The 101,627-nt window shown below is 40.0% G+C and overlaps 2 protein-coding genes across 6 annotated transcripts; one reads left to right on the top strand and one right to left on the bottom strand.

Annotated features, from left to right (window-relative positions):
• The first annotated feature begins 1,824 nt into the window (after positions 1–1,824).
• On the top strand, positions 1,825–71,887 carry PLXNC1 (plexin C1). Its single transcript, XM_079303873.1, has 31 exons — positions 1,825–2,901; positions 12,509–12,631; positions 13,972–14,106; positions 16,130–16,230; positions 21,411–21,525; positions 22,509–22,653; positions 26,027–26,096; positions 27,471–27,546; positions 27,667–27,720; positions 32,056–32,195; positions 33,243–33,422; positions 34,662–34,749; positions 35,643–35,849; positions 35,958–36,149; positions 39,553–39,652; positions 40,718–40,819; positions 41,170–41,273; positions 44,981–45,022; positions 45,506–45,630; positions 46,179–46,377; positions 47,773–47,919; positions 55,277–55,454; positions 56,675–56,778; positions 60,912–60,966; positions 61,960–61,991; positions 62,080–62,187; positions 64,140–64,303; positions 64,730–64,877; positions 66,711–66,851; positions 66,946–67,020; positions 68,654–71,887. Exons 1-31 carry the CDS (start codon positions 1,954–1,956, stop codon positions 68,756–68,758), a joined length of 4,503 nt encoding a protein of 1,500 aa, XP_079159999.1. The 5' UTR covers positions 1,825–1,953; the 3' UTR covers positions 68,759–71,887.
• A 3,715-nt stretch (positions 71,888–75,602) lies between these two features.
• CEP83 (centrosomal protein 83) lies at positions 75,603–98,564 on the bottom strand. Of its 5 annotated transcripts, XM_079305160.1 has the most exons (17): positions 98,430–98,539; positions 94,965–95,152; positions 92,685–92,938; positions 92,161–92,311; positions 90,860–90,952; positions 90,443–90,574; positions 87,690–87,941; positions 86,317–86,448; positions 84,535–84,649; positions 82,968–83,112; positions 82,687–82,836; positions 81,958–82,033; positions 80,717–80,874; positions 77,880–78,009; positions 77,111–77,214; positions 76,579–76,759; positions 75,603–75,906 (listed from the first exon to the last, which is right to left on the bottom strand). In XM_079305160.1, the coding sequence occupies exons 3-17, from the start codon at positions 92,831–92,833 to the stop codon at positions 75,724–75,726; spliced, it is 2,151 nt and encodes a 716-aa protein (XP_079161286.1). In that variant the 5' UTR covers positions 92,834–92,938; positions 94,965–95,152; positions 98,430–98,539; the 3' UTR covers positions 75,603–75,723. The 5 variants fall into 5 exon arrangements, with proteins under 5 accessions (XP_079161286.1, XP_079161290.1, XP_079161287.1 ...); XM_079305164.1 differs by lacking the exons at positions 94,965–95,152; positions 98,430–98,539 and adding an exon at positions 98,542–98,564; XM_079305161.1 differs by lacking the exon at positions 94,965–95,152.
• Between the last annotated feature and the right edge of the window lie 3,063 nt (positions 98,565–101,627).

Genomic DNA, 101,627 nt, shown 5'->3' on the forward strand with positions numbered 1-101,627 from the left:
GCCTGAGAAACAGGTGTCTGCAATACATGCAGACAGGTGATTTTGCAAAAGGAGGGATGTTTGCAGAAGATGACCTGTTGCTGTATATACTCTGTGGCCAGAATAAGAGATGTCTTGCAGTTAAGGATGCTGATATGCTTTGCTATTTAGCTTAATCAGTTTAGAGCAAGATTGCTATCAGTTTTATATTTGAACTGAAAATGAACTAGAAGGCAAGGTAGTGTACAATGCACTCCAGTATGACATGTTCAGCCTCCTTTGCAAAGATGTATGTATAAATGACATTTCCATACACAACCTATATGGGAGATATGGGCATGAGGATTTACTTCGCCTACATGTTGACTAGAAGTTCAGTCCTCCACGGGTAGTTGCAGGCAGTGCTACCACATGGAGCATCTCTGCATCTGGCAAGAAGAAAAATTGTGCAATGATGCTCTTCCACATCCTCTGCTAGGGAGGATCCAAAATTTTTGCAGATTTTGGAAGCATGTTGGAGTCACTATACAGGAGATAAGCAGATGGGCTGTGGAGAGCTCTGGATTTTATGGGAATATTTGTCCTGGACCCTTTTTACTGCAAAATTATTGAATATTTTTGCTGACCAGAGCAACATCAATTCTTGCACAATAACTGCTGCTGGGTACTGTAATGGAAAAAGACCATAAAAATTTGTTAACTTTGTTGCACTTCCTACTTGAAAATGTTGCACTTGACTGATTCATACAGAGGCTACTTTTGTTCTAATTTTTACAGTCCTACTTTTTTCCTGCTATCAAGCTACTTCAAGACAAAAGCAGTGTCAAATGAGGGTCAGATGATTTCTCGGTTTTGAACATTGCATCCTTTTCTCAGTAAGGCAATGGCCCCTACACCCATCCTCACCCAGAGTTTCCAGAAGCACCCAAAAGACACCACTGAAAGGCATTTTTGCTGCTTTCCATTTTTTATTTGAAATTCAGCAAAACGATAATTTACCATAAGCTCAGCATGAAGCCTATACTTCACATTGTGTTGAACCTCAGCCAGCGGTGACAGAGTGGGAAATGAAGTAAATCATTTGTGCCATTCAACATGTCCCCATGCGCGTCGGGTGCGCGTCCATCTCTCAGCAACACAGCTGGAAAGGGAGAGGTTTTTTGTGCGCCCTGCAGGACTCGGCAGAATGCCGAGAGCCTTTGTTCTACCTCAGGCAAGACCGAGATCTAACCAGGGATCTCTGACCCCTCAACGTTCCCGTTCAAGGCGGCATCGTCCGGCTGGTTGACGGGGGTGCCGTTTAGCAGGGCGGTTCTGCGCTGCATTTGAACGGGGACCAGGCGCGTTTCCAGGTTCGCAGCGGGCGCTGCCGGTGCCCGGCACAGCGGGACCTACGCCTACACCCGGCACCGCCAGCGGACCCCGGCACCGGCTGTCCCCGCTGAGCACCCTCAGCCGTGCTCGGCACTGCCCGGGGGGCCGGCAGCGAGGCAGAGCGGGTGAGGGGGCCGCCCTGCCCCGGAGGGGCTCCCCTGCTCCGGTGCCCCGGAGGGTTCCCGTGCGGGTCGGGTGCTGAGCGCGGCTGGGCGCGGTGGGTGTCGCTCCCGCCGCGAGGCGGCCGCCCCCGGCTCCGCAGCCCGGCGGCCGAGGTGGGCTCCCGCAGCGCCGCCGCCGCCGCCCACCGTCCGCGGCGAGGCGGGCCGGCGGGGCCGGGGGGCGGAGGGGGAGCGGCGGCGCACGGCGGCGAGGTGGCTCGGCAGCCCTCCCGGAGGAGCCCGGCCCACCTCTCCCGTGCAGGCACCCCCTCCTCCCCGCCCCGAAAGAGGAACTCCCCGCCCGCGCAGCCCGGCTCGGCGCACGGAAAGCGGCGGCAGCGGCGGCAGCGCGCCCGGCCCCTCCGCGCACCATGGCGCAGCAGCGCCCGCCGCCCGCCGCCGCCTGAGGCGCCCCGCGCGCCGCGCCGAGCCCGCGCCCATGGCGGCGCCGCCGCCCGCCCTCAGATGGGCGCTGCCCCTGCTGGCGGCGCTGGCGGGCGCCGCCGGACCCCAGAGCTTCGAGCTGCCGGGGGCCCCCATCGACAACATCGAGGTGAGCGGCGGCGCCGTGCTGGTGGCGGGCGGCAGCTGCCTCTACGAGCTGCGGCCCGAGCTGCGGCCCCGGCTCCGCGTGGTGCCGGCGGCGGGGCAGGGCTGCGGGGAGCCCCCCGGCACGCGCAGCAATCTGCTGCTGCACTACGAGGAGGCCGGCGGGGTGGGCGTCCTGCTGACCGGCTGGACACAGGATGGCGGCGCCTGCCAGGTGTGGGAGCAGCCGTCCTACCGGCAGCGCCTGAACCAAAGCGAGGTGGTCAGCTGCCTGCCCGACGGCTCCACCGCCGGCGTCGTCTTCCAGCAGGCCGGCGCCTGGTACCTGGCCGTGGCGGCCACCTACTCAACCAGCGCTGACACCAGCCACCTGCACTGCGAGCCCTCGAAGTCGGACAAGGAGACCGTCATCACGGTGCGCCCCATGGTCAACCTCAAGTCCCAGGAGGAGCTGGGCATCATCAAGCGCAGGGAAGAACCTTTGCACTTTGTTGACGCGCTCCAGTGGGGAGACCACCTTTTCTTTCCCTACTACACGTTGAAGGCCAGGTTGGGCAATAACACGGAGCCACCCAGCATGGCTGTCCTGAGCCTGATGCCCCCTGCAAAGGGTGGCCCCACTTTGAAAGGGCACGTCTATTTGGACTGCGGGTGCAGGAGCCTCATTATTTCCTCCAGCCTTGTCCGCCAGGGTGAGCGGGGCTGGTGGGTGGGTGTGTTCCGCCACAGCCACAACTCCAAGGCGTGGAACAGCACTGCCGTCTGCATCTTTGGGATGGAGGAGATGAAGGAGCAAGCCTGTGCATCCCCACACTTCAATATGAACGGGAATAGCTGTGTAAGTCTGGGCATCGTTTGCTAAGCTTTCGTCCTGCACGCCCTTGTTGACACTGTTATTGTTGTGGCTGGTGTCTCTGTGCATGACTCATGGGGTGTCCCTGACCTGGAGGCGCATGAAGTTAGCGAGAAACTAGAGAGCCACACCGGGCTTTGCACATCAGCCCTGGCTCTGTCAGCTCTAGTGGTTTCTCCAGCTTGTTCTGTTACTAAGAAGCTGATCCTTTACCAGATTTTGGTGTACTTCCCACCTACCTGTTGAGAAAGATGATCTGAGGGAGCTCCACCTGAGGGCTTCCTGGGTCAGACCCGAGGCTTAGGATTCTTCCTCAATGTGTCCTTTCCAGCCTAGGATTAGTCGTATTTAATTTTATTTTCCATACAGACTAGATAAAGCATCTCCTATCTTATTCTGTGCATTCACATCTCATGTCATTGCAGCTACATCAGAAATGGAAAAAAAGCCCGTCAGATTGGCTCTGTGCACTGGGCTGTGTGCACTGTTATCCCTATCACAAGTTATCTGTGGTTGCTTGTTCAGTGGTAGGTATTTCCCAGGCCTCTCGCAATCAGCCTTGCATGGGAGGGCTCTCACAGCCACCTCCCCAAATCCTTGTGTGTAGCAGGCAACAATAGGTGATATCTCTTTGTTGTTGCAGTAGTTACATTTTCACAGACAGTGGGATCCCTTGGAGTTCCCCATGTTACCTACTTCAGTAACACTCTTCAGCTCCTTCCTCCTTTTCAGTGTGAGCTGGGCACACGAAGGATGGGATGGGCCAGGGTGCTGGCTTTGAGGTGGCCTCAGTAGTACATAAATTACCTAAAAATTACATCTAGGAAGATAAAAATGTCATTCAAATGAAGAAACTGCTTTTGAAAGGCCTGTCCATGCTTTTAAGTTAGAGTCAAAAGACTTTCCAGAGCTGTGGCAAAAGGACCACTGAGAAATATAAAGGAGAAACATAGGGGATCAAGCAAGGCATCATATAGCAAGCCCTATGCCTTTTGCAGTTCTCACACCATCCGGGGTCTTTGCATCTAAACTTCTGAATCCTTGATGTGTTCCGATAGGAGTTTCTGTGAAATTCCTTGAAAGAAGTGCAGTAGATGTACTGTCACTTTTTGGCTTTCCAAATCTAACTCATAGTGAAGTGTGATGCTGAGATTTTTTCCAAACAGACTACCAGAGGGCACGTGTGATTCAGTCTGCTCATCTCCCTATGAGCTGTGAGACTATTGCCAGTGTTAGAGGACGTGGTTGTGAATGAGAACCCCTTATGTGGGTGAGACAACTGTGCTGAAGTAAATAGTGAAACTTACTACGGAGCCAGAGCCAATCCTTTGATTTCCAGTTAGCTTACTGCTTACTGTGTGATTTCTGCACTCCCACCAGGCAAACTTCCTGAATGATTTTGAAGTCTCACTCTGATCCCAAAGTACCTATTTGCTTGTTGGAATTTTAGTTTGTATTGTTTGTTTCTAATTACTCGTGAAGCTTTTTAGTGAAATGCTTTCTGAACCTGCTAATAAAAACAGAAAAAGAAAGCTCCCTGGGCAGTAGATCCTTTCTAAACACTTGACAAAACCTCATGCAAGAAATTTCAGAAGAGCCTCATAGATCTCATAGAGTAACATAATGCAGGTAAAGTGAGGCACATATTTCTGTGGGCAAGGCAATTCCCTGTCCCCATTTCCTTTCCTTTGGGGCCTGAATATGAAAAATCAATGATTCACTTGTTTCAGGATTGGTCTGATTCAGATCAGACTCCTGTGACTCCAGAGTTACTTTCATGTCCCGAAAGGCTCATCCCTCCTGCAAATTTAGATTATATTTGGGTACAATGTTGAAGAATCTCGACTGTAACAAACTTTAAAAGGATTGCTTACTTAACCTTATGTCCCAAACGATGATGATGTTATTGATTGTAATATTTTGGCACAATAAATGCAGTTTACCACAGAGAGAAAAGTGGTATTTTAATATTTTGTGAGATAGCATGTGGATCCTCTGAAGTAATATGACCTATAACATTACATGGCTAATTAACTCTCTTTTTTAAACCTAATTATATGTGCTTATGGTGTATAAACATAGAAATAAATGCATATAGTTCAGCTTTAATATTTTTTATACTACAGAAGGTTAGGCTAGGCTATTGCAGAGTAAATTTGGAGATGACAGGCCCATATGTTGCTGCTTCTGAGGTTTTTTTAGACCAGATCCTTCTACTGTCTCTCACCAAAGTATGGGAGTCCCTGCAAATCACGGAATATGCTGCTCTCGGACTCAGAAACACATGGGCTTCAGAGCTGGCAGGAAGATGGAGTGTGGTAGGTCCATCAGTGCAGGTTGCAGCAGTGTGTGCAGTCCTAGCAGGGGCTCAGGCCCTCCAGAAGGGAGTGCCTCACAGCACAGAGCTGTCAGGAGTACATGGTAGAGGCTGTGTGGGAATGGCAGCAAGCAAAACTGCTTAGGACATGCTTTAAAATCCAGTCTTTTAAAGACAGTGTTGTTCTTGAGCAAAGGAATGTGTTGCAGCACTAGGAGTGGTTTAAGTGCAAGACCTCTCTGGTGCTTGTGGTGAATGCACCGTGCTGAGTGTCAGTCTGGCTTTTGCACTGCAGGTACTGTGTGTTGTAGGGTGCTGTGGGTCTCAGTCTTCTCTGCTGGGTACCTTGAATGATGTGATGAGGGATGTGGATCCCAGACATGGACTCTCAGTAACTAGACTATGGGCTATGTAGGAATTGAAAATACAGGGATTTTTTTCACTGCAGGAATACAATTTATAGTAAGCATATTCATTAGTGAGTAATGTCAGTTTGTTTTCCTTCTGATCTTGACATCCTTCAGATTTCTGTTATTACTCTGATTACCTTTAGGCAAGACATCCTCTTACCCCTCTCCACTCACATTGCATTTCTCAATAAGACAGCAAGAGGGGCTTAGCTCAGATTATTTATGGTCCTGAGTTCCCTGTTATGCCAGTGCTGCATGGTGTACTCCAAACTCATTCCTGTAAGATATTAAGCTTTCTGGCCCTAACCCAGTAAAGCACTTAATGACATGTTTAACATTAGGCATATATAAGTATTTCCATCATCTTCATGCCCATGCATTTAAAGCAAAGCATGTACTTGAGTACTTCACTGGATTTGAACCAAATTGCTCTGCATCCTGTTGGAACTCACTGTAGGTGTGTAATCTCTTTAGCTTCGCTTTCCTCTTAGGCCAAAGTTCTTATTTGCCTTAAGTTTTAAAGCTGGATTAGAGTCTGTCATTGAAAACTAGTAATTTTTAAGATGCTTGCTTAGCAACTTTGTCAAAAAGTATGTGACTGCTACAAATTCTGTTGAATTTCTCCATATGAGAAGTAGGTATTTTTGTTTTGTGCACTAATATGCACAAAGAAGTTTGTCCTACTTGGATGTGTTTATTCAGGACATTGGCAGTACTTGATTCCCAGAGATGAGATCCCTATGTAGCAAGAGGTAAGTGGTGTTTTAGATTAAACTACTCTGAAAACATTTTTGTATCTTCGGTTTTTTTTTCTTTGATCCTTATGCCTCTTAGTTTTGAATATATCTACTTACATGCACTACCAGGTGCATGTGTTACTAGACTCTGTCATATCCTACATATACATAAGTGCATCTTCTTCACAATTTCCTTAGTTAATAAGTGTGAATTTGCCAAATCTCATTCTCAATTTCTTTTCAGAAACCTGACTGAGTGCTTAAAAACACAGGAGGAATGCTGGAATTTGTCACAAACTCGCTGCAGGAGCTAGTGAACTTTAAGAAAGGCTTTTCTTCTATTGTTCTGTGACAGAACAGGACCTACAGGGATCTCAGGTCTCTCACAGACAAGCCAGGATGTTTTGAGTCACAGCCAAGTAGATGAGTAGGAAAAGTGTTACAATTGGAGAACATCAACAGGAGAGAGATGTAGAGTGTTACCACAGTAATGACAAATCTGGAAACTGGTTTTGCCATTAAAAAAAATGCATGAGAAGAAAAGGATTCAGAGAGATTCAAGGATTCACAAATTTTCAGATAGAAAATTCCCCCCAAATTGTAAGGCATATACTGGTAAGAAAGAGAATTGCAGTAGTTTATATTAAGTTGTCTATTCTATTATGTGAAAAGGCTAAGTAGTTGTGATAGTTACTAAAAGATAAGCTATCTTGGTTGAATTTTCACCTATTATTTAATGCAAGTAAAGACTTGTAGTAGTCTGTTCTTTGAAGTTTTTCATTTTTCAGTGGGTGATACATGTGGGGGCTAGTGTGTGTCCTTCAATTTATCATACATAGTTTAGAACTCTTGGACAAATGCTAGCTGGTGTAAGCTCTACCAAAATGAGATTTTGAAGTCAAGTTTAATTACGGCCTTTAATTTGCAGGAACAACATTTAAATTTGTGTGGTAGCTCATTCCAGAGTGATTAATGATCTTTTATTTAAGGAAAGAATTACAGACTTCTAAATATAGTTTTATATCAAAATTGATCCTGTAATTAATTTTACAGTAGTAAAGTCAGTCTCCTGAGTATTGCAGACTGCTATGCATCTGAATGCTTGATGGGTTTCTAGAGCTAAGATTTTTGAAGTGAATATTTCTGTCTCGTTACAATGAGTTTTCAGTTCACCCCAGTTTAGTGTGCAAAGTAAGCCACCAAAGACTTGTCAACTCTCACACTGCACGGATGGGAACTGCACAACCTCTCTGGACAACCTGTTCTGCTTGATTGCCCTCAGAGTGGTGCCTTTTCATCTCCTGTTCACTAGAAACCTTCAGTGTTTCACTTTGTGTCATTATCTTGTTACCTTAGGTACACTTCTTTCAAGAGCCTGGCTTTGTTTCTTTGGTCCCTCTAAATTGTCTCCTCTGTAGGCTGAACCAGCCCAGTTTTGGAAGAGACCTGTAAGTTCATCACAAAACCATGTCCCTAAGCACCACATCTACAAGTTTTATAAATTCTTCAGATGGGTCAAGCATGATTTATCCTTGGTAAATTTATGCTGACTTTCTTCAGTCATTTTGTTTGTCTTCTTGTGTCCGGGAATGGTTTCAATGAGGATTTTCTTCATGATTCTCCCAGGAAAAGAGTGAGATCAACTAATATGTAGCTCCCTGAAAAAAATATCATGTTTTTTTTTGAATGTGCGGTATATGTCTTTATTCAATTGGTGACTTTACCTGATCTCCACACCTTTTGAAATAGGCAAGAATAACTTTTCAGCTTCATCAGACAGTCTCTCAGCATCTTCCTACAGATCCCATCTGTCTTCTCTAAAACTTGTAAAAACTGAGATTTCTGAAGAGATCTCTGGCTTAATCCTTTCCTGGTACTTGCAGTTTATCTCCTCCTTGAACTCTGTGTGTACAAAGGACCAAAAGATGTTGCTGGTGAAGTCCAGAGCCAAGTCTGCATCCACTGTCAGTAAATCTCCTGAGCTATCCAGCAGCTGGTGTGCATTTTCATTGTTTATTCTTTTACTGCTTGTGTGGTAGTGGAAGCACTTCTTGTCCATACCATACCTTGCCAGTTCCAAAACCAGGTGAGCTTGAGTTTTCCTAAAAGCATTCCTGCATGTCCAGAGACTTCCTCCTTAGTCTTGCTTCCTCCTCCTTTATGCTGTTTTTCTGCAGTGTAGTTCAATCATGACTTCCCTGTTTAGCTAGAGGCCATCTCGTGACATGTCTGCTTGTTTTCCTCAGTTTTGTGCTTGACAGAGATTGTCCTGAAAGACCTGCTAGTTTACTTGAGCTTTGTTTCCCTGCAAAGCTGACTCTTAGGGGATCCCACTGGCCATTTTCCTGAACACTCTGAAGCCTGGTCTCCAGCTGTCTGCTCAGATTATCACATCTTCAGTCAGTTCTTCTTTGGTTTTGAGTAGCAGATGCAGAAGAGCATCACTCTTGTCTGACCTCACAGGTTAACATAGCCTGGGATCCCTTCTTATTCTCTTTACCCCCAGAGCTTTGTAGTCCTGTTCTGCACTAGGCCATATCTGTGCCCACGTGGATGTGCAACAATGAGTAGTTTCCAGGGAATGGAAAGTTACCACAGTCTTTCTGTAATGGGTAGGGTCCCCTAAAAGAAGCCCCAAGCTGTTGTAACAGCATGACTATTTAGCAAGTGTCACGGTCACCCACCACTTCCTTTTGCTCTCTACTAACACACTGTTCAAGCTCAGTTGGTTTCAAAGCCTTCCTTAAGAGAGTTTGTTTTCCCTCACTGGTTATTGGGACACTTTACCACTTTTGTGAACTTAGATCTCAGGGCAGAGAAGGACTATTTCTGCTGCTGCAAGAAGTCACAAGTTTCTAGCTTCCCCATCTCAGGAGTCTCCATCAGCATCTCACTCAACCATAGCCTCTGACTGTTCTTCCTGCCTTGCATCATGAGCCTCAGGATTTGCCTCTGCAAGGTCTCACTGAAGACTCTGATTTTCTGGTCATCCTTGATTTTTTGCAGGCTGCTCACTTGGACAGGCTTGTCCACCTAACACTGCTGGGCAATGCACAAATCAGAAACTTCCTGGAAATAAAATTTTGGAGCAGTTTGTCTACTCATTCCTTAGCCCTAATAAAGGCTCACTGCATGCCCCAATATTTGTTACCCTCTGGTATAGTAAAAATTGATGGAGGTGGTTAAAGAATGATGAAGTTAAGAAAGAAGAATGAGGTTACAAAAGTTCTTTCCCCCAGGAAAAGCATCTATTGTTTCAGTGTTGACTATTGCTGTACGCTACTTACAAATCTTGTGTCCTTTTGTATAGCTGCATCTGTTCTTTCACTCAGATGCTCAAACCCTTTATTTTTACTTTTTGGACAGCTGCATATGATGAGTGCTGTGTGAGCTAAAAATGCTGCCCTTTCCTCTGAGGCACGCAATGTAAAATAATCAGGAGGAAATCAAGACAGAAAGTAGAAGTGTGAATATGGTTGCTGCAGCTGGAGTCATACAGAGATACATCTGAAAATGAAATGCCAAATAGAAAATGAGTATTAATACCTTCCATGCCAATAAGCAAGCAACTATAGACTGTAGAGGGACTACAGAATAGAACAGAGGACGGAAGAATTTTTTCTAAAAAAGGAGGTCTTACAGAGTGATATTGTCATTTCTTTTGCTTTTCTTGCTTTTTTATGCACCTGAAAATGTTACAGGATAGACAAACAGATGACCATGGAGATGAATGACTCTTCAAGTATAAAGGAAATTTAGACTGCAAATGCATTTTTAAGAATGGATTTAGCTGTGAAAGAAGCAGCTTGGAAAGGCCCTACAGTGCTGTAACCCCATTAGTCACAGTGGAAGAGGTAAAAGGGCTTGTTAAAACAATAAATGGATGTGGAAAAGGGGTGACAGAAGGATGAAAGCAGCAGCTGCACCCTGAAGGAAACGGGCAAACTGGAGAAATAGGTTGCAAGAGAGAGAAGGCGATTTTTTTTGTGACTGTCCACCGTCTGAATTCCCCCTGTTCTTATCCATATTAGCTCAATGTCACGTTGACCCTCCCTCTAGCAAGCAGAGGGAGGGGAGGAGACTTCCACCCTTGTCAGTGTTGGTTCTTCAGTCAGATGAGGAGGATGCACTGATATGACACTGGTTATTTTATTAGTATGTGGGTCAAAATAAAATCTGGCAGCAAAGCTTTTCAGAAACTGGATGAGTACTCCTCTTTTCTGTGATCTTGTTGTACAGTCTGTGAGGAACCTAGGGTAGTTTCTCTCTCTTACACTGCTATGTGGTGCACTGCAGAAAAACTATTCCTAATTTTGGTGGAAATGAAAGTGTGGAAGTTCCGTTTCCTCACTCCCTAACCTGAGTGAAGACTCATTGAGTGCACTAGGTCTGGAGCTTTGTTACCTTCTGATCTATTAATAAAGTGAGTTAACTTTTTCCACCTTAAAATGCTTGTAATCACACCCTGCCCCACTTCCCTATCTAACACAGACTTCCAGGGTACTGGATTCTCACGGCCAAGTGAGTTTTACTGAAGTTCTGTGCCAATGCATGACAGTTCCCTGTGGCTTCTTCCTGCTGCATGAAAAAAAAAATACTTTAAATATGAAAGTTAATGAAGTCTTTTTTTTTTTCAAAGTGGCTGTTCTTTCAAGCTAATTAAAATAATTCAGATGACTGAAGAACATTTTAATTGACTTAGGATTGCAGTTCAGAAAAAAATATTGCTAGTGGAAAGACTTTTTAGGGTTAAGCCAGCATCATAGCATGCAAGAGAGTTGAATTCAGCTGTTACCATATATGGGTTTGTTTCATAACTTTCAGAAGTGCCTTCACATTTCTTCTAAACATCAGGTTTGATTGTCCTTTCCACACTTTGTTTTGTGCATTAAAGTGAAATAGGCTCTTGCCTATTCAGAGGGTACTTGTAGGTTTAGGAATCCATCCTTGAGGCTGAAATTCTGGATTTTGTAAGCTAACCTACAGGGCTTGTTCCCAAGGACGTGGTGTTACCTAAGCTCTTGTCTTCTGCCTCTCCATGCCTGCCACTCCTTTGTGCCAGCACTGGTGTGTGTGCAGCACAAGTTCATGTGATGAGGAGCATGACTCAAGTGAAGATGTAGGTAGCTAGATTTACAGAGTGTTTTCTAGGCACATTATACAGGGAAGGGGAAGTAAAGCTTGGCTGGGGTTGGACCCATTTGGAGAGCAGTTGGGATGATACCTTTAGCAATGTCTACCACAGAGATAGACTTAGAGCAATTAGAGGACTTTAAAAAATGAGTTACTGCTTACTAAGGAGACACATGGGCTTTTAGGGATTTTCTCTGGTACATGGTCCTATTCTCACAGGTAGATTCCCTTTCAACCCTCAATCATCTGCAATCAGAGTTGTTTGGTTTGGTTTTTGTTCCACAAGATACAGAGATTTCCTGCATGATGTTTTTTTCATGAGCTGTTTACATGTGTTTGCCACTTAATTTTCTCCAGGTGAGATGGAGAACTGGGGGCAGGTGTTGATTTTAAAGCTCACACAGCTACATTTATGTTCTCCATGGCATGAACTTTATATTGTTTTATCTCATTTTTATGTTTATGTAATACACAAGTCTCTCCTTCCTCTAGTGTCAAGGAAGATGAAGGTTTACATTTTTATACCTACTGACACAGTTTGTTTGAAGTGTCTTCTTTCTCCAGAATATTAGCATGGCTTTGAAAGTGGGTGCTGTGTGTATCTAGCCTTCAGGAGATAGCAAAGCATGGCTTCATTGAGAAGAACTGGAAATTCAGAATAATTTCAGGACTTATGTCCCAAAAAAGAGAAATCCTATTGCAAAGTAGTTTACTGCTGCTATGCCAAGTCTGTATCCCACTGAAGTCAGTGATTTAACTGCAGCAGATATCATATTTATTACAGATATGGCCAGTTGTCATATATGAAAAACTATTTTCATGTGTTATTTCCAATAATGTGTTGCTCTAAAACTGTGTCAGAATTGGAATGTTACTCAAAATATTGTCTAAAATTGGGTTCTCTGAGAATCTTTCCAAGGATTCTTCTTTTCCTCAAAGTTTTGGAGTATAGGTGAATGATTTTTTAATATGTTTTTCTTATGTCTGATTCTCAGGAGGCACAATCAATCAAGAAATTACCTACCTTGATTCACTCTGGATTAGTGGCTGTTTATGGCACAGTTGTTTTGAATCGTATAGTTCTCTTTTTGGGAACAGATGATGGACAGTTACTGAAGGTAAGCTGAGTGTGGCAGTTCTTCCCTTCTCCACCAGCTGCTGCTGTGTTCAAGTGGGTAAATATTTCCTGTTTTGTTCAGTGTATTAAAAACAAATGTGATCCCCTGAATCTCTGGTTTTTGTTTGTGAAATAACTGCTGTATGGTCATTTGGAGAGCAAGATAACTTTCAAAAGCAATAAAGTACTCTGCTAAAATTCAAGTAAACGTTTCATTAAAATGCTCATGCCCACAGTATTAATTTACAGACTGTGGAGTTCTCAGTTATTGTGCTTTGTTTCCCTCCTTGCTTTGATTTTTCAGTAGAAATATTAAATATTGTTAGATTTTTGGAAGCATGTTTGTTTGTTTGCCTGTGTGATCTGAAAAGCTGTCCATTAGAGGGAAAAGTAAAGATTCATTTTGCCTTAGCTTCTGACCAGTTGGCCTATGCTAACTTAAATCCATGTCTTGAAAGTGAAATTCATCTTATCTCATTTTCAAACATTTCAGCCATCCAATCAAATGTCTTTTATGCTTTTAATTTTTTCTGGATTTTGCGAGAATGTGCATTTCCTGTCTACGCTGCAAAGGATGACTCTCATTCTTTGTCTTTATTAGCAGACATATGGAGAGGAATATAGTAGAGACCTTGAAAAGCCTTGTCCATTTCATTTCATTTTGCTTTTGAGAATGAAAAATGAAATTGAAGTCTTCCATGTCTCCTTAACACAGTGGAGACAGTGAACACATCTCCCTTGTTTAGTCATGAAAAGCCAATATTGATGTGCTTGTTGACTTGCAAAATGAAGTTTCTGTGGTCTCTGCTTCCCTTGAATTCTGTGCAAAGGGTGGAGGAAAACAGTAGAGTTGGGCAAGGTAAGAAAAAGAAATATCATCACAGGTGTATACATAGAGGAGCCACAAAGAAATTTGTGTAAGTTCCTTTTTACTTTATGTGTGTCTGAATGTTATTTTGTTTTCTGAAAGCTAATGCTTTCTTCTCCACTGATAGGAGTAAAAGGCTGTGATTTTGGGATAGAGGCGTTTCTTCCACATTCATTTTCCAAATCAATCAGTAACAGGCTTGGTAGAAGGCATGTTTCATATGCTAAACCAGTGCCAAATTCAGTGCTAAATGTGTCTGACAGGGATTTTGTTGAAATTCTGTTCTTATGGTCTTTTCCTTCATCGTTCTCCAGTATGAGAACCAGTGCAGTAGGTGAATTGAATCATGGCACAGTAATTAATCTCAGAGGCTTTGAAATATAATTATTTCAGTAACTGAAATTAGGCTTTTGTTTAAGATGTTGACTGATCAATAAAGGAACATGGGAATAATTTAATTACACATGTTTTAGGCTATTCTTAATGAAGATATGAAATCTAATTGCCCAGAGGTTTTATATGAAATTGAGGAAGAAACTTCCATTTTCCCTAAACTACGACTAGATCCAGTGAATAATAACTACATCTATCTGCCCTCTGCCAATAAGGTAAGTACAATATTTAATAAAATAATAAAGTCATATTAACTGCTGCTTTAAGAATTTCTGCCACTTTATAAGTGAAGCATCTGTTTGTGCCAGAGTTAGACTTTTGATATGCAAACTGCAGTTACCAACTTTTCATCTAATATCTGGTTATGTTGTCTAAGTTTGGGCTGCACTCCTACAGAGCTTGGAAAGCTTCTGCTGTCATGGTGCTGCCCAGTGTTGCTATGATCCAGCAATACCCTTAATTCCATGCTTATTTTATGCCATTCTGCCAAGGCAGTGTTTGTTTCTATTTTTCCTGGAGGCAGAAAATGCAGCTCATTCAGAGTCAAGCTTTGAGATAGTAAAGAGCTTGTATACTGTTTGGAGACAAAGCAATCCAGATGTTGGTAGATCAGGGTTTGCCAGTCAACTAAGCAGTTTCTAAAGTGAAGAAATCTCTTAATTTGAGAGATGGCTTTGAAGTCTTAGTTCTGATGAAATCAGTGATAAAGCTGTAATCAGTGATAAAATTCTCGTTGTCGTCAGTTAGGCATAGACTTCAAAAGAACAAAAGGACAATGAGAAGTGAGCAGTGTGTGTGCAGAGTGAGGCCAATGAGTTCAGCATGGCTGAGAGCTGCTGCCCATGAGCAAATGTGCTGGAGCTGCACATCAGGCAGTGAGCAGCTCCCAGGAGCCGGTGCAGTTGTTGCAGCACATCCTGCAGCAGGGCTACTGAGCAGCAATCAGAAAATCCCTTTGTCTCGCCAGCAGTGGGAGTGATGGCATTGAAAGCTTAAGGGCTTGCTGTCCATCTTAACTGAACAGGATTTCACCCAGCACTTAATTACCATCACTTACAATAAAATCACAGTGAACAGTGTTTTAGCCTGCTGTTACAGAGTGGGGGTAAGTTGGTAGGAGAAACCCTGACTGATATAAAACATTTATCACAAATATAGAAGGAAACAAAATCTCCGTCAAAAGTATACATAGATATTCAAAGCAAGACTTGAATTTTCTTTAGTTTTGGTAAAAGACCACATTTTTATAGAGGAACAACCGATTTTAGGAACAAATGCACTTCTCTGACCATCTCTTGCAGCTGGTATAAGACTACATTGTCTTCTTTAACTTGGTAGTAATCTAGGATTATGACTGGTTTCTGAATTAGTTGTCACATGCACTTTCAGATATATTGAATTTTACAATATATGGATGGATAAAATAGTAAATATAATTTTGCAGGAAGCAGTGTAACCTTGTTTCTGTTGACAAAATATAGGAACTTCTAATTCTTGCAAATTTGTAAAATACGGTTCAAATTAGTTTTTCTTATTAAGATCATTAATTCACATTGTTATAAATCACATTATTTGTATCTGTATTCAGTATTTGTAATCAGCTTTCTCTTTTTCTTTTTCCTTCCCTTTTCTGAAAATGGCTGGCTAGGATATTCAAGCTGAATGTACAAGTATAGATACATACAATATAGCCACAATTATCTACATTTACTTACTGAAATGGCATTTTCATGCATGCTAAGCAGTTGCATGCGTTTGTTCTAGTGTGCACATGCAGTAACCTGACATGGTGATGCAAACACAGATGCATTTTGTTATGCGCATGCATTTTTGGATGCACCTTCATCAATCATTTGAATATCTCCATTCTGAGGAGAGGAAAATGGTGTTCTGCTAAGCAGAGCATTATTTGTAATATAGATCTCCTTTTTATTATTATCTATAATTCACTATGCTGATCAGTCTTTCTTGCATTAATCTGCCCATGCTGGCCTTTGAGTAGTAGAACCAAAATTGTTATTGTCACAGGTGTTTCATTATCTGATGGCAAAATACAGTGTGTGCAAAATAGGCTGCATATTTCTATCCAAAGGTCTTCTGGCAGAGGGGAATCCATAAGGAGACTTCCCCAGAGGGATTGTGCTTGGTTGCTGTCAGATTTTTAATGGTAACCTTCAAGTTCCCTGTTTATGGAGGCTGTAGTAATTCAATGTGTTATTGCATTTTTTTTGGTTTCAGGTGAGAAGAATACCAGTTGCAAATTGCGGTAGATTTGCTTCTGAGCAAGAATGCTTATCTGCAAAGGACCCCTACTGTGGGTGGTGTTCTTTCAATCAAAGGTATCTTTTAGTATTTTAGACTGTCATATAAAAGCAGAGCATTATTAGTCACTGTACATTTTGACTGGCTTGGGGCTATTCAGCATCAAGATTGTATCTACTGATTTTTTGTGCAATCAGTCATAGCCATAAATGTGAGACATTTTCTTATCATGTGAAAGGGAACTCAGCACTTTTGAAAGACTATGTAACCCCCTGAGATTTTTGATATCTACCCAGAAAATATATGTTGGGCTAAAAATAATAAGTAATTTTGCTTTTAGAAGCAATATTTTTGTTTTTCAGATTGAGAGATAAAATTGTATACTTGTGCTTGAAACATCTTAATAGCTGGGAGTATCTAGTATGTGAGAATAAGAGAAGAGGGCTTAGTTGTCTTCAGTATTGACAGCTCCTTTTTTTGGAGCCACTGACTTTGGTTTGGACAAAGGAGAATTTCCCTCTAAATACTTCATTCCTGGATTTGGATCATTAATTTTGACACTTACTTTAAAGCAGGTTTGAAATCTGTTTTACATCTGGGGCCTGGACTGGAGAGATTCCTGGGTCGTCAGGCCTAGTCTTAGCAATTGCAGGCATCCACATCATGTAAAACTAAAAACTTGCAAAGGATCATCCTAAATGTAGATAGGCTTTTTGTCCTTCCTGCTCTGGTTATGTGGCTTCCTGGCAGTCTTGTTTTTTGCTGGTAAAAATATGTCTGCTCATTTTCATCATGTGTATATATATGGACAGGTTATAGTTGTTTGTTGTGGTGTTAATATCACCTTTGCCTAAATAAGTTCCTGCCTTCCAAGTCCCTCACACATACCTCTTCAGTGTTTTTGTGAAAGCAGTCTCCCCCCCCCTCCTCTCTCTCTCTTTCCTTTCATTTTGGTGTGCTTAAACAGTGAACTTCACTAAGGTCCTCTCACGAGACACTCCTTTCTTACCTCCACTCCAGTAATCCTTCTGTAAAATTTATGTGTTCTTTTAAGATAAGGAGGGCCAGGACTCTCAAAGTGTTACAGAAGAGATTTCAGCTGTGTCTTGCTTGTTTAATCAGCCTGTCCAGGAAGCACCTTAGTGTGTTCTGGGATCACAAATGTCTTTTTCATGACAGCATCACATTGATGGGCCACAATCATTCATGATCAAATAATGCCCCCAGGTCCTTCTCTTTCTTTGTTGTCTTTCCAACTGATGAGTTTCCAGTCTATAACACATATAGGCTGTGAGATTTTTATTGCTGTAAGTACATGTTCTTGTATTTTATACTTTGAAATGCCTTTCCAATTCAAGATTATCCAAGTTTTCTGTGTGATATTCTTATCTTCCTTTGCATGTTAATCTTCCCAACTCTATATCATCAGCAGATATCTACAGTGTAAATCTGGTGTAAACCACTTTGCCCATGATTAAAATCTTAGACTGAAGTGCCTGTAAGATTGATTTTTGAGGAATTCCACTAGTAGCCTCTTTTAGAAGGTTAATACTACTCATTTTGGTTTCTTACCCATTTGGTGCTAGAGTAATTTTGCTGAAGATCTGCTACTTTGTGTGTTTGCAAAGGTAGTTATTGGAAGAGAGTAAGTATTTATTCTGTAAGGTGTTTTCTTCAAACTCTCTTTTGCTCCCTTGTTAGTAGCTGTGTATGTTACAGTGCTAAGCTTTTCAGGCTTCTAATTACCTTATAAAGAGATGATGAATAACTCTTATTATTCTGTAAATCCCCTGCTTATGAGGGGAATCACCAAAAGTTTCCATTTGATTGAAACAGAAATAATTTGCTCTTTTGGAAAAAAAAAATGAATTGCTATAATATGAGTCCTGTTCAACACCCACATAATTTTTCACTGTTAAATACTTAATGTCTTAATGTTAAATACTTCATACAAATTAAATATTTGGCTTTGTGAAGAGACTCCTCTGAGTGAAACTTTAGGAAAAGAGGAAGATATTTTTAGGCAGCATTTGCATCAAAGGCTGTATGAGTCCACTAAAGCAATATATTCCATAATAATTTTGAGATCAATGATGCTTTCTACTTTTGTAGGTAAATAAGTTTTCTGTAAAATAAAATACACACTCCAGTTTTATGTAAAATTTAATAGCGAAGCTAGTGCTTTACTTTAAGGGCAGTGTGAATTAAAATCCAGTTCTTTAATAAAAAATGTGTGCATCTCATTGCAAGTGAGAACAAAATGAAACAAAATGTTTCTACTGTTCGTATTTTTGATCTTTCTTCCATGGGGACAAATATATTAATTCTCTTTTTCACTTGAAATCATTCAAACCAGTTAGTCACAGCATTGTGTAATTTCTCCTAATGTATATAGATTTTCTGTAGATCAATTTGATTTATGGTGAAATGCAATTCCAAAACAAGGTGTTGTTTTATGTGCATTTTCCATGTGGAAACAACACAACACATCATCTAACATCACCAGAGTTACTTTTGAACGTAGCCAATATGTGGGACGTCTGTGGACTTCATTCAGAGGTTGCTATGTTGGAAAAAGAAGGAAGCAACAACTTTCTCTGACAGCATGTCCTCATTCCATGAGGAAATCAGTATGTTTTAGCACGACAGAGAAGGCAATGTTGGAATCTGTTGTTAACAAAGATTAGTGAAGCAGAGACATAAGTAAATACAAATGAACCAGTATGCATAAGTATTGTGTTATCATAGTGAAATAAGAGAAACTCAGTTCCAATTGTGTAGAGAAATCTTTAGTAGTATAAAAAACTAGTTTGCTGTGGAATTAAAAAAAACAACTTGTCTCTGCTTTTCTCTGTTCATATATCTATGCATGTCTGAAATCTGATCCAAGGGTTTTATACCTTATATGTTCATACTTTTATAAGGTCTAGTTCACCTTTCCAAAAAACCCAGACATAATTGTCTGAGTCTATATGCAAATTTGCAGATTCATGTGGTTCACAAATAATATTTATCTGTTATATTCATTCAAAGTACTTGAAGTCAATGTAAATTTTCCAAAAATAGAGTTATTACAGAATAATTTCATCTGTAGGTGAGTGGAATTATTTTGCTCTTGGCCTTTGCAGGGCAATTTTGAGAATTTATGCTGAGGGACATCAATATGACTGCTTCCTGTGAAAATGACCATTCTCCACAGCACACTGTTAGAGTGTTAAAGGTCAGCTTTTAGAGCAACAGAAGATGCATTTTTACCTCACATAAAGACAGGCATGACCCTGGGTGGCATTACTGGTTTTGCTATTAAACTCTCAGATTCTTCATTGCAAATGAGGGAAACAGGTTCACTGGTTTTGTTCCTTAGGCAGTCTAGAAAAGCAAATAGCTTCTTTCTGGGACAGTTGTAAATATTCAGCTTGATAAACAGTTTTTCTTTTTAGTATTTCGATATTGGCGTCACTGAAATGCATACATTTACTTAGTGCCAAGTACTGCAAGTGTGTTGCCTTGCATCTTTACTATTTTAATCCTTACCCTGTCAGAAACTGTGGAATGTCTTTCTTTTGTCTTTCCTCATTGCCAGTGCGAATTCCCTGCCTGTATGTATCTGAGAATGTGGTTTATGCACATCTGTTGATGATGGATCCCATCTTCTGTGGCTCTAAAACTGTGATGCTAATGGACCTTTGTGATCTCAGTAGGGTGAAGAGAGATGTAAATGAGTCTGAAATTTGCCCTAGCTCTGGCAGTTTGAAATACATAAGGCATATTTTTTACAGTATCATTATGATCTAAATGTATTCAGATGCAAAGCCCCAGCAGGTTCTTGTGCAGCAGGAACTCAGTTTCCTGAGTTAGTCCACAAAGGAAGTGACCTTGTGCTTAACTGCATTCCAACTGCCAACATCTTGATCTGCAGGGAGCATGACTTTATGGTTCCTAAGATTTGTGGGGTTATTTTGGGCATTTTGGAATGTGGTGAACATTTTTGTTGAATATGTTTTCATTGTTTGTGAAATATGTTTTTACAGTGAGCTCTTCATGAAAAAGGCCCATACTTTGCCACTGTGAACTCATTTACAGTTTTTAGTGAGGGCATGGTTCATTAAGGCAGATATCACTGTTCATAGGAGTGAAGCTATACATATTTCTACATTTGATAGAAAAGTAGAATTAAAGCTACTGAATGTTGCATTTATTTATAAATATTCAATCTTAGTATTAAAATATTAAGATACATTCAGTTAGCAGTTACTTGTCGTTAATTGCTAACTGTATGAAATTACTTGGAGTTAATCTATGAATTGTTCATTAACTGTTGATAGCAGACAGTATTTCAAGGATTCACCTTTCAAACTCATTGATTGTCCATCTAATTTGTATGCTTGGGTTGTCTTTTTCTTGCAACATATTTTTAATATATGTAATCTTTGTAGTACTTATGTATCCCAGTGTCTCCTCATTCTTCCTGAATTTTTTGTTGCAGAGTTAGTTTCCTACGATTTGGCATCTCTAACATTTGTATTTACTTTGAGCTATTCTAATTCTGAAATGAATTCTGTGCTTGAAGACAGAGAAGTCTATTTTGAACCTTTTCAAATCTGTCGTTTTTAACCAAGTGCACTGACAAAAAAGAAAGGATTACCATTCATATCAGTGGGTGACAAAGGAGATTAGGGAAGAGGATGCATCTCATCAACTGTGCACATTTGTAGTGTAGCTTTACATTTGAGCTTCACTCCCATCCCTTCTTATACCCTCTGGAGAGAACAGCCGTTTCTGTAGTGTGGTTCATTTCATTTTTGTATCAATGTCTAAAACAGGGCAGGTGAATTGTACCCTAAAGAACATATTTCTCCCAAAGAGTGTAGAGGGGGGCTGGGGGGTGGGGGGGTGGAGGTGGGGGACAGCAGAGGGATCAGATCCAGAGCTGTACAATGAACAGTCAAGTTGGGGATGATGAATTCCATCCCAGGCTACCAATTCCACTGTTACTGGCCAAGCATCTCATATTTGCTTGAGTCCCATTGATTTAATCACAACCCTCGAGCATATATCAATGCATTGTAATTAATTTTGATAAGCGAAAGATTTTACTGGTTGTTTTCCTAAAGCTTTTTGCAGTTATAACCATATTCCTGTTAAAAAAACCAATAGTGTTCCTGTAAAAAATCAATAACTTTAAATAAGTTGACATACAGTGTCTGAAGTCAAAGGCACAATAAGGAGGCTAGTATAATTTTATGTATACTTTTAGGTGCACATTTAAAGAAAATTGTACACATTCAAACAGCATAAATGGTTGGTATAACATTTCACATGCACCTGATAAAGATCTGAAAATCCTGCTAAGTTTCCCTGCCAAATATCAGGTATGTACACCCAGTTTTATGTGTGTTTGTTTATTGTGACTTAAAATATGTAATTTTGTTGCTTATCGCGGCTTGTCTTGTCACCATGTTCCGTATATTAGTTCCTCTTACCCCAACAATTGGCAGTCTTGGAAATCTCAGTAAGCTGGATGTGTGAATTAGATAGATGTTCTCCTCCTCTCCTGTGAAATGTATCCTGAAGCTATGCTTCATAATGTTAAGTCAAAAATTCAAATATTCACTACGCTAACTCAGGCGATGTTTCCATTGAATCACTGTATCAGTTATTTTAATATTTCCAGTAACTGTATATCAAGTGCAGTGTGGAAGTTCTGAGCTTTGTAACAAGTTAGAAAACATTCACTGGGACACATATGCTAACACAAATTCTTAAGTGTTAGATACTAGTCTTTACTCTGTATCTGTTCACAGCACACGCAGCCTTGAATATTTGATTATCAACTATTGTGACTGGCCACTTAATCTGCATGCTATTGTTTCTGATTTCCTGATTGAATACACTAATGTAATCATATTTGTAAAGCACTCTCAGCCAGAAACAAAGGATAATTCATTACAATATAAGTTCTGTTTCATAATTAAGTGCTCTTTGGTTATGGGTGTAAACACTTTCTCTATGTGAAGATTCTTACTTAAATATTTTTAAAGGAATATAACAGCATATAACACAGCAAATTCTGGTTTTAAAAATCCAAAATTATTTAAGATTGCTTGCTAACATACCATACAGATCCATTTAATTTCTGGAAGTAAGCAATACTATTACATTCAGAACTGTTTTTGTATTGCTTCTTCAGTTGGGAGAGTCACTCTCCTTTGTGAGTTTACCTACTGAATTGTCTGCTTTCACCACAAAAGTTTTCATTTTGTGCATTTCATAGTTTGTTATTTTCTGTAAAGACAAGGTGATGACTTAGCAAGTATAACAAAATACCCTCTGTGTTATTCTTATTGTTTTATAGGTTGTTGTGACTGCAAATGTAGGCAAAGTCCTTACTTTCTGTATGATAAAAATTGTAACAGCTGTTGAAATATTTTATGAAAATGTAGTCCTGAAAAATTCATCCTGTTTCTGCAATCTAACCACTCTGATGATAACTGATAATGGTATGTTTTTACTATTACATATATATAATGCTTACTCACTGTCCTTTAATACTGGGGAGTACTGCATAAATACAGGCCTGATGAGTGTGAAAGTACGTGATGCTTTTTATTAAATGTCATTGAAGGAAAAGAATTCATATTTTGTCAAATGATTTGAGTATACTCACAGTTTTCTTGGTGATTAAAGTTTTGTTAATATGGAATCCTTTGTAGAAGTAATAACACACATTACCCTGTGGCTGGAAGCAGCTTCTTCAGTTGACCCTGTGGCAGTCCAGTGCTTTAGCATTAGAATAGTTATTTACATGGTGCCATTAATAACTGTCTAAGGAAATGCAAGATAAATGCAATGACATTCAATTGCAATGACAATCATTGCTGGAGCAATGGAAGTAGTGTTGGTCTAGAGCTTTGCCTTGACAAATTAACCCATCATAACTCTTCTCTAGTCTGCAAGCAGAATTTGTTTTTGCAAGAAACTGTACTAGCATAAATGAGAATATAATTATGAATGTCTGTACAATAAATAATCTTTACATTTAATTAACTGTTTCAACCTGACTTAGATGCTGTGAGAAAGTGATCATGCAATGTAGAGGATTAGCAGAAAAATAGATGGCTCAGGGGCAGTTTGGTGGGTACATTCTTTTGACTTGATTTCATTCATCCTTCTGAATTACTGGTTGAATCCTTTTGCAATAATTCTTACACTACTTAGTTCACCAGTGATTCTCAGAGTTAGATACCTGAGCAGTTTGTGTTGGATGCACAATGCTTGTGATCTGGTTTGTGTATCTAATGGGCAGCTACAAGTTTTAGAATGAGGTGGTGAATTACTGAATATCTAGACTTTTGAGCTGTCCTTTAGGCTTTGGTCTCAAGGATCAGATCATAATCCTTCATAGTGGAGTCTTATTTGACTAATAGTAGGACAATGTCCCCCCTGCATTTCTTCGAGTCTGTGTAGAAGCACAAAGCTTTTTTAACAGAGATTGCCCTTATAACTTCTTTAAGTTGCTTATGTCAGAATGTGAAAGAGTTTTAGTCTAAACTAAGGAACAGATAGCAAACACAAGGATCCCCACATGCTCTTAAGTAACTTGAAGAGGAAACAGAAAATTGAGACAAATGCCTTGTCTCTATCTCTTCCTCAGTGATATAGCCCAGAGGACATGGAATATTGTGCATGAATTTGATTATCTTATAAAACCTTGGTGTAGGAAGAGGAATGAAATGTTACCAAGTATTTACAAGGACCTGTTGTTCTGAAGAGCTCAGTACTACAAAGAGCTCTCTCTCAGGAAGCCTTACCCCTGAATAAGGTTCTTTGGAATATTTGGGTCTCAGGAGCTGTATGGGAAAAACTCCTCCAGCATCACAGAAATGTTGTGTCAAGTTCCTGTCCAGCATTGGGAGTTGAGAAGAAAAGTCTGTCACTAGAAGGTGACAGCTGGAGTGATATCCATGAGCATTTTTATCTATTAAGCTGTCTTTAGTCAACACCATTAGTGGATTTTTAAGAGGGAAATGTCCCTTATTGATCCAGACCCAAAAGCCATGTTTTCTTGTAATTACAGACTCCTATGTAGTTTGGTTTTCTGTTTTCACAGACTAAAGTTTTCTCTTAATTCCATTAGCAGGTTTTCAGAGAACAGTTGTTATGGAAGCCAGCTGACCTTGCCTGTGCTTTATGCCAAAAATGAGCCTTTCGGCAGTGTTAATAAGAAGCCTGTGAGGTGCCTGCCAGTATTATTGCCACTCACATGCTCCTATGAGCTGAGATTGTTAGTGGATATTTCAAATGTGAAGTAACATAGACTATTTGTGGCATCTCCTGTAAAGTGACCTCAGTTTCACAAGAGGATGCACTTGCAAAACTCCTTTAGGTATCGTTTACTGGAAAAAGCATTTTGAAAATACCTGTTACTCAATGCACTCTAATGCATTTTAGAAGGTCAGGCCAGACCATACAGAAAATAATAGGTTCCATTAATTTCAACACAGACAGGATCAGGAAAGCATATTTGACAGTGTTGTTTTTAAAGTATTTATACAAGCTTAAAAGACAAGTTCTTCCAGAAGAATATAAAATCCTTAATTTTACTTACTTTTACTACTCCTAGTAAAATGCTGGGAGTATTTTACTTTTTCTGTATCCCACAGCTTGAGGCCTTTCTCACATATTTATTTAGGCAAGCAATTTAGGCAATTGTGTGTTAATTTTGTCAGATTTCTGCTGATAACTAGATTACTGGAGATGCAAATAGGGGTTTGATGAAGGATTTTGGAATGCCTGTCTGTACTCATCCACATCTTTAAGCGCAAAAATTCTGTTAAAGTCAGACACTGCAATCCATTTGGTAAGGTTTTTGAACATATGAGTGCTCCCAAGGGTTGTTTCTAACAAGCAGTTCAGACCTTTGCAGTGAGCACCCAAGTGCCATGATGCCATGTGGGGCTAGGAGATGCCTACAATAACAATGTAGATGTAGCCAAAGCTGGCTTTCATCTGAACAAGCCAGACTGTGATAAAGACAAAGGTTTCTCTACCTTTGCAGGATAGATACACTTAAAATCTGTGTAACTTTTCTGGATTAAAAAGCTAGCTACTTTCTAGCATAGAGAAATCAGAAAAGTCTGCAGACATGGGTTTCATTTGATCTCAGGCAGCCATTCATTTCACAGACTACCCATCTGCAGGCACACAGATGAAAGAGACCATGGCTTAAGTGGTATATATCTAATTCTACTGTTCGATGTGGTATTCTGCTCATAAGAGAAGATACTCTTTCATACCACAGCTGCCAGTGAATTGTTGGTATAGTAATTGCTAGCTGAAATAATGGCAAATTGACTCATGCAATCATAAAAGATTTAAATAGGATGAAAATTGCTACTGCATAGATTACAAAAGGAGACTCTGAAACCAAGTCTGAGAGACAGAAAGAGAGAAGTATGGTGTGGTGAGGTCTCTTGCACTAGAACAGTCTGTTGTGTTAGAAGACTTGAATTCAGGGTCTGGCTATACCAGAGTATGTATCAGTGTGTGCTTTTTGAGAGATGATTTTATATCTCAGCTTCACAGTAACATTTCCTTATCTATAGCTTGACAATAACATTACTTTTATTTGTCATGTGGTGAGGGCATCAAACTTAATTAATATGTGTGTATAAAGTGTTGGCATAGCTCAGCTGAAGAGTGCTGTGGAAGGACAGAATCTGGTTATTTTTATCAGTCAAACGTGTAAGTGAATGTATGAGAGAAGGTGCACACCAAGTACAGAAAAGCTACTTTGAGTTTTCAACTCAAATTATTTTTAAACAGTTATTTCTTGTAATATCCAGCATGTACCTAACATGTGCATTTTTCCAGATTGTCTAGTTCTTGAAGCATCATTGTCCTCAAGCTTTTGGAATATCACACAAACATTTCAGTTGAAAAAGTAAGAGCCTGATTCCTGTTAAAGTTCATTGTGGGGTTGATGTGTGTGTGGAGGGGGAAAGTGACTAAAGTAATTTTTTTTTTTTTTTTTTTTTTTTTGTGTGTGTGTGTGTGTTCATCAAGGAACTGCATATCACTAAAGATAGTCAGATCTGTTTTCTTGGCCCACTTCCTCCTCCTTCTGTTTTTTCTTTTTTCCTTAAAAAGCTACTTCTTCTGATGACTCTTATTTAATGGGACCATGGAAACTAACTGTAGGAGAGTCATTACAATGACTGAATTTATGACAAGTGCCTGAAGAGATAATAAAGGATGTCACAATGACATCAAAATTCTTTTTGTCCTTGGATAAAAGGTGGGCTCCTGGTACTCACTATAAGGCCTAGATTAGAGGAGTCAAGATAGTCTTTTAAATCACTTTGTGAAGCTATTTTAGATTAGACCCAGAAGTAATTTAAATATGGTCCATAGGTAACATGAATATAATTAAACCAGAAAGTAACATCTAATCTGCTAATAGGAAAAATGAATGCCTATTCTTCTTTACACATTATTTTTCAGACTCTTTGTTGAGAGCTGGCAGAGGAAGCATTCATGCCCAGTATGTGGCCTAACATTTTATGATAGGTGGTTGTTAATATTTAGAAAGATCTGGCAAATATATACAGTGTTCCCATTCAGGATGTTCCTCCCCCATGCAGAAAGGCTAATTCATAAGCACCTGGGGTGAAATAAAACTTTGGCTTTTTGGGAAGTGGCACATCACTTCCTTGTCCCTGGAGGAACATGGGGAAGGAGTTGTTTTACTCTAAATCAGAGCATTTCTCAGCATGTTTGGAGAGGGACTGTGCTGCTCTTCAGTATTGATAGAAGCATTGCAGAGCAAGATAGGGACAAACTAGTCTCCCAGCAGGCATATTTTTTGGTAGATGAAGGCAATAGCAAACTGGCAATACTTTCTAGCACAACATGCATAGAACAGAGGTTCAGACAAGCTGGAAAAAAATCAGTGATGGTTTTCTCCCCTTTTGTGGTTAAAAAGTACTACCAGGCCACTTGTACTGAAGTGAATCAGTAAAATGTAATCCAAAGTGTTTCCTCTGATTCCTGGTTGGTTTTTTTTTGGGTTTTTTTTTTTAATTAATGACTTCTAGGATCTTAATATAGATTGTATTTCATACTAAATTTCTTCTCAGATTAAGTACAGCAGAACAATAGGCTTGGAGGGTAAATGGACTTTTATCCATTTCATTATATGTTTGCTTGGTTGTTCCTTTGGGTTTATGCTTTTTTATGTCAGTTGAAATGTGACATTCATGACTGAATCTAGATTGAGTTTCTGTGTCTTACAAAAACTCTGTTTCTGTGTTGCCAGCTGCTCACGGTGTATACACAAGGGTGAGTGTGCCAGCTGTGAATGGATACGTGTCTCTCCTGTCACCACCTGCCAGGTAAAGTTTGTTGGGGAGAGCTGAAATCCCCTGTGATGCCTTTTCCTTGTATTTTTTACATCTGAGCAGCAATCTGTCTCTTTTTTATCCTGACATGGTGAAATGCTTATTTTTTTTCAGGATGATTGCAGTGCGACTGCTTCCAAGGGGATCACCACTGTGCAGAAAACAGAGGTTAGTTAGCATTTTAAGATTCTTAAGGCTCTCTGGTTTGGGGGAGAAATTTATTTAAAATGAAAGGACTTTGCAGAAAAAATTGAGATATGGATGATGAGGCAGTCATTTACAAAGGAAGATATTGCAGAATTTGGATTGATACTATTTTTTCATTGTGCTCTGGTGGTGTTAAAAGGTACCAGCAAAAACCTCATGTTTCAGATGCAGGCATTGAGACAGTGAACACTGCTATTGTCATGTGCTACCTCTAGATGCAGTGTTTACAGCACTGTTTTAAATGCCAAAGTCCCTGTATGCTGTATTTAGTCAATCCACAGGACCCTGCATGCTGAGTGCTGGAACATGTGAGCTGACCAACAACAACAAAAAAAGGAGAGCATTTCAAGCTTAATATCTTACCTAGACTTAAGAGCATGTTTTCTGCTGTCACAGACAACTCTGGGAAACTAAGCTTGAGAGTCTCAAACCTCTTCCTCATTTTATGCAGCCAGATCACAGCTTCTCCTGAAACATAGCTGCCAGGGGAGCAGAAGGAAGGGGAGGATGTGCCACCCAGTTTTTGTGTAACAGAGAAATGGCTAGAGGATGAGTCCAGGAACTGAAATCCATGGGTGTTAGTAAATCTCTAGTTCACACTTTCAGAAAAATTTTCCTTGTTTCCAGGCTGTAGACAAAACTGGAGATGGATCCACACAAGCTGGATCACTGGGAAGGAAGAAGTGTCTCTAGTGCTGCCAAAGTACCTGCTGAATTTGGTTACTGAATTCTCTACAGAATTCATATAGACTGTATGTGTGCATACAATCTAAATGATTTGTCTCACAGGCCAGCCCTTTAACTTTCTGATTGTAGGTCAGCCCTTTGACCATGAGGTTATCCCTTCATTCTTTATGGAACCAAAATGTTTTTATTTTCTCGTGAAACTGAGTGATCTTTTTATCAGTGGTTGCTTATGACATGCAGGTGTTAGGAAAGGAATGAATAGTGGAGAGAAAATTGACTGATGAGTAAGTACATAGAGATTTGCTGCCCACACTTTTTGGTTTCTGCTTTTCTGTGAGTGATGCATGGTTGTTATAAATAGTGACTGTGTTCTTATCTCTGAGTGTTTCATTAGAACTACCCAAACTTTTACCTCTAAGACAGGGATTGCCTCTTTAATTCAGCTCCTCAGCTGATGTTTCTTAAACAAAATCACAAAATACATCTTGTTTTTCACAGAGACGCGTGGGATTGTAATACTTGTGCTTCTGAGCATTAATATTCTGAATTTGATCTGCATTTAAAGCATTATGTCTGGTGAAACAGGAAATTCTTCTTTGCTCTGCTTCCAAGTGCATTAATTTGACATTGGTAAATAGTTGGAATTGCCTGGGAGATGGCTTTCTTCCACATGCCTTATCTTGGAAAGACAGTGATGGACAAGGCAGTGAAAGCACCAGAGGCAGTGCAAAGGCAGATGTTTATTTAGAAGTGATTGATCCATTCAGAGAGCTTGAAATTGCATTTGAAATCCTGCTCTCCTTTGACTGCTTGTGCTTTAAGGAGAACATACTGGGGAGTGGAGAAAGAGGATTTGTGTTTTCTCACAACCCCAGCTGAGCATTTAGATTAATATACTTTTTTTCAGTGCCAGCCCCAGCCCTCCTCCTGACTCCAGCTGCTGGTTTCTATGCATGCACCTTCCCCCTCCCCTGCTAGAAAGCAATTGGAGTGGTTGGGTTGAGTATGCTTGGCTGGGGAACTGATTTGGCTGGAAATAACCATTATCTTTCTGCAGGTGATTTTTCATCTGGGCTGGTTCCCTGCTCCAGTTCTTTGGGGCCCTGTGTTGGCAATGCAGGAGGGGCTGTGCTGGAGAGGGACTCCCCAGAGTGGCAGACACTGCTTAACCTGGGCTGCTGCCAGATACCTCTGTGAGACCTGCAGCCATGCTAAGCACACATCTGAGGATGTGGCTGCCAGAATCAAACAGCCCAGGGAAGCGTTAGGCTGTCCAGGGGAGGGGGGAGGAGGCTGCAGCTCAGAAATATGGAACTCTATTGAAGCTGACAGGGCTATGCTGATTTACATTACCTGAGGACCTGGTGCATGCTTTCTGAATGTCTCTTTGCATGTTTACACTTTCTTCACATGCCTCACAACTAGTGATTTTTATAAATATCCTTCTGCCTCTCTGCTGTGGCCACTTTGCCACTGGGCATTGCTCCCCCTGCCATGTAGCAACTGGATGGTCAGTGGCTGTCTGGCCTGGGGAAATGAGCACTACACACCCCAGTGAGGGCATTAGGGCCTTTCTGCTTTCCATGACGAAATTATTGGTTTCTTTGACTGCTGAGGCAAGTATTGCAGATTATGGCAGCCAAGCTGGGCGGGAATCAGACTCCTGAGTAGCTGAGGTCATCTTACCAGTGCTGGGATGCCCTGTGAGGCAGACTGCACTGGGTAGCCTCAGTGAAAGTGTGATTTCAGAGGGGACTGAGACTTTCTGTGTAAATAGTTCTTGAACAATTTCTTCGTGGTGTAAGAAAGGAAGCAAGACATGTAATCTGAAGCACTCTGTAGTGTGTGGTGCCCAGCAAAGAGACCAGTGGGAGCCCTGAAGCAGCACAGCATCTCACTGCACCCTGAGCAATGGGTGCCTGGCATTTCCCTCACTGGGGCTCACAGCCCTGATGCAGCCTGGGGGACCCCCATGTGTTTGTGTGGTACTGTGCTATTCTCGTGCTCACTGGTGCTTACCGGTGAGAACCCAATGCAGTGTTTTCCTCCTTTCTGTGGTATTTGCCTTCTGGATTTGTGTGAGCATATTGGCTGTCCCTGGTGCTCTGGAGGTTGGACACAAGCAGAAGGACAGGATGCAGATAAAAGCAGTAGTGGTTTGCTGGCTTTAATCTCTTAGATTTCTGCTTCAGTTGTCCTGTCCCAAGGATTAAAATGATCTCCAGATTATCGTGGGAGTGAATTTTCCCCCTCAGACTCTTTGTGAGGGATTTCCTTTGCCTTCCTCTATTATCCATACAAGAGGTCATCTTGGAGGCCCTTTTGCAGGCCCTCTGGCCTCAGCCTTTGCACTCTCTGACCTTTTCCTAAGGCACAAGTTGCAGCTTTCAGTCAGTAGTGACAGATCCCTCATTTGCTCTGGTGCTCAGTGAGCCGTGATAGCATGTGGGGACAATGTGCCAGGACATTTTTGATATGGTCTAAGTGTTGTGACCCTGATGGTCCCCTCAGGCTACCAGCCCAAAGTCTTAGTGCTGTTTTGGGTACATGAAATGATTAATGTGAGAAAAACCTGTGGGATGGACTTTTCTAGAGGCTTTGTACCAGCACCCTTAACAGGATCAGGAAGAGTGAACTGCCCAGTGAAATGTGTCCACAGGTGCACAGCAAAAATCAGGATAATCACAATGTTCTAAAAACTCAATTTAAACTAGTATTACAGGCAGTTAAAGTTAATCTAAAAATAGTGAGAAGGTTCCAAACAGTTTGTGGTTTCACATGCGTATTTTCCTGTTTTTTTTTGAATGTTTCAGTTTGTTTTCTGAAAGATAGAGAGGAAACTGTCTGTGTGATTGTAAAACTGGGGAAGCAGCAAAACTGATTAAACATGAGATGCTGTCAAAAGTATCAAATGGATACAGCAGGGAAAAAATATCTCTTCTTGCTCAGTAGTGTTAGTAAGTTGTTAGAGTAAGTAAATATAGACAAAGAAAAGCACAGTTTTTCTGCAAGACTGTGACAACATCAGAGCAAACTAGGGTTATTTTTAAATGCTAGAGAATTTCTTAGCGTAAAAATGAGATGCCAAAGGACTCCCCTGCAGTTTTTTTGTACCTTTAGGTCTATGTATGACTTTGAAAAGACTTTCTAGTAAAGCTAATTCTGGGGCGCTTTCTCAGATTTTTATTTAAGGATTTGACCCTGCTTCCCCTTTTCAGGTCAGAGAAGATGCCTTCATTTGTTCATCTGATCTCTCTTAGTGACAGCACCATGGGTTTTGGCTTGCTTTGTTTTTTAGTTCTTCAAGGCTCCTATGAAATGTATCATTTCAAGCTGGGTTTTTATGCTACCAACCTTCCAGCATGTCAGACTGTGATTCCTTTGGGCAACTTTGTTATGGGATAAATTGAAATATAAAATACATAGGTAAAAATAGTTGGCTTGTAATGAAGTTGTGATTGACCGTGCTTCCCAGGATTAGAAATTACTAATAAAAATGTATCCCAGTGCCATAAAATCCACATTCCTGAGTGATGGTTATTTTTGCAGCTGTTCTTATCTGCCCAGCCTTTTCATAACCAGATCTTGTTTTGCTTTCTTTCCTAATAGCATATCAGCATTCAATCCATTGAACCTTTGTGGATTTCTACGTTAGGCAAAAGTGAAATAACAGTCAAAGGAGAAAACTTTACACGTGCATCAGGCATAAAACTAATACTGACTGGAATCACTGGCTGTAAACCAGACGTGTGAGTTAAACCAAAAAATAACACTATTTACTTTGCATGGTGAAAATGACATCCATTTTGCTCTAGCAATGTAGTTGTGTGTGAGCAGTTGTCATGTACCTCTCCTCAGCGGAGCAGGGGAGGCTCTGGCCCTCCTTTAGTTATACTTACACTTTAAATTACCAAAGGATGGAAATTAATTTGGTGCTTGGGTACAACACAAGGGACACATGTGTTGTCAGTTCTCTCTCTAGCAGTAGGACAGTTTTGTATCTGTGGCTCTCTGTGCCTTCTAGCAGCACCAAGAAGTTAGGTCACAGGAAAACCTCAGCTTTTGTTTTAATCCCCTTGCTTCAAAATATTCCTCATATATTCTAGGATTCTGCTTGAATCCTAGCACAGACACCATGCCAGGGAAGGAAATCTCTCATACAACAGCTCCTATTTTTCTCTGTTGATGATCACACAGTGTAATTAGATAATTAGGCAGTCTTATTCTGAATCAGTTATTTTCAGGTGCAGCTGCAATAGCTGTCTGTGATTAGGAAGCCCATTTTACATAGCTAGCACTTGAAAAGGTAGTGTTCAATTTTTGTATCAACCATGAATTTTCAGGGGACCACAGGAAAAAAAAAAGGAGAAAAGGAGGGTAAGACAGGAAGTAGAGAGAAAGAAGAAGGAGTGAAAAAACAGGAGAAAAGACAGAAAGCAAAAGAAGAAAGAAAAGGAAAATTAAGATCCTCATTCTTGACTAGCTCCTGGACTATGCTGATAGCACAGAGAACTACACAGTAAACAGCAAAATCACACATTGCATTTCATAGCCTCATCCCAGGGCTGATTATCTATACTGTTTTCTGTGATTATTGTGTCACATAGCAACTTCATTCAAAAGATGCCCTGTTTTGTCTCTTCAACTCTCTGCTCTCTCTTTCCACCTCCATCTGACAGCTCAGACAGAGATTCAGTTCTCTTTTCTCCTTATCACTTGCTCTAGGGTATAGGCTTTAAGTAGTAACACCAATGAGTGGCATCTGTGTTTCAGTGTTTGTTTTCTTTCTTCTCCAGCATTAAAGTCAGAAATGTGCTAAATGATACACAAATGACATTTGCTCTCCCACCAACACGTAAAGAGGCCAAAAGTATATGTATCCAGGCTAATGGGAAAAAATGTTCTCCGCCAATGACCCTGCATTATGTTTCTCTGCCATCATGTTCTAGAATTACACCAAATACCTCCTGGATCAGGTAAGTTTGTCTTTCTGTACTTTCTGTATTTATTCAAATGTAGTTGCATTGAGCCAATATGAGCCTTCTTCCTTGGCTAGACTGCAACTGAAGGAAGCCTGGAAGTCTGCTGTAACCTGTTGTGTTGGATGAATTTAAACCTGCAAAATTATTTAATGATTTAACAGATACGGTTATAGTAACTGCGAGTTGGATTCTATAGACTTCTTCTGCCCACCTCAGGTCTCCTTTATAGAAGTCAAAAGTAGTCTATTCCTAGTAAATCTAAACCCAAAATATGGATAGCATGCATAAATTCTAACTCCAATTAACTTTGATTTCTTGATGCTAATATAGCCTTCATCTGTGAAACAGTACAAAGTGTCAGTGGATTGGAAGTGAAGTGAGAATCGTCATTGCACTGATGTATACAGACTTGCTATAAAATATGACTCCCTAAAGCCTTTTTCAAGCCTTTACTATGTTCTGTGGGAGACTCACAGATCTGCTGAAAGACTTACAGGGTGGTTCTAAAGATATTCTCTGGCACTGTTTTCACGGTTCTGACCTGTTCTCACGTTCTGAATCTGCTATCTTGTCAAGTGAGGATTTGAGGCAATGGGTTGGGCTGGCAGCTGCAGCAGCTGAGCAGCCAGGATGCATGCTCTCATCTCCAGGTGAGAGGCAGCTCAGGCAGCTGGAAATTAATAATACCTTAAGCCACTCCAACTCTGTACAGCAGAGATTGTGAGCCCTCAGACACAAGCACCATTGTGTGCTGAGACAGATGGTCTGAACACTGCTGAGAATGTTTCCTGTGAGGTGCCTGGCACCATGGGTTTGTCTTGAAAAAGGCAAGAATTAAGCACAGCCAGGGCTGCGCTGGGGCAGTGAAACACTATGATGCTCTTTCTTCAAGACAGAATATTAAATCATGGTCTAGTTCTTTGGCTGCATAAATAGAAAAAAAAGGGGAAGAGTCCTATATGTGAGTATGTGATTAAGTAATGTGGTTTTGGGGTAGCAAAAGTATTTGCCATTACATTATGAGGAAAGACTGGAAGTACACTGTATAGCTCAAATTATCTTGTTCTGCAGTTTGACTTTATTATGTTTTCTGTTACCAAAGCAAAATGCACCTGAATAGTTTATTCACAACTGAAACTTTAATGCAAGACATGTCTGTGGGAAAACAGATAATATTAACCTCCCTTTTTCCCCACTTGTTTTTTTTGTTTTGTTTTTCTTTTGTTTTTGCAGTGGTGGTCGCAAAATTACTACAACTGGTAGAAATTTTAATGTGGTGGACAGTGTGATTATCTCAGACGACCAGAGATCAAACCTCACAGTGAGTTTGAATCTCCTTTATAATACCAACTAGAGGTCTCTTGATGTATTAGGTTCTGTTCCTAAAGCTTAATAATTTCCAACCACTTGCAGGGACATGTCAGTCATCTGCTGAAATAAATATGGCCATTTACAGGATTACAGTTATTTACATCCTTAGTACAGAATCACAAATACACATAAGCTGCTCTCCTGCATAATTCCCTGAGCATTTTTTATAGTCTAGTGACTTGCTCCAAATTTGTCCTTTTTGAGTCTCCCTAGTCTCCACATAGGGGTGTGTTGGAGGAGGTGGTGCTGTATTTCCCTCTGCCTCTGTACTGAAAGCCCAAATGGTGCCACTGCCTCAGAGGGGCAGCAGGCTGGAGCTGATGTTGGGATGAAACCCTTCCTCCAAGGTTATAAGGAGATAGAGGTAAGCACTGTTGACCCTTGCAGCAGAGAGACCAGAACACAGCAGCATCACCCAGTGGAATATACAGTGACCCAATGCTATGATATCTGTAGCAACCTGCTCTCTCAGGAGTTAAGTTAGAGCAAATGCCTCAGAGTGCTGGAAAGCTTGTCTTATTCTTATCACCTGAATTGAGGGGAAAGAAGAAAAATTCATTGTCACAATTCCTGTTTATTGCAGGAAATAGTTATCTTAGCAGTAAGCAATCTGCCTTAAAGGAGTGTGCAGAGTGTGTGACAAATGCACTTAAAGGTAGACATGGGCTCAAACACAGAAATTTTTCTAGGTGCTCTGCATGCAGCCCTGATCTCAGAGAAGAGGTTAACAGGTATCTGTGTGAAGTTGGGAAGACATTAAAATGAGTTTGAGTCCCTCTGTTTGTAATTGTACCCACTGTTGAGTATTTCATGACTGTTAGAACTTTGCTATTGCATTTCTAGGTCTCAAGGTGTCCTGGAAATGCATCTGAGTATCATTATTTAACGCCAAGCCTGAGCCATGCAACAGAGGGTAAAGTTGTTGATATGATGTTAAAAGTGGATACTACCTTTATACCATGTGTCAAATTACACTATCACCCAGACCCAGTGTTCATTAACTACCAGCTGCACACTGAACTGGATCCTGATCTGGAATTAAAAATATATGTAAGTTTTGAGATAATAATGAGTGCCTAATTTAAAATAGTGCTTGGAGATAATTTTTTCTTACTGTATTTAGTAACTTATCATTGTCTTCAATTTTTTTCCCTCTAGAAAGAAAATGATAATTTGAATATTTCTAAAACGGAGGTAGAGGTTTATCTGTCATATATGACTGGTGCACAGACCAAAAAGATATGGTTCAGTGTCCAAAATATTACCAAAAAGCCAGACCGTAGCACCATACTGTGCAAATTCAAAAGGGAAGGAAGTGACAAGATTGACTTTTCTACAGTGAAAGTGTTTGTAAGTAGAAATCCCTTTTGTTTCAGTTCAGCAGCCTTTGAATGTTTATCCAAATATAGTAAAATGTGTCATTAATACTGTCATGGTACTTGGTAGTACAGTTTTCCTCTTGTACCTAAGCATGGCTGCCTAGCTTAGATACCACTGACAGAGCTGAGTTCATTCTCTGTCTGGTTCTGGGGTGGTGTCAGAGATGAGCTTTGCAGGCCAAGCTGAACTCACTGCTGCTGGGCTCCAGGAGATCAGTAGCTTGTCATACCTCCTATCTGCAGAACAGACATCATTGGCACAGCATCACTGTCTCCAGGAGAGCCCCTCATCTTACATCTCTAAGCAATCTAATTATTCAGTGTGACCATGAGGAAAAGGATTGTGTTCTCCCAGTCACTTTTTCCTACTAAAGTAGGTAAGGATCTGTCTCAGAGATCACCATTGAGACAGAAGACATTTCTGGATAAAAAAAGGGGGTGAAATTCCATGTGCACTGGGAAAGCTAAAATGCTTTGAGTATGTGGCACCAAGACAGGCTCAAATATAAGGACATCAGCATGGATGTCAGAGCTAAATTGCATCTTAAGATATTTGCTTCATGGATAAGATGAAGATACTATCTTCTTTTTAATGCCATGATTGCCATTTACAAAGAAGAATTTTGCCAGACTCTTATTGCAGTGTGTGGTGGTAAAAAACTGAAATAACTCTATTGACTTCAAGGCATATGGCTCATAGTAAAGACTAACAAAGCTATTCTTGATTTTTTTATCACTTTTAACTGATCCTCCATCTGTGGATCCTGCCTTCTGAGCCAGTTATGGCGTGGAAAAGCCTTTCTGAGTTTGGTGTTGCATTTAAAAATCAGTGTTGCCCTGCTCTATCACATGCTCATCCTGCAAACTTCATAGAAGTAGCTGTCATAGAAAGGTCACCACTTAACTAAAGCAGATCAAATGCCACAGTTATCATGTAACATTGCACTTCTAGTTCCTTAAATTTTTTTCCAACAGAAGAAAAATATAGAAGAAGCAAATCCTCACGTTTTTTTCTTTAAACTTTATGAATAGATCATCATAGAAGAAGTAGAGCCACTGAAAAAAGGATAAGATGGGTATAAAATATAAGTTTGCCTCAAGAATAAATGTATCTCTTGCCTTAGTTTTCCAGAAGAAAGAGGGTATTGAGTTCAAAGACTGAATGATCAGTCTGCCTGAAGGTGTCAGAGTAGAAAATGCCATTCTTATGTCAGAAGCAAAATTCAGGTAGATCAAAGGGCTCAAGACAGCAGGAACAGGATCATTCCCATCGTAGCACTGAGGAAGAACTGACACATGACACTATAGGCTTAGTAGGAAAGATTTTAAATAAAACTGCAGTCAGGAGATGTACTGTATGGCTGGAGAGTAGCAAAAAACCCCCCAGTATTTAAAATTGGAAAAACCCCCAAACCCTAGGCAAATGGAGGCTTCTTGATTTAATACTGGCTCAGTGTAAAACTTCATAATGTATTCTGAATTACTCATGAAAGACCTGGAGGTAAGTGGAAAATGAGATAATTGTCAAATTCTTTTTAATGAAAGCATATCATGCTAAATATCTTTATTTCCTAAGATGAGCGATTTCCTCAACAACAAAAAAAGCAATAGATCACATGTACCTGGAAGTAATTCAGTAAACTATTTAACATGGTGATTATGAAGGTGCCAGGGGTTAGAAAAAACCAAATGCCGTGTGTGGTGAGCTGACTCTGGGCAATGCTGATGTTCATACAGATATTCTTTAATATCTCCACTGACTTGAACACAAAAATAAGGCTTGCACTAATAACACTTGCTGATGACATAAAGCTCAGAGGCATTACCAGCCCAGAGAAGGTTTTATAATGTCATGCGGAAAAATGAAATCAATTTAGGAATAGAAATTGGATTAATTCAGATGTACCTTAATGACAGGTGTCTGTGATTCATAAGCAATATAAAAGATAAGGAAACAAATGGGGCCACTAGATAGGAAGGTTATGGTGAAGAATAAAGATAATTGAAATATGAGCAGAAAATTAAGTGAATGCTTTGTCTCAGTTTTCAATAAATAAGGATGAGTAACAGGAATTTCTGCTTTAGGAAGTCTTCAGTTGGACATGACAAATCTAGAAAAGGAGATATATTAGCCACAGGATGAGTAATGTATTTAGCCTAATGCATCTGAGCCTTGGAAAAGGCTAATGGCATCCTAGGAAGGCACAGACCAAAAGAACTTTGCATCGGAACTATGAAAACATAAAAATACCAGAAGAAAAAGTAACATTTGATGAAGGAAAGAGATCTGCTTTGTCTTCTGTTCTTTGTAGCCCCTAAAACACAAAGGCTGTGTCGTTCCAGCTCTGTTTTTTTTGCTTGTGTGTGTATAGCTGTGATGTGAGTATCCAGTTGGCAGTCTGCAGCTGCCCTAGCTGCTCACCTCCTGTGACAAGCCACTGATTGCAATCACCAGATCTCTGCCTTTCCTGCTGTAACCCAAAATAATTTCAACTCAACCCTCCTTTTCAATTATCTCAAACTCATTTCTATCCCTGGCACTTGGCGGTATTCTTTTTGCGTCTCAGAACATATTTTTATGTCTAGCCTGTTTATAGTTTTAGCTACCCTTTATTTATGTGCTTTTGCAGTCCTGTTTCAGATGCTCCTTTGTGAAATTTCTTCTGCCATAATTATCAGTGGTGAATGCCTCAGTTTGGCATTTGGCAAGCTTCAGCACTTTCATGTATCCCTAAGAATTAATGCCTGTCCTGCCTTTGACAAGCCCACTACTGGGGCTTGTTTTACATGTATTGTAACATGTTCATGTGTATGTTGTACATACATTGTATGTCTCATTTTTCTTAACAACCTTCAGGAACAACATCCTACATTGAGGTTGAAACTTCCTCTATGAAGAAATAGAGAAGAGGCCTGTAGGCCAGGTGTCTATGAAAAATACTACTTCCCTCATTCTTACTATGAGTCTTATCTTACTTTTCTGCTCAGCAGAGTAACACTGAATGCAAACACATGCCTTCCTTGTTTCAAAATGCCAAAATGTTTAGCAGCGACTCTGAGTGCATGAACCACTTAGCCAGCTGGAGGCCAGATCTTGCCTTTCATTTGAGGGCTCTAGTTTCCAGCAAGAGCATGACAAAAGGACCTCCAAATTTTTTCATTATTGCTCTGTTACCCTGCTTAAGCATCAAATACAGGGAAAGATAAGTTAATGTTGGTTCATATGAATTTTGCTGAGCCTCTACTGTTGTCCCAATAATCTACTACTGTCCTTACGTGCCTTAAATACTTTTTAAAAAAAAATGCATTAAATTTCATTTTAAGCACTGATATAATGTCTGCTCACTATTAACACAGCCATTGCTTTTCTTCAGGTGAAATTAGGAAATTTTGAGCATGAAGTCAAACCAACATCATCACACATATATTTATATGTTCTAATTTTGCTACCTATTGTGGTGGGTGTCATTATAGGTAAGTGCAATAATGTATATAATACATAGTGCAATAATGTATAATAATGTGCAGCTTTTGATATGCTGAAGGGATCATGACACAAACACTGTACATACTCACATGTCTGGAACTGTCACAAATAGTCTGGTGATTTTACCCTGTTCCAAATAAGAGTGGACAAAGTTAGCTCTGTTCTGGTGGTGAAGTCCAAATTGTCAGACTGCAGCACGTCACAAGCATGTAACAAGACAGTATTTCTGTCTGTTCTGCTGGCATTACTCACTTTCACTTCATGAAGCAAGGCACAGAACTGACATCCTTGTGTCACAGCTTGGTCCTTTCCAGCTGTCAGAGCTCAGCTACCCTCCTGCCTCTGGGGCAGATGTTCCCTAACAAACTGCTTATCCTCAGGCAGTGTTTGTGGTGTTTCTGCTCAGTCTCATTTGGATCATTCATGAATTTGTGGGTCATTACTAAACTGAGGGAGGTAAATAGTTGTTCCCTTCTTGGTGTTCACTTTTTTTTTTTTTCCTGAGTGTTTTTTACCTGGTCATATATTTCATAAATTTCCATTTCTTTTAATAAGTATAGGGATTTGTTCATTTGATTGGTTCCTTTTTTTTTAAAGTTCATTTTAAAAAGGAACTACACATCATGCCTTTTTTCTCTCTAAATAAGCTCTAGAAAGGTTAACAATTTGTGGATTTTCTGTTCAAAACAAGTGTTTTTTCTGTTTAATCAGCACTACCTTAAGTATGTTGCTGTTAGTAGAAGTGCTAAAGTCTCATTGAAGAAGAGTTAGTGTCTCATTGTGCAGGCTGTATATAGCAGGGCCTGCTGCACTTTCAATTAAAGTTGGATTGACAATTCAAGACCTTGTTAAAAGGAATGATTTTTATTAAACATTGGAGTATAGATCCAGATAACTAGGGCTCATGGGCACTAGCACAGGAGCAACAGTAAAACACTAATTGTGCAAATGTACCTTAATGTTTTTGCTTCTTGATAATAAAAATATGTCTTGTATAGGAGTTTTCTGTTTTGTGATTTCTATACTCAGAGTTTCTTTTTCTTCCTTTTTAGCGGCATTTATAGTTACTAGATACAAATCCAAAGAGTTAACTCGTAAACAGAGTCAGCAACTTGAACTGCTGGAATATGAGATTCGTAAGGAAATACGCGAGGGTAGGTCTGCAGTGTTTTCTGAACTGAAACTGTCAAGAAGCTGACATTATATAAACATTTTCATTTTGTAGCTGTTAGAATATTTTTGTATTGTAGCAGAATTCCTGTTTAATATTGTATGCACTGCAGTAGCAGATAGCATTGAGCTAATAGGATTGCATGTAGTATTTCTTTCAACAAAAGAGAGGATTGCTACTTTCCTGCTAGTAAGAGCTTCAGCTATAAAAACAACCCCTCTTCCCTGAAACTGTTTTTTAAGAAATATCTACTGGGGCCAAGTTATAATTGTGAAGGTGATTTTGTGTCAACTAAACTAACTCTCTGGGTGGGAATGGGGGGTGCTTTTTCAGGATTTGCTGAGCTGCAGATGGATGAATTAGATGTGGTGGATAGTTTTGGAACTGTTCCCTTCCTTGACTACAAACACTTTGCTCTTAGAACTTTCTTCCCAGAGGTAAATATTTATAAGTCTTTCAGTTGTCAGCGCTGACTAGTAGTCAAAAAATTGAGAAAGGTCAAGATCAAACAACTAAAGAAAATACTACACTCTAATTGCACTTTGTTCTCACAAGAAGCTTTTCTTAAATCAAGAATTACCAAAGAACACTTAAAGATGTATATCTCTATATTTAGCCAAGCCTTTATGCTGTAGATGAAGCAACATTCTTGAATTTTCAAGGGTTGTGTGTGTATCCATTTCTTTTTGTTCAGCCTCACTGAGCTGCTTGCCTTTCAGGCCATCTTAACTGAGCTATAATTTATCCATTGCTTTTTTTGTTCCCATGCTTTCACTTGCAATGCTATAGCTAATTAAAGTAACAGTCAGGCTAGCTAACGTGCTAGCTAACATCATGACACTTCCTAATTAGACTTGTGAGATGAAGAAATGGCTTTAAGATGGTGCTGAATTTCTACACCAAGGTGCTGACAGAAATGGTAAGATGTTGATTCAAAGGGGTGCAGCTCAAATGCTTAGAAATGACATAAGTACTTAAGTATTTTTCAGTTTAGTGGCAGATATTTTCAGCTGAAGCAGTTTGTGCCACTGCATCAGATGACCAAAGAGGTGTTATCTTGCATGTTTTAGTTCTCTTACCAATTTTGTTTTCGCACGTGTGGCACATTATGATGCTGACAAGTGTCTTTGCCACAGCTTTGAGTATTACACTGTGATGTTAACCAGTGCTTACGAGTGTTTATCCAGTTGGCAGAAGCTGTGGTCTCAACTGGTGATATTTTCCTGTGTGACTGACACCAGTAAGTAGAAACTTGGTTAGTTTAGGGCGTATTTGATATGGATGTGAATTATCTGCCAGGCCTCATGTAATACTCATCACTGCTGCAGCCAAGTCTTGCACTCTTGTCTGCACACTGCTTCTTCATTTTATCACTGTTTGTGATCCTAGTAAAAGCTCATTGTGATAGAGTTAAATACATGTGATAGTGCAGAATCAGGGACTTTGGTTTTTGTACAACACCAAGTACCAGACACTAGGTAGAATGATGTTCAGCAATTACACTTGCAAAGTCCTTGTGTACTTTGAGTCTGGTTCTCACACCAAAGGACACTGGGAATATCTCTGCTGGTGCTACTGTTATGCCCCAAGCCTAATTTTTATTGGGTCACCAGGTGGTTTGAAGGGAGTGGAAAGGACACTTCACTTCCTGCATCTCTTTCCTTTGTTTTGTTGCCAGGCATATTAGCCTGGATTATATTCTTAAGAAGATAGCTTTTCCTATACTTTCCCTTGTCAAAACAGTAATAGTCTGTAGAAGCTAACTCAGTGGAAATGCTGTGTTCTATGCAAATAAAAAGTTAAGAAAAAAAGGCATAAAGCTTGACACTCTGCTGCATTCTGTAAAGTACAAATGTGAATAGCTCCCCTTTTGCCTTGGTGAGTCTCATGCCACTGCACATCCAGGAAATTATTTCAGTTGGATTTTGTCTCAGTTTGAAATACTTATTCCACTAAGGTACACTTGCTTCTGTTAGCTCTCTACAAACATACAGTGTCAGGCAAGTTACTTACCATGTTTTATACCAATTTTTTCTGCTAAGTACTTACTGTTTACATTGCAGGAGTGTCCAAACATGCCTTGTGCTGTATGAATGTGGTAGAAAAGCAGTGCTCCACTGAACAAATATTATAGATGAACAGAAAAGCCAGTGGGGTATATATTGTAACAGAGTGTCTGAAGGGTTGACAGAAGGGTCAAAGTGACAAACCACCACTTCCTTCACTGACCACACGTGTTTGAAGGATGTCCACATTGCACTCTTTGTGTCCTCCAGTGTGATTGATGGGCTTTGTCTCATCTAAACTAAGCTATTTAAACATGGAGATTGAAGCTGTTCACTGAGCATCTTCTGTAGTCAGTGCAGAGATGGGCAGCTCAGGAAAGTGATTCATCCCATTTGTCTGAGGCATCTCTCTTAGGATGGGACAAGTTGCTTAAAGAGGGGCTCCCATACCTAAAATTAAGAGTGATGATGGACCCCATCTTTGTTTTGAGAGTCTTGCTTCCACTGCTTCAGTTTTCTATATTTAATCTGTAGGTGCTAAATGGATATTATATCTGTTTTTAAAATGTTCATGATGCTAAGCCTGATTTTTGCTTTGCTTGTTACATTTACCTATTTTTTTCTGTTTTCCCTCAATTTCACACATTGTTTGTTTAATGCTCCAATGCTTGTTCCCTGTTCACAGTCATTTTTAACCTTTGGTTCTGGTTCTTTCATTGTGTGTGTGTTTGTGTGTGAGTGTGTAGTTTTATTGGTAGTTGGTGTTAGGGTTGCTAAAGAAGTTCTGGAGAAATGGAAATAGCCAGTGGAGGAAGGTAGGGTAGAATGAACAGGAGGAATGAGGAAAGGGAAGGATGAATAATCAAGTATGTAGGTGAAAAATTAGGTGTGAGATGCCAGTGTGTGCTCATAGCCCTAAGTCAGTCATACCCAGGGCTGCATCAAAAAGTGTGACCAGCAGGCTGAGGGAGGTGATTCACCCTCTCTGCCCCTGTGAGACCTCACCTGCAACACTGCATCCAGCTCTGAGGTTCCCAGCACAAGAAGGACATGTTAAAGCAAGTCCAGAGGAGGGTGATGAAAAGCTCAGAAGGTTGGGACGCCTCTTCTATGAAGAATGTCTGAGCCAGCTGTGATTGTTCAGCCTTCAGAAAGAAAGGCAGCCTTTCAGTTAAAATGGGGCTTATAAGAAAGATGGAGACAGACTTTTTATCAGGCCCTGTAGTAACCGGACAAGAGTTAATGGTTTTAAACTGAAAGAAGATAAATTTAAATTGGATATGAGGAAGAAATTTCTTATGATGAGGGTGATAAGACCCTGGAACAGGTTGTCTAGAGCAGTTGTAGGTACCCCATCCCTGGAAATGTTCAATACTAGATTGGACAGGGGTTTAAGTAGCCTGGTCTAGTAGAAGATAACCCTACCCATGGCAGTGAGGTTGAAACTAGATGATTGTTAAGGTCCCTTTTAACCCAAACCATTCTGTAAGGAAACTAGGGGCTACCAGCATGGCTGATAAAGCAGATGACAGTAAATAGTGTAGATCTGTTGCTCAAGAGGCATTGACAAAGTGTTTGAGAACTGGGGGCTTCCTTTTGTGTGAGAGCTTTTTGCTAGGATGTGAGGCGGCAGCTGTGCCTCAGTGGAGACTGCCAGCATGGATCTCCTGGAGAGTTCATTAGTGAATATTCATGGAGTGCCTTGGAATGAATGGAAGCAGATGAGCTCAAGTGTCACTTCGTTAACAGCAGCCCTGTATAGCAAGGGCTGTGGCTGCCACCCAGGAAGGATGCAGCCTGCAGCACCCCTGGCACAGCAGCACATTTGCAGATGTGACACACTCAGTGACACACAGCCCTTCCTGGGGAGCACTGGTTGACTGCTGTGCTAGTGCAGCTCAGCAGTATCGAGTAACACACACAGCACACTGCAGATGATACTGGGTCCACTTTCTTGGGTTCTTTGGCAGCACCTTTCCAGAAGTTACTGTGTCTGTTTTTATATTGTATCTACTGGAAGTCACAATTTCCATTGTTTTATTTCAAATAGTGTCAGGAACACGCTTGGCGTGTTAAATATAAGAGTGTTAGAAACTTCTGGTATACTTATGAATGATAAATATCCCCTTATATTTTAGTCAGGAGGCTTTGCATCCATCTTCAGTGAAGAAATGCCACAGGTAAGCTGATGTAGTGTGATATGCCTTATTTTTTTTTTTTAAAGAGTGATTGTATCCCTTCTCTCGGTGTTGTCCTAGAACACATCAGCTTGCATTTTCAATGTGTTCCCTTTCCTCCATGAGGAAGGTTACATGGATTTATATGTAAAAGGAGTTTGAAGTATAAGATGCTGTTATCCAATGCGTATTTGACTTAAATAAAACAGAATCTCATAATGGGAAATGATGGGCAAACTTAACTATTGGCATTGCTTTGTGTATAGGGCAGAAAATGTATGCTCTGCACATGTGTATTCTGTGTTGTACACAAACAAAAATGTACTTTTGGAAAAATCCTGACACCCCTTAAATAAAAATGCAAAATTCTCACTGATTTGAATGAGGCCAGGATCTTATCCCATATGTTTCTTTCCATTTCTTCTAAGCATTAAGAATCCATCATAGCCAAACTATAGTTTGCTTATTTTTGTTTAACTATTCCAGAGCAGAGACCAAACGAGCAAGGATGAAAGCTTCAACATGTTGCATGCTTTAATTTGTAACAAGAACTTTCTTGTTACTCTCATTCACACCCTTGAAAAGCAGAAAAATTTCTCAGTGAAAGACAGGTATAGTATGATTATACTTATCATCTTCAAGAAAAAGAATTATTAGGCAAAAACAACATGGGTTGTAGCACACAAATGTATTTTCTATTTTTTTGCAAAACAAGCTTGCAGTACTCTGCTGGAGCATTTTCCTTCTCCATCTGCACACACTGAGGAGGAAGAAACATTGCCATTAAAACAAGCAATTAAAGAGAAATTGGAATGTTTGTACATATAAACAAAGAAGCAAAGGAGCAGGAAAACTCAGTTCAAAACTGTAAACACTTCCTGCAGTTAGATCAACAGTTCTACAGTTTAGAAATGTTCTGTCACTGAAGCAGGTGTTGTTCTGCAAAATTAAATTTAGAGACACACGTTCTGTGTTTAAAAAATAATCACAAGAGCAGATGGACTTGCATTTTTTATATTTTTATAGAGAACAGTGGACAGTTTGTGTCTGAGGAGGGAGAACTTAGGATATGAACTGCACCAAAGTGTGTTTCATTTATTAAAGATGACTGGGAAGAGAAATTCCAGAATTACAGTATAATTTTTTTTTTTCCCCACAGGTGCTTGTTTGCATCCTTCTTGACTATTGCATTACAAACTAAGCTAATTTATCTGACCAATATTTTGGAAGTATTGACAAAGGACTTGATGGAGCAATCAAGCAATGTACAGCCTAAGCTCCTGCTCAGACGAACTGAATCTGTGGTAGAAAAACTGCTGACAAACTGGATGTCTGTCTGCCTTTCTGGATTTCTCCGGGTATGTGTATGTCTTTGCACTACATAAGATCTGCAGAGAATTTCTTTAATTGATTTTTTCCATAGGAGCTGTTAGAGGGATCAGTTTAAAGCATTCAGTCTAGCACTCATTTAACATTATGAGTGTGTGCTCTTCTAGTTTAGGTGACTTAACTGGCTGTCATCAGTGGAATGCAGGAAAAGAGCACAACTCCAAGCAATGATTGTGTCATGTATTAAGGCAAGATTTGGGTAATTTTGTAATTCCAGCATATCCTTTTCTCATATCAAACATTTCAGCCCAGTAAGATATATTGTGATCATATTAAAAGACTGATACACTTGTTAAAATGCAGCTGTACCCATCTATGCAAGTTGTTGGAAAGCTACCAAGAAATGGAGATTTAAGGAATACCATCCTTTGGAAAACTCAACTTCTTTCCAAACTTTTCAACCTCCAAGCAGTATTGCAGATTTCAAGATCTAAATTACTTCAAATGAAAACAACATAAGCATTTTGTTTCATTTTAATGTTTGTTTTAGTAACTTGGCAGCACTTTGTTCTTGGTTTCAGTGCTTGGTTACTTTTCCTGTCTCTCTTATCAATGTGATGCTATCTCACCGTTGGTATCACTCTCATCAGGGCTTGCATTAATACAGCAGCAGAATTGTTTGAGGCTCAGCAGCTCACAGCAGTTTCCTGGAACCGAGGAGAGTGCCAAGGAACTGTCAGAGATGCATTCTCAATAGACCAGACATTTTTACAGAGCTGTGCTAGTGAGATGCCTTAGCCAGGCTGCTAAGGAATGGTGTCACATGGAAATAGAGATATATCCTTCCCTTCTCAGGTGCTTTCCTGAGCCCTGGGGTTTAGGCAGGAGAGGAAATCCCCGGTTTCATTTCCTCTTTTGCTGACACACCAGGGTAAGTCCCACCAGGTTGCTTCCAAGACATTTTTCAGAAACAAGAAAGAGACACACATTTCAAAAGGAAACTGGTTGTTAGCTTGTTTTCTCAAAAGACTGAAAATGGGACAAGTAGATGAAGTATGCATGTGAACACGTGCATGTCTCAGCCCCCACCCACTCTTTGGTGGAACTAGGAAGTGTCTGCCAGGTGGAGTAGGAACAGCTTGTCTGCAGTGTGCTTGTGCACAGCAAGGGGCTGTGAGCTATCTTGCCACTCACTCCAGATGTCCCTTCTATTTGCATGAGACTTTCACACTGAAAAGCAAAAGATGGAGGTTAAACAAATAACTACATAAATCTGCTTGGAGTCATTTTCTTTTCTAATTGCACAATAATGAGTTACTGAAAAGGAAGTAACACCATTTGTTACACTGGATTTTTTTCTAGTTATTCATGTTCATTTAATGATTACCAAAATAAACGTTTCTTGCATTCTTTTCCTGTCCTAGGAGACAATTGGTGAACCTTTCTATTTGCTGGTGACAACCCTCAATCAGAGGATAAACAAAGGACCTGTTGACGCAATAACTTGCAAAGCCCTGTACACTCTTAACGAAGACTGGCTGCTGTGGCAAGTGTCTGAATTCAAAACAGTGGTATGTTTGCCAGCTTGTGTTCCCTCCAGGCACAAGCAGCTGTTATCTTTTCTCTGTTTCTAAGAAGCTCTTAGAATAAGGCTCTTAAGACACTGAGGTAGTGGTTAAGTACCCAGATAGTAAAATTGTTATTGTTGACAAAGTTTCCAAACATGCTAGGAGTTTAACTAGCTGGTGTTTCACTGATATATATTTCAAAAATAGCACTTGTTCCTCACTTCACAGCATGCATTAATCACCAGAGTAGATTTAATGAAGTCTCAGGGTATTAAAAAATCCTTCGTATTTTAAAGTATACTACAAAAATATAAATATGCTTAGAATTGAAACTAAACTGCACTTCATGAATGAATGAAAGAATGGTATGCAGATGTTTTATTTTTCTGTTGTGTTTACTTATGGCTAGTCTGCAGGCAATGATTTGCTGTGGGTTTCCATATTATTAGCACCAAATCAGCTTCAAATTAGCAGGGTTACAGCATGGTGGATTTCACTGAATTGTTTGGTTAAAAACGAGGTATCTGGGAAGTCCAGCTAAACTCCTGAACTTTACCATAGATTTTTTGCCTTTCTCAAAGCACGTAAGAAATACTTCCTGTTTTTTAGTTGGTACCTAAACATCTTTGAAAGCTGGAGTTCCCTTACTGATTGTCATTGTGACAGTGAGATGAGAAGGGATAGCAGGATTATTGCACTTTGGAGCATGTAAAAATTGTGACTTTTAGAGTAGGAGGTCTGGAAAGGGTTTTCAGAATAACCAGAGCACTCTTCTGCTTCAGAATTTCCAAGTGATTTTAGGTCTGAGAACTTTAAAATGCATATTTCCAGTCATTTTTCTAGCTTCTTTGCTTCCTAACTCCTGGCTTCCAGTCAGAGTTACCTGAAAAATGAGAGGAGTATGAGAAGTGCTGCTGAACAGTGGGCTTCACACCTTGGGAGCAGAAATTGGCAGGCAGCAATGGCCATGCAAGGACAGTTCAAGTGCTGGTGGCTTTGGAGGAGAATTCAGTTCTTTTAGAGCCCATGTGCTAAGTCTCTGGTAGGGCTGAAGATTCCAAGTCTGCCTGTCTTCTGTTTTGAACCCAAAACTTGGAGGTACTGAGATGCTGTATACTGGAGTAGACTACATGACTCTGGAAAATTTGGCTGGTCAGCAGTCCACTGGACTTATCTTACTGGGCCATATAGGAAACTCACTGAAATGGCAGCATTTCTGTGAATCATTTCTGAATTTTCATTTTCCACTGAAAGCTTCAAACTGAGAAAGTGACAGTCAAATCTTCTTACAAAGCTGTTGCTTTGTAAGAAGAGCTTGCATTTGAAGGTATTTCAAGCAAAGTTACCAGAGTGCGCATTTGGAAAGGAACTTTGTGACTAAAAATTGAATATATAATCCAAGATCTTTCGTTTCCTTATATGCATGCTACATTTTGGCATGTATTTGAGATGCAGAGTAAATTTAAATATGTTGCTATATGTATCCATAGGATGCAAAATGCTGTAGTGATGCAGAGCAACAATTTTCAAGCAAGCTCAATATGCCTGTTACCAGTAGACTGCACAGAAATGTCTGGTCCTGTAACTGACTTATTTATAACACACATTCATATTGGGAGCCCCTTGGGGGGGATAGCTGACTCTGAAACTGCTGAAGAACTTTAAATACTTTTTCTAGAGCTACTTCTATGCATGCAGTCACTGATAGGGTCTTGTGGTCAGACTGCAGTAAGGGGAGAAAAGGTGAGTGGTCTGAAGGACTTGCTGTCACTTGTGAGACACTGTCTGCAGATGAATGAGGAAGTGAGAGCCCACAGCCCTTCTTGAACCTCATTTCCTCTCTTTGTACTTTGTATTCCTGCTTTTGAATAGGAGATAATGATACAGCTATGGGTTTAATCTAGATCAGCTTTGCCTGTTTATGTGCAGCATTCCTTGGGCTTAGCTGAGAAGTGCTGAATGTTCCCTTTAAAACGATCACAAAAGGAGGGAGGAATCCTGCAATAAATTTGCAGAGATGAAGTTCAAGGACTACAGTTCTGGCTGGACTGGGCAACAGTTTTGTTTGGTGGTGTAGCTGAGATTTATGCTGGAAGCTAAAACTGTGCTGTGAAAGAGACTTAGGTGGGGTGGTGAGGTTTTCTGGGCTGGGGAAGCAAGGCAGCTGTGCACATTTTCCCTTCAAAAATAGCATTTAACAGGAGGCTAAAGAGAAAGTAGTCAGTTATCTTCTCTTAACACCACTTCAGATGCACGGCATTGACATGCAGGACCTGTGAGCTTACAGTCTGGGAACCAAGTGTTTTCTCCTTACTGTGGAAGAACATTTCTGCCTAAAGGACTGCAGGTTTTGTTTTCTAAATGAAATAAATTCTGATCTGAGCTTTCAAGTGCATTTTTACAGTTGCTCACTGCAGTTACATTCTGAGTCTTGCAGTATTTTGTTTTGCCCCTTTCCCCAGCCCTACAATAGCAGTACATTAAAATCTATCTCTCCACAGCAAAGTGTAAAAATACAGCCTAAGAGAGAGTGATATAGAGATGGTGAAGTAAATATACAGACATTTGGTGTCCAGATTTTTTTTTAAGCTGTGTAGGCACTTGTAGATAGAGGGATACATCTGGTAGGGAGTGCAATTCTTAAATCAGTTACAGGATACAAACAAGGGTGTAGGTGCTCTGCATGACAATCTCTCTTTTCAGGAGTGGGAGTTCAGTTTCAAACCAGTAAAAGCAGGATCCAGACAGGCTCCTAAAAATCAGGGTGAACTCCACAGACCAGGAGAGGTTTTTTAAAATTTCAGGCCATTTGTAACCAGAAAAAAAAAGGGAACCTAGAAACATGTAGTGTTTGAATTTCATTAGAGCTGTTCCCTGGCAGGACCCCATGCCTTTTTTAAAAAGGCCACAGACCTTGGATCACCCAAACCCTACTGTTAACCCTCTCTGCTAGAAAGGATGAAGCTGCTGAAGCACATACTCAAGTGGAGAAATTGAAGGAAAGAGGCTTCTAATAGCATTGGTCAAGTATGGGCTGAGAAGCTGTGCTCTTTCATGCTGTGCTTATATTTGAGTACTGAGAAATAAAGCTGCCTTGAAAGGGACTTGGATGTGTCATGGATCCTTTTCTCAGGCTGAGGAAGCAAGCCTGCTTTCTCACAGGCAGACAAGCAGCTGCACCCCTCAGCAGATAATTTGCTCAATGACTGATGAAGAAGTGCACTCCACAGCTGAGTGTTAGCGTTTCACTGAAGAGTTTCATTTAGAATAGAAAATGCCAGCCTGGAATGGGAGATGTTCTCAGTGATATACCTCCTGTGGGAAACCAGAGGAGACTTCTTGTGGTGGGCTTGGTGCTCCAGCATTCTTTTGAGTAGTCACTGCTTATTTTAAAAAGGCATTTAGGCTGTTGAATGCTTTGCTGAAATGTGTTTGCATTTTTAGATGGGAAGAAATGATCTAATTCACCTGTTCAGCCAACTGCCTTTTATTAAAAGTGAAGCAAAGCCACATAGTGGAAGGTTGTTGAAAGTGTTCAACTGCTTTATGAGTTAAAAGAGGGGTGTTAAAAAAAAGTGGGTGGGCTGTAGGGGAGTAAAGCAGAGACAAGGAAAGCAATTTCCTAATAAGACATCATGATTGTGGTATTATTAGTCACGCTTTGTGAGAGATAAGGAAGCTGTTAAAAGTATGTGACATGTGGGGATCTGCAGGAAAGAAACACAGCAACCCTCACTGCAAAGTGAGCAGTGCAGATGCTGTCTTCAGGAGAGTCCTCTGGATTAGGGACAGATTGATTAGGGACAGTGTCACACTGCAGCATCATCAGCACAGTCCTTCCTTTGTGTATGCCCATCTAGCATAAATTTAACTGCTGCACCATTTTCTGTCCTAATTGGCTAACTCTTCTCTATTTGTTCTATAACCTCTTCACAGGTGACTGTTCTGGCTGCTGCAGAAGGATCATGCAATCAATCTTATTTTTCCTGTTGATTGTATTTCATAGTCTGGGAGATGGGAGCAATTTTAAGGCAGTTTTGTTATGTGGTACATCTTGATACTGACTCTTTACATAAATTGCCTAACTTTCATTAATCTAAAGGGGATTTTTTTGGTTTTTTATCTGTGTGATAAATGGAAGCATGATTTGCTCAGATGCATAGCTGATGCATAGGGTAATGAATAAGAGTCCTTGAATAGCCCAGATTATTGTTCTTTATTTCTAAGAAAACATGATATTATCACATTGCTTGATTAAACCACATCTCATTTATTATCTGCTATGGTTATTAATAGCTCTGCTGAATAATTAATTGTGTGAAATTAATTTTCAAGGAAACTACAAATCTGAAAAGCCATCTGCAAACACTGTCTTCAAATGTCATTATTTCTGTGACTGCATGGGTGAAAATAATTTTTTTAAAGTTTGCTCCTGTCTTGTAGCTAGGTTCCAAGCTATTTCCTATACAAGTAGTTGCAGGTGCCACCTTCTCCTCAAGTAGCCTTTAACAATTCTTGCAACCATTAAAGCTTTTCTGAAGAGGACTGTGACTTTGTCTTGCCTTCATAATTTCTAATGTGTGAAGTCTCATCTCTGGATATTATTAGCTTGGACTATGTCCTGTAATTTTCTGCTGAAGCTTTCCCTAAGTTAATAGTATTTTTGTTTCTTCTGCAAAGCATGACTTGGAAAAAAACTCGATATATTTTGTGACTTTCACATGTCCTCCTGTGATTTCTCATGTATTTTATGACCACCAGAGCTGATCATAAAAGGGCTTTCTTAATTTTTTAATAACTTGTTTCTTTTTCTAGTTCTACACTATGTGTCTAAATACAGTGATTGTGACTGTCAGCTTCTGATTAATGGTTTCTGAAGCCAAGGACTGTGCTGTCAGACAGGTTGAATCTGATTTATGAAAACTTCAGCTCCAGAGGGACAACTTAATAATTGGCTTTCCTAGCTCCTCTTCACTTGCTTTATCACTTTAGATTAACTTCTGCAGGAAATCATATTAGCAAAACCATCTGGCTCTCATGGCTTAGAGAACTTTAGTTGTTTAAATATTCCTTCCCATCTGACCACTTCTTTGAGTTATAAAGCATTCCTGTGATCCTCAGTCTGTTGATACTTTCACTTAAGGAGTCCATACATGCTTTTATTCCACCTACATGAAGGATGACTACTCTCTTTTTGCAGTCCTGTAATCCTACAGTGGAGTGGAGTGGGAATGGGAGGGCGCTCATGTGCTAAGGGCAGAGGAGGCTGCACATTCCTGTGTGAGAGTATGTGCTGAAAAGAAAAGGAGGAAGAGAAATACACAGTTCCTCATGATGGTCTGAAAGGAGTGGAAAATGAAGCAGGAGCAGGAACATGAATAGTGCAGTGTAGGAACAATGTTAAAAGGAAATTGTCATCTGAAGGAAGGAATGCTTCCAAGAATGTAGAGCCAAATCAACATCAGTTAAAGTGTGAGGAGCTACTTCAGAAAGATCAATTCACAGACTAGAAGGGGCAAAGACTGATTAAAATGAGTTTTCCAAGGACAAAATACAGTTAGTCCCTGTCCACATTTTAATCCTGCAAGACCATGACCTCAGGGCAGTGAGAGTCAAGGACAGGACTGCTGTCTGTTCAGTTGGTCTGTGGGCCTAACCAAGCATGACTCCCTCGTTGCTGTGCCAATATATTTTTTACTAATTTTCTGCATGAAATCCCAACCTCAGGCATGGTGTCCAGTCTGCTTCTCCTTCTGCAATTCCCACATATCCTTGTCTCTATTTCCATCTGTCCTTTCCATGGACTCATTTTCCTCACAATTAAACATCTCAGTGTCCTGATTAAGTTGTTCCCTGTTACTTCAGTTACATCCTAGTCTTTCTGAAATCATGATCCTCATGGTTTTGCAATCCTGTTTTTAATACTCCCTCTGCTTCTGTAGAGACAGTAACGTTAATTTTCGTTGCATTGGACTACATTTTTCACCAGCAGCTTGTTGTAATTTCTACTCTTGCTGGGTAATAAGCAGGAAATACTATACTACAGCTATTAATAACTACTCATTTTTCTAAGAAGATAGAAAAGTTGTCCCTGCAACAACCTGGACAGAAGTTCTGTCCTTCACATGACAACAGAGAAAAAAAATGGTTTACTTGCTTCCTGTTTTAATGCTCACAGTCCTTCACAGTCACACCTGCAGTCCTCTCATTTCAGTCAGAAGATAAATGTTATACCAGAACCATTCAGCAGCCAGAATGATTGAGTACATTTATTTTCCTGTGCCACTTACAGTCGAGTGCTGGCACCTAAAACACTTGGTTTAATTCTGTCCCAAGACATCTGCAGCAGAACATCTGTATCCAAGGAACTGGACAGTGATTTCACTGCACACAGCAGGCTGTGGCACTGGAAATTTTTGATGTTATTGCTTGGCACTAGCAATTCTGTGCTCATCCCTTATTCCCTGCCTGCTGGCAGTTAATCTGCCTGACCTGATCAGAAAAATATGACCTGACAAAAAAGCCATTCCCTGGAGATGGTCGCTCAGTGTCACTGGTGCCTCCCTCCAGCCTCTACTCAGCCTGTGTGCAGCCTAGCAGAGGAGTTGGGAGCGAAGGGACAGGGGTGCTGTAACCAGACATGGGTGTTTGACCTGAAATAACAACTAACAGAACACACTGCACTTTTCTGTGCAGATCTGCACCACTTTGGATTCTCTCTACTGCAACATGCTCTCTTATTTCGCTGCTTCTGTGGCAGCCCTGTCTGTGCTGCCTCCAGAGACAGGACTGTGCACAGACACAGACACAGACACCTCCAGGAGAGGTGTACTTTCTGTGTGATATAAGGCACTCAGCATGATCTGCTGGTGTAAATATGCATTTTAACACTGCTTTCTATCCACTCACAATCAATCATGCTTACCGTGACTACTTACTCAGCAGCCTTATCAGATCTCTTGTCACTTACAGTTCTGCTGTTAAGGCATTCATTTTACATAAAAGATCTGCTTTTTTTAGAACATGCATTGTAATTCTTCCTTGTCTCTTGTTGGTTTTTGGTAATTCACTGAAACACATTTGCACAAAAGCAGAAGACAAAATACACTCTTGGAAATATATAGCTAAAAATTCAGTCTTGGAAATATATAGCTATATATATATATATATATATTTCTTTTTTGAACAGGAAGAATTCTAAATGCTTTTTGTGTAATTCCTTCAAGTATTCTTTATTTGAAACAACTTTAATAATAAATATGCTGAAAATCTCTTGGGTGCTGAAAATCTGTCAGGAGTTTCGGGTTTCCTATGCCAGATGTTCCACGTAAGTAAGAGTAACATGTGTTTCTTTCCCTAGACAGTGAACATTATCTTTGAAAAAATCCCAGAAAATGAGAGTGGAGATGCCTCTCAAACTATTCCAGTTAATGTTCTGGACTGTGACACCATAGGCCAAGCCAAGGAGAAGAGCCTTCAGGCTTTCTTTAATAAGAATGGCTTTCTCTATGGCCTTCAGCTGGATGAAATTGGTCTTGGTAAGACAATGTCATTATGTTATATCATCATGGAGTGTACTTGTCTGTTGTGGGGTTTTCTTACTAGGAATGCCTACCTTTGGCTTTGATTCTTTTCAGAGTTCATACAGAATGTAGCTTTTGAGAGGAAATTCAAGGCAAAACCTAGATCATTTATGTTACCAGTTAGAACACTGGAGCTATATCTGCTTCACTTCTGCAAGGACTTCAGCATTGCAATTAACAAACAGATGCTATTTATTATGCATTTATAATTTCTCTATTCCTTTTCTGGGGTAAGTAAGGTGGCTGGCCCTTAAGTACAGCTGGTTGTTACATTTTGTCAGTGGATAAGATGCCATATCATGATTATCAAGTATTTTAGTCCCTATCTACTATTCCTCCTACCTCTCTTCCTTCCTTCCTACAGGCCTACATTACCCTTGATCAGAAGAGCCTTCAAATAAATCTTATTTATAGTCAGATTAGGTTTATATAATAGTTCGCCTGTGACTCACCAAGTCACCTACAATATCTACAGATGTAAATAAGGCTGTTCCAGTAGATGAGTCAAACCACCTTTCCTTGCTGGGTTTTCAAGAGCACAAGATCTGCAGCTACCACCACCATACCACTTCCCACATACCCTAGTACAAAACCTAACAAACTCCATATTGTTAGCATCCTAGACTTGGTCCCTAAGATGTCAATACTTCCTTGTGGGGTTCAGCCAACCCTTCCTCACCTTCTCAGACTCTGTGTTGGAAAGTGCTCATCATTTACTTTCATATCTGATGTCTTGGTGTCTATCTCCTTTACAGGTACCTGACCACCCTTCACTATGTGCTATGTCAGTCTTGTACAGTTCCTTTTAGTGATCTCTTAGAAGTGGCTTGGGGAGCCTTTCTTCTAGGCCCAATGTAACCTTAAAACCAGGGCACACTTGTGCAGCAGAATAGAGATTAGGTGAAAGCACCTTCAGAAACTCTGCCTTGACCAACTCAAAGTGAAGCACAAAAACCTGCTGAAAGGGAAGCCACTCAGGCTGTCACCCCAGAAAAGGAATCAGAAGTGTGGGAGCACAAAACCAGTTGCATGTGATCTAGCACAAGGATAGAGAGGAGTAGCTCAGCTGGGAGTCACTGGTCCAAAAATAGTTAGGTGTTGTTTTTATTTGCAAATATCTGTACAGTGAGAATGCCATTGGAATGTAATTGTTTTCTGTTGCTGTCATACTGCAGAACTTGTGTCTGAGGAGCAGCAAAGAGAATTGTTAGATCTTGATGGTTCCTCAGAGGTGATGGAGGATGGGATACGGAAGCTAAATACCATCGGTCATTACGAGGTAAGCACTGAGGCCAGACCCATGCATTGAGAAGTTTCTCCACAGCTCTCAAATGTGATCTGCATAGCTTGAAGTCATAGCTGAGCATCATCAACAGAAGGAAAGAATTGTGTGGCTCACAACGTTCTTGCCAATGAGTCATGTTTTCTGTTACTTTTCAGAGGTTTCCTTGTTGCAGGGTTGCTTGGTTCAAACATACCAGGTAAACTGTTACTTCTGTCAAGCATTTCATTTAAAACAGAATCCGATTTCCAGCTTTCAACATTGCCTTGGGTCTTTTTGAATCTTTGCTGTGGAGTTCTTGTTGCACCATGAGCAAATGTTTACCTCATCTCACCTCATATTTTGATTATCTGAACAGGCAGTATTGATACTTCTGAAATCTCATTGCAAGTCAGAATAAAAAGGATTGATGCCTTTTCTCCCTCTTTTCTTGATACCTCCTGTGTCAGTCTCCTTGCCTTTCTCTGTTTCTGCTTCCATCTGCTGTTGGCACTTGTGCCATAAGTTTTCTCCTCTGCTTCCAGTTGCACCTGTAAAGCAGTTGTTTGCAATGCTGCAATAATCTGTCCATCATTGCAACAACACACAGACCTGCAGCTGGTGGCAGAGCCCTCCTGGGTGTAGCACACTGTGAAAGCACAGCAAGCAGCATTGGTCTCTAAGGAGTTTTCAGTGACACCAGTCAAAATAAAGAGTGATATGTTGGAGGAAAATGTGCAGCAGGTGATTGGCCTCAGGTGATATGGAAGTTCACATGTGATGCTCACAGATAGATTTTGGAAATGGAGATTTTCATGCTGAGTGCTTTTACAGATCTTTCCTCATGCCTCGTTGGATTTGAAAGTCTGGCTTTTAACATGTTCATAAATTTTTATTTATTTTGAAGTTTTGCTGCCATAGGTCTGTGCCATGCAGTGCAGTATGGTGCTGAGGAACCTGAGCCAACATGGAACATGTTGCTGTCTGCATGAGCAAATACTGTGCCATCCACAGAGAAACAAGGATTCCCAGCAGGACTTTGTATTCTGGGCAGAGGACAAGGCTGCTTAGATCTGAAGCAAGTTCATTTGGATTTCTGTAGGCGTTTGTTGCTCCCCTTACCTCCCAGGGGTCAGCAGTGAACCCAGATGTCCTCAGTCACTATGCAGTGGCTTTTCCTGTGCCTGTCTTGTCTACAGAGAATGTGTGACCTCCTCCACTCCACTCACAGAGATTTTGTACAGATTAGGACATTGTAGTGTTGCAGTTTGAGCCTGTACAGCAGGTCAGCATAGATTTGAATTAGATTAGGTGTTTGAGTTCCTGCCTAATGTGGCAGTACCTGCCTTCTTTGCCACAGGCAGCTACTGCAGGTGCTCCCTACTTTTCCCAGTGGCCTTTTGCACATCTGGACTCATGGCCGTGCTGTGCTCATGGGTATCAGGCCTCAAGGCAACTAAGTCTGCTTCACTGGTCTCTGTGATCCCCGGGTATCTTTGTCCCAGCCCTTGTTTTGTCTGAGGTTTCTGCAGGCAAGGATTTCTTGCAGATAGAAGTTAGGTAGGAGGCTCAGTTGTTTTTGCAAAGCTGTAACTACACTAATTATAGCTTAGCAGCTGCCTTATGGAAATTGTACTGCATGTCTCTTCGATATTTTAGTTCACATTTTCTGGCACTGACAAAATAATGTACATTTTAGGCAAAATCTCAGTGCCATTTTAGGCAGTGGCTTAGTGGCAAGCATTAGCCATTAGGGTATCTAGTTAATTTTCTTGCATGCATATTGATACAGAAAGAGAAGCACAAGTGCCCAGATAGCAAGAAAAAGGAACATTGCATGCACTCTATGAGGGCAGTAACATTGCCTGAGAAATTCTAACTTACATTTCAACAATGCCTCGAGTTTTGTGGCACGCCTGCATTTTTCTTTTTGTTTGCCAGCCTTAAATGTTAGAAAGTAACTTGATGTTTGAAATTGGGAAGTAGCATAAAATCTTTTTAAGACCCTGGAGCATGAGGAGCAGTGTTGTGAAGATCACAGAGTCACCAATTGATCTTGAAAAAGTAGGCTTCGTTTCTACACTGATTTTTAAAATATGCAGGAACGGTGCATTTGCATATTTGTGTAGTGTTTGTGAAGAGAAAAAAATCCACTGTACTGTTAGACTCTCTTGTGCCTCTGGCCTGTGTGCTGCTTTTGCTCTAATTTTTTGGCTCCCAGGAGATTTATCAATATTTTATTTATGAGGTCTGTTCTATCACTTCCATGAGAATAACCACAAGCCATGACAAGAAGGTTGCTGGTTATCTTGACATCCTATTCCCCACACAAGAAGAGAGCTAGACAGTCACTTTCAGATATGCTGTCCAATCACAGGTCTCCAGTTTCTCAACTGGTAAGAGTATCACAGTTCCAGGAGGCAGAGCCCCATCAAGTGAAACTGAACGTGATTCCTGGAGCTCACTGGCAAGGACTGGATACAGTGAGGCCCGGGGAACAAGAGGTGTAACCACACTACCATGTCTTCTGTTTTGCAAAGTAGCTGTATTCCATGTTGTCTGGATTGGAAGAAATCTCTCTTCTCCCTGTTTGTCCTCCTCAATAATGCACTTGACAAAGCAAAGATATTTTGAGGTGTCCATGGGAGCAGCCCACCACAAAAAGTTATTTAGACAGCAAAAAAAAAAAAAAAGAAGGAGTTTTTAATTTATTTTTTTAATTGGATCATACTAAAAGAAACAGCAAGTATGGCTGCTGCAATAATGATAAGGAGTAGAAAGCATGGTCTACTCACTACTAAAAGCATAATTTGTCCCAGAAAGAACACCTGGAGTGCAGGCTTTGGTCGAGCCTGTTCTGCAGCAATGCCTCTGATTCCTGGAGGGAATCAGGGATCTCTGTCTGAGCTCTGCCCATCTCCCTCAGGACAGAAGTCAACTCATTTCAGCACTGAGCTGCCCTCCTACTTCTTGGGGAGGGAATGGAGGCAGCATGTTGCCCCTATTGCTGCAGGAGGGGGTAAGCTGCTGGGTGGCACTGCTCCTGTCTTCAGGGCCAAGTAGGAGGACTGTCTGGCTGTTTGTATCCCCTCACAAGGTAGCCTTAGAGCATATTCCTATTCATAGTATGGTTTTCAAGAGTTCTGTGCAATCTAAAATAGTTCTGAAAGTATGCATGATAGATGGAATCTCTGCAAAAAAATTATAAAATAGATTGCGTTTACTTTCCAGGAGCAAGTGTAAGTGCAGATTTTTTTGGCACAAGACACAGCTTTTGATAGAGTATCTTAATGTTTAAACTGGTTTCTCACACCAGGCTGGCTGCCAAGGTTTAAAAAACACTTAAATTATTTTGGCAGAGATCCCTTCCTAGAACTGGCCGGTTGTTTTTGTAATTATAGAGGCAAGTACACTAGCACTTGGCAAGACTCAACATTTGATAGCAGAGCAGTGGTGTAGTTCTCAGTGGGAGCCATTTTTTAGTTACTCTTTGACAATAAAAACATGGCTTGCCAGTTTGTTTTAAAGATAATGCGTAATATCCTGGCAACACTCTAAATTGAGGGAAGGAGGAGGTAGATTTTTCCTAGAAATCCCAAGATGGCAGGATACAGATTTTGATCTTATGGTGTATAAATATTTTGCTCAGTTTGAAAATAGTTTTTGGGAGCACCAGGCTAAACCCTCAACATGGCCCCTCCAGAGGACATGGGTAGAACAGACTGAGCTGAAAGAAAGGGGACCAGAAGAGAATTCACATTTGTGTGCACCTCTGCCTCACCTTCCCATAAGGTCCAACTGCACAGGAAACAGAGAATTTAACCTGAGCAATAGAAAAATGGATGCAAGAAACAGCACAGAGCAGTACATGAAAATGTCCACTATGGGCTGAACCAAAAAAACTGAAGGAAGCTAAAAGTCTTCAAGGCTGGGGCACTGGAATATGTGCCTTCCCACCTGGCTGGGTAATGCTGACAAAGTGCAGCTTCTGCCCATGCCTGAAAACCCAGCCCTGGCTGCCTGCTGAAGGCCGTGCACACTCAGGCTGGGCTGTCCTGCACTGCCATGGCCTGAGGGACAGAGGAAATGAAACTGAGGCTGAGTTCTAAGCACTTCTGTTTCAACATGATGTCTTTGTTTTTTTCTTTCAGATTTCAAATGGAGCAACCATAAAAGTCTTCAAAAAGAAGGCAAATACCCGATCAGGTAACAAATGGACTGCAACCTATTTTAACTTCTGTGCAGAATGGTTGGGAATGCAGAGAGCTGAGCTGTGACAGATTGTATCTTGGTCAATAGAGGTCAGATAAGTTGATATACTTGAGCCAAATGAAGAGCCTTGGCTCTGGGTCTCTGGCAGGCACAGTGGACCTAAAAGGAGGAAAGAAGGCAAAAGAAAGAAGGGACAGAGGGGCTTACAGTCCTCAGCAAACGATTGCTTAGCAATACAGGCTCACAGACAGGGGAGCACAGGTGACATAAGGAGACAGAACATGCCTCTCCCTGGTGCCAGAACTGTGCAACACAGATATAGTGCTGCACTGTTCAGACACATGAATGGCAAAACCCCCACTATTTGGTAGTTTTTCTTACTTTCATGACTTTGACTTGCTTGTCTCAACAGCATGTCAGGAGATAAAGGATGCTTACAGGATGCCAGTTCATCTCACCCTGTGATGCAGGCTGCTCCCACCCAACTGGTGGATGAGAGAAGAGCTTTCTGTAGTCCCTGTGAAGAAATGCACTCCTAACATGTGTTTCCTTATCATCAGGAGAGACATGTGCATCTCACTGGAGTGGCCTCTGCCTTAGCAAAACTGAGGTTGTCTGTTCCCAACCATTGTATTCAAGCCTGACCTCAGCCCACCTGCACTCTGCACTCTTAGAGACTTAAACCACTGCAATCAACTCATCTTGTCCTCCTTTCGGAGGAGCTGTGACTGCTGCCAGCTTACCCCAACAGCAGATAGGATGCCATAGCTCAGTGGTCCCGAGCTACAGGTTGGCACCTGGAAGGTGCAGTGTCTGTGCATTTCCCAGAGGCTTCCCCTACACTGCAGGCAGGAAAGGATGACACTGACTCTGCTTGCTTGGCATCCTGGATGCACCCTGCTGCATGGCCCAGAGCCCAGCAGAACTCACAAGCTTGTAGCTGTGCTTTTCATTAATGGATGTTTGCTCTCTGCTTTTGTTGTTTAGATGTGGACTACTCAGATGAACACTGTCATTTGGTGAGTTGAATCATTACACTGTTAGGTGGTAGATTTCATACTGAGCTGGTTTTTGATCTGGGTAATCTCTCTAATCTATTCATGACAGATTTTACCAGACTCGGAAGCAAACAAAGATGTGAAGGGAGCAGGTCACAAAGGAAAGCAAAAATTCAAAGTGAAAGAAATGTATCTCACAAAACTTCTGTCAACCAAGGTAAACTGTAAAAACTTTATTTTGGGGGAGGGCTGATGTTGGCTTGGCTAGTTTGGCATAAGAGAAAGACAAATTAAACCAGAAATTGTGCAGACTTCCTGTGTGTAAATTTTCCTTTTGTAGGGAAAAAAAAAAAAAAAGGTAACATATAAAGATCACTGTGCTAACTATGGGGTATGACCCATATTTGCAAAGACAGACACATTTCAGATTTTCTAATACTAGAGTTCTAAAATTGTTTGATTACACATAGTATCTCCTCAGTAAGCACACCCTTTTTCTCAGGCTAAAGAAAAAAGGTTGTTATTTATCTTATGGAAAGTGAGTTCAACCACAGAGTTCCATAGAGTGAGAATGAACCCTTCTGGAATGACAGCTTTCAGAAAACAATCTCCTCACTCTGCTCTAGAGTTTGTCCAGCTTAGAGGCAACTTCTGAAGCCTGAGTTTCACAAGATACTGCCCACAAAATGAAATAATCTGTTTGGTTTTCAGATTAAGCATTCAAAATAACTAGATTAATTTTAAAAGCAAGATACTTAGGATTTATAGTACAACTACCTAATTTATACAATGTGCATTGCTTAGGAGTAAGTCCTGCTCACTCCCTCCAGTAATGTCATTTTGTTTCTGACTTACTCTATGCAGAAAACTCTCTGCAGCAGCATATTGCATAAAATATTAATGGGTGCACAACACTGAGAGCTGTGCAAGAGGCCTGAAGGGATGATGATTACAGCCTTATTGCATTTAAAAATCTATCAATCATTATTTAATTAGGTGGTTGATAATATCTGAAGTAATTTGGGACAGTCCCCAAAGTGAGAATGAAGACTGGCTATTTCTCATTACCTGTGAAAACTAACATGAGCCTTCAGGAAATGCTGGAGTAAAGCAGTTAGTAAAGCCTTACAGTGGAAGACTAAGGTTACAGAAGAGATCAGGCTTTTTAGAAACAGTCCTTTTAAAGGGCTTTAAATTAATCATCTTCTCCAAAGTAGGACACTGCCCTGAACAACAGAGCTGTGATATCCTTGGCTGTGAAATTCCTCTCATGATAGGCTGTGCACTGAAGGAAATTGCATCTCACCATCTCTCTCTCTCTGCTCCCCTCTCTCCTATACACAAACACAGACACAATTGCAGAGTTTACCACATGAAATGAATTGGCCAGTATTCATCAAGGTCCTGGGATAGGCTTAAATCCTTCTTGTTGAGAGAAGATTGGGCTGAACTGAGCTTCAGAACAGATGTGAAGAAAAAAGCACAGAACAGTGTTTTGCTTTGTTTGCCTCTACTTATGAATACTCAGTGATTATGTCAGTGAGTCCAGCAGCAGCCAAACCCATCCTTTAGTGAGCCAAATATCTTCACTTTTATATCAGAAATACCCAGTTTTCAGTTCTCCTCTCTAATATTAGTGTCTTGTAGCACCCAAAGCTGTTATCCTAGAACTGGATCATGTGCCAGAGCCATTTGGCTGTGAAGTTGATGAGCACATGTGTTGAGCACGTGTCACAGATGGCACCTGGAAAACCAGTGCCCCTAGCAAACTGGCTAAACTGCTTTTTCTCACCTCCCTCTTAATTCCAGTCACAAATTCCAAATGCTTTTAGCAACAGTGGCAACAGTATTGGAAGAGTTGAAGTTGTCTTTATTAGCTCAAGTGGTTCTTCCCACCTGTGATGTATCACAGAGTTCACCATCATTCTCCTGTAAGCAGAGCAACAGGACATGTGATGTATGCAAGAAGCTTGTTGTGGTGTATTGTAGTTTCATTTTTGTTAGTTTTGTTTGCCAATAACCTATGGCCTTGATGTTTGTTTGCCACAAACAAACTGTAATTTACTGTAATTTCTGTGTGTGGTTGTCTCAAGGCACACACAGCTCTCTGAGGTAAAATATCCTTTTCTTGTATAATTGTAACAAAATATTAACTTTGTTACTTTTCAGGTTGCAATTCATTCAGTTGTTGAAAAGCTCTTCAGGAGCATTTGGAGTTTGCCAAACAATAAAGCACCTGTTGCCATCAAGTACTTTTTTGACTTTTTGGATGCCCAGGCTGAGAGCAAAAAAATTACTGATCCTGATGTGGTCCACATATGGAAAACCAACAGGTATGCCCAGGGGATATATGCAGGGGTGCATGTGCTTTCTGAAAACATAGTTGCAAAAATGGAATGTGTGATCAGAAGAGTAAGATTTTTGGCGTGGGAAAAGATGTGGTTTGGCTTTGTGGATAGCAGTAACTTGAATGTATTGATTAATACAACACAAACCACCAGAGCTTCCAGGTCTGTGCAGTCTGCAAACCGACTTCACATTCTGAAAGAGGTGGCTGCAGATTGAGAGCATCATTTGAAGCTGGGTGCCTGACAGATGTGTTTGCTCTGTAGCCTTTGTTCCCTGACCCCTTTTTAGCGTGAAGAAGCAGCCAGGAATGTGCTTCCTTCCTGAGTGCAGTTGCAATTAAGGACCATTTTAAAGCAGTTGTGCTGCTTGAGTGGTTGATTTTAAAGATATTTGTTCTTTCTCCTGTCTAGTCTTCCTCTTCGCTTCTGGGTGAACATACTGAAGAATCCCCAGTTTGTCTTTGATATTAAGAAGACTTCACACATAGATGGCTGTTTGTCTGTAATCGCACAAGCTTTCATGGATGCCTTTTCTCTTGCAGAACAGACACTGGGGAAGGTAATGCTGCCCCTCCAGTCTTCTACTGCTTTCTCAACTCATGTCTTTTTCAACTGGATAATGATTAAGATGATGAAATCCTGGATCTGCTGATACTGGGGGCAGAATTGTCAGGGGCCTAATTAAGCTGGGTTTCCATTCCTTGTTGCTCTGTCTCCTGAGACTTTGAAGAATTCACCAGTAGACAGATACAGCTATTAGAATGCCTTATTTATAGCTAACTGCTGCTTGTTTTCTCTGCAGTTCAGTTCTGCACAGTATGTTTACACAATAGGTGGCAGAAGGTGAAAATTTTAAGGTTTTAATGTAGGTTTAAACAAAGGTCTTAAACAGATTAACATTACTTGATAAGTAGTCCAAATTTTGTCTACCACACACCCGTATGCAGAAAACCCACACAATAAGCTAGTGAAAGCTGTAAGAATACTGAAAGACCTCTGAAGTTTGAAACAGTTCCTTTCACATATTTAGTTTCTCTCTTTTTATATGCAAAATTATTTGCTGCAGCAACAAGTTCAGGAACCTTACATTCAAAAACTCTTTAGTACAGTGTCCAGAACTCTGGGGATCAGAAATACTTCATTTTTCCCCAGGGTATTTTCCTTTTCTTTGGACCAAAGCAGGAAGCTTTTGTTCAGGCTCATACTACCAAGAAAAACAGCCTAGAGATTTTGTAGCCTAAAAAAATTTATATAAAAATGGACTAATATTCTGTGTAATCTAACCCAACTGCTCATCTGTTAAAGGTAAATAACAAATAATGTTCTTATTTATCTTACTTTAGGAGTGAGATATCATAAATTAAAGCTAATCACATCACTTCCATGATGTAAAAATGAGTGAGCAGTTGCTAGGTTGTTAGGTTTATGTGCTTATAATCCACTGTGCAGTATTGTTGAAGCAACAGCTTCTGATAGCTTTTTGAGAAGGGATGCTGAAACCTGATGAAGGTTTGCAATGCGGTAAACATCTTGTGACCTTTTAGTACCAAAACATATTTACTTTCATGATTTTAGGCTTTTATCTTGAAACATCTTTTAGCCATTTAGAAAACAAACATTTAAATTACTTAATCACACATTGGAAACAGTGGTGACAAGATAACACACAGTTGTGTCATTTTTTGCCCAGAACTTGAGTGGGAAATTACCAGCCCCCACTTTTACATTCTGAAAATCAGTTTGCCAGGTGGGGCTTTGGCTCCTATCACAAGCATCAGCACTTATTTCCTCAAATGAGCTGAAAGCTCCTGGGTAGGTCAGTGCTGACCTGGATTGTTGAAGTCCTGGGCTGAAAAAAAATTCCCTTTGGCTGTGCACATCTGGCAGTCCACTCTCCATGCTCTCAAACCCCCGAGGGAAAGGAGTAGTAGGAACCAAAAAGATTTAGGGGAACCTCTGCCAGGACAGCATCTAACAAGATTCTCTGGTGTGTCACTGCTGGAAGCTTCCCTCTCAGCAGTCCTGCTGAATCCTGAATGTAAATTGGGTGTCAGCCTCGGACCCTTTGGTTCAGCTTTCATAATCTTTCCAGTCTAGGGACCTGTAAGGAGGAAGTGAGAAAGAAAAATATGTCTGAGGGACAAAAGGCCATCAATCCTGATGTCAATAGAAATAATTACATGGCAACTGTCATGAAATACAATAAATATACTATCAGTGAGATCTTGCCTCTGGTTTGCACCTTTTTTTCAGAACGGTTCCTTTCTTATAACCACAGCAAAGAAAAAATGAGTCACACAGACACAATTAGATGCAATTAACTGTGTGGAGGTGGAACCTTAGGAAATCTGTGCTGTGAAAAGTAACAAGGCTTCAAATTTTTTCTTTTAAGGAAGCACCAACAAATAAACTTCTCTATGCTAAGGACATTCCACTCTACAAGAAGGAGGTGAAAGCATACTACAAAGCCATCAGGGATCTGCCTCCATTGACCACTGCAGAGGTTGAAGAATTTCTAGCTCAGGAATCTAAGGTATGGTTGAGAAGCAGCAATTTCATTTGCTTTCATGTTAAGTTCTTTTTATTTTAAAGGAGAAGTATCTGACCAGAACTGTTGTCTGTTTTAGAAACATGAAAATGAATTTAATGAGAAAGTGGCCTTGTTTGAAATCTACAAATACATAGTGAAGTACTATGATGAGGTAAGCACATCAGCAATTTCTGCTTAATCCTTAAAGTGGGGCTTGGCACAGTAACCAAGGGCTAGGCTGCTGTGCACCTGCTGGATGCCCCTCCAGAGGCAGCTCCTCCTTAATGCAGTGGAGGCTGCTCCTTCTGCTGATCTGGGAGGGGCTGGAGCAGCACAGCCCCCAGGACGGCTGGAGCCCCCACCCCTCCGAGAGCTCACGAGCCAAAGTTTTGTCAGTGCACCTTTACTGTCACTGCTGTATTGCACAGAAACAGCAGCAATAACATTTTCCCTGCAGTTTTGAGGAAGTCCCTGTATAGTTGAAGGTTCTTTTTTACTGCGTTTGCAGAGTCTCTGCAAATGCCTGTCACAACTCCTGTGTGCATGCTCCATTTCCCTGGAGGTTCAGAAATCAGATTGGACTGTAGCACCAGGGTTCTCAGTTTAATACCTCAGTAGAGCACACAGCCTTACAGCAAGAGGTGTCTGCTCCTTTTCCATCATAGCCATCTTAATGCTCTCCCCTAACAGTCCTTCTCGTAAAAGAAGCCACTATAGTTTCCAGTCCCTGCTATTCCTAACAAAAGAAATCTTTCCTCAGCTTAAAATACCTAGTCACAAGCTACCTCTAAGCTGTTTTCTGAGAAAATCCCTGTTCTCTACTTTGCATGATAGGATTCTCCACTCCATTTTGCTCAGCATCCTTAAGAGAGGCTGCGTGTGCCTGTGCAGGGACTCAGATAAGAGCCGGCCGGGGTGTGTTGCCTGAAGGGCCCCTTATGCTTCCAGCAGGTTGTCTGGGTTTCCCAGCAACCAGGCCTTTCTCTCTTTCATCCTCAGCACTGCAGCACCAGTGCTTGCTGCAGTCATCCACCTGTTAGCTGGCTTACCACTTCTGATCTCTAACATCCCAAATTACCTGGATTCTGCATAAAATTTTTGCCTCTTTAAACAAGCTTGGGATGAAAGGGCATTACCCTTTATTAAGCTCATTAAAATGATTGATACAGGAGAATTCAGGGTACTTTCTACTCTTAGTGGCCATTTTTGCTTTTTTGAAGCTAGTACTGGTAAACTTAGACTGTCCTTAGAAGGAAATTTTCCCTCTGCTCTTCCCCCTCTGACTTTTGACTGGGAGCAGCTAAATTTCTTTCATTCTTTGCTGAGACCTGTCCCTGCATAGCGTTGCCAGTAGAGATTTCAGACAGCAATAGTGTTCCATTCTATCACCTAGGCCAGAGCCAAGTGGGTGAATTTGAGGAAAGGAGGCAGTTTGTTGCCCTCAGCTTACAGGGCAGAGGAAGAGAAATAAAATATTACTTGCAAATCTTGTCTAGAATAAAAACTGGAGCACTGGCCTTGCCTCACACTGTGAGAGATGAGCAAGTGTTGAATTTGTTTGGGGTTTTTTTTGCTTGGCTCAGACATTCTTTTGTGGAAGTGTTGCAAATCCTGTGATTAGAATTACTTGAAAGGAAAACTACCAAAATAAAGTGTTAAAGTCGAAAATAATGTTTACAGATAGGCAGTCACTCAATGGATTTTTCTGTCACTAGTTGTTAAGAGTACAGAAAAGCAGGCTTTAAAAAACAGCAAGTAAAATAAGCATTAAAAAAATTATTCTCTCTTTTGCTAATTGTTAACAGATTGTCAGCAAACTTGAGCGAGAACGGGGGTTTGAAGAAGTCCAGAAACAACTCCAGCAAGTAAAAGCCTTATTTGATGAAAAGAAAAAATGCAAATGGCATTGAGCACAGCACTGACTCACAGCATCACTGTGGGGCATTTTATATTAGTGCTACTGCTCCCAAAACTGTTTTGACTGACTATATGTACAGGGTTTGAAACATTTGGACACTCTTCTCCACTCTGACCATTCCAAGTAATCTACCATTGAAATATGTGCAGGGTTACATATTCACACGGGGGCATGTGAAAGTGACCTAATGTTGGCAGGGTCAGCATTTTTAGGTACTTGAACACACATAACCCCCCTGGTTCAAAAATACTGCCTAGTAAGCTTTCTGCTTACTTTAAAATAAGGTCATAGGAGATGTGCAAAATACACTGTAAGTTCAGAGCTGCCCATGTGAACTTGCAAGTTGCTTACCTCTTTTGTTTTTTTTAAGAGAAAAAGCTGATGTTTCACCACATCCTTTCAGCAGCTTGGCAAACTGTGAGGGTGAGCTCCGGCTTCAGAATACGGGTCAGCTGCAGTTTCCTTCCTTCCAGTCAAATGTTCGCTAGTTCCTGTTCAGAAAAACAACAAAAAACCAACACCCAAACACATCAAAAACCCAATAACAACCTGGCACCAAACTGGCACTTAGGATAAGTGTGTTTAGCAGAAACAGTGGGTCTGAGGTTTGAAGGCCAAATGCCACATGGCAGGACTTCTCTTTCTTAGTTAGAAATTACATGTTCAAAGTGAAGCGAACCACTGAGGGTAAGAGGTGAGGGGAGGCTTTTGGAGAAGGGCGTCAGCCACCATCAGTCTGTGTTTACAGTTTTGACCTTTCCATCCTTAAATAAGCTGTGAAACACCAGTGAGCAGCTTCACAGCTGGAACTGCACTGCATCAGGACACTGCTGTGATTTGATGGCGCAGCTGACAATGGCTGCACTTTGGTGCACAAACCTGTACTCAGCACATGCATCAGTGCTGACAATCCTGGCCAGCCTTGCCATCTGGGTACAAGGGCCTCACAGACCTAAAGCCAGCAGGTGAGGGGTCAGGTCAAAGGTTGGTTTAATAATATTTAAGAACAGGAAGACTGGTGTTTGAGACACTGATACAAACATGCTGGGGTTGGGAGGAGTAACTGTCTGCCTTAGTCCGGCTGGGCTTTTTTGAGGCTTGGCCATTTTGGAAGGAAGATGTCCCTTACATCTGCATTGCTGGCTAAAGTCAGCCCAACTGGAAAGCAAGGGCACGGCTGTGCTGCTGGGATGAGGCTGGTGCAGTGGCTACTGAGCAAAGCCACAGAGGAGCAGCTGTGGCTCTGGCTCTGCTACAGCTCCAGCACGACCCTACCCTCTACTACAGAGCTGAAATGGTTTGCCACCATGGACTCTGCTTCAGTCACAGGAGGCACGTTCTGAGGCTGCCACTGCCCTTACATTTGAGGTAAGGCATTCATGACAAGGAGATACATTTTTATACATTTCTAGAGGGTTCCACTGCTGCAGGTGAGTGGTGTAGCACAGTGGCCCACTGGAGAGGGAAGAGCTGTCACTTGCCTTGGCAGTGGGAAAGGTGCCCTGGGCTGTGCGTGGCATAGATGGCCCGGGTTTGGTACAGAAAGCCAGTGCTGGGGCTGTGAGCAGCCAGAGCCGGCTGCACAGGGCTCCCAGGCAGCCGAGGGTCACACGGGGCTGCGTGGGAGGAGCCCCAGAGCTCAGGCATCGGTGCTGCTGCTGCCTGCTCTGGTCACAGAGGCAGCTGGCCCCAGACATGATACCATGGCCAGACAGAGCCAGCACACACCAACCACCTGTGGCAGAAGCAAGGTGGGCTGTTAATGTGGAGAAAAACAAACACAAAAACACGGTCCTGCTGGTCTGCCTCCTCCCTACCATGTGATTGCACAAGTTGTTCCTCTTGCATACCAGAGAGGGCAGCCACCAACCAACCCATACTGTGATGGCTTTGTTGGTTTTTATTTTTAATTCAATTCTTACACTTGCTATTAAGTTTACACTTTATACTTGATGGAATGTATGGCTTTGTTCAGGATACTGCACTACAGTGTTGCAGTACTTTCAGCAGTTCTCTGCCTGGCACAATGTATTTTGATAAGTTCAATTTTAATTGGAAAAAAACCCACCCACCTCTAACCTATCTTGCCCTCTGTCCTAAAGGAGCGGACTGTGGCTTGACTAGCACTTAAGCTTGGCATACCTGCACGTAAGGGCTTGATTTTTATTGTTCTTAATGTAACCTTTTAAAGCAGCATCAAATAAATAGAAAAAGCACAGTAATTGATATTGAAGGAGAGGCAGGAGTGGATTACACTTTGCAGTTAGTTCTCTTCTACTTCAGGTATTTGCTGGCAGTGCAGTCGAATGAACTGTGATAGTTTTGTTCAACAGTAACCTTCTGTACAGGCAGAAAAAAACAACTCCAGCATTTCTGCTTGAAAAGCTGTAAAATATAATCTGTTTGCGTGGGTCTGATCCTGTGAACTTCACTATATGTGTTTATATTGATGAGGAAATGAAAATCGGTCCTATTCTGTATTTGTACTACTGCTTGTTTGCTACAATAGCTTTAATGATTTCTAGAGATTAAGTATGTGTTGAAGCAGGCCCTGTAGCTTTAACTACAGCCTGGAATAGGATTATTGCCTTTTATTCAAGCCTCCTAAACAGCGTCACTCTGTTAGTAAACCATTTTTAAGTCATACTGGGACTTTGTAACCCATCAAGTGGATCTCACGAAGTGATGTGAAGTATAATTAAGTGATTGTGGCTCTTTTGGTAGGTTTGGGTAAGCACACAAAACATTGGCACACCTTCCGTATCTGCAATTTGCCATTACCGTTACACAGAGAAAAAGAATCACCTCTGACTATTATGGGTATTATGACAACACAACATTCTAATTGCATCCTCAGAAATGAAAAGCAAACTTCTCTTCAACTTACTTTCCCATGTTTACAGGCAAACTGCTATGGCAAACAGCGTGTTTCTAACACTAGCTTACAGAGCATTATTTTGCAGTCATCTAGTTTGAAGTCAAATCTTACTAATGTGTAAAGTAATTCCTGTTGTACAGAAGTTAATCTGTTGTTTAAAATGAATGGTTAAAATAAGTGCAAATGACAAATACATGTTGGTGTTTGTATGGGTTTATCTAGAATAAAAACATTTGGAGGTTAGTTTGATTGTGTGCTTTAAAATGGTTACAAGAAAGCAAACACAGCTAGTAACAATGCAAGGAATGGAGTGTAAGACACAGAGTGGCATTGAGTGAGAAATAATGCTGCAATTCCAGCCCTGCAAGGCTCCAGGACAGAGCCATGCAGGTCAGCATAGCACACTTCCAGCACACTGAAATTGGGAAGAGGAATGGGAAGGTAGGATACAGTATCTGATGATTGTGTCCCCTGGGGAGGGGAGGCACTGGCCTAAACTCCACCAGCTGCTGAGCAGTGACCTCCTGCAGTCTGAATGGAGGGGGATTCCTTGGGCTGGAGCATTCCCAGCTGCCTTCCCACCTGTGGGAAGAAGCCACAGGCCAGGGACAGTGCCTGCCACACCTCCACACAGCCTTCAGGATCTGCATTTCAACTGCCTAAAGGCTGTGAGGGTGATAATACTTTTAAAAAGCTAAAAATGTTAAAAAAGGATGATAACCCAGTAATCCTTCTTTCAGGAGAAGGTGCACAAGGGACAGGAAATAAGCTTTCACACAAAAACCCTGAGACCAACTGGGAAAGAGCACACAAACCAGGTGCTGACCATCATTCTTCCTCCTGCTATTACCCTTTTTCTGCCCTCCAAGTCTTACCTGGTTTTTATAAACTTCTCCTGCCCCCTGACATCAGAGAGCACCTTGCTGACACAGCTGCAGCCGGGGAAACACGAAGCTGCTGCCAACAGCTGCTCTTTGCAACCATTCCATGCTGGTAGATGCTGGTGACCATCCCATCTGGCAAAGCTGGCTCAAGCACAGAGAGTTACTTTGTACAAACTTCTACTGTAGAAGGCAGCAGAAATAGCTTCTAAAAGCTACACTGTTTTCCTCAGAGAAGCTTAACAAATTCCCCAAGAATGCGCAGCTTGGTTTACAAATGGTATTCCCCAATTGAGTGCTCCCACTGACACACTGGAAACCATGCTCTGCTCTCCCCCTGCCTTGCTTTTTCTCCCTGGGGCAGGATGGAGAAGAGAACTGGATGCAGAAAAAGATAATGGGCTGAGATAAGAACAATTCACAGAACCAGCAATGAGGTAAGGAAATGATCAATGATAGCAAAACTGCTAATGACAGAGGGTAGAAGGGAGGCAGATTCACACGTGGTTCTCACTACATGGAGCCTGGCATGGTACATGACCCAGAAGGATCCCCTTCCCCTTGCCCTGACAATGAGGTGATGTAGAATAACCCCAGCACAGCCATGGTCCCCCTGGCTACTGCAAGAATTAACCCTGTCTGGACTGGAACCAAGACAAATTCTTATACTTACACACTATGGAATATGAAAAATGCAGCCTCTGGAGAGAAGAGTTGAGTCTATGCTAGTGTCATTTTTTTCCTATTCCTACAGTCTAACAGCAGTACTCAATAAACTGTTACAAGAGTTTGCACGATGTATTATCACTGTCCTGTATTTTTGTTGAAGTATTTTGAAAACAACAACAACAAGCTAAATACAAACAAACAAAACCCAGATTATAAAATCCCTACAATTGCAAGAAAGTCATTGTTATTGGATTATCGGGTAAAAAAGTTTATATAAATAATTGATCCTTCACAAATTTCTTTTACTGGGCTGATAATGAACGGGAAAAAAATATTTAGCCTAGAATGTTGTAGTAATGTTGTAGTAAAGTTAACAAATTAGAGTAGGAACAAGTACAGACTTCTATTGACATAATGTGAAGGCAATTTATACTAATCTCTGCTATATTATATTTTAAAAAACAATTATTTCCATTATAGAAATACAAGAGGCACATTGTCAAGGGTAGCAAATAGAAGTTTTCAGAGCTTTAAAAATTTCATTTTATTCTTATCTGCATCAAAATACCAACCTAGATGTGGATTACAGTATTGTTAGTGATCAAAACTGCAACCCAGAGTAGCATATATTAACTTTCACTTCGAAGAAATAAGAGGATATTATCAAGTAAGTGTTAAAGGATTCATAAAAAATTGTTTCAAAATTTTATAGTAGATGCCAGTTTTATTTTAAACAACCCAAACCTTGAAAAACATTTTTCAAAGTTTCTTGTGTTGAGATTATTTAATGTTTTGACTTTATGGAAAAATACTGAAAAACAAACCTTATCAAGAAGGAGTCTTGGCAGTGGCTCACAGAATCACAGAATGGTTTGGGCAGGAAGGGATCAAAGCTCATCCAGTTCCAATCCCCCTGCCACGGCCAGGCACACCTTCCAGCAGTACAGGTTGCTCAAAGCCCCATCCAACCTGGCCTTGAACACTTCCAGGAATGGGGCATCCACAACTTCTCCAGACAGCCTGTTCCAGTGCCTCATCACCCCCTCAGGGATTTCTTCCTAATATCTAAACTTACCCTTTTTCAGCTTAAAACCATTGCCCTTTGTCCTGACAACTCATTGGACACAGAAAAAGTCCCTTTCCTTTTTATAGGCTCCTTTAGGTACTGGTAGAATGATGTCTCTCCCTGCAGCCTCCTTTTCCCTGCTGGCCATGCTGCTTTTGCTGCAGGATGTGGTTGGCCTTCTGGGCTGTGAATGCACACTGCTGGCTCATGACCAGCCCTTCATCCATAAGATCTCCTCCATCCTTCTCCACAGTGCTGCTTTCAGGGACTTCTTTTCCATCTATACTCACATCTGGAATTTTACCTACCCAGAAGCAGCCCCTTGCACTTGGACTTGCTGAATTACGTAGTGTCGCCATGGACCCACTTCTTGGTAACATCCTTTCCTCCTGTTGTGTCAGCTGCAGAGCTCAGCTTCTTGTCATCAAACCTGCTGAGGCTGCACTCAACTCACTGTGATCAGTGTAGGAGCTGAAGAGCATCAGTCCCAAGAGAGAGCTCTGAAGGTCCCCACTCATCACCATCCACTACCCAGACACAGAGCCATGGACTGCAACTCTGGCTGTGTCCATCCAGCCAATTCCTTATCCACTGAATATTCATCCATCAAATCCATCTCTCTTCAATCTGGAGATCAAAGGCCTCACAGAAGTCTAAATGATGGCATTTGTTGGTGTTCCCCTGTCAACCACTGCTGTCAGTCCATCACAGGTGGCCATATTGCTTAGGCACAATTTGCCCATAATAAAGCCATGGTGGCTGCCTTGGCTGCCTTCCTTGTGTTTTACTTGCCCTAGCACATCTTCTAGAAGGATCTGTTCCGTGATCATCCCAGACACAGAGGTGAGGCACACTGGTCTGTAGTTTCACAGTTCATCTTTCCTCCCCTTTTTAAAAACAGGAACAATATTTCCATTTTTCCAGTCACTGAAGACATCACCTGATTTTCATTACTTCCAAACAGAGCAACAACATCAGCCAGTTCCCTCAGGACCCTGAGATGCACATCATCAGGTCCCACAGACTTGTGGCTATTCAGCTTCATCAAATCATCTCAAACCTGCTCTTTGCTTACAGTGAAAGGGACTTCACTTCCCCCACACATGCCCAGAGAAGCAGACACTTGAGAGAAGTGGGAAGTCTACAAACAAACTGTTTGCAATTGAATCCCAATACTGAGCGTGTAACTGCTGCTATGATAAATATCACCACACTGGTAACACAAACTCAGGGTGCAGCCCCTCATGAATGGCAACTCTGCATATTCTTTTTATGATTCCCAGTGAGAAAAGGTACTTCTGTCCTTAGACCCAACAGTTAAACAAGTTGAGCCACAAAGGGATAACTATTCAGAATATATTTTATTCTATTCAGGCACATACAACCATGTTTTTAGCAAAATACGAAAAGCATGTACAAAGTATAAGTTATTGAAAGTTAACAGCATCAAGAGTGTGCAGAATTTATTTAGAGTCCTCACTGTGTGCCTCATCTTCTCCAGTGATCTTATTTCTTGACAAGTCCCTGTACTCTACCATTACCCGCTCTCTAGATGGTCCAAGATCCTCCAGCTGTTTTCTTTGTCTGGTTTCTAGTTCTTCCAACCGCTTGCCAAGCAAGGCAAGCTCTCTTTGATGCTGCTCCTCCTTGAAATTAAAAGGAAAAAAGTGTGGCTCTATTACATTTTGCACACTTTAAAGCACCAAAATGACCTATATGTTCTTTTTCTTTAAGAAAAATAAAAACTGTGAAGTCCAAACTATCCTTATTTGTTAAATTTTATTTATCAATGTTTTGTGGGTATGGTTCTGACTTTCTTGATAAACAGCATCAGGAAGAAATACATTTGTAGCTGTTCCTTCTCTCAGATGAAGGAGCACACAAACCTGAGGTCTCACCTATCATGAATCTGTAAAGTCAACTTGGTCAACCTCAAGAGAGATTTTCACCCTCAGCAGCTTCGCCTAAGGCACTTTTAACCACACAAGAAATCAAGAACAGCAATACTGCCTTGTAATAATGAAACCATGGTGTGAGAACAACACCAGCATTTATTGCTCAGGAGGAGTCACTGAAAGCCTCTGAGGGGAAGGAGAAAGTATGGAGAACTGGCTTAAAACCACCTGGTTGTTACATTCTCTAACATATCCTTTGTCTTTCAAGTACTCCTTCCCATTGCAAGGAATGGAACATCTCTGGATAACTCAAAATTTCTTCCTTCTGTTCAAAGATGAAATACACCTTCCTTAAGACTGAGGTCAGTAAAAAAGAACGGTTGCAGTACCCTCTTTTGCTCACACCATGTAATACATCACCACCTGAAGAAAGGAGAAGGACGCTGCAGGCCCAGGAGGCAAGGCAGACAGTGGCATTACACCGACTGGATTGAGTGACGGGATGTCAGGATTCAGAATTATACTCCGGAATTCATTGTGCCGGCGTTGCAAGTCCTTTAGCCTCTTCTGGAGGCGAGCATATTCCTCAGAGGAAACATTCTGTCTAGGAAATAACAGATTTCTTATTGCTCAAGATCCTCGTTATCCCATACACTCTCCACAACTGCTCTGCTGTTTAACACCCCCAGTTTCTACCTATTCTTACACAGAAGAATGGAAGGTAGATCTGTGTATGTCCTTTTGCCAATGTGTCTGTCTAAATGTCCCTCTACATATTTAGCCATCTGCTCTATTACCAATTGGAGTTCATTTATAAAATAAATTAAGCTTTTAATACCATTCACAGTAGCGAGTCAGAGCAGCATAACCTCTATCTTCAAAACTACTTCATATCTGCAAGTCATACCTTGAGCATATGTAATTTTTCAAGGTGAGAAAATGAAAAGTTTATTACCTATTTAACAATTGATTTTCTTTTTCTAATTCTTCCATCTTGGCTTCCAAAAGTTCTATCTTCTCATGCATCCTTCTTTGTTTATTGTCATTGAGAGTCTTTCTCTGTCAAACAGATGTTTTAAACAGCTGAGTAAAAGATCAGATCTTGTAAAAATGTAATCTAAACTGTATGTGGTTTCCAGCTGTGACACTTTATAGGATTTTCCTTCCTTAAGAAGAGATGTTGTGTTGTTTGAAGGTGTTTAGATTGCCATAAGATCATATTGATCTTAACTTTTCATGACCTTAAAAGATACCGCTATGTTTAATAATCTATGTTCAATGTATAACACTGCTAATTAATCTTAAAATTTTACAACCAACCTGCCTTTCCTTTCAAATTATTTCATAAAAAGTAAGCTTAGGAGAAGAAATAAAATTTTCATATTTTATCAAGCAAAAGTAGAACCTCATTTGTCTAGTATCTGAAACATCATCCTCCCTCATCAAGAAATCCACCTCTTAAATAACCATCAATGCACACAGGTGTGCAAAGAAAGCCTCACAAAATCTTTGATGGCTTTGATTATAACGAAATTGTCAGCTGCAATTATTCTTTTGCATGTCACTTCAACCTATTTCTATGCTAATCTTGAAGAACCCAATATATTTAGTTATTATATATAGTAGACTGCAAATAAGCTCCTAACATTGAAACAATTCTAGCTGGCCAACATAAAGGTAAACTTTACATAGGCTGATCATTCAAAAAGGAAGAGACAACATGCCTTTTTCTGAGCAACAGCAGCTCGACATAGCTTGTTCTTCATTTGCTTGTATTTCTCTTCATACTCTGTCATCTGCTGAGTAAGCATATGCTTCTCCTGTAGCCATTCCATATGTTGGTATGCTGAAGTCCTTTGGAAAAATCAGGTTAAAAGATTAAGAGGTTATACAAACAAAGCATTACATTCAGTTAACGCCTTAAGGCTCTTAGCATACATCTTCACACAACTCTTACTTTTATATACTTAAAGAATCTGATGTAAATTTGATTATGTTAACAATTTAATTGGGACTACAACATTTGAACCCGTACATTATCCTAGGATTTCTTCAATTATGAGGCAAATTTTGAAAACTGATTCCAAGAAGCTAATTGGTGCCTTGTTGGATTGGCATGCTGCCAAAACCAGCCAGAGAAAATTCCTCAATTTAAGTCAATCTATCCCAGTGGAACACAAGAGCAGATGCCTATTCCAAACATCAGTTGTCAGAAGAGCAGACAACTACCTTCTCAGTTTAGGAGAGCAGGGTGCTGCCCCTATGGAATCTACTAAGTCTTTGTAACAGACTTGCTTAGGACATGTTCCCAACCAGAGTAGACACCAGCTCAACAGGAAGCTCCCACTAATATAGTTTCTAGACAACATTCCAGCTGAACACACACCACCAATGGCATATATTATCTATTTAGACTTTTGCATGGTTACAACACACTAAAATAAGGCTGTGTTCTCTAGCAGTGTATAGGAAAGGAGCCAGTTTCTCTGTGCTGCCTTGTTTGTTTGGGCTACCTGCCTTGTGACTCAAAGCAGACAGGAACTAATGGCATATTTAATTACATGACTGTTAAAAATGAAAATAAAATGGTGAGATTTTAGAGATGTCGCAGATTTTAAGAAGATTAAGGCTTGGTATCCACAGTACTCCAGTCCTGGGCAGATGCAGTTTCCCTACAGGGACTCTGAAATGCATTTCCAGAAATTTCTCACCAAACTGCCTCTCCCTTCCCCATAGCAGAAGTATTGGGCATCATCCTCTCTCATTTGGGATAGAGTCCTAGCCCATGTGTCACCTGTCATGGCTCTTTTAGTAGACACAGCATGGCATGTACCTCACTTTTGATTGTAAATAACTACTAGTACCCAGGAACCAAAGCCCTCTGGACAAGCATTGCTTAGCAATAAAAGAATTTCAGCTGAGGCAGTGGTTAAAAATGCTTGACATGGGTGTGAGAGTTTCTTGAGGTGTTTTGGTTTTTTTTGTTGTTGTTATTTGGTTTAAATGCCACTAACATTGTTCCCAAAATGCTAAACAAGTACCTGTCTGAGCTCATATCTGATCTGTATCAGTCTCAGAGTTTGCCTTCAGCTGCTCTTTTTCTCCTCTCACATTTTCATTTCCAAGCTTAAGATTGACACAGCCAGACATGCAGCTGCTGCTCAGTGCTCAATGGGCACTACTTTATCTGAAACTTTTTATCTTATGTTTTCTCATCTTTTGGTCCCTATTTCACTTCCTCTTGTTTTGGTGCGATTTAACTCTTTGGTGTTCAAGCTCATAAGAATTTACTGAACTGAGGAAGGTTGTCCTATCACTCAGAGATTCACAAAAAACAATGGAAACATGACCCAAGGCTCCCAGGGTAGCAATGGCACAGACCTGCAGGACTTACTGCAGAAATGAAGCAGGTTTGTAGCCTGATGTATCAGCCTTAGTGCATTTCTCAGTACCTACATACTTATACAGTGATCTCTGAGCACTCTCATGTTCCTTCTACTGCCTTCCCAGAAAAACCTAGTCCTGACTGTTTTGTGATCCATAAATATGTAAATGACAATGCCAGTCTCATTCAGCTAACAGCAATGATCTCACTCAACATGTGAGTATACCTCCCTAAAGCAAACATCCAAAGTATTTAATGCACAAATGACATACCCTGCAGTTCAAATGCAACAATATCTTCAAATGTTAAATTGAAAAGCACTACTTAAACTAATGACAATGTAGCAATTGCAATTAGCAAAAAAAGAGATGTTAAAACAAAAAGAAGTTACATTATACCATTTGGTTGTTTTATATTTAATCTGGAGCACTGACTTCTTAAAGCACCCACCACACAATAATCCAGTACAAGTTAGACAAATATTTGGTTACTAAACTAGGAAATTCTGAAAAGCCATTTCATACTAACAAATTAATCTTTAAATTCCAGGAAAGTGTTCAATTCTATATGGAATCTGAATAAAATTTGGCTTCCTTCATCAATTATTGGCTTCCTTCATAATTTATTGTAATACTTTTATGGTATGCAGTCAAATTGGTGCAAAAAAAAAGTGATGATTTTTAATTTTGATGAGAGGAACTAAAAGATATTCTATAAGCTTTTACTTACCTCATATCAGCTAAAAGTAGCTAGTGGGAAAGGGAAGGAAGTATATACTGACTGGTACCATGGAACCTTATGTATAATACAATGCTTGAATTCTCTTTTCACCCATACAGCTTGAACACTCAAAAAACTCTAGATCCAATTATATCTACAGAAGTTTGACACTCACTTCAGTATAAGTAGAATTTCATTTTATGCCAGTAGTGTATCTCACTAATCAAGAATTAATTTTAACAGTTGAACAGAATGGAAACTAACTCCTGTTTTTAAAGCTGACATGAGGAAAGCTTTCATACATACTATTCCACAGAATGTTCAGCATTTTTTACAACTGTTAAATATTTCCTGTTCATTTTAACTTTGACTTTTTTCAGAATCTAAAATCCACAGTTAAGTAATCTATGTGAGAACAGAAGCAGTATGAAAATAAAGCCAAAAGAAAAAAATTACTTCTCTGTTTCCAGTTGAGCTTTCTCTGCCTGAGCCCTTGCATGTTGACATTCTTGTTTCAATATCTCTGTTATTTCCTTCAACTTCTGATTAGATTCCAGCAAATCATTTTTTGATTGAGAAAGTGAGGCAAGCTGGAGTTGGATATCATTTATTTGCTACCAAAACAAAAAAGATTTTTTCCATTTCAGAAGGTATGCAAATAACCAACAATTGATTTTCAGATACTGGAGATTATGCAAAATGGAGACACCAACTAGCTTTATTTTTTCATTAGCCTTTTTTGTTTCTTTTCTCTTTACTCAGCAGTTTCTCCAAAGCTTTACAGTAAACCACTAGAGACAAAGGGTTTCTATTGTAGTTACAATGAGAAAGGTAGGCAGGACTCTTCTGTCTCTGGAGTGTCCCCCCAGTGCTTAGAAATCCAATGTTTCAGCTGCAGGGCTGAACAGTACTCAGGACCATGAAACACTCAGTAGCAGAGCTGTGGAGCTATCCATGCTCTTCTGTCTCATAATACAACAACATGTGTTACAGCCAACAGTGACTACCAATCAGCTCACAAAACAAGGAGGCACTGAAAAGTCCAGCCTCTGCAGCCAGCATATAGAAATGATCATTTCCCTTTTCTTTCCCCCACATTTTCCCTAAATTTCTGATTTCTGGAGAAAAAAGAATAATTGTCTTGAACTTTAAGAGCACAAAGCTTGCAGAATACTTTGATGCACAGCTATTGTTATTATCTACAAATAACATCACAGGCAAGCAGGAGTTAAAAAAATAGGTTTGATTTTCAACACTGCCATCAATTGACTCTGCAATAGAAATATATCTCTTTACACTAGTTTGTTCATTTATGAAACATCTGTTAAACACTTGAAGAACCTCAGATGAGAGATGCAGTGTAAATGCAAAGCATTACCTAGAAACAATTTATAAGTCTCCATGGCAACTGAATCTCCAGTTAAATAGTGCATAACCATATTCAAATACACCAGTCTATAAACATTCAGCTTTGAAATTCCTGGTATCGACATAATACATAAGCAAAGGGCTGTAATCCATCTATAGAAGTCCAAGAAAGCACGATTGATTTCTGAACACTTCTCCTTTAAATATCTGAAGTACATGTTTTGTGCCTCAGGGGGAAAAAATTCGATCTAATCTTCAAACACAGGACATGGTAACTACAGGAAAGAATTTATTTCTCTATGAAACATTACAATGCAATAAAACCTTACCTGTTTAAGATTAGCATTTTCACGTTTCATTTCTTCCAGCTCTTCTGTCTGCATAGCTTGTTGTTGAATTTTTAATCTAAAATGGTGTAAGACATCTTTATTTTTATCTAATCAAAATACAGATATATAAACTAGGACAAATCAGCCTGACAAATAAATAGCATTATTTGAAAGGCTGATATATGGTTAACTAAAAAAGTACTTAAAATATATTTCTATTCATTCTTAGAATTCACATAGGAATAAGAATTTTGGAGTATGATTAATTTTATCATGATGACCTTCGTACAAAAACTGTAGCAATCCAAGTAAACTCTCAACCATAATAACCAACTCAGAGACATCATATTATGATCTCAGCTTGCCAATTGCTGCTATAGTGCCACTGTGGAAAGAGAAATGGTTTGCTCTAACACTAGGGCTATGCCAGCAGCCAGCACTGAACCAGTTTTAATAAATATGCATTGTCAAATTATTACTTCAAAAATGATCATTGAAGATAATGCTTAAAGGTTTGGATAAAAAGTGTTATCTTTTCAAACAGTTCATTTTTAATTCGGCACTCCTTTTTACATAGTGCAAAAAATAATTTTGTTTAATCTACTGTGATGAACATTTCATAATGAAGATTTCTGTATCCATGAATAATAAGCTTTTATATTGTCTACTATAAAGATGTTAAGGGGGGAAAATGAGAAATTTGTGCTAAGATTAGAAAAGCCACACTACCGCAAACGCTGAAGTTCCTTTTTTCTAGATTCTTCTGCTATTTGCACAGTACGTAGTTTCTCTTCATACTGATCCTTTTCAGATTGTCTCCAAGAATCTTGTTCCAGTTTCATCTTTTCTAGATCAGCTAATCTGTTCTCGAGTTCTAACCTAAGACATTATTCAAGATGCACACAAGAATCATTACAAAATGCCAGAAGTGTTTAGTTAGGAGTGATATTTTTAAAAGTATCATAAAACAGTCCTCTTTTAGAAGCTGAGGAGGAAATCAATAGACATACTTTTCATTCTGTAAGGCTGCAATATTGTCAAAACCTTCCTCTTTGGCAGCTTGAACTTTACGAATTATCTCCCGATCCTTTTCTACTAAAAGCACTTTATGACGTTCAACAGCTGCAGTAAGAATTTCCTTGTCGGACAGCAGTCCTGCATTATACATTAAAAAAGTTAAACATGTCATTATTAATAAGAAGCTGCTAGGATCCTATATTCAAATAACTTTATAAATTCACAAAAAGGGAACTAAAGATCTCAATTCAAATGACAGAACGAATGGGAGAAGGGGAAAAAACAAAACAAACCAGAAGAGACTTTTCTTAGTAAAACAGTTATATTTCCAAGACTTTTGAAAAGCAAACATTACAATGGAATCATGGTCTACAAGAGTTTCTTACTTTAATAAACAAAAGCATTTTTAAAATAAACAAAACAGTTTATATTATTACAGATTTAAACTCTAGAGCAATTTATACAAAGCACTTGTGTCTGGTTTTAAAAATTTGAGAAGTGTTCCACAATAGCTATGCAAAGGTCATGCAAGAAAGTTTTCATTTTCTGGGGAAGTTTACAGTACACAGCAACTGGCTATCAGTGAAACCAGTAACTGGACTACAAAAAATATCACATTTTAATCCACCTGTATTACCAAATGAGGCATTTCTAAAACTATGACTCTACAGGCAGGAACAAATGATACAAACTAAAATCTTGTGACTGACACCTGTGTTCACTGGCAAATAAGCCAACGTGCTCTAACAGTGACTCCAGTGATGCAAATGGAATTCCACAGTAAGTTCAGGTTAAGTTGAATCTTGTCTGTATTCAGTTTCATATTTCATAAGGCCCAACATTTTTAGTTTGCAACACATTGTAAGGATATTGTAAATATAGAAAATACCACTTTTCATTGCTGTTAGCAAACTTAGTATTAAAGAAAGTGAACAGAATTATTTCAGGAAGACAAAGGTATTATTTTGGGGTTATGGTCAATCAGTAAGGACAGTTCTCTTTAAAGCTGTGTAGTGATTTAAACTCAACTAGTACTAGAAAGTTTTGGCCTGTTTCAAGTTGCCTACATACTCAGCTGCATCAGGTATTTCAGAGCAATGCCAATTTCCTTCAAAGAATGAGCTAGGTGCTGTATTTTATTTCATGTGGCAGCCTTATAGAATTGGTATCAATTCCATAGACACACAATTAAAAAAAACCCCAACACTGAAGCTCTGTGGCATGATACACAGCTATGATAAGCAGAGTATGAAAGACTCAAGAATTTAGCAATAATAGAAGAAAAATAACCATATTAAGTATATAATTTGAAACAGATTATGCTCAAGTTACATCACAAATGCAGTAATTTACATAAAGGAAAAACTGCTCTCAATTGTTCTTTGCCTAGTAGAGCAAGTGAAACAACATAATTACTTCAAATACCAAACGAATTGTCAGATCTATGACCTTGAAGTAGAAGGTGAAGGCTGCTGGGGAGTGTTCAGAGAAGAAAATAATTGTATTATTCTAAGCAGAAGTAAACAGATTAAATAATTACAAAATAATTTCATACTTTACCATCCATTTCACTTTGAATCTTGTTTCTCTCTCTTTCTATTTCACTCTTTGTTCTTGCTGCCTCCAGTTTGATATTTGTTACTTCCAACTTATGTGAATGTTTAAGTTCTTTTACCTATGAATTAGTACAAACCAACATCAAATTAATTATAATAAATTAATATATATTTATTTCACTTCTGACTAAAGATACCTCAGAGTCAAGCTAAAATAAAATTAAATTTGATCTCCCTAAGCAAATCAAAACAGTGATATCCAAAGCCAGGATATCAACTGCTTCCCCAAATAATTTCAATTTGGTAACTACTTACCTCAGGAGTACTACAATACTTTCTCAAAATCCAGGTCTTCATAGATTTAAAGTGCATTTTAAATATAATACTCTACAGACACATCAAATAGCCTCATAAAAGTAGGAGTTTTAAGAACATCAAATCAAAGAAAATTACTGCTTGCATGGAAACTTTCTATAGTTTAGGCATTTGAACGCAGTAATTACACGGTCAATGCGAATTAAATATCTGGAGGAAAGCACTTATAATGAAAATCCACTCACAATGACAAATGTAATTACAACCTGCTAGCATATACAAGTGGCAAAAGGTTAAGAATGACACAGTAGCTTATTAAGTAACTACACCGAAGATTTAGTTGCTTATATATTAAGTTGATAACAATTCAGGACAACTTTAAAAGATTTAAGGTGGCTTTTTTAAGGCAGAAAATCCAGAAGAAAAACACATGCACCTGTGCTCAGGAATAGGTTTGAGTGGGAGCAGAAGCAGGTGGAGGTTAGTATAGTAAAGCTTCTTATTTTCCTCCCTCTGAGAAACATCACTGGAACATTTTATTTTGTCCTGCTTCTGGAGGGGAGCAGAGAAGACCAGTTGATACATAAAATAAAGATTGTAACCATCTTCTATGTATTCTGAGAGACACTGAAAAACTTTAACAGAAGATTTCCCCACCTGTTTAGCATTCGTGGGAGCCAAGCAGAGCATATTATATAAAGAGGCTTTAAATAGTGATATAGCTATACCTTATTCCTATGGTAAATTAGAACTTTTTAAATGAATGACCAAAATTTAATACTTAGCACTCATAAATATGCACTGTCAAAATACCTCAAAAAAAAAAAAAAAAAAAGCATACAAACATAGAACAAAACCTTTAAAGACCTGGTGCCAACCCAACAAACTATTACTACTAGTATTACTACTCTTAAAATATGTTTTAAGACAATGGTCAACTTAAATGCTGTCATGCAATTCTGTACTGAAATGTTTCTGTACAAGTTATGCTGACATTAGCCCAAGAAAAAAATCACTGTGCTAACATGACTACCCTACTTCTGATACAACCTAAATCTCCACAAGTAACTCCAATGCAGCTTGCTTCCTGCAGCTAACACAGCCCATTCAGAGGACACTTAAGATCTCCAGAAGCCATAGTTCCATTAAAAAAAAAGAAAAGAAAAAGGAAGAAATATTAGTTTAAAGGTCTAAAGGCTGGTTGTTTTAATGAACATTAAAAACATGCAGAAAAAATATCTAGAAGATGGAATAATAAGAAAATAACCTCAATCTTTATAGATACTTTTAGGTATGACATTTCTCCTGTAAAGTCATGTATTCTTTGTCTTTCAACTGAAATGGAGGGGAAAATTCCATACCTATTTTAAGTCACAGCAGAAGACGTTATTTTATTCTTAGTGTAAAATATAAGCAGAAAAACATAACAGGATGTGAAAAAATATATTCCAGATACCATAAAAGTACTTACTTGAGCAGCTAAGGAACTGACTTCTCGTTCAGATTTGTGAAGTTTCGTAGTTAAGAGAATGTTTTGCTCATGACTTGTCTGCAGTTCTTTCTCAATTCGATCAACCTGTAGTTCAGCAGACTTCTTTTCTGCCTGGAATGAAGGAAGTATTTTTGAGATTCTTGGAGCTGGGTTGCCCCTTGTTACTAATTTGAAATGTTTGGTCAGCTATTACTGACTCATTATAATATAACATAATACTCATCTTTGCTCAACCATATATTCCAATACAAGGACCTTGAATTTTACTCAGAAGTCACAACAATTTTTACTAACACTTCCTACACAGAATCACTCCCATTTTCAATCCTCCTTAATAAGGTATGGTGGTAATCTGACTTGGTTAGGAGGCAGTAGGTGTGCTTACCAGTAAATTACTGAGCTGTAAACAGTGCAACTACAAATGGTGCTGAAAAAGGTGTAATATACTGACAAAACAATTAATATCCTGGAGAGGAAATAAAATGCTATTACTGTGTTATAGATTCTGATCTTTACAAGACAAGATCTTGATCTTTACTGAATATCAAAAAGGTAATCTATGATTTCACCTTTATTTTTCTGAAGACTTTCATTTTTGTCAGGGCTCTCTTTAAAAACTGTCCAAGGTTACAGCACTTTTAAAGTTGCTGTCAGAGCATTCTGTGAGTAGGGTATACAGCACTAGTAATAGTAAAAAAGAAAATGAACCATCTGTCTTCATGCTGCAACTGTGCAAAGAATCTAGATGAAAAGGCTCACTACTTAAGCAAGAATTGACAGAAGGTCTGATGACCACAGATGAAGAATAGAGTGGAATCCTGGGAAAAGTGCAACAGGACAGAAACACCAAGAGGAGCAATAGGGAGAGCAACAGCAAAGTACTAAACAACTGCAGTAATGTGTTGGAGAAAGAAGAGGCAAAGGTAAGCAAAAAAGAGGTAAGCAAAAAAGATGAGAGATGAGGAATGGATCCAAGACAGGAGCATCATGTGACATTTTTGAAAAGAATAAAGAAATTACTGCAGCAGATTATTAACATATTGATTTCTAACTCCAGCTAAGTGGCAAGTAAGTGCCTGACATGACCTTCTTTCAGACTGCAAATGTGGATATGACTCGCTTGTTTGGAAAGGAGATCATTCAGCAGAATCTCAGTTGAGAGACTTTCCAAAGTTGAACTGGCAGTGCATGACTCCCAGTCAACTACAATTTGATTTCAAATCTGAAATGTATAAATTCAAATTGTGGAGTCAATGGCAAGATTATCAGTGATTTCATTGACAATTGTGTCAGGCCAAGTGTTATTCTTACTACTGTCTACAGGGAAGCAAAATAACAAAAGAAAGTCTTACCTCTAGAGACCGCATCATGGTCTGCATTTCAGCCAGCTGTCGTGCTTGTACTCTTTGAACATTTTCTGCTTGCACAACACAGTTGTGTCTTTCTGCTCTTAGTTCTTCTGCTTCTGCTTCTAAGGCTTTTAACTTCTGACACAGTTGTGCTTTTTCTCTAGAAAGTGCCTCCACACGTTTACTGTCCCTGGTGGGATCAATGCTAAGCAGCTGATTATGGAGTTCTTCCTTATCTTTATCCAGTCTTGCAATCTAATAGTTTTTAATCAGAAAAATAAAAAATTCTAACATTTGGTAGGTGTCAGGCAGCAACAACTACAGTTAATAATTCTGAAAAGAACAGCAATGGACATTTAAACATTAATTTGCTTAGAGCAGGAAATTCGAAGCAAGACCACCTAAATGCCTGTTATTAGCATGGTCTTTTTGAGAACACTACAGAGTGCAATACTGTTTGATGTCCTCATTAGCAAGCTGATGGCATGGAGTCACTTTCAGCAAACCTGAGTGTGACACTGAACTGGGGGAAATGGTCAATCTGTTGGAAGGCAGAACTGCCATCCAGAAGAATCTGGACAAGCTGAAGGAGTGGACAGAACTAGGTCCTCTTCAACAAGAGGAGCAAGTCATGCATGTGAGATGGAGTAATCCAATGCAACAGTACAGGCCCATAACAACTGTCTAGGAAGCATCTCCATGGAGAAGGATCTGGGTGTCCTAGTGGACAACCAGCTAAACATTAGTCAGCAGAGCAGCCAATTCAATCCTGGCAGATTGGCAGAAGGATAACTAGCAGAGCCAGGGAAGTGATCCTTCATCCCCCTTCCAGTACTGGTAAAGGTGTATCTGGAGTTTGTGTCAAATCCAGATGGCCACTAAGGTGTTCAGAGGGTTGGGGAACATGATGTGTAAGGAGAAGCTGAGAGAACTAAGCCTCAGTTCAGCAAAGAGAAGAAGATGTGCGGTGATGGGAAGAGAGGCAACAGGCACAATTTGGAAGTCATGAATTTCCAATTACAGATTATGAAAAAACGTTTACCACAAAGATGGTTAAATACTGAAAGAGTCTCGCCAGAAAAATTATGGAATCCTCACCCTTGCAGATGTTCAAGACTTGGCTGGACATGGATCTGAGTAACCTGATCTCATTACACTTAAATATTTTAAGCAGGATTTTGGACTAAAAAGTCTCTTCCAACATACTGTATGATTCCACTATTTTATAATTACAACAGAACTCAAATCTGCTAATAACTCCAGACAGTCAACATGACTGGGCCCTGACAGACAATAAAAAAAACAAACCAAACAAGAACAACAACAATAACAACAACAACAAAGAAAAACCAAAAAAACCCCAAAAAAACAAAACAAAAAAAAACACCACAAAAACCCCCACAACAAAGTCCCCAAGAAACCCAAACCTAAAACTCAATAACAAAAACAACAACCCAAATTCTCTCTTATAAGTTAGTACAAAAGGTACAAATCAATCTGGAGACTGTAATTAACAAACTTATAAATACATAGCTTGTTATATTTCAGAATAAGTTACACGGACTGAATGTAATAGTGGGGGCAAAAGGAAGGTATATTAGAATTCTCTCCATATTTGAAGACTAGTCCAAATTCTGATCTGCAGCAGTCCTTTTAAAAGTTTCACCACTGCTCTCTATGAACAAACCTGATTTCTGAACCAAAAGCCCTCCAAATGCCTTTTATGAGGAGATTCAATTGCATGATGTGCCCAAGCCGTCATTTAAGAATGAGGATGTTTTTATAGCCTGCTTGTGCAAAATGACATGGAATGTTAAAAAGCCTTTGAGAGAAACCAGATCACACTGTGCCCTGGGCTCAAGGTAGTTTCATTATGTCTAAGTGTGCTAATTAGCTGTAGGACTAGCAAAAATTCAACAAGCCCAAGAGAGAGGCAGGCTGTAAAGCAGCACGTGGGTTTAGCTCCAGGAAGGACAACTGCTCTGTTTTTAATGCATTGCATTTGCAAACTTAGATTGATTTTGAAAGTGATGATTGCTTTGATTTCTGTCTGATGTTTGGAGTAATACATTCAAATCTGGCATCTTAGAATATATGCTTCCAGACAAATACTTAAATGGACATGCAAATAACATCTGCAACTCATTTACAATGCTGTATATATTTAAAACATAAATAAGCTGGCAATTTATTTAGCTGCATACACTTTTGAAAGTCCAAAGAAATGAATGAATGGTCTCTTCAAGAGTTAATACAATTGAAATAAAGTTACCAAAGTTTTCAGTATCCTTTTGATTATCACCATCTTGATCCAAACTAAGATCATGAATGGTATATTGAGAAGTGTACCCTTATCTGGTATTAACAATATCTTCCTCGATAAGTTGCGACATAAGTAATTTGAAGTCTAAACTTAAATTGGCTACTCAGGTAATTTATTAATTTCAAATTAGCATCATGTCACGAGTTCCATCTCAAATGTGATTAAAACCAGCATTAAGCAAATATACTAGCAGTCATTTACCAGAAAGCAAGTTATTTTTACTTTTAATGGCACAAATAATGTTTCAACCCATCACTGAACAAATCTAGAGAGGCAGCCTTAGGCTAAGTCACAGAAGTGCTTTGAGAATTAAGAAAATAGAAACAAATATGAAATGGAGTCAAACTGACAACCCTTCAAGTACCAACAGCTCCACACTGTTCAAGCAGCTTTGTCAGAGATACTTTCTAAGCTGCTGTAATATATCACATACCTCGGCCTCATATTTTATTTTCTTCTCCTCTAAAATATGTGCATGTTCTTCCTTTTGATGCTCAAATTCTGATTTCAGAAAGGTATGGTCATAACGAAGTTTGTTATATAGTGTTCTGTATTTTTCCACTTCCTAAGTTAGACAAAAAAAAAAAAAAATCAATTAAAAGTTTTCAAAGTCATTTCCTTTAAATGTCCATGCAATCTTCCTATTGTTTCATAAGTTATCTTTGATGAACTGAATGCTGCCTCCTCCCTCTTCCATTATTTCATCCCTCCCTGCCTGGAACAACAGTACCAGGTAAATAATGTCATACTTTGCTCCCCTTTCAGCTTTAATTTCCTAAGGTTTTAAGTACAACGATAAAGCAGCAATCACCACTCTAAATGAAATAAAATTGCAATACTTATGACTTACATTCTCTAGCTTCTGATAACGTTCTCTCATAGGAGATGTCAATTCCTCATACATTTTTGCTTTTAACCGTTCTAAATTTTGAGGAGTTAGCACCTTAAAACAGAAAAGTATCACAAATAATTAGTCATATTCAGTTATTTACACTGTGATAGGTCATATAGCCAGGAAAAAAGTATTTCAAATATGATGTTAGGAATTTTACTTAATTTTCTATGTTTTTCTAAGGAAATTTCAATAGTAGTTACAGAAGGAAAAAAATGTATTAGTGAACTAAAAATATTCTGGGAAGACACCAGAAGCATTTAGAATGTCAGCATTTATCAGTAGAAGCAATACAAATTTCAGGCTGAATTGCCAAGAGATTTAAATCCTTTGTGGCGGATGGGGGAAGGAAAAGCCATCTCATATAGAAGACAAAGAATTAGTGTCTAACTTAAACAGTAAGTGAACCAACCCAAAAAGATCAAAATGAGCAACACCAAACAATTATTTGTAAAACACATCAGTGTTCTCCAACAGATACATACAAACCAGTACCACTGGTTCGAAAGAAAAAAAACATCAGGAAAGATTTATTGTCTTAACTTCCATTCTGTACAGTATTTTGTTAAAATTTCTTGGTATGGTTCACACAGCAAACTATCTACCAAGAAACAATTTAAAACAAAAAATTTCATCCACAACTGTGACATATTCTTGTTTACTCTACTTTTCTTTCACTTATCTGTACCCTGAAGTCCCTGGAAACTAGTTGTAGTTATGCTAAGAGGCACATCTTCTCCATTCAGAGTCTGGGATGCTTTGGTTAGAGATTCTATTTGTTTCCTAAGAACATGTCTTGCATAAGGAAATGAGCAGCTGCATAGAGTGTCCCCCAAGTTATCTTAAATGTTGAAGAGTTTTTTTTTGTATGATTTTGGTTTGGGATTTTTTAAGTAAAAGAATGAAGAAAGCTGTCATCACTAAAAGAAACAAATATCTATTTTTCTAGTCACTTATTCTTACAGGTTTAGGCACCTAAGTTACCCTCCAAGGCAGATGATTCTCCCCTTAACAGAGAAAGCACAGATGGAAGCAGAGTCTTATACAGCACCTAACAACAGGATTTGGATGATTCAGTTAAACAAGGAAACAGCAATTTCAACAGTAATTTCACTCTAAAGAAGAGCCATTACTTGTATTGGGTGAATTTCAAGACATCTCAAATATATCCAAGGTGAGTATAGGCATGCTGCATTAACATGCATTATCCTACTACAGGATACAAATACATACTAAGTCCTACCAGCAAATGATCTCACCTGCAGCTTCACTTGTTCCAGCTCTTGTGTTTTAGCCAGCAACTGCTCTTGAAAGTCAGCAAGAAGCCGCTGAAATTTGTCATGTACAGTCTGTTTTTCATCTAACAACCGTTTCAGTTCCTCTTGTGATTTGGTATAATCCTCTTGTAATCTGAAAGATAAAATATATACTTACTTTATATTCACCTTTTAAAATTAGATCTTAAAGCTCAAAATACACACAGAAGCAAACATCCAAACACCAAATAAGAATTAAGCTATTAATATCCTCTTCCTGTAATATACTGAAAAGTTATCCCATACTTACAAGCAAAAAAAGTACAGAAGAAACATCATCTGTAATGTCTCAAGGTACTCTGAATTGCTTATTTTCTAATATGAATAACATTCAAATCTGTCCTTACACACAGAAATAGCTAACACACACCTCACATGTACAAATAAATCCCTTCCAACCAATCCAATCTAAATCTAGCTTCATCTTTTAACAACTCAAAGAGAGAAACTTGTTTTAATTGACGTACCTTAGATGTTCTGCCCTTAGAATTTGATAATTTGCTTTATGGTGTTCACATCGTATCTTTTCATCCATCATAAGTTTTAGTATTTCTTGTGAATTAGCTGCATCAACATTTTCACCCACAGGAGGAAAGAGATTGCCCAAATCATCCATTTTATGATGAGTGTTCACGATGAGTATGGAGAAGACAAGATTAATGTATAACTAATTTACAAGACCATCCACTTCTTCCTGTGACATCTCAGAAGATCAAGACACCTGAACAAATACAAGGACATGTAATTAGCATTCAAGAACACTCACAGTTCAAAGGTTCCACACACTGCTTTTGCTTTAAGTACAGAATAATTCTGGTTCTGCTGTAACATAGGTTAGAAACCTTCACTGAAAGTGCAACTCTTCTCTGTTCATGCAGCCTGCCCTGAGAAGTAATAGCCCTTCTGGGACATAGAATACATTTACACATGAAGGTCACTTGAGTCAATACAAAATAAGAACAAGCACCACTATCTGGAAGATTACATGAGATGTTATTTTTACTTATGCTATACACTGAGACTCCAACTACGATGCCCTAATTATACCTTTTTAATCAGAGTTCAAGCAGAGGTCACAGACAGCAGACACACAGCTTTTCTTGCTCCTTATTAAAGTGAAAGTCTGTCACACTATCCTAACAGGTTGTATTAATCAATACACCAGTATTTCAGCTGGAAGAAAAGCAAATAATTCTTTATTGAATTCCTATCAAGCCATCTCTGGAGAAGAGTTAAGGTGTCAGGGACAGCCTGGAAGACCCCTGCCCATGGTTCAGTCCTGAAATACATCACTTTCTTATTTTCAAAGCTTGTCTTGTGGTTTCTTGTGGCCCTTCCAGAAAGACTTTTGTGAAATGTGATATCAGGTTAGTGTGAGGAAAACTGCAAATCAAGAGTTCCTGAGAAATAAGGAAGTATTCTAATATACCTCATTAGTGCTTTTTTGATATTTGAAGCAATCTGATAACTACTGACACTTTTACAGGATCTGGGGGAGGGAGGACTGTAACTGAATTTTAAGGAAGTCAGAAAGCTTTGAAAACAACTACTCTGCCATTTTAGCTTTTTGCATAGATGGACTAATGCCTAAGAAGTCCACTTCTGCAGTATACCTCTATATGAAGTAAAACTCAAACAGAAAAAATGATAAATCTCTACTATCACTACAAATACCTCACCTTCGTTACATGCACAGTTGCATGTATGTTTTCTACCACTGCACTCTTTCATGGATGTATCTTAAACACTTACAATTAGATTTTATAAGCTCCTGAACTATAAGCAAGATGAAAATCTGTCTTCCATATGGGAAAAAAAATACCCATTTCACTAAGACATGATAATGTCAAGAAAACATAAATAAAAGACTTCCTTTACCATTTTTTCTTCCTTCATTGGTAAGATGAGAAAAAGTCAGAGAAAAATCTACCATTTATAACATTAGTCTAGGCAACAACAGCAAGCTTGTATTCTGCTTTACCCAAATTTGGTGAGAGAATGAAGAAGAAGAAATCAGAATAAAGAGCATTCTCCTCTGTGCCTGTCCTAAATGCACAACCAATTTCAAACATTAATGACATAGGTTCTGAAGACCCTTCTAATCAATACAATCTCTTTTTTATCCCTGAATCTTGTTGGTTGTTGAGAAACAAAGGACAACAGCAATTCTCAAACTCAATATAAAGACATTTTCCATTGTTAAACCACCAGCTGGATGAGAAGAACAGGTCAGTGATGCTAAAGACAATAAATCACACAAGAAGAAAGCTCTGGCACACAGAGAAAATTCAAGGCAGCACGTCCCTCAGAATTTCTGAGCATACAGAATTAACATGAACACTATTAAAAACAAACAAAAACCCCACAGAAACAAAAAGAACAAGCCAAAACAACAACAAAAATACCCAACAACCAGGCAATAGTACTTTCCTTTAATATGCTATAGATACTAAACATAACTATCAAACTGTAAGCCAAAGCTCAGAATTAGGAACACAGCATTAAAAGTCAGGTCTGAATCCTGCTGCTTACTTGAGTAAGAAGTATTTCTGAAGTGGCATAATGGAGATAAAGGCAAAGACACCAAGAAAACACTACATTTTCTGAGAGCACATCACCCAAAAGGCAAGCTGAAACACAGCCTTTTGTACTCTCGATTCCAAGCTGCTGCAGGTGAGAAGCATCTTCTCTCCTCACAGCTTTTGCTGCTATCAAAAAGTGCACAAATTACAAAGCAAGACACACACCTGGCCATGTATTCATATGCATGAAGATTTCATGAAAAAGATAAAAGGAGAAAAGAGAGGGAGATAATTGCAGCTGACAAAACAATGCTCCAGACTGCAAAAAACCTGTTGTATTTAAGGACACAAAACTCTTCTGGCTTGCAGGGACATCTAGCGGCAAATGGCACGATTTGCATTCCTAGTGACAACTGAAATAGACAAGAGTTCACTACTTCATGAAAGCTCTTTCCTCGAAAACACAGAGAGCAATTCCTACTTTTAACCTATTCACATGGCAAAAAAAATTTTTTTGTTGCTTTGGTGTTCTTTTCTTCACAAAATAATTTCTGGCAGTAAACTGTCAACAGTCTACAACATTTAGGGATACAAATGCTTCGAGTATATTACCAACCAGAATCTCTTCTAATGCTAATGACTAACAGTAGTTCCTCACAATCAGTGAACAGGCCTTAAATAATCTTCAAAATCACACAAAGACTACACCATAATTTTTGAGAAATACTATAAAAGAACACTAGGTTTTTCCTCTCTTGGAGATGTGTTCAAGAAGTGAAGAAGCATAAATCATACCTTAAAGAAACTAAACCCACCATCATATCTAAACTTAATTCTACACCTATTTACTTGCCAAATTTTATCAAGCTACCAAACTGCAAACTTGTATCAGTCACTCCAAATTCTTACTATGAAATCTTAACATCATTTTCCACAGGTATAAAGGTATTGGTGCAGAGCCCTGAAACCTAGGAAATGCACACTTCCTATGTAAAATGGCAATACTTACTGTAGAATAGCTAAATTAAGTAAATCAATTATAGTTCCAAGAATCACCTTTGTTTTGCCTTTTTTCTCCAATTATTTCTCCTCCTAAAGAGAGAAACACTGCTGAATGACCTACTATAGATCTCTCCTCTTTATAGCTATACATCATGAAAGGGCTTTTCTTTTGCAATATTTTTCAGCTACATTATTTTAACATTGTCTTTACTACAAGCTCTTAAAAGTGAGAATACTTACATTTAGAGAAAAATGTGATATATCAATATGAATTTTTTCTTTATATGAATTTTTATGGCATTTTGTTTACAGCAGCAAGGCTTCCTTCTGGTTCACTTGGCATCACCAAATGAACACGACTGCACCATATACTGGTAATTCCCCTGAGTGCCATACATAACTCACTCATGGCTCACTTTTTCCATACAACCACACTTAAAACACTTAAATTTGTCATGTTTGAACACAGTTTTAAACAGCTAGATGATATGATGAATACAATTTTGCAACTAACAATGAAAAAATTGACAGTATTTAGCCTTGTGCCAGGTTTTGCTCAAGCAGTAAAATTCTCAGTAAAATCTGTAGAAGTCGAAGATCTTCTTCATACAACTCAGGGTCTAACTCCTCTGCCTGCTTCTGTCACAACTCTAGACTTCTTTATTTGCTCCATTTTTTTCTAATTGAATTAGCCAAAATCTTCTGAAACAATGAACTATTGCCTGAAAGAGTGAAAAACTCAAGGGAAGCACAACTTCATGAAAGCAGCTCTTCAAACACCACCCCCTTCTCATCCCTGCTCAAAACTCTACAGTAAGACCAGATAATGAACTAATGCAAAAGCTTAGTGCAACACAAGAGCTCACTGTCACCACAAATGGGAGGGTTCCACTCCTCGTTTCTTCATCCCCATCCCTGTGTTTGTCATTCATCAGACCCCTTCATGAACTGTTTCAACTCAAGAAGCCAACACACTCAAACAAGCAGAAGACACTCAATAGTTTTTCTGTGAGGTCAGTGAGTCACAAGAGCTCATGGAAAAATCCAGCCAGCGACATCATCAGTGAAAGTGGGCAGCTGGTACGGACTAGGGGAAAGGAACAAAGAGCCAAGTAAACAGACAGGAGGAGGAGCAAGCCTTTCTCCTTTCAGGAGCAGAGAGCTGGCACAACACAGAGCTCAGATGTTCACAAAATCACAGCCTTGGACTAGATACCCAGATTTTAGACAGTTACAATTCAGTGAAAAAAACCCTATCTTAAACAACATGCAACACACTCATAAGAGATCAGACTTCCCATGAACATCAGGTGTGTAACAAAAAAACCCCAAACCTCTTTCTGTATAATTTGAGAAATGTGACAGCACACTGCATTTTACTTTAAAAGTCCATATTCTACTCATCTGTCATCAGCAACTCACAACAGTCAAAGCAATCACTTAAAAAAAAAAAAAATCTAGGGAAGCAAAACCAAAGAGAAACAGGAAAACCTTTGTCATAGAGAGTTCCATAACCTAGACGCTGCTCAGGTGTTACTGCAGAGAATGCAGTGAAAATAAACACTTAACACTTTTGTGGACCTAAGTATAGAAATACTGGAGAATATCTGTATGACAGCTGCATTACAGAAGACATCAACCTTATGCAAGCTACTAGCACTCCCTCCACAACCCTGTTCAAGGTAAGAGTTTCAACAACAATTAACCATTATTGCAGCGTCTATCCCTACACACAGCACGTGTCACTACCCTTTCGGTTTCTGCCTTACAGATCCGATTACTTATTAGGTGAAAAACAACAAAGTTCTTCTTTAACTCAGGGTTAAAATTTGTGCTTTAGCAACATACACTAAGAAACTAACAGCAGTTACGGATCAAATTGAATGGGGGGCTACAGCTACTAAATAGAGCTGCACTCAAGAGCAGCCAGTCTACACACGCCATGTATGTTTTCCACTGTTTTTTCATGGCAAGAAATATTCAAATAAACAAACTTTCGCTCACTAAAATCCCATTCAAAGTTCTACTCGGGCATGCAAATGGCTACTTTTTGCAAATACAGCTATAGTCCATGACCAAAACTGCTCTGAGAAATCACTTTCCTTTCATATTGACTCAAAAATCGAGATGTTCAGGGAGGGCATAGGTTTTCGCATTGGCATACGTATCCCACACACCTCCTGTAGGCAGAAACACGATTTTATATACACTCTACAGTATGTGGACAAAGATCGAGTGAGAGGCCAAGGGAGCTGCTTAAGTCATCCTGACCGTTTTACAGTTAATTGTTTTGACTTATGGACATAGGAACTTGGTGAGAGGAACGAAAGTAACACATATCCAGAAGCACAGAACAATAATAATTTCCCTCGCAGCAAACGAGGATGAGGATCAAACACCTGAAAGCCCGCAGCGAGGGGGCTCCTCCCGGCCCTGAGCGGCGCCAGGCGGTGCCGAGCGCAGCAGGCGCGGAGGCCGCGCAGGCCGGTCCCGGAGGCGGGCAGCGGGCAGCGGGCGCAGCGGGCAGCGGGCGCAGCGGGCGCAGCGGGCGCTGGGCGCTCCCGTCCCGCCAACAACGGCCGGGCCCGGGCAGAGGCCGAGGCGCCTCCCGCCCGCACGCGCAAGGGCCGCGCACAGCCCGGCTCCCACCGCAGCCCGGCGCCGCTCACATCCCGGCTCCCTGCTCACAGCCCGGTCCCCTACACACCCCGGCTCGCCCTCGCACAGCGGAACCCCCGCCCACAGCCCAGCCAGGCGTGGCCGCCGCCGGCCCGAACGATTTAAAAATGGCGCCCCTCACCTCCCGCCGGTAGCGCCGCCCGCCGGGCTCGCGGCGCGCGGGGCACGCTGGGAGCGTTGCCCGGGAGACGGGAGGCTCCGTCATGGCGGGCCGGGCCCTCAGCGCCCCGGGGCCGCCGCTCTCGCTCAGAGATCGGCTGAAATACTAATACCGTCTGCTCGTAAACATCCTCATTTTCCCTCTGAATCTCTTTGGATGAAGCAAGAGATTGAACGTCCTGATGGGCGCTGGAGTTCCTCTAATAATGCTAACAGCGCTTTAATAAGGATTAAACTTGTTTTCAATTAGTATATTAGGAGGCGGGTATTGGTGATGACACACACACTCATACCCAAAAGAAAAGACAAAAAAGCCCCCAAGCCAAATGTCACATTTACCAGCAGCTGGAGATTACAGCTGCAGTCACTCCCCAGAGGTGGCTGCGAGCTAATTAAATTCTAAATCCATGATTTCCACAGGAAACTTAGCGCTTCTCTGTCCGTCTGTGCAGTCCTATGTCACTGTGCAGGTTTACGTGAATGCTGCACTTGTTGCAATGTTAGAAGTGAAATACCAACTGTTCCATCTATACCAATGTACACACCTATAGGGAAATAAATGACACCACGAGATTCTGCAAAGAATTAAAAATTAATTTTTATTCAAAACAAATTTTGATTAAAAGATGAACATTAAAAGCCACAGATCTGAACACTTTTACCCTGCAAAGAAATCTTTCTAGAAAGTTGCACTCTCATTTTCTGTATCCAAATTGTTCTGGTTTTTAAAATTTTTTTTCCACTATCAGCTCTATAAATAAAAACTAAGACCAAACAGAAGTCTTTATCATTTTTACAGCTGCATTAACAGGAATGGTAGAATGGCACAGGTTCTTTCTTTGGTTCTATTAGTGTCTGTTCATAGCAGGATTACACAGCTATAATATACTGGAAAACAATTCATTTACATGAGAACACCAAGAATCTAGATCGATCAGTGTGAGCTCTGCAGGGAAGATAGCAAAAAACCCCTACAAAATCTGAAATTATTTAAGTAACTAAAATCAACAGATAGGGTTGGGTGTCTCATGCCAGCTAATTTAGGGAATAATTATTGTGCAAGTATTTCCAATGTGTAATCTTTTTCTAAGAGGATAACAAGAGGATAACTCAAGATGGTGGGAATTGTGTTACTTTATTTTTGCCTCCATGTATTTCACGTTGATCAGAGAAGGGTGCTTGTTTCCTTCCGAGACCCACTGAGTCAGATAATTCCAGTTACTCACTGGTGGCCAGCAGTTCTGACGTGGATGGTAATGGGATCTTCTTCATCACAGTGACCATCCTGCCTCTGCTGGTTTAAAAGGAGGGCTGCTGGGGTGACTCAGATGGGAATCTTGCAGAGTACCAGAAAAGAGAGGAAAAGCAAGAATTGAGATGGAGTTCAAGGGCACAAGGAGGAAATGGCTGAAGGAAGGAGGAATGGAAAGCAGAGCTTGCAGGAGTAGAAGTGAGGCTAATGTGCACAGCAAAGTGAGAAAAGAGGGTCAATCAAGAGATGGATCTGGACAGCAAGAGGAAGAAACAGCCTGAAAATTAGGACTTTAAATATTACTAGACGAATAAGGGGAGGAAATGAGAGAGAAGTAAATGTGAAGCCATCCTGTTGGGGAGAGAGGGGATCCACATTCTGGGGTTGGTTTGTTTGATTTCTCTTCTAATCATTACGTAAAGCAAACATGTATAACACCTTTATATTAAAAAAGGATTATTCTAACAGTGGCAAACTCCCCTTTTTGAAACATCTCCCACAACATAGGCGGGTTTGTTTTGTTTTGGGGTTTTTGTTTTTTTTTTTGATCAACGGTATTAGAAATTATTTGTGACTCTTTAAATGTCTATTATATTATTTCTGAGCAGATCAACATTTCACAGAACAGCAAGATTCATCCTCACACAAAGAAAGCAATGCATAAAGAGCTGTAAAATATGTGGAGAAGCTCAGGAAAATATTTCTAGGCATTTTGCAGATAGAGTCTTTGGAGGAGTATACTGAGAAAGTATGGTCAGAAAATGTCTTGGGTTTGAAAGCTTATTTAGACTTCTTTGCTGCCTTAGTTGAGCAAGCTGAAAGTACTTGCTAGATTAGATAAATCCTCAAGCTCCTGTCACCCAATGGCATATCTTTAGACAAGGTTTTGTTGTTATGTACACATGCTGCTGGTTGTACCTGTAGTTTAATCCATGCTTAGTCTATGTCACCTTGACCTGAATCCTGCCTGGCAGGATAGAGGCCAAGTGGGGAATTAATGTTGGGAGTACAAGCTCTGTTCAGCATCTGAGTCAGCAGATCCTGAAAGCATCCAAATAGTTTCACTGTCCCATACAATTGTGGCAGACATGTCTGTAACTAAGTGTGCTATTTGTGGTAGAGACTTAAAACCATACATTCTGGTGGGTAGATTGCCTGAGAAAATTAATATTTTTGGCATTACAAAGTCAAAAGACAGAATTGCTTTTAATTGCCATAGTGCTATAAGTGCTGCCCAGTTAAACTCAGAGGGGTTTCTACAATTAAGCTCAGTAGGGCCAGAGTACAATTTTTAGCATAGAGGACATCAGTGGGTATAAAGCCTAAAGCAGTTTATTAAACTATTACTCAGGCAGACAAGTTGTATGGAACTGCTGACCACACAGCCATTGTGTTCTCTCCCTTTCTGTTCAGCCTGGATGTACAGTATGTCATGCTGTTCTTCTGTCTTTACCCAAAGTGTCTATGACTACAGAGGAAAAGGATGTTCTCCCGACCAGTACCAACTCATTAAAATGGTATTCAACAGAAAAAATATAAAGGGAATTTTTTAGGCTTCAAGGGTTTTTCCCCATGTATATTGTTTTCATGTATTACAGGCTTCAGTCCTGACTGTGCTTTCATTGCCATTAGATTGATTGCATTCTGGCCACAATAAGCAAAGAGTTTTTCCAAATTTACACACACAGGTGGGTAGAACCACACAGTCAGCAGCTGAAGGGATCAAATGCAAGCTCAATTCCTAAAGTTTCTGTCAAAAGCATGTCTTTACTTCTTTCAGAAGCTCAGCATTGGCC

The sequence above is a fragment of the Erithacus rubecula genome (genome assembly GCF_903797595.1).
Source record: "Erithacus rubecula genome assembly, chromosome: 4".
Taxonomy (NCBI): Eukaryota; Metazoa; Chordata; class Aves; order Passeriformes; family Muscicapidae; genus Erithacus; species Erithacus rubecula.

Excerpts from the sequence above, each read along its gene's own strand:
- PLXNC1 (XM_079303873.1), top strand. The coding sequence starts at position 1,954 with ATGGCGGCGCCGCCGCCCGCCCTCAGATGGGCGCTGCCCCTGCTGGCG. Across the intron at positions 12,632-13,971 it reads ATGATGGACAGTTACTGAAG|GCTATTCTTAATGAAGATAT; the intron begins GTAAGCTGAGTG and ends CACATGTTTTAG. Across the intron at positions 36,150-39,552 it reads TTTCTACAGTGAAAGTGTTT|GTGAAATTAGGAAATTTTGA; the intron begins GTAAGTAGAAAT and ends GCTTTTCTTCAG.
- CEP83 (XM_079305164.1), bottom strand. The coding sequence starts at position 92,833 with ATGGATGATTTGGGCAATCTCTTTCCTCCTGTGGGTGAAAATGTTGAT. Across the intron at positions 83,113-84,534 it reads GATTCAAAGTGAAATGGATG|GACTGCTGTCCGACAAGGAA; the intron begins GTAAAGTATGAA and ends TGTATAATGCAG. Across the intron at positions 76,760-77,110 it reads GAAAATCAATTGTTAAATAG|ACAGAATGTTTCCTCTGAGG; the intron begins GTAATAAACTTT and ends GTTATTTCCTAG.